This window comes from Malaya genurostris, chromosome 2, assembly GCF_030247185.1.
Source record: "Malaya genurostris strain Urasoe2022 chromosome 2, Malgen_1.1, whole genome shotgun sequence".
NCBI lineage: Eukaryota > Metazoa > Arthropoda > Insecta > Diptera > Culicidae > Malaya > Malaya genurostris.
The window spans coordinates 189,425,001-189,569,179 of NC_080571.1; the positions used below are offsets into that span (position 1 = coordinate 189,425,001).

Here is a 144,179-nt window from a genome sequence, read left to right on the forward strand (position 1 = left end):
ACTCTTGCATACCGAAGATCGTAGATACATTTCATACCAGGCCATTGCAATTGTCTCGTACTGAAATTTCGAGAAGAATCAGATATCTTCGAACTTCATAGATTCAATAAAAATAAACTACAAATTTGTCGTACCTAGCTTACTATATTAGCAAATTAAAAAGGAATTGTTTCAAGTTTGGAATATATAGTTGTAGAATAGTAGCTGTTTAATGTAACTAATCTGTACTTTAATGTAGGTGTATCGCTTCAAATTCTATTAATGAAAAAGAGGAAAGCTTGCACAATTCATACAACCAATCAACTAACTGATATTCGGAAAAGTGATGGGAGCGTGTCAGTTTTTTCGTATTCACGACATCCAGTTATGTCTCTGACATTACTCACCCGCCTTTTTTGTTGTTGGTAAGAGTAAAATGATTTCTTTCAAAATAATTTGGAGGGTTGTTTTTGATACATTTTTTGTCGATTTATTTTATTTTAGCAATTCTTATTACTTGCATTAATGAAATTACAATTATTTCCAAACCACAATAATGGAGCGATGCCCTTGCAGATCGATTAAGATAGAGATATCCTGTAACATTTTTTGTAAAGAAAACGTGATATGTAATATTATGAGGTTTCTAATATAACAGATTATCAATACTTACGCTTGGATTGTTGAAATGCTCCACGAAAGAGAAATGAGCAGATGAAATTTCACTTTTTGAAACACAAGCAAACTATTTTGTTTATTCACAGTTTCGCTGGTTTATAAGAAATATAACTGACACGATTCATTTCAACAATAAACTGTGTTGTATCATTATACAAATTAGATCATAGATGAAAGGAATCAAATGTTTTATTAACATAAAGATAAAGTTGAATTAAATCAACAAAGATTTTGCCAAAAAATACAACTTTTGTTAATAAGCAATTTCAACAATAAAATCAGCTGGAACAGCAAATTTTTTCGTTGGGTTAGACCAAAATGTTAATTCACATCAAACAGAGATTATTGTTGGTGTTGAAGAGGGAAATTGGATTGAAACAAACATATTCTAGTTGGAAATTAACAAAAATCAAATTTAAAAATCTAGTAATTGTTTTGTTCTTTCAAATAAGCTCCATTTTTCTGCGTGTAGCTGCTGAATTTGCTCTTAGGGCATATTAAGTAGTGTTCTACACGCTGCCAAAAAAAAGCCCAACGGTTGACTTAAATTCACCTAACATGAAGTAATCAAGCATGTTTTTAATTGTTGGGTGAAAAGTACTGTATCGGTTGAGTAGTTTTCACTGAACAGTGTAGTTTACTTCAATAAGTTGCTGTTGGGTGAAAAATTTTTGTGTGTTGCATTGCAGAAACTATTGGTCAGATTTGAAGTGAGTGAAATTATTTTGTAAAATTGTCGGTTTTGGGAGAATAATTCAATGATTGTCATCAATCGCAGTGTGAGTAGCTTTGTATAATTTCTTTTTAAAATAATAATTACACCGCAATATCATTTCAGGCGATGGAAGATATTGAGATGCGTTCGATCGCTCAACGGTGCAGTTCCAGCAGCTGAATAGAACAGCCTTGGTAGTTCAATGATATAGTTACATTGTTGAAATATGTAAAAAGATTAATATAAAATAAATAAAGTAATCATAGTTGACTTTACTGTTTGCGTTTTATTTTTCAAACCATCGAACGAAAACTGAAATCAAAATTGGCTTCCTGCACACAACCCCTCTATTGAGTGAAAAGTACTTAAAATTAGGTAAGTTTTTGGCAGCGTGTAGTTCTAGATGCACAGTTTATGTCAGTTTCAAAATTTAAATCTGAATTTGATAACAAGAAAAACTGGCAGCCCCAGCAATGTTTTACTCGTGTTTCAAATATAAAAAAATAGAACGGCTTCGTAGACCAGTTTCAAATTTGACAGAAGAACTGGTCGAATAAATAAAACTAGAACGGCTTGCTGGGGATACCTTTAACACAGACTAACAGACAGGACACTCAAATTAGATTCTTCAACCATATAAACGGTCATTTCGAATATTCCTTTATTTGGGACAGTACTCACATGTGTCATGATGGCGCCACGTCAGCCTATCAAAAACATCCTGTCTGTCATCTAGACTGTGTTTATTTTTTTCATTTACCAACCGAGTTGCCATTCATACAGAATTACCTGTAATGTATTGATTTGTATACCTCCATGCGAATTTCATGCAGGATACAGATTAATTACATATTGCCAAAACTATATACAGAATTGTGCCTACTTCTCATCCTACAACGCAATACAAAATCGAACCTGTTTTGTTACAATATTTACTTGCTTCTGGTCTGCCGTCACCTAATTTCGGGTGAAAATTACCAACACAAGCAAAAATAGTCTAGATGAACAACGTTGAGTAAAATAAATGTTTACCTTCCAACATCGCTAGAAAAGTTAAATATATTATCAACGTAATCCAAAAATTTATTGTGACGATTCATTTTCAAATATTTCGATGAAATCAGGCAACCCTGCAAGCAGCTGATCGGTGTTGACAAACGAGGGGAAACCAATTAGTAAAAAAACTTTTACGTAACACAAGGGGTGTACAGATAGTAAATAGTTCGCGCAGGACAATATAGGTGGAACTAGTGCATAACGAAAAATTATTTTTATAAGAATTTACTCATACTGTCATGTCTGTTAGTCTGTGCCTTTAATTCCAGTTTCTGCTCTATTATAGATCTTCCATATAGAACTTCTAGCTGCTGAATTTGCTCTTAGGGCATATTCAGTAGTGTTCTAGTTCTAGATGCATAAGTTATGTCAGTTACAAAATTTAAAGCTGGATTTTATAACAAGAAAAACTGACAGCCCCAGCAGTGTTTTACTCGTGTTTCAAATATACAAAAAATAGAACGGCATCGTAGATCAGTTTTAAATTTGACAGATGGCCAGTTTTTTATTTTGACAGACTCTAATGTATGAATAAATACAAGAGAACTCATGGCAACGAGTTTATTTTACTCAAATCCATTCTCAAATTTTTGACATATTGTTCCAGTTTATGAATTTGAGTAATCGCAGCTCAAACCATGCGCTATGTTCAAAGAGCGTGTAGGTTTTGAGTTTTTGACCCAAAATTAGTTAGCGGCTGGTAAGAGTGTATACATCCTACTCATTTTTTAAGGTTATGTTTTGTTCGTGCAAAACATAATTCATAACAACAGAAAGAGTGGAAGAGACATATATGTTTTAGTAATGCTTACCAAAGAGTATCGAATTTGCATGCCACTTACTGTGGAAGAGGTTGAGTTTAATGTATAACAACATTCAAGTATATAAAAATATTTGTTTTATAGTATAAAATTGGACAATTGTATATGATTGCCCGACACAGTCTTGAGCAGTCCAATGAAGGGAATGGCGTAGAAGTGATTGAAAATAATGAATGCATTGACCCTGTACATGGTAAAGGCCAATTCACAGAAAAGAGGATTCATCTCTCGAGGTAAGAAACGGTAATGAATGAATCTGAACCATATTCAGGCCTTTATAACACATCTTTATAACAATGGTATTTTGAAATACTGGAAACGTCTCTATTTTCGTATTTGGATGATTTACGCAAAAAGCCCCTTTTTCCGTTGTTCTACAAACGGTTTGGTTTGAGAGTCTTGAAAAGAGTTGGCGTGAAATATGCAATCTATCTCACGAATGGAAATTAAGCGTGATATATAGAAGGAATGGAAAAAAATAATCAACTTATTTGCAATTGAGGCTTTCGGTGGTACTAAGAGTGGCGAGAAGAGGAAACCAAATGAACGAACCTTTAAAGGTTGAACCAAACGAGCAAAGAAAATAATTTGTTGCTGAAAAATTCAAGAAGAGTATTGAATGTAACGTATTACAGAATAATAATACTATTCTGCGGAGAATTTTCTTCTACACTGAAAAATTTACGAGATCGATTCATATGTAAACAGCACTTCAATTTAATATGCTTTGCAAAGCGATTTGTTTTAATATTTCACGAGCAAATTTACTAAGAAGCAATATTAGATCATTTTTCATGTGTTTTTCCTTTGGATGTGATGTATTTTGCAATAGAATCGAACTATATGTGTTAAACATTTCATTTTCTAGTGGAAATGGGTACAGCACAAATGTATGTGCAAAACAATTGATTCGGTCAACCGTGTTTCAATTGAAATCTAGGTAGAAAACAATGTGACATTCATATGAAATTCATGTAGAATCTACAGGTAACGACAAAAAAAATGATTATGTCTTGGGTAACGATATATCTTATCGGTTTAATGTGCATTTCAAATAAATGTAGCATGATTTCCACTGAATATCAACAGTTTGTACACACTCAAAAAAAAATCCACCTTCGATTCACTTGAAAAATCACGTAAACTGGTTTCAAATGTCAAATTGAATGTTTTACGTGACGAAATTGAATGTTACACGAACATCCCCTAAAATGAATAGAGTCATCACATAAGATTTATGTGAATTTACCAAACTTCAAACAATCTAAGTGAATTTCCAGTGTGAAAAACTCGATTTTGAAAATGGCGAACAGTGGCCCTCAAAGTATAAGTAGTGTAAATATTTGCGAGAAATATTATTTAATTACAATTTTTAACTACATCGACCGGACCATTCCAGTATGAAAGTTTTCATGTGTTCAACTGGACCGAGTGCCTGCGTGAGTCCGAAAGTGTGCCCGCTCCTGTCGAATGAATCGGTATGAAGCTAGAGACACTGGACCCATGTAATGCAAACTCAACCTGCATCGGTAGTGTTATGGGAGTTCTCGGATCTCGACTTCAGCTTCGGTTGGATGGCAGTGACAACAAAACGATTTCTGGAGGCTTGTCGATTTGATATACCACGACGTTATTGGTTGCTTTTTAAGGCATTGGAATTATATGACAATTTTCTGAAATAAATGTTTTATATTTCATGGCATGTTTCATTTCATAGATTTATATCAAAATCTGGAATCTCCCTTTCGACTTCAACCAATATATAAAATTGTAATTTTCTGGTATCTAAATTTGATATGAACTGATAGATAAATGTGATATGAACAGTACATTACATTTTACCTATGAAACACGTAACTTTTACTGGATTATGCATTAAACAGCTTTTAAATGCCAGTCCATTAAAACCTACGTGAAAAGTAGGGTGGAAAATATTCACATAACTTTTCACGTAACTATAATATGATTATTATTTTGAGTGTATGTGTTTTACATTTGATTTTACAATATAAGTGGTTCAGCCTTTGGCTTTTCATCTTTGCTACGCCTAATTTAATGTTAATTATGTTCTGATGTGCATTTTTGATCTTTTTACATTATGAAGTTAGATATTCTATTTGTTTTAATGATTAAAATAAAAGAGCCTACCTACTTAACCTAACTTAACCTAATACATTCAAATTTTGAATAATTTCAATTTCTGAGGCTGAGCACCCCTCTCCAAATTTTGTGCAATATTGCTCGAATCTTTGTTCTAGGGTATCCAGGGAGGCTAGTTCATGCACCTCACTGGTTCTCGTCCAAGGGGGCAGATTAAGGATCATTTTTAGTATTTTGTTTTGAATTCGTTTGAGCCTCAGTTTGTGCGTTCGAGCACAACCCCGCCAAACGGGGACTGCGTATTCGATTGCGGGGTAGATGATTTGTTTGTAGACAGCCATCCGATTCTTCAGGCACAGTTTTGATGTTCTACATATCAACGGGTACAGAGACCTGATGAGTATGCTGCATTTGATGATGATTTTTTCAACATGTGACCTGAAGATCAGATGTCTGTCATACGTTAGTCCTAGATAGACCACTTCGTCTGACCACTGTACGACTGCGCCACCGAACCGAATTCTGCATTCGTCAGACGGAACAAGTCTAGTCGATCTCGAATGCGGAAACAGGATGACTTGAGTCTTCGCTGCATTGATTACAATTTTCCAGTTGGTGAAATATTCATTTAGAGCATCCAGACCCCTCTGCAATTTGTTCTTCAGAATACTGACGACTCGTCCATCATAAAGGATGGCCGTATCGTCAGCAAACTGTGACAAGACTCCACCCCCCGGAAGAGGTGGGATGTCTGATGTATAAATATTGTACAGTATGGGCCCCAGGATACTTCCTTGAGGCACACCTGCAGGGATGGGAAATTTGTCCGATTGGACATTTTGCAGAGAAACCTGGAAAGCTCTATTTGAAAGATAACTTTTGATGATCTTAATCAGATACATCGGAAATTTGTATCGATGAAGCTTGTACACCAGGCCATCATGCCATACATTGTCGAACGCTTTCTCGATATCCAAGATCGCCATTGCTGTCGATTTGGATACTGACTTGTTCCGTCGAATGATGTTGGTAACTCTTGTGAGTTGATGAATGGTAGATCTTCCTTTCCGGAACCCAAACTGTTCCTCCAGGAAGACACCATGTTGGTCTGCGAATGCAAGGATTCGGTTTTGGATCGATTTCTCAAACAGCTTAGACAGGGCAGAGAGTAAGCTGATGGGCCGATAGCTCTTAGAAAAAGAAGGGTCTTTTCCCGGTTTCAGTACTGGGATAACTTTAGCTAACTTCCACATTGAAGGGAAGTAGCCAAGCTCCCAGCACCGGTTAAATATTTTAGCTAGAAAAGCAAATGAGCGAGTGCTCAGATGCTTCAGCTCGATGTTAAAGGTGTTGTCAAAACCGGGGGCCTTCATATTTTTTTATTTCTTCACAGAAGATATCAGCTCATCGGCTGTGACTCTGCTTTCCTCTAACACTAAGCTGTTTGATCGATCCACCTCGGCCACACTATCGGCAACGGTCGCTTCATGTGGGCTAACTATGTTGAGCCCCAGATTGTGCGAACACACAAACTGCCGCCCCAGTTCATTAGCCTTCTCAGCAGGTGTTATTAGAATATGTTCACTATCTGCACCCTCAGGTGGAACCAGTGGAGGGATAGGTTTGGGTTTTTTCTTTAGAACCTTCGCCATTGACCAGAAGGGCTTGGAAAGTGGTGTTATTTGGCGAAGGGTATGTTGAAACTCTTTGTTTCTTAAATTTGTCATCCTCTCCTGGATAACCCTAGTTAGTTTGTTACAGGTGATCTTCTTATGACGATCACCTGTACGTTGAAATTGCCTCCGAAGGATATTTCGGAAACGGATGATGTATTTGGTGTAATTGTCGATTTGGAGAGAGGTACTCACCCTGCTTTCTAACGGGATCGTCCTAGCTCGAGCAGCAGCAATCGCTTGTTGGATGGTTGAGAGCGCCGAGTCAATTTCCGCCGAGGAACCCAGCGGTAGCTCGACATCGATGTGTTCATCTGTGATGCACTGGAACAGGTTCCAATCAACCCGATGATAGTTTAGCCTGGTGTGCTCAACTCGTTGGACTGAGGAGCAAACTTCAGCCACCACCGGATAGTGGTCCGAGCTGAGTTCCTGATGTACAATCGGTTGGGAGATGTTGCTCAGGTTCGTGGCATACAAGTCCAAAGTAGCGTGGTTACCGGAACGATTCGTTGGCGTCATTATTCCAGATTTCGCCATTTTTGTTGCAACGAAGATTTCCCCATGATGGATGTTTTGCGTTGAAATCGCCGGCGATGATGAACTGACCTCGTCGCCGAGTCAGCTTTCTGATGTCACGACGAAGAACAGTTGTTGTATCGTCCCGGGCTGAGGCTTGCTTTGGACAGTATGCCACGATGAAGGTGATGTTACCAGCAGATGTTGTTATCTCCACTCCAACAGCTTCGATGAACTTTAAACTGAAACTCGGCAGTAGACGGCAGTAGATATTTTTTCGGATCGCAATCGCCACACCTCCCCCTCTGGTGTTTGGTCGATCCAGTCTTACCAGGCGGAATCCCGGTATGCTGATGCTCACGTCTGGTTTGAGGTGAGTTTCGGTGAGAAATGCTATGTCAGTATTTTTCTTTTCAAGAAAGGCTCCCAGTTCGTAAATTTTGCTCTTGAGAGAGCAAGCGTTCCAATTAAGCAGGTTTAATTTAACAGCCATTTTCGATGACGAAAAGACCAAGGGTATAAATTTGTTCAAATTTTGACTTGCAATTGCGTAGGCTGGTCGCAAGTTGTTGAAATAATGCTGCGAGTTGCACAGGGGAGTACAGCGGGGAAGTGCTCTCAGAGGATAGAGGCGGATTATTCGGCAGTTGCTGAAATTGCTGGTTGAGATTCCCCCATCCAGGTGGAGGAAAATAGGGCAAACTTGGTAGTGGTTGACCATTGCCTTGTTGATTTCCGTTTGGATTTGGAAGAGGGGGGAAGTTCATCTCCTTTATGTTAATCGGTTTCGATTTCTTATTCGGCTGTTTCTTCTCCATTGCTGCTTTGCGTATTTTCAAGAACTCTGCTCTCTGCGGACACTCTTTACTAGTTGCGTGATGACTTCCTTCACAGTTTGCACATTTGATAGCTGTTTCCTCCATCGGTTCACATTCATCCGAACGGTGTTTGCCTGCGCAGTTCGAACAACGGCTTTGGATGTGGCAGTTCCGTGCGCCATGACCATATTTGAGGCAATTTGTGCACTGAGTTACCTCACGGTGGACATGTTTGTAGCGTTCCCATTCGACTATGATGTGGAAAAGAGCTTTGATGTTCTTTAACTCGTTTAGCGTTGTAGAACCTCGTTCTAGATGTACCAGGTAGAGCTGATCCCGGTATTTCACGTTTTGGTTATGCCGTTTGATCTTGAATACTGCCAATGGCTTCAGATTATTATCTGCCAGTTCCTTCTGGAGCTCTTCCAACAGCATATCCGGTAGGCCACGTAGAACTACCTTGAATGGTTTACTGGAAGCGATGTCGTGGGTGAAATACTCCAGCTTCATCATCTTCACGTAGTTCTCTACTGAGTTGTAATGCAGTCGAGATGGTACGATGATTTTGTATCCGTTTGCACACATACGGATTGTTGCTTGTAAACCGTGGCTGATCAAGCTGTTGAGGTCCGCACGAAGGGTAGCAGGAAATCCCTGTATGTAGAAAGGTGGTAGTTTCTCCTTCTTTTCAATTTCCTGAACTTCAAGTCCAACGAACTTGTTTTTGCCTAACAGGCGTTTGGTTGCAGCCGCCTCGTCTCCGCCGGCATCTGGATCATGCTGACGTTTGCCAGCACCTGAGCTGGATTGCCCTTTACTAGAGCCCGCTTTTCCCATTACTTGGGATACCGACGAACTAGCGAACAACGCGTGAAAACTTTCCAAATACTTAACACTTTCAAAAATGCGTCTTTACTCGGAGAGAGCTAAACACAGAATGACGACGACCATAAGAAACACTAATGATATTTCGCTACAAGTTTCGCATATGGAAATCATAAGTCTTATGATCTTCAGAAAATAAATTATCGACCTACTTATGAATTTCATAAATCATAACTATGAACCATAACTATCTTCATTTGGTCTGAATAGATAATTATTTCCTATTCTGTAGATAGCAAATGATGGACCAATAACTTCTACCATATTAACAACATACATTATATCAGTTTTTTCTGTTGCTTCATATGCTAAAAAATTGTCATATTCTTCTAATTTCCAATTTCTATGTATTGCACACACTGCGTAGATTTTTTAAAAAATTGTTCCTGTTTTCAAAGCATATATTTAAGTCATGTGAAAACGAGTCCGGATTAACAATAGCTTCCGATTTTTGGATGTTATTTTCCTCAACAAACGCAATATTTTCTATTTGCTATTTGCATAAACAAGGTGTTATTATAATGAAATAAAATAATGAATAAATTCTTACATTTCTTTCCTTTCAATCCGCAATCCAATTCCAAACAGTTTCTGAAAGAACAGAATATTTTGAAACCCACCAATTTATTTTTTCATCTCCACAGGCGATCAACCGAATCAATTTTAATTTTGAATTTTGAAAAAGTTACACACGCTTCAGATGGTGCGATTTCCATAGAGTTTTAAAGCAAAATGTGCTCATTAAAAATAACGGTGTCCGTTTTCCTTCTTCATGGTTTGACTATTTTTATAAGGAATAGTTATGACATTTTCACAAGGTAAAATGTTATAAAAATTATAAATTGTGATTTTATGAATGCATATGTCATTGATGTGAATGATGTGAGATCCTTTTGGCAGTTTTTGACAACTATTTCCAATGCTGCCGAGAACCGGAATAATCAAAGTTTGTTTGGTATGGTAAGCAATTATGATGCACGCTAGTTAGGGGCTGGGGTCCACTAGGAGATTGATAGTACCTATTAGCTCTCTCCGGACAATACCAGCCTAGATGCCGTGTGGGAAGTGCGATATCTTTCCACTTGTCTGTGTGCCTAAAATAGAGAAAAGATCCAAATTTAACTGAACATACTACACGATGTGACATTCCACTGTAGACACTGGAGAATAAAGGATGTACTTTTTGTTTGCGCTTTGTAAATCCCTTTCTTTAGTTCGTCGGTTATTATTCCGAAAGTCCCGCGTTAAATCCGTTCGATTCCTGGCTATGGCCATCTGAAGTCTTTCCGCTGCGCGATTCATCTGCTGTTAAGGCGATTTAACCATCAGGTTATGGGCCCAGAGCATTGTGTTTGACGGCGTGAAAGTAATTGCAATGCACGGTCTTTTGTGATTGCTGCTGGTGACCATTTTGTAAGTGCCTGGCTGTGTCGCACACGTCGAAGTGGCGTCAACAGTTCTTCTCTGAGTTGCCGAATAAAATTGTTATACCTCAGTGTGAGTAAAACTGTTCGGAGATTTGGTAAAAAATGGCCGAAAAATATTTGTTTGCCCGTCTAAACAACCAAAACTATTCGACCTGGAAAACTCGAATGAAGATGTTGTTGAAGAGAGAAGAATTATGGCACGTTATTGGTAATGAAAAGCCAGAACCGGTTCCCAATTCATGGAATAAAGCTGATCAAAAGTGTTATGCAACAGCGGTATTATACATCGAGGATAATCAACTCAATCTAGTCAAGGAAGCAAAAACGGCAAAAGAGTTGTGGATGTGTTTAAAAAACTACCACGAGAAAACAACCGTAACATCCCGTGTTTCTTTATTGAAAAAAGTTTGTAACTTGAATCTGGTAGAAGGCGCGGATGTTTAAAAGCACATATTTGATCTCGAAAAACTTTTTGATCGTTTAACGTGTGCAGGTCAGGCACTAGAAGATTCGCTGAAAGTTGCGATGGTGCTTCGGAGTTTACCGGAATCGTTTGATGGACTAGTGACGGTTAAACAGAAATTGTTGGACGAACATCAGCGGCGGGTGGAGTTTACGGATACTGTAGAAAAAGCTATGAAGATGCAGCCAAAGGAACAGAGGAAGAAAAAAGTGTGTTTTTATTGTCAGAAACCTGGTCATTTTCGAAGGAACTGCCGTTTACTTTTAAAAAAGAAGGGTGATGAAATGAAAACGAAACCAGAGGAAACTAAGCAAAAGAAAAGTGATGCGAAAGTGAAGCAGGTGGCAGTAAATGAAACGCCAATTTGTTTCTCAGTCGGAAACGGGCGTCGCAAGGAGTGTTGGTACATTGATAGTGGCTGCTCGAGCCACATGACAAGCAACCGGTCATTCTTCGTGAATTTGGATGAAAGCAAACGTGTTGAAGTTGTTCTGGCCGATGGATCTGTATCGCAATCGCAGGGAATAGGTGATGGAGGTGTTTAAATGAAGATGGAAATATTATTGATGTTAAATTTTGTGAAGTACTTTTCGTTCCGGCTATAGATAGTGGCTTGGTATCAGTTCGAAAGTTGACACAAAAGGGTTTTGTTGTGAATTTTTCTGGATCAACATGTTTGATCGTTAATGATACCGGTAAATCAGTAGAGTTGGGTGAGCTGAACGGAAATCTTTTTGCTTTAAAAACGGTCGAGTGTGCAAATATTAGTCAAGAAACTAAACATCTTTCGAATTGTCAGCATATCAGGCATCGACGATTTGGCCACCGAGATCCAGCGGTGTTGGGAAAGTTGAAGTCAGGAGATTTTAACTTTGGTTTCCAAATGAAGGATTGTGGTTTAAGACAGATTTGTGAGTATTGCCTTAAAGGTAAGCTTTCGCGTACGCCATTCCCTAAAACTTCAACGAATAGAGCTGGTAGAATTTTAGACTTGGTTCATACTGACGTATGCGGACCAATGGCGAATGTCACCCCAGGAGGTAATCGTTATTTAATGACAATTATAGATGACTTTAGTCGATATACAGTCGTGTCTCTTTTAAAACAAAAGTCCGATGTAATTAATGTCATCAAACGTTATGTTGCATACATGAAAACGAGATTCGGCAGAGTCCCGTGCGTCATCAGGTCGGATGACGGCGGAGAATACACTAGCAACGATTTAAAAGCGTTTTACCAACAGGAGGGAATTGAAGCTCAGTACACAGCTGCTTATTCTCCTCAGCAGAATGGCGTGGCTGAGCGAAAAAATCGCACATTGCAAGAAATGGCCACGTGTATGTTGCTAGATGCAAATCTTGACAAAAGGTTTTGGGGTGAAGCTGTAATGACGGCTGCATATATACAAAATCGTCTCCCTTCTCGAGTCATTGATAAGACTCCATACGAAAAATGGTTCGATAAATCACCTGTGTTGAGCCATTTCCGTGTTTTCGGATGTCCCGCATATGTTCATATACCGAAAGTAAAACGTGCGAAGTTGGACAGTAAGTCACAAAAACTTATATTCGTTGGATACTGCGAAGATCGTAAGGCTTTCCGGTTCTTGGATCCAAACACAAATCAAATAACAATTAGTCGTGATGCCGTATTTATGGAACAGCCTAATGGGTCATTGATGCCAGAATCGGAAACCAATGAAATCAAATTTGAAGACGATTTTGGTTGGAATGATTTAAATCAGTGCGGAGCTTCGAGTCAGGAGGAGCATGCTGTCGAACAGAGTCCTCCGGATTAACAAGTAGCCCAAGAAGATTCGGACGATGAGTTTTTTGGGTGGGAAGAAGAAGAGGTAGTTGAACCCACAGATGATTCACAAGACAGACGCTCGACTCGAGGAAATTTACCACGTCGACTTCAAGATTATGTCGTAGAAATAGCTATGGTTACTGAAGTGGACCCACTTAGTTATGATGAAGCAACTAGTGGTTCGGAAAAGGATTTGTGGTATGCAGCGATGAAGGAGGAGTACGACTCTCTCGTGCGAAATGAAACATGGACTCTGGTTGAATTACCTATCGATCGAAAATCAATAGGCAGTAAATGGATATACAAGAAAAAGGAAGACAGCATGGGTAACGTAACGAAGTATAAAGCTCGATTAGTCGCACAAGGTTTTTCGCAACAGTATGGCGTAGATTTTGATTCAATTTTTGCTCCTGTTGCTACTCATTCATCGTTGAGGATTTTATTTACCATTGCTGGTGAGAAACGTATGAAGGTTCGTCATTTGGACGTTGAAAGTGCATATTTACACGGCCAACTCAAGGAAGAGTTGTATATGAAACAACCCAAAGGTTTTGTGAAGTCCGGTCAGGAAAATTTAGTGTGTAAGCTTCAACGAAGCTTGTACGGTCTTAAGCAAGCAGCAAAAATTTGGAATGACACAATTTGCGCTGTGTTGGAGAAAATTGGTTTTCGGCAATCGAAAGCTGATCTGTGTTTGTTTACCAAACGATCTGCAAAAGGATGGATGTATCTTCTAAGTCAAGGTGACCAAAGACTCCGATGGTTTTTATCTATTAGCTCAAAGTAGTTACACAAAGAAAATAGCTCATCGATTCCAACTTGATCAAGCGAAAGGGTCTAGATTTCCTTTAGATACTGGTTACTATCGCAATCGAGAGGGAAGTAAGCCATTGCCGAACAACAAATTGTGTCAGGGTTTAGTTGGACCATTATTATACGTTGCTGTGAATACACGTCCAGACATCTTGGCTAGTGTATCAATTCTTGGAAGAACTGTAAGCCGTCCTACAGAAACGGATTGGGTGGAGTTGAAAAGGGTAGTGAGATATCTCTTAACTACCTGTGATTATAAATTGAAGCTAGCATGTACAAGAGGTGGTACACTCAAATTAATCGGTTACAGCGATGCCGACTGGAGTGGGGATACATCAGATCGTAAATCGACAACGGGTTTCCTATTCCTGTTAGGAAATTCAACGATTTCTTGGGTCAGTCGCAAACAGACAAACGTAGCAGTTTCCAGCATGGAAGCAGAATACATTGCATTGTCGGAAGCTTGTAAAGAAGTAGTTTGGCTACGTTGGCTTCTGGAAGATTTCGGTATTAAACAGGAGGAACCTACAGTCATTTTCGAGGACAATCTCAGCTGTATAGAGTTTGTATCGATCGATCGGATTTCAAGCCGTTCCAAACATATTGACACGCGTTTTTGTTTCGCTAAAGATTTGTCAAGTAAAGGTTGTGTATCTGTCCAATATTGTCCGTCAGAAGTTATGATAGCAGACATCTTAACCAAACCACTTGGGTATATAAAGCAGAAAAAGTTCTCGGAAATGATGAGGTTATCCAGTAGCAAATGAAGATATCGAGGAGGAGTGTGGGAAGTGCGATATCTTTCCACTTGTCTGTGTGCCAAAAATAGAGAAAGAGAGAAAAGATCCAAATTTAACTGAACATACTACACGATGTGACATTCCACTGTAGACACTGGAGAATAAAGGAAGTACTTTTTGTTTGCGCTTTGTAAATCCCTTTCTTTAGTCGTCGGTTATTATTCCGAAAGTCCCGCGTTAAATCCGTTCGATTCCTGGCTATGGCCATCTGAAGTCTTTCCGCTGCGCGATTCATCTGCTGTTAAGACGATTTAACCATCAATCCGGCTGAAAAAAATGAACCAAGAATAGATACACTGAGTTTCTGCTTCCATGTCGTAAAAGGCGACAATTGCATGAGTTTCTTTTTCCTTTCAGTAGTCAGATATTTTCAATATTTCACTTCTGATGACTCTATTTTACTAAATTATCTCTTCATTCAACCTATAAATTTTCGTCTAGCTACGGAGAAAAGTTTTATTTAGAATGTTTTCTTTTTCCAATATCAATAACATGATTGTCTTTCAGGATTATAAATTGAATGATAAAAATTAACCATTGCACAAATCCGTTCATATTACAAAGTTAATAACAGAGATAACATTTATCGGTATATTGAATACATAGTAAAAAACACTTGATATTAATATTTTAAACAATAAATTAATATTTTTCTCGGTAGCCGGCTGCCCAGATCAACCAATATAACCATTTAATAATTTTAATAAATAATTAAAACAATAAATCGGAAATAATACAAAATCAAGACCTTTATTTGGTGATTTAAAATGATTTTATAATAACTGTTTAGAATATGTCAATGCAATGAATCAACTATTTGGTCTAAATCCTATTCACTCGTTTATTTTGTATCACGTAATTTCATTTATAAAAAAATATGGAAGTTTTTATTCTATACGCGATAGTATTGCAAATTTTTCTTTAGTTTCCTCGAAAAAAAGCTGTGAATCAAGACTTCCCGGGACTTCAATATAGGATATTGTTGAAACGTTCGCTCGGGAAGTCAGTGAGTTTAGTGGTGCATCCGAGCATCTTGAAACCGGAGCATATCTAGTCGCGCGCGAAACCAATACTGAATTTTTTACTAACAAATATCCTTCTCCCGTGACACTTGTGGAGTGCGCAGTAGTATATACGGCCTCTAGTAACAACAAGTGTTGGACTAACATCCCTTCCCATTCCTTAGACGATCTACGTTCGGGCCTGGCCGGCGCCGGTACTGATCAATGAATTCTAGGATTATCAGAAGATGTACATTGAAGGATGATTTACCAGTCCCAGGTCGGATCATCTAGAAACTCCCTGTACAATTTCAGCTAATCCCGATCAGTAACGGAGTAGCAACCAGGGGTGGTCGCTCAAGCTCAAGCTCAAGTAAGCAATTATGATCTACACATTGGAATAGTTTTGAATGTAATTAAAAAGAATTTTTCCCACTATTAGACTTTCTACTTGAACCTAAGTTTGTGAAAATCATTTGGACGAATTTGGACATTATTTTCGGTGCCTCTGGAATCGGAAATCGGGAACCAGGGTAATCGGAATCCTATGTCATCTTTAATTCTAAAGTAGAGAAAATCGGTTTAGTCATTCGAGCAATTCTACTGAGTGATAAATTGAAGTCAAACCCTATTGATACGCGATTGAATGATCTCTGCAAACCCAAAATAGCATAGTTAGCACCGTAGTTAGTTCGTCGTAAAGGAATTCGAAGAAATGAACTGTTGCGAAGAGCACGGGGTAGGACGTTGATATTAATTTTGCAGAGCAAAGCAGGGCAGTCAATCTCATCATTCAAAACATCTGCTATTAATAATGCACGAGCAACATCTCCTCGAACCTGTAGTGTATCGAGACCGATTGGTAATCCGCGACTTTAGTAGCTTGGTAGTTGGTGAGGATTGTTCCACGGTAAGTGCCGAAGAGCAACAGTACTCCAAAGTAGAACGAACACGTTAGCAGTACAGAATTTTTAAGCAGTAAGTGTCTGTAAAATTTTTAGCCACCCTCCGCACCCTCCTCACAAATTCTAAGTTGTGAGAAGTGTTCGAAACAATACAGCTGATGTGTTGCTTGAATGTCCCCTGCCATGGTTGGTGGGCTTAACGGTATTGCAAACATCATCAGATACAATCAATTAGCGTTACAATCTTATAAAGATATGTGTAACAGCATTGAGCTTCATTATTGAATTTAGTGAATGAAATATAAAACGACTTGAATAAGATGTTGATTGCATTACGCTCCAACATCCCCTCCCATTGGTGGTGGGCTTGACGGTATTGCAAACATTATCACATACAATCAATTACCGTTACAATTTGATAAAGATATGCGTTACAGCGTTTAGCTTCATAATTGAATTAAATGAATAAGATATGGAACGACTTGAATAAGATGTTGATTGCATTACGCTCCAACATCCGGGGTTGGAGGGCCGGTAGTACTTAACTAAGCTCTTTTTTATGTTTTATTTTCATACTACCGGCCCTTATTACCAGTGTGAAGTGAAAATTAAGTGGAGTGAACGTATCCCAATTGGGTTTCACTACTTACCTTACCTAACAGCTATAGGCCTGGGGTGTCCTTTGCTGTATAAAGAATACGTCTCCACATAATTCGGTCCATGGATGCTCGTCGCCAGTCACTCAAGGCCAGGCTTCCCAAATGTACCGCCGCGCGACATTATTATTGAGGCTGTCATGCTACTCTTTCCATGACAGCCTTGTGATAGGTTTCATCACGACAGCCCTTAGACAAATAGTTCTGTACAGCCAACGTTGCCGTCATTCAATTCGTTCGACAGTTCATTCCATCTCAAGACATTTTGTCGACAGCCGAAGAAGTATGAAGTTCTCGCTATTGCGACAGTAAACTTCGGGTATCAGTCACTGCGTTGTTTCTGTCGAGAGCAAAATATTACTCTCCCTTGACCAGGTCTGCGACAGTAGCCGGTGCGGTCGAATATATTTCTCTAGGTTTGATATGACGATTCGAGGCAAGCATGTGGGTTTTTAGTTTTGCCTTTGGTGATTGCTTTGCGCCGCGGTTGATCATTGCGCATAGCAATCACCGTTGTTAGGGCATTGATAACAATATAATTGATAATTAATAATATACGAAACTACTAATACGAAACGGATTGAAGAACGTACTTTGGTTTTAATGAAAGTTAATTTTTATATTTTGGTCGATCTTCTATGAATCGATCGATCGATCAATGAAATTCCATAGAAAGAAAAGTTAATTTTCAAGAAATTATATTCATAATTAAAGAGCAATGTATTTCAACAGCTGAGACAGTTCGGCGTGCTCGTTTCAGGCAGTTTACGTTCGGTTTGTGGGCTGTAACATTCATAGTGTATGCGCGTACTGATGTGCGTGAAGCATTATTTTCATCCTCTTTATCTCTTCCTTCAGGATAGTAAAGGCGCGATCGTTCCTTATACAAGAGTGTATAAGCCAATTGAATCAGATTTTAGATTTATATGTAAACGGTAAATAAATGTTCGTAGCGAAAGATATATTCAAATCAAAGATTCCGTATTCGATACTCGTTAGCGTGATTCTGACTAGCCTTCGACTTTGCAGTCGATTTATAAGTCTACGGGACTATTGCATGGCCAGTGCTGTAATACTACGGATCCTTTCAAGTCAGGACTGAAAATTACGAAACCTGGCTCGTTAAGTTCGTTATATGTACATTGAACCACCAATCGAATAAAAACCTTGAGTTCAAAATTTGGAGTCGGAATTTGCAAGGCAAAAATCATTTAGAAACATCTTATTTTCAGGTACCGTACAACAAAACTTTGAATGCAAAAACTGAATGAAAAATTCCGCTTCTTCCAAAAAACATGTTTCCAAGCATGGAATGCAGCATGGTTGCCCGTAACAGATTCGAATGTTTATTTTGTTTTATTTAGAAAAAAAGTTTTAATTCCCCAAGTTATGTAATAATGTCTTTCTTGAGTAATATAACCTCGATGTGCTTTTACGCTCAATCCAATTTTGGAAATGTAGATGTTGCAATTACGAGCCGCACGCAGAAGAAGATGCGGTGCATTGAAATTTCAAACAACACATCCAGTTTATATGCGCTTGCTACAATTCTCGTACACATTTTTGGTTTTCTGTTAGAGTCGGCTCTCACGCCCTCACATTTTCGGAACTTCCAGGGCGAACATGGGATCGGAAAAGGAAAGTTTTTCGTGAATAGCAAAGCGAACTATTGAATTTAATTTGGATCCGACTTCCACAGTCACAATGTCTAATAATGTCGAAAAATTTCTAAAGTCTAATTGGCTTAGTAGCTTGTGTTTGCATTAAAAAAAATCAAACGTTTGGAACTATAAATATTGTAACTAAATAGTGAAACATTCTGAGAGCCGAGTTCATTGCACATATTTAACAGTTTTCTTTCTGAAAAGAAATTATGTTCTGAAAAATGTAGGTGTAAATCCCCGGTGAACGACCACAATTAAGTTTGAAACTCATTGTTTTAGTTATCCTAGGAGAAACAGAATTTAAGAGCAGTATATGACACGAATTTGCCTGTCTTTTATTTAAAATTCAAAAATTAAATTTTTAAATTCCCAGTTTTGGTACTGATCATCCCTTAATTTCGAAACAAGAAGTTAGATATGGATGAAACTAAAAGGAAGGCTATGGAACCACAAAACCCAGAGTTTGGGTAAGTCAGTCAATGTGCCCATGCACACACACACACACACACACACACATACAAGCATACTTCTACCAGGGCCGCTTTTACAAAGGGATAGTGGGGGCACGTGCCGCCGGGCCCACAGTCTTAGGAGGTCCTTGACGGAACCCACAGAGTAAAACAATAGTAATTAAGTTAGTAGTTAGTTGAGGCACACATATCAATCGTTCCCCCGGGCTCATTATTACGTTAAAAGTTCAATGAAGTGAGTCGAATGGTACATAACACATGTCTTTCGAGGCCATTAAAATTTCGGGTTTCAGAGTGAGTACATCAGTCTCATCTAAAATACCTCATAATTCAGAGATTTTAATTAAATGATTTGCGATTTGAAAATATCTTCTGAACTTTTCTTCTCGATCCATTCAAGACACAAAAATTCTTAATGTGCACCATCAGGAATAAACACATAAACAACCATCTGTTGAACTACTTTTTATCTGAGGGCTTCCCCAATCAACTTCATGGTTGCGGACCCTGTATTCGTGTAGATGGTACTAAAAGATCTACCACCTCAACGAAAAAGAGCTCAATTACAAGGTCCTGGGAGTACATAGAAACTTGCAATGATAGCAAAGAGAAAGTCAATTTAAGCCGCAATGAAGCTATATTAATAGGCACTGAATTCCATAAAAAAAACTTATAAACTTATTTTCATAGTTTTGTGATATTTATGAAAACAAAAGAGGTTTATTGAAGATCGGTTCTCAAAGGTAGTAACAAATTAAGAACTCAACGGGTACCAAAGTGTGCCGACAATTGGTGGAGTAACGTTAAATACACTAAATAATTAATTTTTTTTTTTTTTTAATTTTTTTTTTATTTTTTTTAAAATAATTTATTGGAATATGAGTTAAAATTAAATTATTAAGATTTAAATTGGGTGTTCAGCCACAAGTGGTGACTTTTCAGCCCTGTTATATATATTTGATTTGGTTATTACCATGAGACTAAATAATTAAATAGTTGTGAAAAGTAGCTACGCTTCGATCGAAAAATCAAAACGTCATTATTCAGAATAAGGGTGCATAAGACATTTTTGGAGTATTATTTATGAATGGAAGAGTATCTGTTTCTTTAGGAATAAGAAGGAAGCACTAAGGATCAATACTTTAGAAATTCAGATATATGAGTCGTTACACAAAACTCAGTGTTTATCTTTTAATATTCGTTAGTTATTAAAATTGATTGCATTCGCTGACAGTATATATAAATATAAAACAATTTCTATATTTCACAATGGTAATGTGTTGTAATGAAACCCTAATGTTTCCTGCAAAGGTAATCCCAACAACGCAATCGTATGTACTAGTACCGTTTCATTGAGGCAATCGAAATAGTGCGAGCGCACTATGAACCACAGCTCGTCTCCAGAAACAGCCGGTTTATTACTTCAAGAGACATTGATGAGACAGCCGGCTCGCGACAGCCCTTCGTAACAGTAATTCCCTAAAAATCAAAGGATGTCTTCGATTTTCAAAGGCTGTCGCCGTAACAGTTCATGCGAAAGAGCGAACATAAAGAAACAGGATACAAACAGCCCGTTCGGTTTGACTTCTCTCCGGATAGAATACTCTCATCAAACTGGTGAGTAGAAACTGTCTCAGTGACAGCATTCATTTAGGCATGCGAGCGCTGTTGCCATTACAGTTCGGCATATGCTTGCACACATATTGTAGACTGGGCTTTCGACTTTGCGCTCCGACAGTTCATGCTATCTCGTGGCAGCTGTTATTGAAAAGCAGTACTGCTGGGAAGCCTGCTCAAGGCACAGACGCTTCTGAGATCACCCTCCACTTGATCTATCAACCTTGCTCGCTGCGCTCCTCTTCTTCTTGTACCAGTCGGATTAGATACAAGTACCATTTTCACTGGGCTGTCGTCCGAAATCTTTATGACATGCCCAGCCCATCGTAGACGTCCGATTTTAGCTGTCCATTCGATGGGTGGTTCCCCTAGGTTTTCGTCATCTGTAGACGGGACATACCACTCCATCCATCCATTCCTGCGGTAGAATCTCCTCCTCCCAAATCTTAGAAATAATCCAGTGCAGTGCTCTAGCCAGTGCCTCTTGGTCTTCCTGGTGGTGCTTTTTGCACCGGAAAACCGTGTTCTGTCTGTTCCGTGCCTGTCTGTATCGTTCCTCGTTCGCTCTAGTGCGGTGTTGCAGCATCCTCGCCCTTGTTACATTCTTCTCTTCGACCAACTGCTGACAATCGCCGTCAAACCAGTCATTTCCTCGATTCGATAACCTCGCACCTAGTACGGTTGAAGCAGTGCTACTCTCGACGGACCTGCATTCCTGCAGCAGTCTTCAAGAGTCGCCGCGCTAAGCTGCTCTTCCGTTGGTAGCACTTGCTCCAGTTGTTGCGTGTATTCCTCTGCAGTACGAACGCTGCGTATCTGCTCGAGATTGAGTCCCGGCCTTCCTGTGCGACGAGTGTTGTGCACCGTCGATAGTTTTGAGCGCATACAAACCGCGACAAGGTAGTGGTCAGAATCAATGTCAAGTAGTGTCAGAATCAACTGCGGTAGGTGCGGACATTGATGCCGTCTGAGAAGAATCACCCGTCGATGAGAACGTGGTCGATTTGATTTTCCGTATGTTGATCAGGTGATCTCCAGGTGGCTTTGTGGATATCCTTGTGGGGAAAGAAGGTCCTTCGAACTACCATTCCTAGAGAGGCTGCAAAGCTCACGCATCGTTGGCCGTGGTCGTTTGTTACCGCGTGCAGGCTCTCCAGCCCGATCACCGGCCTACCTGAGCATTCATGTCGCCGATGACGTAAAACTCTCGCCGTGGACAGCTGCCGTAGGTTCGTTCCAGCTGCGCGTAAAATGCTTCCTTCTCGTAATCGGGTCGGGTGGGCAGTGCACATTGATGATGCTATAATTGAAGAAACGACTCTTGATCTTCAATACGCACATGGGCTGCCACACAATCACGCGCTGGCGCATCTTGCCCAACACTACAAATCCCGTTCCTAGAACGCTGGTTGTCCCACAGCTCTGGTAGAAGGTAGCCGCTCGATGCCCACTTTTCCACACCTTCTGTCCCGCCCATCAAAGTTCCTGCAGTGCTACGACATCGAAGCCGCCCATTTGAAGCTCATCATGCATCAAGCGATTTGCAGTTCCACGTGCCAAGCTTCCAATCGTAGTCCTTATTTCGTCGCGTAGGTCTTTGCCGATTGGGGCCTGAATTGCGCATTGTCCAGTCGTTTACCAACCAATTGGGTTTCACACGATGACAACAAATGAACGGTAAATCGAGTCCATATTTGACGTTTATTGGTGGTTTGGATACCATGGAATACTGTGGAATGAGATAGAATATTGTAGAGTAGAATAAAATAATAATGACTTAACCAATGAGCAAACCACTGATAGCTGTTAAACGATGTTCATCCAGTTTATATTGTGAGGATGTGTCGTTGCGGACCTAATGGGTGAGATGATGTGTGAGTGAAATGTAAGAGTACTTGCATGCAAGAACGGTAATAAAGGCCACCGTTTCAGCTCAGGACTAACGATCGAACAACAGAAGAGATAGAAATTGAGTAACGGTACCTCCATTCATCTCAAATCCATTAGTCATTTGATATACGAAAACCATTAGCTATAGTGAGATCTGTTATCTCTGTTTGATATACTAACTTCAAGAGTAACATGAAATTTTGAGCATTTTGCTTCGTTAAAACAGTAGTATTGAACCATCTCCGAACTACTTTTATGCGCTATTGCTTGTTAGAGACAAGGCAAAGATTTTGTATTCGATTTTATCACAATTCATTTATTGAAAGTCGAGTAATCGGTAAAATAACATGGTGCCTCTACTAATGAGATGACTATTGGCAAACAAGTTTTAGTTAGAAATCTATTAGAATAGAAATAGTAACTCAATGCTTGCTTGTGAAATACATGCATGTGTATTTGTGTGTGTGGCTGTGTGTATGTATGTATGTATGTATGTATGTATGTGGTTTTGTGTGTACAATATACATTATACCGTGCCCTTGGGTGCGTTGTATCAAATTGGTCGTGATACATTTCGATTGTGAGTCAGAGTACACCAGATGTTCAAAAGTGTCTAAGTGGATGGTAACACTGGGTCAACCGAAGATAACGAAATGTGAACATGCTGTAGTAATACTAATAAAACCCAAGTGTTAATTGTTACCTTTAGGGAAATCCAGCAAAGTGGAAGGCACAAAGTGAAAAGTACCAAGAGAACTAAAACTTAATAACTTACAATTGAGTAAAGGCACTGTGATAAAATAACAAGATTGAAAGTCAGTAACGAACTAACTCGATCTCCGATCGAGCAACTTTATTTTGAGTATTGTAATTCAACTATACAGTGTTGCCAGAACTTCTGTACAATTATTTTTTTTTTCGTTATGTTAAATAACAGTATATAACAGCTCTTCTACTTTTCAATAGAACTTATTAATAATTTTTTGTTTTGACTTTCTCATATAGAAAGGCTAGGCAACCACTGTGAAAATCTACTTTTTAACCGAGGCCCGGAGGGCCGAATGTTATATACCATTCGACTCAGCTCGACGAACTGAACAAACGTCTGTATGTTACAAAAATATGCACTCACTTTTCTCGGAGATGGTTGAACCGATTTTTACAAACTAAGATTCAAATGGAAGGTCTCATGGCCCCATAGCCTACTATTGAATTTCATCCCGATCCGACTTCCGGTTTCAAAGATATAGGATGATATGCACCAAATTAATGGAAAAAATATGTACTCACTTTTTTCAGAAATGGACGAACCGATTTTCACAAACTAAGATTCAAATAAAAAGTCTTAGGGCCCCATAGCCTGCTATTGAATATTATTTGGATCTGACTTCCGGCTCCGGAGTTACATGGTAATAAGTGAAAATTAGATGAAAAGTGTGCATTCAATTCTCTCTGAAACAGCTCAACCGATTTTCACTAACTAAGATTCAAATGAAAGGTTTTATAATTTCCTAAAAATTTCGAGAGCATTTTATCAAGATCTGACTTCCGGTTCCGGAGCTAAAGCGTGATAAGTAAAAAAATACGAATTTCATTAGTATTTATTTACAAACGATGGTCAAAAACAGGTACAAGTCCCATAAAACTGTCTGATAAATTTTTCTAGTTTGCAGAGCTTGTTAGTTTGTGGGCATTAAAGCTTAATTCGGCCCTACTTGTCCCTCTTTGCCTGGAAGCACCGAAAGTGGTGCAGAAAAACTTTGAAAATAGAACTTACTTCGATTTCTCTGCGATGCTTGAACCGATTTTCACATATCTTGATTTGAATTAAAGCTCATATTATATTTAAAGCTGCTGTGAAATTTCATCCGGATCCTACTTCCGGTTTCGCAGTTACAAGGCGATGAGTGTCAAAGTTTCCAAATCGCCTTATAGATTAACAATACAGGGTCCGCCATGTAACTTTTTTTTTAAAACATGCAATAAAACACAAACGGTTCATCCGATTTCAAAATTTATTTTTTCATATTGAGATACAATCCTTCCGGTTAATTGTGGAATATAATTTCATTCAAATGGCTACCTTGGCTGGCCTTGCAGTACGCCATACAGTCGGTCCAGTTTTTTAGTACATTTTCGATTGCATGCAGCTTTATTTTAGCTATGGTTGCACGAATGTTGTCCTTCAAGGCTTGAATTGTCTCTGATTCTGGCCAAAGATAATGGTCTAATGGCGTCAAATCACAGCTCCGAGGCGACTAAACGACACTTGAATTTCGACTGATAATTCGATCTTCGAATACTGTGCACAGAAGATCGATCGTAGCGTTGGCTGTGTAGCACGGAGCGCCGTCTTGTTGGAACCAAATGGTGTCCAAGTCTTCCTCTTCAAGTAACGGGAAAAACTAATCGCTAATTATGGCGCGGTAGCGCTCGCCATTTTCCGTGGCGGCGGCTCCTGTCTCATTTTCGAAGAAAAATGGCCCAATGATGCCGCCAGACTAGAATCCGCACCGAACCGTCACTCTCTGAGGATGCATCGGCTTCTCGATGATAACGTGCGGGTTTTCCGTCCCCCAGATGCGACAATTTTGCTTATTAACATACCCGCCGAGATGAAAATGTGCCTCATCTGAGAAGATGATTTTTTGGCACACATTCCGCAACATTACCATTTTTTTTCATGTTAAACTGCACTATTTTCACGCGTTCCTCAAGCGTATACACAACCATTTTCGTTTAGCGGAAGGATAAAACTAAGTTTCTGTCAAATCAGAAGTGACATTAAGGTTACCAATGTCGAAATAACCGCTAGTTAAAAAAAATGTTAGATGGCGGACCCTGGGGCTACCACGTTTGGCATAAAGTCGTTTGGCATAATACCGTTTGGCATAACGCCGTTTGGCATAATGGTCATTTGGCATAATGGTCATTTGGCATAACAGTCATTTGGCATAACAGATGAACATGCTGCTTAATAGGAATTGTTCTAATTTAGTGCAATTTTGAAAGGTCTAATGCGGCTACGCCGCATCGTTTTTAATGACCTGGTGTCCGACCTCGCTGCCGCTCGTTCGGACTTAACTGAGGGATAGCTCCTAGCTTTGGGTAATCCGGGCAAACGCCCGCAACTAGACAGAGGTGATTTCTGCGGGGGCGCTGCCCCCTCGCAGTGGCCGGCGCTTCCGACGGCGGGTCGCCGGCGCACTCGCGGCCTTCGGCCGTCTCGACCTAAATCATCTATGACGAACAGAATATTGGCTGGCACTAAGTGAGTTTCTTATATAAAAAGGTTTCACATATTTCGTTCGAGTTTTCCTTGCAGAACATCAATCGATCGAAACACATACGAAAATTTTCATTAGATTAAAATATTGCAAATCCAATTATTATTATGCCAAATGGCATTATGCCAAATGACCATTATGCCAAAAGACCATTATGCCAAACAGCGTTATGCCAAACGGTATTTTGCCAAATGACCTTATGTCAAACGGGCCGCCCCCGCGGACCCTGTATGTACCACACCGAAAGAAGAAGAAAATACAAAACAAACGATGCAGGCTTTGTTCTATTTCGTACACGCTATGAAGAAATCGAAACGGTTACGGATGTCTGCTACTAGTGTGTAATATTGGTAAAAGACGCTGCTGCGGTTGATAAAAAATTATAGCTATATTATGATCAGTACGACCGAAAGAATAAATGAAGGAGAGGAGAGTTGGCATCACTGGGAGTGCGATGCGGTGTCCTGGTGCTAATTAGTATAATTTCAATGAGTTGTTTGATATGTATTGTTGAAAATTTAGTTGAAATAGTTATTTTGAGTGAAAATGCAAGTATGGCAAGTGTGTGTTTAATAGTGAGAGTTATATTTATTGAATAATATTGATCCGCGAAACTAAAGATGCTCAAGCGGCGGAATCAAGGAGTATACCGCCCCAAAATTCAATGATGTTAACCTGTTAACCGATCGAAGCGCCGTCTGCATGTCTTTGTCGGTGTTGTCGGATTTCTATGGAATGTGTGAAAGTTTACAAGTCGATCGTGTCATTCAGACTGAAGGTCTAGGGTTGGTCTGCAGCGGACCCATTCGCGAGTGTTTTTATTTTATTCTTTCAGTGATCGTGTTTCATCTCGCGTTGCTGACAGCAGAGCGAGCGAGAGAAAAGCGATGCTGGTGAGATCGTTCCTTGGAGATATTTTCTATTTTTCCTACTTATTATATTTCTCCTGAGTATCGAAAATCAGGTTTTGTTGAGATCATTTTGTTAACCAAAACATATCTGGATCTCTTTCCCTCCCTACTAACAAATCTTCTATCCCATGATACTCGTGGAGATGCAGTGGTACCCGCCGTCTCTAGAAACAACGAGTATCAGACTAACATTCCTTCTCTTTCTCAATAACACTCAGTTTTCTGTAAAGTTTTGAATCAGTGGGTATGCACAGTGAGAAAGATTCGCCTTTCCCAAGCATCTTTTTGTTGGTTCAATGTGCATTTTCACTAATTCGGGCAATCACGAAGTACAACTACGGGCAGTTTACTTCAGCTCGACCGAAAGAATAAATGAATGTCAATGAATTCAAATTTATTTGAAAAAAAATGAAATTTTCACATCCGGTAGTGCAGTAATACCGTCCCGGTGGTGTAATGATGTCCATAATAATAATAAAAGTAATAATCCTACTACATGTTTTATGTTGCTGATTCATGCTGTTTAGCTTGATTTCGTTTGTTAGATTTCGTTTAATGGATTCTATCGAAATAGAGCTAGTAATTCTAGGTTTAACTAGGTTCAAAACTGTTCCAATTTTTATGTCATAGTTGTTACTGGCAAACAAATCAACTTCGACTATTCCGGTCATCTGAATCCGGTTTCGGAAGTATTGGAAATAGTGATCAAAAACTGGAAGGATTCTTAGTGTCAGTAGAATCCATAGTACTAGCCATGCAATGATTCTGTACGCTAAGAATCGGCTGCGAAGTCTGTTGAAACAGAAAGGCCAAATTCCACAAAAGGAATGTAATGCCAAGACTTTGCTTTGATCAAAAACTGTAAAAAGGACCTCACTCGCTTTTCATGGCCAAATCGATTTTCACGAACTTATAGGTTCAAAGGAAAAATCATACAGTTTCATACGGAATTCCTAAATTTATTGTGGATACTACTTCCGGTTCCGGAACTACAGAATAAAAAGGATTTGTAGAGTTTGTTAGATTAAGTTCGAACAAACTTTCCTATTTCTATTCAATGAACAGTTTTTGCGAGTTCCACAGTAATATTTTTGATGTTATGAGTAATATGAGAAAGGCATCATTACACCACTAGGTGGTTGAAAACAGGTTTTTTTCATTCAGTTTAGTTCAAAATTTAAACATATGTACTTTGTAATAAGTATTCGAATTCAATAGATTTGAAAATTTGAACAATTCAGAAAAATATATAATCACTTTCGGCCTTTGCCGTTTTCTTTGCCGCCTAGGAAAATCACACGTTTGACCCTCAGGTCTCTTCTAATTTTCGCTTTCTCGATGGTTTTCTAGACTGTGTTTCGCCGATTTCAGGAAATCCATAAATTTTGTCCATGTTTCTCGATTGCTTCTCAAAGGAGCCGTAACCCTCTGCCCTGACGCTTCCAATGGAAATCTGAAATATGTGTTTTGAAACTCGTTTTAAAAAGGTTGCCTTTAACCAACTTATTTTAATATTTGGGTTATGGTTTTTATACCATATTTCGTCTCCTTCATTCAGTTTTTTTCATGGATCATCCCGTTCCTTACGAAACGTAATCCTATCTTTTTCAATGTTTTTATCATTTTTTGTTTGCGGGAATAGCAAGTGTCTTTTATAACCCAATTTAGGGTTAACTAAATCTATTAGGGTTTTGGGTTATATGAGAATATTTTCTCTGATGGAAAATGTCCATCACTTGTAGTTTAATTATTTCGATAATTAAACAGAAACAAATTTATCTGATCCTCCAATATTAATTCGGACACTTCCGGTTCAAATAAAAAAAATTAATACTTCTCTAGTTTTTCTTACTAAACGCTCCACTTAACCGTTACTCGAAAGATTATAGGGCGGGCTTTTGAGGACTTTAATACCTTGCCTTTCCAAGAAAATAAAAAAGCATGAGAGTTAAATAGTTGACCGCCGTCGAACGAAATAGCTCACCAAACATTTTAAAACATTATTACAATCTGTCCCTGTCTTCATCCTCTAACCATTTTGAATAACTATCTACCAATAACAGAAAAGTGTGGTGTGAGAAATGGAAAAATTCAACGTGAGCACGACTAAAAGGTTTCGTCGTTGGAATCCATTTAGATTTTTTTTGTCGTGAATACGACTTACTTTACTATGGGGTGCCTTTTCAAAATTAGCCATATGGAAGAATGGGCAGAACTTATTCGTGAATATCTCGACTTGTATTAATGGCAGCAGCATAATTCTTTCACTATTTCATCAAAAATATGATCAGGAATTTAGGATAATATTTTGAACAGTGTGAGATAACCACAAACAACTCAAAAATTGAGTTTTCTCAAAAATTGAAAACAACGCTGAAAATCCTTTACTTTTGCTTGGGTTTTTCGCCCAAGGACGACGATTTTGAGGTAGTCAGGCACATATCTTCAACTGACTGCGTATAAAAGGGGAACCGTGTTCGAAAATCGATCAACTAGATGACATCGCTGTAAAATGTGTGAACTGTGATGGCGGCCATCCATCTACTAGCAAATCGTGTCCCAAACGTGCTGAGTTCACAAAAATTCGACAACAGGCGTCCCGTAAACAATCAACGCGCAAGAATGTTCCACAGAAGGATGAAATTAATTTCCCACGGCTCCCACCGAAGAGGGATATTCCGAATTTGCCGTTACTTCCTCGCAGCAATCCAAAAGATTCAGCCGCTGGACCACAAAAAGAATCTTCCTCAAAAATCCCTCCTGGATGGGGCAATAATCAACCACAAGCAAAGGATGACTCTGGTGATTTATTCTCTGCTGAACAACTGATCGTCATTTTTGAAACAATGACAACAAAACTTCGAAACTGCAGAACGCGATTAGATCAAATCAACGCCTTAGGCAAATTCATCATCCAGGGTGGCAAGTGACCGGGAAAATCGGGAAAACCGGGAAAAAGTCGGGAATTTAGTTTTACCGAAAAAAACCGGGAAAAAGTCGGGAATTTTAATTCAAATCCGGAAAAAAATTTACTAGTCCCAATCTTAGTAACGATTTTCAGCATCATGATTTTCCTGATACAACAAATGAAAAGATGAAGGCCATTTTGTGTTTGAACTAGGAGTTCAGAGCATGTTTAGAAACTTCTTATTGTCCCTCACAGGTTCAATGGTGTACAATCCATTGAAAATGGAGCCAACACCTCAGCAATTTTAAATCAACAAGAGCTTTCTCAGTTGCCATCAATAACAGCACAATGAATGCTCATAATGAAAAATAAGGATAATTTGGATGCTTCTGCTAGATTTGTATTAAATCTCGACAAACATTAGAAAAGATCCCAAGTGCAAATGACAGTTTCTCTTTGTTTATTTTCTCTTTCAATTATTACGGCGTATTCCTGTATTTTCCTACATTTATTTCAAAAGCAAATCGAATGTTGATAGTTTCAGTCGTTATTCTATGCAAAGTGTAAGATAGAAGGAGTGCCTATAGGACCGTAATAATCGAAAGAAAGAGTAAAGAAAGAGGAACTGTCATTTGCACTTAGGACCTTTTCTAGTGTTTGTCTTCAAATTTCAGAATAAGTATGCATAATGGTAAAAGTAACATCAGGTAACATGTTTAATATTTTTTTCAAGAATTCTTAGGAGCCGTGTTTTTAGTCGCCAGCTAATGATTTCACTAATTTCACCAAAATTTATCTCAGTAATGTGAAATTGTGACAATACTTGTTGTTCAATAGGATTCACAAAATCGACAAAGCTGTCCACTTTCATTTTATCCACCGTTTGCAAGGAGTATTTGATTTCCTTCTTTGACAGTTGAAACTGGTTTTTCAGAGTTCGGAAGAGCCTGTTTAGTGTCGATGATAAGAGAATCAAATTTAGATAATCTCAGTCACTAGAGGCATAGATTGTTGTTGTTTTTTTTTCCAAAGTGACAAGCGTACATTTTAAGAATTCTAGAAGGATTTTGTTCTCTTGCCAAAACCCAACTCTGAAGGGATATCGTATATGTTGTTAGCAATGGTCCTCATGTGCACCTCGTGCACTACACAACTGGTCAAACTGTCAGCTCTATGAGAACTTGTATGCACACATTCAGGACAGGCTTCAGTGGCTTATGCTTATGGCAGTTGAAAACAAATTGCTGGCTCAGTTGCAACGTCGAAACGGTTCTGATATCATACCATATAAGCAGTGCACAACCCGTAAATTTAGTCACGAGACGTCACTGGTTGTTAGAAGAAATCGGGAGGGAATAACCTTATACTGTACCAGGTTAAAATAGTATTGGAATACACTAGTACGCGACCGGTCCAAAAGAACTAGTTCTCCTCGAAGATTGAGTGAACTGGAGTTCATTATTGAAGAATGATAGCTCTTTATTCTTCTCAATATAATAGTCTTTCGAAACGTTTGCTGGTTTGAGGAATCTGGTAGAAGTTCGCGTACTTTGAAAATGTATACAAAAGTGAGTGATTATTGGTAGAACACATGCTAAAAGACTTCACTATTATTGAATCTGTTTACTACAAAATATAATTCATAGCTCTCATATTATTTTCGAAGAAACATACAAAGTTTCAGAAAAACGAAAGAACGGTTCAATTGAACTAATTTTTTCGGTACAACTATCAAATTTCCAACAGTTCTTTGAAATGAACGGCTTTGCCCATTTCTAGACTACACTCCTAACATGCATAAGTTTTAAGAAGGACTGATTTTCCAGATAGCCTTTAAAAGACTGATTCAGTGGTAGTCTTGAAAAAGATTGAATAGTTCGAAAAATAATTATTTTAATTATAATTGTAAGACTTTAAATTTCATTTTCATCATCAGGCTTTCAAATAACTGATGATATTTCTGGAAAACTACAAAACACCACCAATAATCGTTGAATATGATGTGAAAGCTGCGTTTAAGAGCATTCTTGGAAAAAGCAAGAAGTTTAAATAAATTGTGTTGATTTTTCAAAAAAAATGCAAGAATTTTGATGCTTCATTCCTTAATGAAATCACTTTCATCACCGTTGGAGAGATATGTTTCTTGTTTTAATCCTATTGCTACATCGAAATTACTGGCAAAGTAAAAGACAAAATAAAGATGGAATACATTGGACTGGACTTAGTTCAGAAGATGAACGTTCGGACAAACTGTGGATGAGAGTTTTAATCGTAGTTCCAAGGAGATACCCTAAAAATAGTTGTTTCTCAACTCTCGATGTTTTTTGGACATGTTAAAAAACCGGGAATTTTTAGTCTCGCGCACCGGGAAAATCGGGAAAAAACCGGGAAATTGAAATCGCTAATTCACTTGCCACCCTGTGAATGTTTATGAACAGCACAAACACCATCAAACTAAACGGCCCTTTCCAGGGCCACCAAAATTCTCAAAGAGTTGTTTTTGGAAAATTCTTTATTAAGATATATGTGTAATTTCTTAGTTCTCCAATATGGCTAGTCCAACACGAAAACGTTCCTTCTCGACTAAGTCCAATAAAGATAATGATGATGATTTCAAACGTCGCAAACGTTTGCTGTGATGGAGATGCACTGGTAGCTTATGGTCACGGAATGAGGCGAAACGTAGTAACTAAGTAATGGTCAAGAACTACACATCCTCCCCCATCTCCAAATAAAGTAGATGCTCAGGATATTTTTTTATTAATAAAGTTGGTTTGATTTTATTATCTCGATTTGTGATGTGATGTGATGTGAAATGAAGCCAGTTCAAGGACTTGCCAGTGGATGCGGGTAGACTTACAGTAGCTCCGATATGACTCATCCATTCACCTTCTTACTATAACTGTTACCGAAAAGCGAACAAAAAGGGTTGGGCGGATATGTAAGTAGAGTCACTTACTCGTATTCCGCGGGAAAGATGCTCTTCCAACCATAATATCCAGTGCATGGATGAAGCATATCGCTATATATGCTTGAACTCGCCTGATGGTTTGTTTGAGAAGGGCGCCTCAGACTCATTTCAAACATTCAGAAGGAAACAAGTCTCCTTCAAGTGACTTGGGCTGGCAATCCACAATCCCTCATCCAGTCATCAATTCGTCCGATGCCCTGATGCTCCCTCCCTTTACGTCCCCGTTATAAATGTTTTATATTGATAAATACAATGAAACATAGTGTAATAAAATTAATATAACATAAAATGATATAATAGATTACAAAATAATATAATATAACATAATATAATATGATTTAATTTAATATAACAAATACAATGTCATACAATATAATATAATATATTATAAAACAATATATAAAATAACAGTTAATGTAGAGTGTCAGTTATGCTCTTCTATCTTCGCAATACTGCAGGAAGTAGAATATTTTTCTTCTAATAACAATAATAATATCCACATCTATAAAAATAATATATGTTATTATTATTGATGACAAATTAATAATAATAACAATAAATATAATAATGAAAATAATAATAAAAAACATTATAATATAGTACAATGAAATATATAATAAATAATAGAATGAATAAAATGATATGTTGCGATTTGCTAGATATTATATTACTTTATTTTATATGTCATTTCTCATCCTCTCATTCTGCCATCAACGCATTCCATCGACCAATTGTCACCACAGAAACACGTGTAGGCATGAAACAGGAACCAGTGAAGACCAAGCTCACCTTGTGACGACCTTGATATTTAGTTAAAAGATTACTTTAAAAATGATAACTTATAAGGAAAACAAATTTATATTTTGCGCAGAGGTACGTAGTACTACTCATAATAAACCCTATAATATAATATAATATAATATAATATAATATAATATAATATAATATAATACAACATAATGCAATACAATATAACATAATATAATAGAATAGAATACAACATAATATAATATAATATAATATAATAAATATAATATAATATAGTACAATATCATATAATACAATATAATATGATATAATAACATAATATCATAAAATAATGGAAGACGATAATATATGAAATAATATGCTATGATAATAATAAAAATACTAATAATAATACATGATGTAATAAACAACAGAATTATATGTTGTAATATACTATGATAAACATTGCACTTTAGGATGGGCTTTAACTTATGAGTCAATTCGCACCATCTCATTCTGCTACTAACGCAGAAGGCGATAGCACCCAGTCGACGCCGTTCTATTGATCAAATGTCATCATAGACACACGGGGAAGCATGAAATAGGAACTTGTGAGGACTTAGTTATATCACCATTTGACGACCGGTTTGATTTTATTATCTCTATTTAGGAACAAACATATAGTAACCACTTATTTAACGGACGTCTCCACCAGCACTGAAATTCCTCACGACCGTCCCGGTCTAATGTCAAACGTCGCAAACGTTAACTGTGATGAAGATGCACTGTTAGCTTATGGTCAAGAACCATACAATATATATATATATATATATATATATATATATATATATATATATATATATATATATATATATATATATATATATATATATATATATATATATATATATATATATATATATATATATATATAGTTCGAACAACCCCATAGGGCTGTCCCTTGCAGTTTCTTGTTTTAATTCTGAGCGGTTATTACTCTGTGATTTGTTTATATTGATATGATCTAATCACCAATCCACAGTGGTCCGGATCCACAATTTAGGGGGACAAAACCTTTGTGGCTTAGCCTTATACTTTAGAGCAGGGGTTCCCAAAGTGGTCGATATAGACCCCTTGGGGTCGATATCCTTTTTGCGGGGGTCGACGTAAACGAAAACTGGCTATGGGGGTCGACGAGGTCTAGAAATCGACCCTCTATTGTTTGATAGAAGTGCAAAAGAGTCGAAATAAATCAATTCGCAAGTATAGGCAGTTCCATCCGCAGAACTTCAATCGTTTAGTGAATCTAGAGGATGTATTCAAACGATTTCTTTTAACGTCTGATCCTGTAATAGCATTATCGAATAGAGTAACAACCAACGTGAGTGTACACCATCTTCCCGATTATGCAGCTGAATTAACATTTTTAATTTTAACACGCTAGAAGACAGCAATACCTTATTTTAATATGTATAGCTAATAAATGTCTTACATGAAAGGGCATTTTTCAACGAAAAAACCCAATGTTTGAACACAATTTAAAAAAATTAAAAAAATATCTCCTCCGCCATTTTTTCTATAAACATGCTCGAAAGTATTTTCTAGCAAATGAAACAAACCGATTTTTTTTCGTTTGCTCCAATGTTAGATATAACAGTTTAAAAATGATCTGTTTTTGAACTAGTTTTGTTCATAACTTCGGTTCAGAAAACGCTACCTGAATGCGATAGTCATGAAAAAATTGGTTTCAACAAACTCTAAAAGATATTCAAAGACACCAAAATCGAGAAGTGAATATTAAGAAAGCTAGAGCAAAAAATCTGATTTTTTTTAGGAACACCCTAAGTTGATCTATTAAAATAGCTGTAACACTAAAACCGTTAGAGATACTACAATAGTGTTTTCGGCAAAGTTGGTTGATATAAGTTTTCCTACAATTTTGCCGAAGGATGCAGTCCTCTATCTCAACACATACGGAAAATAATTTTTGGATCACCCTAATAATTAGAACCACCCTAATACCATATGCTTCAAAATATGGCTTATCTTTCACTGATCATTTGTTCCGAAGACATCATAGCTCTAAAGTATAAGGCTAAGCCACAAATGTTTTTGTCCCCCTAAATTGTGGATCCGGACCACTGTGCAATCGGTTCAGAAATAATTATCTTAAACACGTATTGCAACGTCTTTCTAGTATTTCAATAGTACACTATTGAAAATCGGTTTGAATTGACCTATATTTTCACGAGCCAATCACAACATGCCACAATGATGTTATATTCATGATTCCTCTAACACGGTCGAAGATTTTAACCTTTGCTTCACATTTCGCATTTCACCCAGTAACATTTCTGCTTCGGTCAGTGTAAGGATGCATGATAAAAATGCGACATACATGATAAAAATACCGCACCGTATAAACTTGCGCACATAACGGAATCTATACCTATATGCTCTGCATATTTTCTATCTGAGTCGGTGTTTTTTACGAACAAAACTGGTGACTTATTTAGCCAAAATCGAGTTCTAGAATTATTTTTAAGAATACCACATTATTATGTATGAAAATATGAGTGATATGTGGTAGGCATCATTACGTTATTAGGAATAAAACAGGTTTCTCTTGTTTTAGTCGTTTACCATACTGGATCCAAACCTTCTGTCCAAAAATATTCTATGTTACTGAAAGAGGATGGAACTACTATCCATTTACTATTACTGGTAAGAATCATTACATTACTCCGTTCAATTTTTTTTCAATAACTCTTCTTTTTCCATGAAAATCTGTTCCTTAGAGTATACGGTAAGCATCCTGCGAATTAGATATTAAACTTTACTTTTTATTTACTGGTATCATAATTTATACTATTTTTTCAGTGTTCGTTCATACCAAAGCTTAATATTAAAATACACACTAAATTCGAAAACGATCCCGGTACGTCTGAAAATGTGAGTATACTACTAAATAATTTTTCAGTGCGTGAAATGTTAATTATTCTCTTTTAGTGTCTAAACATACCTCATGAGAAACTAGAAGAACGATTAGTTGATTTTGTGGACATAGCTTTCGACGAGCTGAATGGCAAACATTACAAGGAAGACGAAGATCCGAAATTTTTCAAATCAGCTCTCACTGGCCGTGGTCCTTTGTTAGAAGGATGGAAACAAACCGATGAGCCTATTATGTGCTCCTACAAATTAGTACAGGTGTCATTTGAGGTCTGGGGTCTACAGACAAAAGTGGAAGATTTTATACACAATGTAAGATTCTTCAATATGATAAGATACTTGTTCAATATCTAGATATGCAACTAATTGTATAGGGACCGTGCACGAAGGCGTGGTTTAGTGACCCAACGACGACAACGCACGAGGCGGCGAATAGAAAAAAAAAAATCCTACCATAAAAAACTTGTGATCTGAGTTTGACAGTACGTTTAAGCGTGTTTCCTGTGCATATTTTTGTGATATTCTAAAGTTATTATTATTATATTTCGTTTATTTCGCCCCGACTGTATTCTGAACTTTTATTAACAATCGAGAAAGATTGACATGATAGTATTGAAAAATACTAAATACCTCGGAGAATAATTTTGTGGAAAGGCGGGTGGGTAATATCAGAGACATAACTAGATGTCGGGAATACAAATAAAATTGACATGCTGTTTCTACACATTAGGATATCGATAACCGCATGTACTAGTTGATTGACTGTGTGAATTTTGCAAACTTCCAATGCATCACTCTTTTTTCATTTTCATTCATAAATTGAGAAATTTATAACAAATTGTTTTTTGCCATATAGAATTTCTAAATTTAAGTTGAGAATGATATTCATTTAAAACTTATGTGTCAAACCCGTCTCAAAAATACAAATTGTATTTTGTCGGATTTTTCGAATTACTCTAAGGTCGCTTACACGTTTTTTCGCACATTTCGTATAAAATACACGGCTTTTTTCACGGATTCCGGAATTAAAACGGTTTTTATTTACGCGGTTTTCGCAATTAACACAGTTTCTTATGAGAGTTTAGAAGTCATTTTTTTGAGAAAATTCAAAGGAATGAACAGGTTGTCTGTAAGAAAACGATTATGAGAGCTAATTTAAAACTTGCATGAGAGTCTGCCTAGATTGATTTTTATTAGGAATTAGGCGCATTTCGATTAAAACGCTTGAATTAAATTCGCGCGAAATGAAATATTAATTGAGGAGTCGTGTGGTGCGAACGACTGTTCAATATGAACTGACTATTAAATTTTGGGCCGAATTATTCGTGAATACGGCCACTCCATTTTTTGTTAGTCTCTAAATTTACTCAATATTATGGAATTGTACTGTACTGCACTGTACAATTTTGAAACATGTAAAACTTTATTGCACAAATTCTACGGCAAATAGCCGATCTGTTTTGCAAAAAAAAAAATCTATAAGCCTTTCTTACATGACCCAAATAACTTTTCATCCGTCAAACTTTGAAATCGGCCGCAGCTTTAGTAAAATTCCTGCCTGTTAAACTTTAACTAAAGTTAAAATAATTTAAGAGATGGTCAACGGCCTTAGAGTAGAGTAAAGATATAAATTGCAATCGTAAAGTGAAATCTTCAGTTCAGCAACGCCATCGCACGGCATCACATTCAACATATCATGTCACTTGTATGGGTGCGCTGAGCTGCTACTTCGGTGCGAACGAATTTGGCATTTCTCTCCACTACTTCTATATACGAGATAGGATGCGGAGTCGCCTGAGGGCGCCATGCTCGCAAAAAAGGATGTTGCCAATGATTTGTTCGGGAAATGTGAGAGCTGGATATCTTGTTAATATGATATATTTGGCGTAAACAAATGGTAACAGTGCAAAACTATGGTAGGATTATGTCGCCTATTCGCCACTAATAGCGCTACTTGTTGTCATGCACGGTCCCTATACGTGGCCGGGTGTCAATTAAAAATTAGAAAACTAACCGCATAACTAGGGAGCAGTACGGTAAAACTTCATTTCAACCGAATATTTTTGATGAAAATGGATCTTATGGCCGTTGACTGTCAGCATATCCCTTCTCATTCATTTTACTTTTGTTGTCGAAGTTCCCAGAATTTATCGTCAATTGAATAACCGTACCTAGTCACTTGAAGTTTTGCTTGCTCAGTTTGTAGTCCCAAGTAGTCTACCAGTTTCATTACCTTCCTTGCTTTCGATGTGAATAGTGAGCAAGTGCGAATGAATAGGCATAAACATCAACTCGATAACACAAAACTCTCTCCGACCATGATGATAAATAGAGGCTGGCGGTTCTCATTTGAGTTTTCAATTATCATCAGCAAGTTAAATCCACTAATTTAGAGGGTCTGAGTGTTTAGTAGAATATTTATGATAGAATAAATTTTTTTACACCACTGAATTCTACTATAGGTATAACACGTCACTATACACATTCAGTGTGTATCTCACGACACCTATAAAACATTAATAATGGACGTCACATCACAGATACGTATTTCGAATACACATATATACTAAAATGAATCTCACTCACTTTTCTCAGCGATGGTTTGACAGATTTCCACAAACTAAAATTCAAATGAAAGGTCTCACGGTATCATTCAGAATTCCTGAATTTCATCCGGATCCGACTTCTGGTTCCGGAGTAGGGTAGAGTGTGGTCAATATTGTACACCGTCACTTAAACCGGCGAAACAAAACACGCAAAAAAATTTCTAAACTGGTCTCAAAACTACACAAATCGATAGTCATTATCAGTAGGCAACAAAACAAACCGATTTCGGCTATCCTGGTTTCCGGTATCCGGTCCCGGAAGCACCGGAAATAGTGGTCATATATACCAAAATGGATCTCACTTACTTTTCTCAGCGATGATTTGACCGATTTCCACAAAGTTATGTTCAAATGAAAGGTCCCACGGTCCCATACGGAATTCCTGAATTTCATTCGGATCCGACTTCCGATTCCGGAGTCATATGGAAAAATGTGTTCAATATTGTACACCGTCACTTAAACCGGATAAACAAAAAAATGTAAAAAAAAATCTTAACTGGTCTCAAAACTACACAAATCGATAGTCATTATCAGTAGGAAACAAACCGATTTCGGCTATACTGGTTTCCGGTATCCGGTTCCGGAAGCACCGGAAATAGTGGCCATATAAATAAAAATGGAGATCTATGGTCCTACCAAAAATTACTGTATATTTTCGGATACAACAAAATTTAAATCGTCGTTTAGAGTACGATGGCAAAGTTGAATGAAAACTAGTAGAGTTTCTACGTCATGTTAATTGGTGGCCGTATGAACCGACTTCGGTTCTCGGGTTCCGGTGCCGGAAGTGCATATAATAGTGAACTCACTTCGTTTTCTTAAGGATGACTCTACGCGAGCAAAGTTCTGTTTCATTTTGTATGTTATACTAGTTAATGCACAAGCAATCCCTTGGTTTCTTTAAAAAATCGAAGAGAAGATTTTTAGGTTGAATACCACAATATTATACATGAGAAAGGCATATTACAATATGATTGTTTTTATCACATTTTATTAATTTAACACATTTTTAAAGTAGGCATTAAGGAGAGGGAGCATCGGGGCGTCAGATCAATTGATGACTAGATGAGGGAATGTTGGTAGCCTACCTCAAAACAAACCTTTATCCATTATGCTCATTATGGTAAAAAGAGCATTTTTACACGGATGAAAATCCATTGCCGGTACCATGAATAAGAAATTATGAAAATCATGAAACGTGTCTTCTCATGAGATCATACCTATTTTAAATGATATTAAGAGCAAAATGATTTAAATCATGAAAATTTGTTAGTTATTTGCTCACAAAATCATCAGTAATAGGCATGGTCTCATGAGAAGTTATGTTTCATGATTTTCATGATTTCTTGATCATAGTACCGGCAATGGATTTGTATCCGTGTAGTGAATCTGTTAACTTATCCGTCATACTCTTTTTGTTCGCTTTTTAGTAACAGCTATAGTAAGAATGTAAATAAATTAATTATATCGGGGCTCTTCTAAGTCTACCTGTATCCAGGACCGTAGCTATCATATGGTAGGTGAATCGCTGCTCCGGGGGACCTCACTTTCTCGTCAACCACTTTGTTGGCCCTGAAAGAGCCTTACCTCGGCAAATATTTGGGGGCCCACGAAAAAACCTCAAATTCAATAATTTTCTCGCATAGTAAAACAATTCAAAATTTTAAAATTTACTATGGGGTGCCTTTTCAAAATTAGCCATATGGAAGAATGGGCAGAACTTAATCGTGAATATCTCGACTTGTATTAATGGCAGCAACATAATTCTTTCACTATTTCATCAAAAATATGATCAGGAATTTAAGATAATATTTTGAAAAGTGTGAGATAACAAAACTCAAACTCAAAACTTAAGTTTTCTGAAAATTTTAAAACAACGCGGAAAACTCTTAACTTTTGCTTGGGTTTTTCGCGCAAGGACGACGATATTGTGGTAGTCAGGCACATATCTTCTACTGAACGTTATAAAAGGGGAAGCGTGGTTGAAAATTGATCAATTCGTCATCTAACACTCGATGTGGATAGACGAATAACCTACTACGACTAATTTCGATTTTGTTTTATTTTTTATTCGCAGTTGTCTACCTACCCAAGCTATGGGTAAAAACCGCCATAGATCCGAGAAGGATCCAAAGGATGCTAAGCGTCTGAAGCCAAGTGATGTACAGGTAAACGACCGTTTGCTGAGTAAAAACCAATATGCTGATCTGCCAGTAGATGTCGAAGAGGAACTGCAGAAGAAGGAAAAAATGCCGCCTTTCTACATGAAGGGCTTCCCACCATCTCTACGCTCGGATTTCAACACACTGATCAGCAAAGGACTACAGGCAACAATCCGTTTATGTACTGAAGGCTACAAAATAACTGTTCCGGCTTTGAACCACTACAAAGGAGTGGAATGCTATCTGAAGTAGACAAAAGCGGAATACTTCACACACGATATTGCCGCCAACAAACCTATGAAGGTTGTACTTCGAGGACTACCCGACATGATGGAAGCCGAACTAAAGCAGGCACTGTCGGAGGCTGGACTAAAGCCTTTGATAGTATTTAAAAAGAAGCGACATAATACGGACAAAAAGTTTAGAGATCAACTGTACCTGGAGAAGGGCTCCATCACCATGAGTCAACTGAAAACGATTAAATCGTTATTTCACATAATCATCGAATGGCAAAAGTATAAACCGGTACATCGGGATGTCACACAGTGCACGAACTGTTTGAACTACGGCCATGGAGCGAGGAATTGCCACATGAAAAGTCGGTGCGGGAAATGTGCCGAACCACACAATACCAACGATTGCCTACTAGATGACATCGCTGTAAAATGTGTGAACTGTGATGGCGACCATCCATCTACTAGCAAATCGTGTCCCAAACGTGCTGAGTTCACAAGAATTCGACAACAGGCGTCCCGTAAACAATCAACGCGCAAGAATGTTCCACAGAAGGATGAAGTTAATTTCCCACGGCTCCCACCGAAGAGGGGTATTCCGAATTTGCCGCCACTTCCTCGCAGCAATCCAAAGACTTCAGCCGCTGGATCTCAAAAAGAATCTTCCTCAAGAATCCCTCCTGGATGGGGCAATAATCAACCACAAGCAAAGGATGACTCTTATGATTTATTCTCTGCTGAACAACTGATCGTCATTTTTGAAACAATGACAACAAAACTACGAAACTGCAGAACGCGGTTAGATCAAATCAACGCCTTAGGCAAATTCATCATCGAATATGCAATATAATGAGTTGGTTATAGTAAATTGGAATGCTTGCTCACTCAGGAGCAAAACTGCTGAATTGTCCGACTTTCTTCAAGAGAAGAATGCCGATATTGCTATTTTAACTGAAACTCATCTTAAACCTGAAATTTCTATTTTTATTTCCAATTACAGGATTCACAGGCTCGACAGGACAACTACCAGAGGAGGGGGAGTTGCCATTGCCGTTAAACGATCCATTCAGCACAGGCTTCTGTCAGCCTTTAAATTGCAACTCATAGAAGCCATCGGAATTGAGATTACAACGACGATGGGACCCATCATCATCATTGCAGCGTACTGCCCCAAACAAACAAATCTTCGAGATGGTACGTGTGCATCATTGAAGCGAGATCTGGCTATGCTCACTCGACGACAGAACAAATTCATCATTGCTGGGGACCTGAACGCACGGCATGAGCTGTGGGGAAACAGAAGACAGAATCGAAACGGATTCGTACTTGCCGAAGACTACGAAGCTGGACAATACAACATCTTCGCTCCGGATCAACCAACGCGACTTTCCAGATCGGGAGTTCATTCCATTTTGGATATATTCATCAGCAACATCGCCATAGACAGCTCTCCGGTTGTCTTCTACGAGCTCTCTTCTGACCACTTTCCAGTAATATTGACGTTGGGATCTTCACCAGAAACAGTGCCTATTCAACCTCGGAGGAACTATTATCGCACCGATTGGGTCCAATTTCAACATATCGCCGACCAACTTATTAATATCGATTTGCCACTTGATTCCCCGATGGAAATCGATGCAGCCCTATCTTCCTTCAAGTATTCAATCACAGTCGCTCGTGATAGAACGGTTCCAGTACAACATATGCCGAGTTCCTCTCTTCAAATCGACAGTGTCACCAAGAAACTCATCCGACTTCGGAATATCTACCGGAGGCAGTATCAACGAACTGGCATTCTAGATAGGAAGACTACTTATAACAACTTAACTAGGATAATCCAGGAAAGGATATCTGAGCTTCGCAACAGGAACTTCCAGCAAAAGCTTCGAGAAATTCTCCCACATTCAAAGCCCTTCTGGTCCTTAACAAAGGTGCTTAAGAAAAAACCGAAGCCTATTCCTCCTCTGATGTCACCCCAGGACGCAGCTGAAGGAATACCTTTAATCACACCAGTAGAGAAGGCAAATGCGCTAGGTCAGCAGTTTGTGTGTTCTCACGATTTAGGACTCAACATTGTTAGTCCATATGAAAGAGCCGTTGCTGATAGCGTAGCTGAGGTTGACCAATCAGACAGCTTGGTTTCTGAGGAAAGTAGAGTCACTGCGAATGAGCTGATGGCTTTTGTGAAAAAATCCAAAAATATGAAGGCCCCCGGTTTCGACAACACATTCAACATTGAGCTGAAACATTTGAGTATTCGCTCATTTGTCTTCTTAGCTAAACTTTTTAACATGTGCTGGGAGCTTGGTTACTTCCCTTCAATGTGGAAGTTAGCTAAAGTTATCCCAGTTTTGAAACCGGGGAAAGATCCTTCCTTTCCCAAGAGCTATCGGCCCATCAGCTTACTCTCTGCCCTATTCAAGCTGTTTGAAAAGTCAATACAAAGGCGAATCCTTGCTTTCGCAGATGAACAGGATATATTTCTGGAAGAACAGTTTGGGTTCCGGAAAGGAAGATCCACCATCCACCAACTCACAAGGGTTAACGTCATCCAGCAAAACAAATCAGTGTCCAAAACGACTGCCATGGCAATATTGGATATTGAAAAGGCTTTCGATAATGTGTGGCACGATGGACTGGTGTTCAAACTGCATCGGTATAATTTTCCCATGTATCTTATTAAAATTATCAAAAATTATCTTGCAGATAGAGCATTCCAGGTTTCTCTGAATAATGCACTTTCAGAAAGATTTACTATTCCTGCTGGTGTACCCCAGGGAAGTATCCTAGGTCCCATTCTATACAACATTTTCACATCAGACATCCCACCTCTTCCAGGTGGTGGTGTTCTGTCACAATTTGCTGATGATACTGCCATTCTTTACAAAGGTCGTGTCATTAATGCTCTGAAAAATAAACTACAGACAGGTCTGGACGCTTTAACGGAATATTTTACAAGCTGGACAATACGATTCGGTGATGAGGTCATTCAGAATACGATTCGGTGATGAGGTCATTCAATGGTCCGATGAAGTTATCTATCTAGGACTCACCTTTGACAGACATCTGATATTCAGATCACATGTTGACAAAATCGTTCAAAAATGCAGCATACTGTATCCGCTGATTTGTAGAACATCTAAACTATGCCTGAAGAATCAGATGGCTGTCTATAAACAAATCATCTACCCCGCAATTGAATACGCAGTCCCTGTTTGGCGGGGTTGTGCACGAACACACAAACTTGGGCTTCAACGCATTCAAAGTAAGATATTAAAGATGATTCTAAATCTACCCCCTTGGACAAGGACTAGTGAAGTACATGAGATTGCCTCACTGGATATACTAGAACAAAAATTCGAACAATACTGCACGAAATTTGAAGAGAGGTGCTCAATCTCTGAAATACTAATAATTCAAAATTTGTACGTATTAGGTTAGGGATAGTTATAAGTAGGTAGACATTTTATAAATAATTAAAATAAATATTATGATTAAACATTAATATGTAAAACAAGAGTAACTAAAACACCTAATATTAATAACGAATCGTATGAACAACAAAGATGAAAGGCCAAAGGGTCAAAACACTTGTACTGTAAAATGTTGATGTAATACACATAAATAAGATTAATAAACAGATATTTATGATTATGCAAAAAGTGAATCAGTTTGGATTCTATCGCCACTGCGAGCAGATGTGTTTTGTGTCGTCTGCACAGCTAGTTTCGCTTTCGACAAGAGCGATTACGTCACAGCTGCCAGTCATTAGCATTGGGAAAAAAACAACGGTGGAGATCATTGCACAATATCAGCCGTTCTAATGGCTCTAAAAGTTTTCTAAAGAACTATTAGGATTTGTTGTTTGCAAATCGTAGGGAAATATCCTCAGTTTACTGCAAATCAAGAACAGTTTGCTTAGATTTGTGCACTTTTCGCTGTGTGAAATTCACAGTAATCGAGATCAAGTGAAGCTTTCTTTGTTTTTGCGAAAAATGTGAAAAAGGGGAATGCGTGCATAATTCATACAATTGATATTCGGAAGTGTTAAGGAACATGTCAGTTGTTTTCGTATTCACGACATCCAGTTATGTCTCTGACATTACCCACCCGCCTTTTTATACCATCTAACATAATATCGATTGCACATATGTCGCCGAAATTGTCAGCCAACATCAAATTTTCATCATATTGCTCACTAATTTGTTCGAGTTTATAAACAGTAGCAATCAAAGACGCAGTGTCCTTTAGGTAAATTGCAACACCACCAGCTCTACAATTAGAACGTTTATATTCGGTGATGCAATTATAGCCTGTTATACTCACTGCAGAACAATTGTCCAACCAAGTTTCACTAAATGCTAAAATATCAACTTTGGTTAGTATATTGTCAGTGAAAATATATGAAGCATGAGCATTTAAGCTTTGAACATTGAAACTGATTAACCTTAAACCTTGATTTGTCATAGCGATAAAATCCAACAGTGCGTCACTGATAGTGGATAGTTTATGACTGGATAGTCGGTTTAACTCTGTTCGCAGTTCCGTCATTCTGGGCGAATCACTACCCTTTGAGTGCCAAAATTTGAAGATGTTCTTTTTTTTCGCCATGAACGATTTTTCGCCATGAATAAAAAATGGGTTGTATAGAGGTACAGTATAGTAAATTCCGCATAATTCTTTAGGAGTATCATTATGGTTTTAAAAAGAACCGAATAGAAGTCTGAAATAGAAAACTGGACCCTGAGTTCAAGACCTAAATTTAGATCCAATAACAGACTCAGAATCCAGTTTCAATTCTAGAACTGCAATTTCGAAACTCAAATCAGTTCCAGAATCCAGTACCAGCACGCATTGAGATGCGACCTGAGCGCTTGAGGTTTTAACCACGCAGAAGGTGCATTCTCCGTCGCTGCTAGTTGATAATTCCACTCCCACGACGTCTGCTTCCACCGAACGCACGAAAAGAAATGATCGATTTTCTTCTAAAATATTTCAATTATTAATAAAATATCTACCTACGTAAAACTATCCCTAACCTAATACGTACAAATTTTGAATTATTTGTATTTCAGAGATTGAGCACCTCTCTTCAAATTTCGTGCAGTATTGTTCGAATTTTTGTTCTAGTATATCCAGGGAGGCCATCTCATGTACTTCACTAAACCTTGTCCAAGGGGGTAGATTTAGAATCATCTTTAAGATCTTATTTTGAATGCACTGAAGCCTGAGTTTGTGTGTTCGTGCACAGTCCCGCCAAACAGGGACTGCGTATTCAATTGCGGGGTAGATGATTTGTTTATAGACAGCCATCTGATTCTTCAGGCACAGTTTAGATGTTCTACAAATCAGCGGATACAGAGACCTAATGAGTATGCTGCATTTTTGAACGATTTTGTCAACATGTGACCTGAATATCAGATGTCTGTCAAACGTGCGTCCTAGATAGATAACTTCATGACCTCATCACCGAATCGTATTCTGCATTCGTCTGATGGAACAAGTTTTGGAGATCTTGAATGTGGAAACAAGATGACCTGAGTTTTTGCTGCATTGATCACAATTTTCCAGCTTGTAAAATATTCAGTTAAAGCGTCCAGACCTGTCTGTAGTTTATTCTTCAGAGCATTAATGACACGACCTTTGTAAAGAATGGCAGTATCATCAGCAAATTGTGACAGAACACCACCACCTGGAAGAGGTGGGATGTCTGATGTAAAAATGTTGTATAGAATGGGACCTAGGATACTTCCCTGGGGTACACCAGCAGGAATAGTAAATCTTTCTGAAAGTGCATTATTCAGAGAAACCTGGAATGCTCTATCTGCAAGATAATTTTTGATAATTTTAATAAGATACATAGGAAAATTACACCGATGCAGTTTGAACACCAGTCCATCGTGCCACACATTATCGAATGCCTTTTCAATATCCAAGTCAACATCGCAGTGACTCTACTTTCCTCAGGAACCAAGCTGTCTGATTGGTCTACCTCAGCTACGCTATCAGCAACGGCTCTTTCATGTGGACTAACAATGTTAAGTCCTAAATTGTGAGAACACACAAACTGCTGGCCTAGTGCATTTGCCTTCTCTACTGGTGTGATTAAAGGTATTCCTTCAGCTGCGTCCTGGGGTGACATCAGAGGAGGAATAGGCTTCGATTTTTTCTTAAGCACCTTCGTTAAGGACCAGAAGGGCTTTGAATGTGGGAGAATTTCTCGAAGCTTTTGCTGGAAGTTCCTGTTGCGAAGCTCAGATATCCTTTCCTGGATTATCCTAGTTAAGTTGTTATAAGAAGTCTTCCTATCTAGGATACCAGTTCGTTGATACTGCCTCCGGTAGATATTTCGAAGTCGGATGAGTTTCTTGGTGACACTGTCAATTTGAAGAGAGGAACTCGGCATATGTTGTACTGGAACCGTCCTATTACGAGCGACTGTGATTGAATGCTGGAAGGAAGATAGGGCTGCATCGATTTCCATCGGGGAATCAAGTGGCAAATCGATATTAATAAGTTGGTCGGCGATTTGTTGAAATTGGACCCAATCGGTGCGATAATAGTTCCTCCGAGGTTGAATAGGCACTGTTTCTGGTGAAGATCCCAACGTCAATATTACTGGAAAGTGGTCGGAAGAGAGCTTGTTGAAGACAACCGGAGAGCTGTCTATGGCGAAGTTGCTGATGAATATATCCAAAATGGAATGAACTCCCGATCTGGAAAGTCGCGTTGGTTGATCCGGAGCGAGGATGTTGTATTGTCCAGCTTCGTAATCTTCGGCAAGTACGAATCCGTTTCGATTCTGTCTTCTGTTTCCCCACAGCTCATGCCGTGCGTTCAGGTCCCCAGCAATGATGAATTTGTTCCGTCGTCGAGTGAGCATAGCCAGATCTCGCTTCAATGATGCACTCGTACCATCTCGAAGATTGGTTTGTTTGGGGCAGTACGCTGCAATGATGATGATGGGTCCCATCGTCGTTGTAATCTCAATTCCGATGGCTTCTATTAGTTGCAATTTAAAGGCTGACATAAGCCTATGCTGAATGGATCGTTTAATGGCAATGGCAACTCCCCCTCCTCTGGTAGTTGTCCTGTCGAGCCTGTGAATCCTATAATTGGAAATAAAAATAGAAATTTCAGGTTTAAGATGAGTTTCAGTTAAAATAGCAATATCGGCATTCTTCTCTTGAAGAAAGTCGGACAATTCAGCAGTTTTGCTCCTGAGTGAGCAAGCATTCCAATTTACTATAACCAACTCATTAGATTGCATATTCGATGATGAATTTGCCTAAGGCGTTGATTTGATCTAACCGCGTTCTGTAGTTTCGTAGTTTTGTTGTTATTGTTTCAAAAATGACGATCAGTTGTTCAGCAGAGAATAAATCACCAGAGTCATCCTTTGCTTGTGGTTGATTATTGCCCCATCCAGGAGAGATTCTTGATGAAGATTCTTTTTGAGATTCAGCGGCTGAAGTCTTTGGATTGCTGCGAGGAAGTGGCGGCAAATTCGGAATATCCCTCTTCGGTTGGAGCCGTGGGAAATTAATTTCATCCTTCTGTGGAACATTCTTGCGCGTTGATTGTTTACGGGACGCCTGTTGTCGAATTTTTGTGAACTCAGCACGTTTGGGACACGATTTGCTAGTAGATGGATGGTCGCCATCACAGTTCACACATTTTACAGCGATGTCATTTAGTAGGCAATCGTTGGTATTGTGTGGTTCGGCACATTTCCCGCACCGACTTTTCATGTGGCAATTCCTCGCTCCATGGCCGTAGTTCAAACAGTTCGTGCACTGTGTGACATCCCGATGTACCGGTTTATACTTTTGCCATTCGATGATTATGTGAAATAACGATTTAATCCTTTTCAGTTGACTCATGGTGATAGAGCCCTTCTCCAGATGAATCAGGTACAGTTGATCTCTAAACTTTTTGTCCGTATTATGTCGTTTCATTTTGAACACCATCATAGGCTTTAGTCCAGCCTCCGACAGTGCCTGCTTTAGTTCGGCTTCCATCATATCGGGTAGTCCTCGAAGTACAACCTTCATAGGTTTGTTGGCGGCAATATCGTGTGTGAAGTATTCCGCTTTTGTCTGCTTCAGATAACATTCCACTCCTTTGTAGTGGTTCAAAGCCGGAACAGTTATTTTGTAGCCTTCAGTACATAAACGGATTGTTGCCTGTAGTCCTTTGCTGATCAGTGTGTTGAAATCCGAGCGTAGAGTTGGTGGGAAGCCCTTCAGGTAGAAAAGCGGCATTTTTTCCTTCTTCTGCAGTTCCTCTTCGACATCAACTGGCAGATCAGCATATTGGTTTTGTCGTGAATACGACTTACTTTACTATGGGGCGCCTTTTCAAAATTAGCCATATGGAAGAATGGGCAGAACTTAATCGTGAATATCTCGACTTGTATTAATGGTAGCAACATAATTCTTTCACCATTTCATCAAAAATATGATCAGGAATTCAGGATAATATTTTGAACAGTGTGCGATAACCACAAACAACTCAAAAATTAAGTTTTCTTAAAATTTGAAAACAACGCGGAAAATTCTTTACTTTCGCTTGGGTTTTTCGCGCACCTGCACCTTCTGCGTGGTTACAACCTCAAACGCTCAGGTCGCATCTCTCATTCACTTGCTGGCCATCAAGGCGAGAACCAGCAGCGACTGAAACTGGATTCTGAGTCTGTTATTGGATCTAAATTTAGGTCTTGAACTCAGGGTCCAGTTCTCTATTCCAGACTTCTATTCGGTTCTTCTTAAAACCATAATAATACTCCTAAAGAATTATGCGGAATTTACTTTACTGTACCTCTATACAACCCATTTTTGTCGTGAATACGACTTACTTTACTATGGGGTGCCTTTTCAAAATTTACCCTCTGAGAGAGTGATAAGTTTTTGATCGTGAATATCTATTGTTGTGTCTAATGAATCAACATAATTCTTGCGACATGCCGACATGGAAATATGATCACAATTTTATGATAAAATTTTCATGTTTGTGACATAGTCTCAAATAATTCAAAATTAAAGATTTCTGAAATGTTTGGTATAAACGAGTATCAAAGAGGATAATTCATAAGGCGCGTTTGCCTTTCTCGTATTTTTAAAGCTCATAGCTCAGTGATCTGTGAAAGGATTTATATAATCTAACTACCAATAGAATCGAAATTTTTCAATTTAAACGTGTATAGCAAAAGCATTGAAGTATTTCAATAGTACACTATTGAAAAACCTGTCTCATTTGCTCCATGTCAACACCAGCCAATCAGAACGCGTTCTAAGGAAGAGAACAAAATATCTGCTGCTGTACAACAAATCGTCCGGGAAAAATGTTCCGAAAAGTGGTGAATATCGCAGTGAGTTCCTCAATTTGGTCCTTGTGAATGCTAGAAACGAGTCCCTTCAGCATATTGATAGTTTCTTTCAATAAAATATGCAAATCCGAAATGAAATAATCGACATTAAAATTCTGTATGCGGCTATTTTTATAGCCGTTAGGACCGCCCATTAGTGAAAAAGCTACAAACGAAATCAGGTAGAAACAAGCCCCTCAACAAAACTTGAATCAGTTTGGTAGAGATGGGAAATATCGAATAAAATCAGTTATCGATAATATCGATATTTCACTGCTCAATATCGATATTATCGATAAATATCGATATTTTTGCCACCGAAATAAAAGTTTATTGAAACAAGAAAGTACATTTGATTGCAAAAATAATTTAGGTTCACAGCCGAACAAATTAGATTTTCAAAAATTGGAAATTCCCTGGACTCAAACAAGCCGTGTTTCCCGCTGTTGAATTGACTCTGTTAAAGTTATCAAATGACGCTGTGCAATAAATTTCAGTTCTTTGCATGCTGTGTAATAAGAGTATAAGAGTATAAGAGTAAAGAGTATAAGAGAGAATAAGAGTAAATATAAGAGTAAATATCTGATTTCTCTGGAGCTTGCTCAACAAACGCTGCCAACAAAATACTTTACCTTAAGTCATGTTCGTCCTATAGAAGGGTTGCGTGCAGGAAGTCAATTTTAGCAGAACCTGTCAGCTTGGAGCGAAATTAATCTTCAGTCCAACAACGCCATCGCATGGCATCACATTCAACATACCGTCAATTTTATGGGCGCGCAGTGCTGCTATTTTGGCGCGCACAAATTTGACATTTCTATCTCCTAAATAGGATTTGAAACCAAAGTCGAAACATTCATCGCTGAAAAACAGCTGATTGGATTTCCCTTTTTTTAAACATAGCTCAAATATCAAATATTAGATAAAAACTACACGAGCAAAGTAAAAATATGAAATTATAATTTTACTGAACTGGTTGCAATATCGAATATCGATAATTTTTGTCAATGCTATGAATTATCGATATCGTCGATATCGTGGTAATATCGATATTATCGATAAATATCGATAAGTTTCTCATCTCTATTTGGATTGTATCGCCACTGCGAGCAGATGTGTTTTGTGTCGTCTGCACGCTTTCGACAAGAGCGATTACGTCACAGCTGCCAGTCATTAGCATTGGGAAAAAAAACAACGATGGAGAGCATTGCACAATATCAGCCGTTCTAATGGCTCTAAAAGTTTTCTAAAGAACTATTAGGATTTGTTGTTCGCAAATCGTAGGGAAATATCCTCAGTTTACTGCAAATCAAGAATAGTTTGCTTAGATTTGTGCACTTTTCGCTGTGTGAAATTCACAGTAATCGAGATCAAGTGAAGCCTTCTTTGTTTTTGCGAAAAATGTTCCAGAGTTTAATGTCTTAGAGAATAACACAATTTGACCTTTCTGAATGCTAGAAACGAGTCCCTTCAGCATATTGATAGTTTCTTTCAATAAAATATGCAAATCCGAAATGAAATAATCGACATTAAAATTGTGTATGCGGCTATTTTTATAGCCGTTAGGACCGCCCATTAGTGAAAAAGCTACAAACGAAATCAGGTAGAAACAAGCCTCTCAACAAAACTTGAATCAGTTTGGATTGTATCGCCACTGCGAGCAGATGTGTTTTGTATCGTCTGCACGCTTTCGACAAGAGCGATTACGTCACAGCTGCCAGTCATTAGCATTGGGAAAAAACAACGGTGGAGAGCATTGCACAAGATCAGCCGTTCTAATGGCTCTAAAAGTTTTCTAAAGAACTATTACGATTTGTTGTTCGCAAAGCGTAGGGAAATATCCTCAGTTTACTACAAATCAAGAACAGTTTGCTTAGATTTGTGCACTTTTCGCTGTGTGAAATTCACAGTAATCGAGATCAAGTGAAGCTTTCTTTGTTTTTGCGAAAAATGTGAAAAAGGGGAATGCGTGCATAATTCATACAATTGATATTCGGAAGTGTTAAGGAACATGTCAGTTGTTTTCGTATTCACGACATCCAGTTATGTCTCTGACAGTACCCACCCGCCTTTTTTACTCAGCAAACGGTCGTTTACCTGTACATCACTTGGCTTCAGACGCTTAGCATCCTTTGGATCCTTCTCGGATCTATGGCGCGTTTTACCCATAGCTTGGGTAGGTAGAAACTGCGAATAAAAAATAAAACAAAATCGAAATTAGTCGTAGTAGGTTATTCGTCTATCCACATCGAGTGTTAGATGACGAATTGATCGATTTTCGACCACGGTCCCTCTTTTATACGCATTCATTTGAAGATATGTGCCTGACTACCACAAAATCGTCGTCCTTGCGCGAAAAACCCAAGCGAAAGTAAAGTTTTCCGCGTTGTTTTCAAATTTTAAGAAAACATTATTTTTGAGTTGTTTGTGGTTATCGCACACTGTTCAAAATATTATCCTAAATTCCTGATCATATTTTGAATGAAATGGTGAAAGAATTATGTTGCTACCATTAATACAAGTCGAGATATTCACGATTAAGTTCTGCCCATTCTTCCATATGGCTAATTTTGAAAAGGCACCCAATAGTAAAGTAAGTCGTATTCACGACAAAAAGTGCCGCCGATACCAAAAAATGGCTTGATGAGTGTTATCCAGACTCTGCACCGGGCGAAGCAACAATTCGTAAGTGGTTTGCAAAATTTCGTACTGGTCATATGAGCACCGAAGACGATGAATGCAGTGGACGTCCAAAAGAGGCTGTTACCGATGAAAACGTGAAAAAAATCCACAAAATGATTTTCAATGACCGTAAAGTGAAGTTGATCGAGATAACTGACACCCTAAAGATATCAAAGGAACGTGTTGGACATATTATTCACGAATATTTGGATATGAGAAAGCTTTGTTCAAAATGGTTGCCGCGTGAGGTCACAATCGATCAAAAACAACAACGAATTGATGATTCTGAGCAGTGTTTGGAGCTGTTATATAAAAAAACGCTTTTTTTCGTCGATATATAACAATGGACGAAACATGGCTCCATCACTTCACTCCGGAGTCCAATCGACAGTCAGCTTAGTGGACTGCACGCGATGAACCGAACCCAAAGCGTGGAAAGACTCAACAATCGGCCGGTAAGGTTATGGCGTCTGCATTTTGGGATTCGCATGGTATAATTTTCATCGACTACCTTGAAAAGGGAAAAACCATCAACAGTGACTATTATATAGCGTTATTAAACCGTTTGAAGGACGAAATTTAAAAAAACAACAGCCTCATTTAAAGAAGAAAAACGTTTTGTTTCATCAAGACAATGCACCGTGTCACAAGTCGATGAATACCATGCTGAAATTGAACGAATTGGGCTTCGAATTGCTCCCTCATTCACCGTATTTTCCAGATTTGGCCCCCAGTGACTTTTTCCTGTTCTCAGACCTCAAAAGAATGCTCGCTGGTAAAAAATTTAGAAGCAATGAAGAGGTAATCGCTGAAACTGAGGCCTATTTTGAGGCAAATGACAAATCGTACTACAAAAATGGTATCGAAAAGTTGGAAGATCGCTATAATCGCTGTATCGCCTCTGATGGCAATTATGTTGAATTATAAAAACGAATTTTGGCAAAAAAATGTGTGTTTCTATTAAACGATACGAACTTTTCAGCCGAACTGTTATGATGTCAATTTTCCGTTTCTTTATCTCTATGTTGTCCATTCTTTGTCAGTCGGTGAGTAAAACAACACAATTATAAAATGAATATGCCTCAGGATCAAATAATCATTTTCAGTAGTTCTTGCTTTTCAATGTCTGCATTTTGCCTAACCATTAATCTATTAAGCAATACATTACACCGAATCGGCTGTTATACTCTATGCAGTGAATTGTTGTCATTTAACGTAGCAATGTAAATGATCTCAGAATATATGGCATTATCACAAATCTTGTGGATTGTTGTGCTATATAAATATTTCGAAGGTCTTAGACATGTTTTACAGAAATAACATGGCAGTAAACGACATGTAATTCTTCCAATTACTTAAATCTATGCAATCAACTCAAAATAGCCATTAACACAGCACACGAAGAATACAACCGCAAAATTGAAAACGAAATAAAGACTTGCCCTAAGAACTTTTTTAACTACACAAAAACTAAACTAAAAAGCAACAATTTTCCATCTCAAATGCACCTCGACGAACATGTAGGGAAAAATAGTACAGAAATCTGTAATCACTTTGCAATTTTTTTTCAAGAAGTATATACATCTTATTCAGAAACTGACCGTGACCGTGAATACTTCTCTTTCATACCTGCATTTTCCAACTCCATCTCTGTAAACTATCTATCAGAACATGACATTTCGACAGCACTGAAAAACTTAGACGCCTCAAAAGGGCCTGGACCTGACAGTATACCACCAAAACTTTTCCTAAAGCATGGAAATCTTCCTTTCTTGTACCAATATTTAAATCTGGTGCAAAATATAACATTCGGAACTACCGTGGAATAGCCATTATCTCATGCATTCCAAAATTATTTGAAAAAATTATAAATGAAAAACTTTTTCATCAACTTAAAAATGTAATAACAAACAAACAACATGGCTTTTTTAAAGGCCGCTCAACAACAACAAATCTCTTAGAATTTATGACATTCACTCTGAATGCAATGGACGCCGGAAACTACGTAGAAACTCTTTACACTGACTTTAGTAAAGCCTTCGACTGTATTGACATACCATTACTTCTACACAATCTACAAAAATATGGCATAGAACATAGCCTTCTGGAATGGCTCAAATCATACTTAACGAATCGTGTACAGGCAGTCCGCTTCCAAAACATTCTGTCTGAACCAATTAATGTAACTTCTGGCGTACCTCAGGGTTCTCACTTAGGGCCTCTCCTTTTCATTTTACATATAAACGACATTTCCTTCATACTCAAAAATCTGAAAGTGCTTATATATGCGGACGACATGAAACTCTTCATGGAAATTAAAAATATCAACGACGCTTTAATATTCCAGAACGAAATCAATCTATTCCACATTTGGTGCTGCAAAAGTCTACTCCAACTCAATGTAAAAAAATGTAACTCAATAACTTTCAGTAGGAAAAATGAAACTATATCTATAAACATACATCTAGGAAATCAACTTGTAGAAAAATGTAAAATTGTAAGAGATTTAGGCGTAATCTCAGACTCCAAGCTCACTTTTGTGAAACACTACAATACCATAATCAATAAAGCTAATAGCATGCTGGGCTTTATTAAACGCTTCAGTCATAACTTTCAGGACCCATACACAATTAAATTATTATACACTACATATGTCAGACCTATTTTGGAATATTGCAGCCTAGTATGGAATCCATACAATATTATTCACGAAGAACGCATCGAATCTATTCAAAAACAATTTCTTTTATATGCACTTCGTAAATTAAACTGGACAGCATTTCTTCTACCATCATATGAAGCAAGCTGCATGCTCATCAATATACAAACACTTAAAGAACGCCGTGACTTTGCAATCCTTTATTTTATCAGCGACATTATTTCTCAACGCATTCAATCAGCTCCATTATTATCGCAATTAAATTTTTATATACCTAGCCGTCAATTACGTTCCCGGAAATTATGTTTAGAAAAACAAGCTAGAACAAATTATGCAAAATACAGTCCAGTCAATCGAATAATGCGCAATTACAATCAATACTGCGAACATCTTGACCTTACTATGTCAAAAAATCAAATCAAATCTCAGCTTTGTCGTAGAAATAATGCGTAGTATGTAAGTGAACATTGTAAACAATTTATATGTAGTCTACATTTGCTTGAAATAAATAAATAAATATAATCAGTTGTATGAGACCATGACAACGCACAGGAGACAGAGATAGATGGTAAAACCTACAATATTCCCATCACGATGGAAGACGGAGCAGTGGAGATAAAACTCTTCGATCTCTCCGAAGATGTGTCGAGTGTGCGAGTCGCAAAGATGTTGGTGAAAGAAAATATCCCTTCATATGTCACTATAGATGGAGAGATTACAGCTGTGACGTATTATGGTCAACAGCAAACATGTCGTCACTGCAATGAGTCCGTCCATCAGGAATCAGGAATCAGAACAGATTGGCTCGAATGGCACGTTCCCCTTGTTGTATGGAGATTTGTGCCTTGCCGCAAGATCTGTATTATCATCATTTTCCTGAAGGGAGAGGAAAGACTGAAAGGAAGGAGCAGGGTAGTTTAGGAGCTGGGTAATTTAGGAGAAAAATGACGACACAATACATGTAAACAGAAGTTAATTCAGCACCCCTAGGGGTGCTGAACATTCTGTTGGACTGCACAAAGAAAAACATATAACCAGAAGTAAATTCTGCACCCATAGGATGCTGAACAATCTGTTTTAACCTTTACAGGTGTAGACTCAATGGTCTTGATTATTCCTGCCGAATAGTTCGAACAGAAATTTTCTGAAAACCGTAGTTCAGTTTTAATTTCTGTTTGTTAAGAAGATTTAGAGAGCCATCGTCAATACTGCAGAAAAACAGTCGTTTTCCTGCAACTGCCGGAGCCGCTCTCAAAATCTTCCATCTCACCGTCTGAACTACTGGGTTTTGCAGATATATCCGCTTCAGAACATCATTCTCCGTCAATTTTTCCTCGGGATCCCATGGAATAACGAATGAAATCCTGTTCTGATGCAGACAGTAAGGTTCTATCACGAACCTATTTTCGCCCGCCTGTTCGTTTATCATTTCGAGCCTCTGCCTGAGCCAGGTCGAGCTGTCCTCGTTGTCCGGATGAAACCAGACAACCCCGAACCTGAGTCCGCACCCATTGAAGCTCGGAATGAAAGACGTAGGAGGCGTAGTAAAGAGGAAATTATTTAAAATCCTCATCAGATTGTCCTTCAGATCCGTTGTAAACAATCCATTTAACATACGAACCTGAAAACGCTCTGTTGAACTGGGTTTATTTTCCTCGGAATGAGGTTTTGTACGCCCAGATGGTTTCTTACGGAGTCTTTTGTTTTGATTCCGTTCGAAACTTTTGCCTTTTGTCTTCTTCGCATTAGGATTTCCATCCGGAATGGCTGGAGACTTAGGCATACGTTTTCCTGAAGGATTTCCAGAACTAGCATCGCCAGGTGCCGTGATCCGATCACTCCGAGAGTCAGACTCGCAGTTTTCGGGTTTTCGACTTGTAGGCGATGTAGCGCCGGAATTTCCAAAGGCCAGGACTGATTTCGTTTCCATCTTGAATTAAAAAGAAATCTTCAGATGGTACGGAATGGTAATTTTTAGAAAAAATAGCTTGGATTACCAACTACTCGCTATGGCGGTTCAAAGTAAAAGAGAGATATACAGCGATTTGGGATAAGTCGCTGATATAATCTTTAATAGTATTAAATTTCACTACTATTGTTCTTTACGGTTGTAGTGAAAAACTACCCTAATGTAGAATCAGTGTATTGGTACACTATGTAACAGACGAATCCATTTGGAAGCAACTAGTTTTGCTAGTAAAATCGTGTAATGAGAGAAATGGGAAGATTTCTCATCAATAGGCTAAGGCTTTATTCCAAACCTGTATGCTAGCAGTTAACGCTAGATGATACTAGTATTGATAGTATTGTGTGAGGAAGAATGGTACTACAGAAGAACAACCAGCAGACAAATGGTACCGAACTTGCGCACATATGTCCCAAAACTTTTGCTCTGTGATGTACCATCAACGCAGAAGATATAATTGTATATAAAAAACAGCAAATCCTGGTGACGAGATAAGCCACACAGATGCTGTATGCATATCAACTGATATTGTAATCACACCACAATAGTCGAACGGACTTATCCAGTGTGTAATGAAGGAAATAAGAAAAACAAAAAAAATTGCCATGTGTTCACATGCAATACACGGATAAGGTCACTTACCATCGTGTTGGAGATTTATATCAAACCTGTATACTGGCAGTGTGCGATTTGTGCTGCCGGTGAGTGACCGATAACACATTACGCGCACAGACACCAGCTGGTAGTGCAAAGTGCACTTGTAGTGAATATTTTTAATCACACTATCAACTAAAACATAGAGACGGCGGCCATTAGATGGCCGGTTTTCAGTATTCTTATCACCAAAAATACTGCTAATAGAAGTCACTTTGATGAAAGAATTACACTAATATAGGGCAAAAACCACCCTTGAACACAGGAAGAACATTGCTATGATATAACAACGCACTGTTTTCACCTGATAAACCGAGTTTTCGGAGGGTGTTAGCGGTTTCGCGTCCACTACCCAAACACAAACACTAACACTATGTCACTATAGATGGAGAGATTACAGCTGTGACGTATTATGGTCAACAGCAAACATGTCGTCACTGCAATGAGTCCGTCCATAATGGCATTTCATGTATCCAAAACAAAAAGTTGCTGGTCCAAAAATTTAATGCGGACCAAACAGACAGATCTTACGCAAAGGTCGTTAAACAAACACCACGCCCCAAGGCCAACAGCAAAGCCATCTGCTAGAGAGAACATAATGCCTCATCAGCTAAACAGTGCGAATTCCCTGCCTCAGTCCTCGAGCTCAAACTATCCACAACCTTCTCGCTCTACCGTTGAGCCAGTATTCAATCAACCGACATTGTCTCTCGAGAGTTATTTCAAAATCCCCAACAACCAACCAATCAGTAAGACTGACGTAATAAGCAGATATTCGGGCTCCGATCGTAAAAACGATGGTGACGAATCCGATCGTTCTTCAGCCTCAACTAATAGCCGAAGATCACAAAGTAAACCACCTGGTAAAAACCTATTTTAATCCACCTAGTGGTGAAATGATGCCTTTCTCATATTACTTATTACATCATAAATATAACCGACAAATTCGCAAAAACAACTGTTTATTGAATAGAAATAGGATAATTTGTTCGGACCTAATCTCACAAACTCTATAAATCCTGTTTAACCTGTAGTTCGGGAACCGAAAGTTGTATCCACAACAAATTAAGGAATTCCGTATGAAACTGTAAGACTTTTTTTTCAACCTATCAGTTTGTGAAAATTGATTTGGCCATCTCCAAGAAAAGTGAGAGAGACCTTTTTGCAGTTTTTGATTACTATTTTTAACTCTTTCGAAACCGGATTCAGATAAACGGAATAGCCGAAGTTGGTTCGTTTACTACCAACAAATATGACCTACAAATTGGAACAGTTTTGAACGTAGTTAAACCTATATTTACTATCTCAAGCTCTATTTCGATTAAACCAATTAAACGAAATCTAACAAACGAAACGAACCTGCGTTTCTGTTACTTCTGCATATGTAAGTCAAGATAAACAGCATAAATCAGCAGCATAAAACATGTAGTAGGATTATTATTATTATTATTCCTATTATTATTATTATTATTATTATTATTATTATTATTATTATAATTATTATTATTTTATTATTGTTATTATTATTATTATTATTATTATTATTATTATTATTATTATTATTATTATTGACATCACTACACAACGAGTACGGAATAGAACAAAGCACGCCTTGTTCGTTTTGTGTTTTCTTCTTCTTTCGGTGTTGTACATATTGTCACTCTATATGGCGATTTGAAAACGTTGACACTCATCGCCCGGTAACTGCAGAACCGGAAGTCGGATCCGGATGAAATTTCACAGTAGTTTTAAAGACAGTATGAACTTTAATTCAAATCAAGATTTGTGAAAATCGGTTCAAGCATCGCAGAGAAATCGAAGTGAATTTAGTTTTAGGAGTTTTTCTTCTCCACTTTCGGTGCTTTCGGACCAGGAAAAGAGGGGACCAGTAGTGCTGAATTAAGTTTTCATGCCCACAAACTAACAAGCTCTGCAAACAAGAAGAATTTATCAGACAGTTTTATGTTTTTAACCATCGTTCGTGGAAAAATACTTATAAAATTGGTAATTTTCCACTTATCACGCTTAAGTTCCGGAACCGGAAGTCGGATCCAGATAAAATGTTCCACAAATTTTTAGGATATTATAAGACCTTTCATTTCTTTGTTTGCGAAAATCGGTTGAGTTGTTCCAGAGATAATTGAGTTTCAACTTTTTCACAAACTTTCACATATTACCATATAACTCCGGAACCGGAAGTCACATTAAAATGAAATTCAATAGCAAGCTATGGGACCATAATACCTTTTATTTGAATCTTAGTTTGTGAAAATCGGTTCAGTCATCTCTGAAAAAAGTGAGTGCATCTTTTTTTTTAATTTTTTTGGTACATATCATCCTATATCTCCGGAACCGGAAGTCGGATCGGAATGAAATTCAATAGCAGGCTATGGGACCATGTGACCTATCATTTGAATCTTTGAAATGAAAATCGGTTCAGCCATCTCTGAGAAAAGTGAGTGCATATTTTTGTTACATACACACACATACACACACACACACAGACATTTGCTCAGTTCGTCGAGCTGAGTCGAATGGTATATGACATTCGGCTCTCCGGGCCTCGGATAAAAAGTCGATTTTCACAGTGATTGCATAACCTTTCTATATGAGAAAGGCAAAAACCACGACAGGATAATGACGATGAGCCGCTAAACGATTCCAACGCATTATAATAGAGTTCTGCAGTTACAATATTGCCACCATCAACATCAACACTATCACGAATCCAACGAAGCTAAACGCCCTTCACTCGTTCGTCCGCACATTGTTTTCATGCAGGAGGTCGAAAACGAACATTTGTGCCTACCCGGCTATAACATAATAACCAACGTCGATCATGCCAGAAGAGGAACGGCGATCGCGCTGAAAGAACACATTCGTTTCTCTCACGTCGAGAAAAGCCTAGACGGACGTCTAACAGCTGTTCGAATTCAAAATACAACATTATGCAATGTATACGCGCCTTCGGGATCAGCAGCCAGAACAGAACGAGAGAGATTCTTCAGAACCACTCTCTCGTATTATCTTCGACACAGAACCGAGCATGTTATATTAGCAGGGGACTTTAACTGCGTGTTAAGGCAGTGTGACAGTACTGGAAATAATGGAAGCCATGCGCTGCAAGCGACCATCAGTCAAATGCAATTTCACGACGCCTGGGTGAAATTATATCCCCGTACCGCAGGGCACATATATTTAACTCACAACTCTATGTCAAGGCTTGACCGCGTATATGTGTCCTCTGGACTTGTTAGTCAACTCAGAACAGCAGAAACTCACGTGTGTTCATTCACGAACCACAAAGCGGTCACGATTCGAATTTGCCTGTCAAACCTCGGCCGTGCATCTGGACATGGTTTCTGGTCTCTCCGCACTCATCTTCTAACAGCTGAAAATATTGAAGAGTTTCGATTCAAATGGCAGTATTGGACCCGTCAACGCCGCAACTTTCGTTCGTGGATGGACTGGTGGTTATATTTTGCCAAAAATAAAATAAAAAGTTACCAACGAGTACCAACGATTATACACCCAACTTCGCGTAGCATATGACAACTACTACCAAGATCCCTCTATGCTGACGACTATCAACCGCCTCAAAGCTGAAATGTTAAAACTACAGCGAGAAACCACGCAAATGTTCGGAACGAGAGAAACGAATTGTTTGAACGCTCCGAATATATAGAACAGTGCATGCTGCAGTACTACCGTAAACTGTACACAGATGATGAACCAGAAAGAGAAAGAGATATCAACTTCGTATGCGACCGAGTGATCCCAGAAAATGATGAGCCAAACGTGTGCTGTATGACTGAGATAACCACTGCCGAAATTCTTGTAGCAATAAAAACGAGCGCACCAATAAAATCTCCGGGACCCGATGGCAACTCTATTTACGAACGTTCGACATCATACATCGAGAACTGAACGAAGCGCTGGCATCGAACTTCCCTCCCGAAGAAGAACACTGGTGACACCGCTCACTCGTACAGACCTATTTCGCTGATCAACTATGATTAAAAACTGTTGTCTCGCATACTCAAAATCAGGCTGGAGAGAGTAGTAGGCGCCCACAGAATTCTAGGAGATACCCAGAAATGCTCTAATCCCGATCGCAACATTTTCCAAGTCATACTCTCGCTCAAAGACAAAGTCGCACAGCTGATCCAACGAAAACAATAAGCGAAACTCATATCGTTCGACTTGGACCACGCTTTCGATCGGGTCAATCGTAAATTCATGTTCGGCATCATGTGCTCGCTCGGCATAAACACCAGGTTAGTAGAACTGCTCTCCAGACTAGCCGAACGATCGTCGTCAATATTTTGACTACATGACTCAGAATATAAATCCATCTTTTTTTGTTCCCAACCGTGTTCATTTTGTGGATACTTCTAATTCTACTGTGTTTTTCGACACATCCATGAAAGAAGAAATTCGTGGAATCCCGGATCCTGAGGGCGTAGAGATCCCAAAAAATTTAAATAATAAATTTAAAGAAGTTGACTGTAATAAAATGTTTTACACTGACGGGTTCTCTGGCTTCGATATATTCAATGTAAATTTTACCGCTTTCTATAAACTCAGTGATCCGGCTTCAGTTTACGTCACAGAGCTAGCTGCAATTCAGTATACCCTTGAGATCATTGACACTCTGCTCGCTGAGAGTAGTGTCTGCGTTCGCGGTGAGGGTTATCATGACATTTAGCATGTTGTTTGGATATATGTCATAGGTTCCCTTCGGGGCCGAGGTATACCACCCTTCGTACCAGTCCGCGACGTCTTGGCAACTCGAAATCTTTCTTATATGACTCTCATCTATAACTTCTTGAAAACAATCAATGTCCAAATTTATTGCTCTCCCTATCGCTCTCTCGTCTACAGCTCTATCGCACTTTTCTTCAAGCTGCTGGAAGTATGACCTGTATAAACGATTCTTCGGAGCGTGCACCGGTTTTGAACTGACTGAGTTGCTGAAAACTACCCAAAAACGTCACATCAACGTCAGAGCACACCAACAAAGCATCCCAGCCAAGGATAATCTCTCTCGTTACAATCTGAAGAACGCGAAGATTTAGGTCTTCATCCGATGTGCCATCGTTGCGTTTTAGATCGATGCGGTTGATGAAAATGTCAGAGACATAACTGGATGTCGTGAATACGAATATGACACGCTTTATTTATACTTCCGAATTCGAATTGGTAGTTGATCGATTGTTTGAATTGTGCAACTTTCCCCTCTTTCATTACCAGAATTTTAAATGATGCGTCTAGCCTAATTACAGATTAGTTACATTAAACATTCTGAAACGCAATTAAATATTATGATATATAGTATAGTTCTTTATAATAAAATAATGGTGGCTCTGAAAAGAACTTTTTATGAAAGCGTTCGTGATGGAGAGTTGAATTAGTTTCAGCACGCAGACTCTGAATTCTAAACCCATATTCCGGAACTAAGCTCTGAAACTTGAAGACGATTTTTCGCCATTCCGCATAATTCTTTAGGAGTATTATTATGGTTCCGTCTGGAATAAATAACTGGACTCTGAGTTCAAGAACTAAATTTAGAACCAATAACAGACTCAGAATCCAGTTTCAATTCTAGAACTGCAATTTCAAAACTCAAATCAGTTCCAGAATACAGTTTCAGAATCCAGTTTCAGATCGCAGGCTCTGAATTCTAAACCTATATTGCGGAACTAAAATCTGAAACTTGAACTACTCGTTACGACTACCGAAAAGAAAATGAGAGTTGCGACCTGAGCGTTTGAGGTCTTAACCACTCAGAAGGTGCACTCTCCGTCGCTGCTGGTTCATGGTTTAACTCTCATGACGTCTGCTTCCATCGAACGCACGAAAAGAAATGATCGATTTTCACCACGGTTCCCCTTTTATACGCATTCAGTTGAAGATATGTGCCTGACTACCTCAAAATCGTCGTCCTTGCGCGAAAACCCCAAGCGAAAGTAAAGAGTTTTCCGCATTGTTTTCCAATTTTGAGAAAACTTAATTTTTGAGTTGTTTGTGGTTATCGCACACTGTTCGAAATATTATCCTAAATTCCTGATCATATTTTTGATGAAATGGTGAAAGAATTATGTTGCTACCATTAACACAAGTCGAGATATTCACGATTAAGTTCTGCCCATTCTTCCATATGGCTAATTTTGAAAAGGCACCCCATAGTAAAGTAAGTCGTATTCACGACAATAAAATTATTCATGAACTCATGACGCGTGTTGGTCTTTCTCGAACGTATAATCTAACTACCAATAGATTCTAAATTTTCCAAATTGAACGTGTATTGACACAACATTGAAGTGTTTCAATAGTACACTATTGCAAAATCCGTCTAATTTGATCCATGTCAGCACCAGCCAATAAGAATGCGTTCTGAGTACGAGAACAAAATATGTGCTGCATCGATATACAAGTCGAATATATCACCTTTTTCATTATTATTTCGGCGTCTAACACTCGATGTGGATAGACTAATGGCCTGCCAAGACTAATTTCGATTTTGTTTTATCATTTAATTGGCAGCTGCCTACCTACCCACGCTATGGGTAAAACGCACCATAGATCCGAGAAGGATGCAAAATAAGCCAAGTGATGTACAAGTAAACGACCGCTTGCTGAGTAACAACCGACACGCTGATCTGCCAGTTGTTGTCGAAGAGGAACTGCAGAAGGGAAAAATGCCGCCTTTCTACCTGAAAGGCTTCCCACTGATTCTACGCTCGGAATTCAACACGCTGATTAACGAAATACTACAGGCAACAACACGTTTATGTACTGATGGGTACAAAATAACTGTTCCGGCTTTGAACAACTACAAAGGAGTGGAATTGTACCTGAAGCAGACAAAAGCGGAATACTTCACACACGATATTGCCGCCAACAAACCTATGAAGGTTGTACTTCGAGGACTACCCGACATGATGGAAGCCGAACTGTAGCAGGCACTATCGGAGGCTGGACACAGAACACAGAAAATCGGAAGTATCAAGGTAAACTGTACTTGATTCATTTGGAGAAGGGCTCTATCACCATGGGTCACCTGAAAATGATCAAATCGCTGTTTCATATAATCATCGAATGGCAAAAGTACAATCCGGTCATCATCGCTAGGTATTATTTCGGGGTGGAAGGCTATTGGTGCACACAGCATCCTCCCAGATTTATGCAGAATTATACTTATAATTAGGATCAGCACCCTGCTCTCGAGGGATCGACCAGTTGGATGACGAGGTCGGTCCAGTGATGCCGGTTGGAGGGTAACTTCCGGATCACTGGCGCCTCGACGACCCAAAACTGATGCTACGTCGCGGAACTACTCGACTAGTCTCCGCCAAAAGATCTAGTCGACACCGACGGAGAGTTCCCCGACGAGGGAAGTCCTCCCGAACCGACGCTTACGGTACGCGTCTACGACCCGACCGAAAGGATGCCTAAGTCGATCCAATGATTCCGGTTGGAGCGTGACTTCCGTCCCCGACAAAGGATCTAGACTACTCCGACGGAGAGTTCTCCGGCGAAGGAGAATCTCCCGACACCGAATCTCTTACACCACACGGGACACCCGATGGAGGGCCGAGGTCGGTCCCGCGATTCCGGTTGGAGCATGGTTTCCGGTTCGCTGGCGCCTCGACGACTCGAATCGGTGTTGTGGTGGCTACTCGACTAGCCCCCGCCGAAGGATGTAGCCTACACCGACGGAGAGTTCCCCGACGAAGGAGGCCCTCCCGAAACCGACGCTTTCGATTCCCGTCAACGCCCGACCGAGAGGATGCCTGGGTCGGTCCAGTGATTCCGGTTGGAGGATAGCTTCCGGTTCACTGGCGCCCTGACGATCCTAGCGGTATTACGCCACGATTTACTCGTCTAGACTACTCCGACGAAGAGCTTCCCGGCGAAGAAGGTTTTCCCGGACCGACGTTTATTCGCTGATTCTTCTTGAGCCCACTATGGTTGCACGCGGCTGCCTGTTGTTGATCCGCACTCAATTTCCGCTGCAATATGCCGCGGTCGACACTGCGTTCCAGTTCTCTACGCAGTGGCACATTCTCTGGATCAGGTTTTCCGGTGTGGTGTCTATGCCGCATGCCTCCAGTAGCTCACTCCTTTGAGCCACGAAACGGGAACATGCGAACAAGACGTGTACAGCCGTCTCGATCTTGTCTGGGCAGCCAGGACATACAGGGGATGTCGCGTGGCCGTACCTGTGGAGGTACCATCTGAAGCACCCGTGGCCTGTGAGGAATTGCTTCAGGCCGAAGTTCACTTCTCCGTTAGGTCTATCTAACCAACTCGAGACCCTAGGTATGAGCCGATGTGTCCACCTGCCCTTGGTTGAGCTGGTTCACTGGCGCTCAGACGATCCTAGCGGTACCACGCGACGATCTACTCATCTAGTCCCCGACAAAGGATCTAGACTACTCCGACGGAGAGTTCCCCGGCGAAGGAGAATCTCCCGACACCGAGTCTCTTACACCACACGGGGCACCCGGTTGAATGCCGAGGTCGGTCCTGCGATTCCGGTTGGAGCATGGCATCCGGTTCGCTGGCGCCTCGACGACTCGAATCGGTGTTGTGGCGGTTACTCGAGTGGCCCCCGCCGAAGTATCTAGCCTACACCGACGGAGAGTTCCCCGACGAAGGAGGCCCTCCCGAAACCGACGCTTTCGATTCCCGTCAATGCCCGACCGTGAGGATGCCTGAGTCGGTCCAGTGATTCCGGTTGGAGGATAGATTCCGGTTCACTGGCGCCCTGACGATCCTAGCGGTATTACGCCACGATTTACTCGTTTAGTCCCCGACGAAGGATCAAGACTACTCCGACGGAGAGTTCCCCGGCGAAGGAGAGTCTCCCGACACCGAGTCTCTTACACCACACGGGACACCCGATGGAGTGCCGAGGTCGGTTCCGCGATTGCGGTTGGAGCATGGCTTCCGGTTCGCTGGCGCCTCGACGACTCGGATCGGTGTTGTGGCGGCTACTCGACTAGCCCCCGCCGAAGGATCTAGCCTACACCGACGGAGAGTTCCCCGACGAAGGAGGCCCTCCCGAAACCGACGCTTTCGATCCCCGTCAACGCCCGACCGAGAGGATGCCTGGGTCGGTCCAGTGATTCCGGTTGGAGGATAGCTTCCGGTTCACTGGCGCCCCGACGATCCTAGCAGTTTTACGTACTGCTCGTCTAGTCCCCGACGATGGATCTAGACTACTCCGACGAAGAGCTTCCCGGCGAAGAAGGTTCTCCCGAACCGACATTTATTCGCTGATCCCTCTTGAGCCTACTATGGTTGCACGCTGCTAGCAGTCGCGGCTGCCTGTTGTTGATCCGCTCTCCATTTCCGCTGCAATATTCCCGCAATTTGGGATGCCGCTGTCGACACTGCGTTCCAGTTCTCTACAGATTGAGTGTGATGCACTCAGTTCGACCTCTTCGATGGATTCGCCGTAGACTGTCAGCGTGACGTCGTCCGCGAACCCGACTATCTTGACACCCGGAGGGAGCCTCAACCTCAGTTCTCCATCGTACATTGTATTTCACAGGATCGAGCCCAAGATAGATCCCTGTGGTACTCCAGCCGTGATTGGAGTGCTACGCGTGCCTTCGTCGGTCTCGTAGAGCAATACTCGATTCTGGAAGTAGCTTTCCAGAATCTTGTACAGCCCTTCCGATACTCCTAGTCGAAGTAGGGAATCAGCATTGTCTGTCCAGCAAGCACTATTGAACGCGTTCTTAACGTCTAGCGTTACTACCGCACAGTAGCGGATTCCTCGTCGTTTGCGCTGTATAGCTACCTCCGCCGTGGTTATCACCGATGTTATGGCGTCCGCCGTCGACCTGCCTCTGCGAAACCCGTACTGTTGGCTGGACAGTCCTCCTGCCTCCTCTATGAAGGGGGCTAGCCTGTTGAGGATGATTTTCTCAAGGAGCTTACCCACAGTGTCGATCAGACAGATTGGTCTATACGCCGATGGATCCCCTGGGGGTTTCCCAGGTTTCGATAATAGTACCAAATAGTGTCTGGGAACATACGCTCGTCCAGACATCTCTGTATGACCTCCATGAACATGTCCGGTTTTGTCATTATAGCCGCCTTTAGAGCTACGTTCGGGATACCGTCTGGCCCCGGGGCTTTCTTTGTATCGAGCGATCTCGCCGCAGTGAGCAACTCCTCGTTCATCACCTTTTCGACTTCATTCGCTGGTAGCGGAGCTGGTTGCCAGGGGGACGTGTCGTGGTGGGGAAAGAGATCCGTTATGATTTCCTTCAACCTCGCCGGGCTACGTTCAGGGGGTGCTAGCGCTCTCGTGCTCTCGTTTTTGCCATTACCATCCTGTAGGCATCGCCCCATGGATTGGAGTTGGCTCCCTCGCATAGCTGGTCGAAACAGGCTCTTTTGCTTGCGCTGATGGCCTTGTTTGGTGCTAACTTCGCCGTTTTGAACGCCGTGTTTCTCTCCATCCTCATCTCCGCTGATCGAGCTCTTTGCATCCTTCTAGTCCTGAGGCAGGATGCGCGAAGGCGTGCAATTTGCTCGTTCCACCAGTAAACCGGTGGTCTGTTGGTCCTCGGTTGAGCCATGGCATGGCATGGTCGCGTCACACGCCCGTGACAAGATCCAACTCGTCCCCTCTCAGGTTCGCGTTGTGCTCCTCCAATGCAAGGGCAGCGCAAAACGTTTCGCGGTCGAAGTTAGCCACCTTCCACGCTAGAGTTTTGGGAGTATTACTCCTCCTTGTGCTTCTCGCCAATTGGCCGATCGTGTAGCGAATGGCTAGATGGTCGCTATGGGTGTAGCCACCATCAACTCTCCAATTAAGATCTCCAGCTAAGCCAGGACTACAGAAAGGCAGGTCGATAAACGACTCGACTGCGTTCCGCTGGAAGGTACTTGTCAGTCCATCATTCGCTAACACTACGTCCAACTTGGCGAGGGCCTCCAGTAACGTCTATCCTCTCCTATTGGTGAAGCGGCTGCCCCAAGCCGTTGCCCGGGCGTTGAAGTCTCCGGCTATCACCACCGGCTTCCGACCCACCAGGTCTGCGGTCAACATGTCGACCATCCGAGTGAACTGGTCTATTGACCATCTCGGTGGAGCGTAGCAGCTACAATAGTAAACTCCGTTTACCTTAGCTATAGTTACTCCCTCCGCTTGTGTTTTCACCACCTCTTGCACTGGGTATCGACCAGTCGTCAAGATCTCCACCGTCTTGGATTCGTCAGACACCCAGTTCCCGTTATTTACCGGTGTGTGATAGGGATGCGAGAGAATCGCAACATCAATGTCCCATTCCGTCACTGACTGGTGCAGCAATTACTGGCCAGCTGCACAGTGATTTAGGTTCAGTTGTACTACTTGTTTGTTGTTTTACTCCCTCCACTTGTTGAGCAAGTAGGCCCGCCCATGACGTGGTTTGTAGCCTTCTTCTTGCTCGCGCATAGCATGCAACGTGGCGTTCTTTCGCATGTATACGCCTTGTGCCCCTCGCCGCCGCAACGTTTGCAGAGGTTGCTCCGGTCTGGGCCTTTGCAGTTCCACGACTTGTGGCCAGGTTCGAAACACCTGAAGCACATGTCAACCGCTGGCGGTTGGTAAGCGGTCACTGGGCATACCGACCATCCGACCTTTAGCCTGCCCACTTTGAGGACCTTATTAGCATCCGTGGCCGATAGCTTAAATGTAGCTGTCTGGGTGCCCTGTGGTCCTTTCCTCATGCGGATGGATTCCCGTGAGACATCCACAACTCCTTGCTCCTTGATGGTCATGGCAAGTTCTTCTGCGGTGGCGATTTCATCCAACCGTTTGCACTGGTGTGCAACCTCGTTACGCAGGGCTCTAACTTCGGCCGTATCGCCCAAGACTTGTTGGGCAAGCGCAACAAGCTCCGTTCCGCCCACCTGAGCTCCTTTTTTAAGCTCGAGCAGCATCTCTCCCGTCTTCGTAAGACGGATGCTGCGAACCTCTTTGCTAGCTTTGCCTCGCTCCGCATGGCCTTGAGCACATCGGCGTACTCTTCTTTGTCGGCCTTAACCAACAAAGCTTCTCCTTTGTCCCTAGCCCTCGCGGGAATGGGCCCAGCATCTTTTTGGACACTTTTCTTCTTGGCGACCTTCACCCATGGATTCTAGCCGGGTTCGCTTACATGGCTCGGATCCGGGGGTCGAGTGCCGAGGTTTGGGTTGAGCCCCTCGCCACGTTCCTTCGCCCCATCATTTCCGCCATGATCTTTACTCCTTTTGGCCTTGGGAGTCAGGCGTTTACTTCCCGTGGCGCGTTTCCGGCGCTGTTTATTCCGCTCAATCGTGAGCCGGAGCGCATAGTCGACCGCCTCCTGTTTTTTGTCGGTATCACAGGTGAAGGGCTCTGTCTGAGAACACTTCTCCGACTTCTCGTCACCCTCTAGCCGCACTAACAACGCCGCTTGGTCCCTTTTAGCTACGTCCACGGCCTCACGTAGCTTCAGCAAGTTCACCTTCAGCTCCTTGCTAATGTTGGATTTCTCCTGCGTGAATTCAATAATCGCGTCGAGTTGATCTATGACCGCTGTCATACTCGGCTTGACTACTTCCTTCACTTGCTCCCGGGACTCAGGCTCTTCCACTGGTTTGCCATGGGCATTGGAGTCGCTCGTCCCCTCAGCTACCGCCTCGCTCTCCTCTCTCGCACCCGTTCTGGATGGAGACCTCCTCAAACTGGCTCTTGCGAAAGGGTTTATCTCCTTGCTCGTCAACATCGGCGATGGTGTGAAACTCATTTTATATGGGTTCCCGTCAAACCCAGCCGAAAGTAGTCGCTATCATGGTCCCATGGTTACCTATGCGGTGCAGTGAGGCCATGCGAGGGTTGGCTTTACGCTCAGAGCCGGATCAGCGCAAATCAGGAAAAGGGCATCTGAACCTACTTCCACTCAGTCATCCCAACCAGATGGCTGAAAGTGAGACGGCGTGCCATAAGGCCTGCCACGGTTTTATGGGACGGAAGGCAGCTGCGGCATCAGCCTACTCGCCATTTCAAGCCGGTTCCACCCTGCTTTACTGAAGGAGTAGAATACCGCAGCTGTCAGCCCTAGTTTCTCTATATATTCCGATCTACCGTATAGTATCCATGGATGGTATGGTAGCCAGTATGCCATAGTTAGGACCTCACTGGCGTTAGTCCTAACGTGCCGAGTCGGCACTCCCGCTGGGCTTGTGCACTTTGAGCGGCACACAATCGCATTAGTAGGACTTGCTTGCGGATACATGCAGCTTTTTGTAGAGGATTAGCAGAGCCCACTGCTAAACCCCACCACATCCTAGGCAAGCCCTACAACTCGCAGTTACCGGGGGAGGGGTCGTCAGGCCCTTAGATCATTAGGTTTCTGTATCCGCTGATTTGTAGAAGGTCTAAATTGTGCCTGAAGAATCAGATGGCTGTCTATAAACAAATCATCTACCCCGCAAATGAATACGCAGTTCTTGTTTGGCGGGGCTGTGCACGAACACACAAACTTAGGTTTCAGCGCATTCAAAGTAAGATCTTAAAGATGATTCTAAATCTACCCCCATAGACAAGAACTAGTGAAGTACATGTGATGGCCTCCCTGGATATACTAGAACAAAAATTCGAACAACACTGTACGAAATTTGAAGAGAGGTACTCAATCTCTGTAATACAAATAATTCAAAATTTGTACGTATTAGGTTAGGGATAGTTATAAGTAGGTAGATATTTTATTAATAATTGAAATAAACATTATGATTAAACATTAGTATGTAAAACAAGAGTAACTAAAACACCTATTATTAATAACGAATCGTATGAACAACAAAGATGAAAGGCCAAAGGGTCAAAACACTTGTTGATGTAATACACAAAAATAAGATTAATAAATAGATATTTATGCAAAAAAATCGTTCGCTGTGCGAAAATCGTTCGAGAAAAATGTTCCGAACTGTGCTTAGTAACGTGGAGAATTCCACAATTTGGTGCTTCTAAAAGGCAGAAATGAATTCTGCACAGCATCTTGATAGTTCAATGAAATATGCAAATCCGAAATGAGATAATCGACGTCAAAAATCGTTTAAAATTCTAGTAGTGAAAAGGAGAAAAGTTTCACAATTCACACAATCGATCAACTATCAATTCGAATTCGAAAGTATAAAAAAAATCGTGTCAGTTTTATTCGTATTCACAACATCCAGTTATGTCTCTGACATTACACACCAGTACTTTTTCCGGTAGGAGACTTTGACACTGATATGCTTCGTCCTAGTACAAAGCGTGCTCTCAACTTGATCTGTTGATAACAAGTAACAGCTAGATGGTTTTAAAATTTGGCCAGGTAAGTTTCCCGGCATTATCACAGCACGATCTCATCTTTGCCTCAATTGACTGAGATTTCTCGACCTCTACAATATAATCCTTGCTTTCGGAAAGTGCACGTCAAGCTTCACTCGAACGAGACATGGCTTACAGGGATTGGTTACAGGCTCCAAGAAATTTGAAAGACGAAAAACAACAGCGTTACAAGGTGATGAGAAATCGCGCCAACACAAGCATAAGTCATGCCAAATAGCAATATTTTAACCGGCTTTTGGACAGTAGAACTCCGTCAAAAACCCTCTGGAAACGGATAAAAAATCTTGGTGTTGGTGAAGTAAAAACAACGTGTGCGCACGATTCAGACGAAGTAAATCGTGCATTTTTGGTTAGCTTTCCTCGAAGTGAAAGTTATATCAGCACAATCATCGCCACAGAATTTCTCATTCCAACAGGTGGAATATTGGGATGTTATCAAAGCTCTCTTGGATACAAAGTGGAATGCACTCGGACTGGATGGTTTGCCGGTTTATTAAGATTATCTGTCTGTTAATCGTTCAACACATAACACACATATTTAATCTGCTCATTCGACCAAGTACATTCCCCGATTGTTGGAAATACGCTAAAGTTTTGCCACTGAAGAAAAAAGCACATCTGAACATCACCAATCTTCGTCCAATCAGCATACTACCGTCATTGTCGAAGGTGTTTGAAAAGCTTCTCAAGCAACAATTGACCACATACGAGTTCTGTTCAAAAAGTTCCCGGAATTTTTTAATTGCGCGCGTCTGGAGAGTCCGGTGGTCAAAATATTTTTTTATTGTGTTGGTACATATGTCCCTAATGAATGGTGAAATTTTCAGCTGTATTCATTGTTTACATTCTGTCTTGTAGCGGCTAGTGTAGACGTGTTTTTTTGAGCTCCAATTCTTCTTTTGGATTTTTCCAAGGCTTTTGACACAATTCCACACAACTTACTGCTGGAAAAACTGGACAACCGTTCAATTTCTCATCGGCTGCTGTAAACATGATTGAATCGTACCTCTGTCGTAGAAAGCAAACCGTTTTTTGTGGTAATCGTTACTCAAACAGTGCTGATGTTCTGTCTGGTGTTCCTGATAACCATGATAATTAGTGATCTTGAGCGAGTCGAAAACTTACAGGGTCCGGCACTCGAAGTGTAACCAATTAAAAAGGCCATAAATTCAGTTTGGAAAATTACTTTTACTTAATTCAAAGTACAAAATGTGTAAAAATAATACAAAATTCAGAATCAATTCACTTTTGCTCGATATGACCACCTTTTGCCTTGACTTGATGACTTGAGAGAGCGAAGGAGTTGCTTCGTTCGGCCGAAAGCGGTCAATTTCCGAACATTGTATTTTCTGACGAGAAAATTTTTCCAATTGAGCAATTCGTAAACTCTCAAAACGATAGGGTTTACTTGACCGACCGTTTATACGAGAATTTGAGTCATCGATTGGCCACCAGGAGGCAGCACCCGCAACAGATAATGGTTTGGGCCGCTGTAACCGCAGATGGGCGCTCTCCAATCGTTTTCATCTAGCCTGGCGTCAAGGTAAATGCGACATATTATCGGGAAAGTATTCTGGAGGTTGCTTTGAAGCCGTGGGCAGACAAAAATTTCGGTGGCAGATCATGGACGTTTCAGCAGAACTCGGCACCGTCTCACAAAGCTCGAGTGAACCAAGAATGGCTGAAAAACAACGTTCCGAACTTCATCACGTCCACACAATGGTTCTCGAATTCACCAGATGCGAATCCAATGGATTATTCTCTTTGGGCCATTTTGGAGAGCTAAGTCCGAACTAAAAGATACACCAGTCTCGAGGCGCTGAAAAAAGTTATTGTCCGCGAGTGGGCCAAAATACCTGCAAGTCACATTCGGCCAAACAAAGCAACTCCTTCGCTCTCTCAAGTCATCAAGTCAAGGCAAAAGGTGGTCATATCGAGCAAAAGTGAATTGATTCTGAATTTTGTATTATTTTTACACATTTTGTACTTTGAATTAAGTAAAAGTAATTTTCCAAACTGAATTTATGGCCTTTTTAATTGGTTACACTTCGAGTGCCGGACCCTGTATACGTGAATCCAAATAAACGCAAAGCGTTGCTTATAACAAACCAGTGACGTAGGACCAACGGATTTACTCTACAAGTATCCGAGATTGTCTTGAACGGGCAACGAATCGATTGGTCCGAAAACGCAAATAACCTTGGGTTCATTTTTCAAAATGACTTACAGTGGGATAGACTGATGAAGCAACAATGCGGAAAAATTTATGCCAGCTTGCAAACGTTGTACAGCTGTGTTCCTACCGCCCCGTCATCATCAAAACTGAAACTGTTCAAATCATTGATCTTGTCACATTCCTTGTTCGGAGATGTACTTCATGTCTCCCCTAGTGCCAACTCATTTAATCACCTACGCGTAGCAATGAACTGCTGTGTGCGATACGTATATGGATGAAATCGCTACGACCACGTTAGTCATCTGCAACAGAACCTCATTGTATGTACTCTAAATGGATTTTATGCATATCGTTCCTGTGTTTTGCTTAGAGGTCTTCAGAAAACTCAGTTCCCCGTTGTACTCTATGGAAAACTTATTCAGTCTCGAGGCGTCGTTTGGAAAACTTAGTGATTCCTGTTCATAATACGGTGTGTTACGCTAGTTCACTGTACGTTCGAAGTGTGATAAATTGGAACTTGTTGCCACCTGTAGTAAGACGCTCTTCCTCGGAAACAATTTTTAAAGTTGGCTGCATCGATTTTTTCAATCGTAACTAGTACCTAGTAGTAATTGTTAAAATAAGAAATTATAATTAGATATAAGAATGAATATGCGAACGGTGAAATCGGAGGTAGTAATAATCAAAAGATGTCTTATCTTACACTACTGGACAATAAACAAACAAACAAACATTCAAAGCCCTTCTGGTCCTTAACGAAGGTGCTTGAGAAAAAGAAACGAAGGCTATTCCTCCTCTGATGTCACCCCAGAACGCAGCTGAAGGAATACCTTTAATCACACCAGTAGAGAAGGCAAATGCGCTAGGCCAGCAGTTTGTGTGTTCTCACAATTTAGGGCTCAACATTGTTAGTCCACATGAAAGAGCCGTTGATCATAGCGTAGCTGAGGTAGACCAATCAGACAGCTTGGTTTCTGAGGAAAGTAGAGTCACTGCGAATGAGCTGATGTCTATCCAAAAATATGAAGGCCCCGGTTTCGACAACACATTCAACATTGAGCTGAAATATTTGAATATTCGCTCATTTGTTTTCTTAGCTAAAATTTTTAGCAGGTGCTAGGTGCTTGGCTACTTCCCTTCAATGTGGAAGTTAGCTAAAGTTATCCCAGATTTGAAACCAGGGAAAGATCCTTCCTTTTCCAAGAGCTATCGGCCCATCAGCTTACTCTCTGCCCTTTTCAAGCTGTTTGAAAAGTCAATACAAAGGGAATTCTTGCTTTCGCAGATGAACATGATACATTACTGGAAGAACAGTTTGGGTTCCGGAAAAGAAGGTCCGCCATCCACCAACTCACAAGGGTTAATAACGTCATCCAGCGAAATAAATCAGTGTCCAAAACGACTGCCATGGCAATATTGGATATTGAAAAGGCATTCGACAATGTGTGGCACGATGGCCTGGTGTTTAAACTGCATCGGTATAATTTTCCTATGTATCTTATTAAAATGATCAAAAATTATCTTGCAGATAGAGCATTCCAGGTTCTTCTGAATAATGCACTTTCAGAAAGATTGTATGGTGTACCCCAAGGAAGTATCCTAGGTCCGATATTACACAACATTTTTTACGTCAGATATCGCACCTCTTCCGGGTGGTGGTGTTCTGTCACAATTTGCTGATGATACTGCCGTTCTTTACAAAGGTCGTGTCATTAATGCTCTGAAGAATAAACTACAGACAGGTCTGGACGCTCTAACTGAATATTTTACAAGCTGGAAAATTGTGATCAATGCAGCAAAATCTCAGGGCATCTTGTTTCCACATTCAAGATCTCCAAAACTTGTTCCATCAGACGAATGCCGAATACGATTCGGTGATGAGGTCATCCAATGGTCCGACTTATCTATCTAGGCCTCACCTTTGACAGACATCTGATATTCAGGTCACATGTTGAAAAAATCGTTCAAAAATGCAGCATACTCATTAGGTCTCTGTATCCGCTCATTTGTAGAACATCTAAACTGTGCCTGAAGAACCAGATGGCTGTCTATAAACAAATCATCTACCCCGCAATTGAATACGCAGTACCTGTTTGGCGGGGCTGTGCACGAACACATTCAAAGTAAGATCTCAAAGATGACTCTAAATCTACCCCTGTAGACAAGGACTACTGGAGTACATGAGATGGCCTCCCTGGATATACTAGAACAAAAATTCGAACAATACAGCACGAAGTTTGAAGAGAGGTGCTCAATCTCTGTAATACAAATAATTCAAAATTTGCACGTATTAGGTTAGGGATAGTTATAAGTAGGTAGATATTTGATTATTAATTAAAATAAATATTATGATTAAACATTTGTATGTAAAATAAGAGCTACTCTTATCATTTAAATCTTATTTAATCATAATATTCCCAAGAGAGTGTTGAATATAAATGTATGCCTAGATTCTTAAAATCGTTGGCTTTTTCGATCACTGTCGAGCCCACTGGATTTGCATGCTTTTGTAGTTTTTTTTTTCGTGGGGAATGAGACACCATGTATTTTGTTTTTGATAGATTCAAAGAAAGTAAATTCGCATTGAAGTAATTCGATAAGATTTGAAGGTCGTATTGAATGAACGAGATAACTGTATGTACGTCATTACACGGATAAAAAAGCGTAGTATCGTAAGCAAAAAGCCTTGGTATACCTTTCAATTTCAAATTTTCAATATCGTTGATAAAAAGTAAAAATAGTAAGGGTCCAATGTTACTGCCCCCACATTGATTGGACGGTAGGAGCTACGAGCGTTGCCGAGAGATACAAACTGTTTCCTGTTCGACAGATAACTTTTAACAATGTCGTTAGCAACCCCCCTGATCCCATATTGATCTAGCATCTGTTACATAATCTTATGGTCCAGTGTATCAAACGCTTTTCTACGATCTAAGAACAACGCACCAACAACTTTCTTCGAGTCAATCTCATCAACAAGACGATTCACCAATTCAATAATAGCTGTGGTGGTGCTACATCCCGATCTAAACCCGTACTGGAATCTATACAGGACGTTGTTAGAGTTGAAAAAGTTAAGCATTCTGTTCACCAACAGCTTTTCCGGGACCTCATTGAATACTGACAAGGTGGAAATCGGACGGTAATTGCACGGATCATAAATATATCCGGACTTGAAAACAGGCACAACACGAAAATCTTTTAAACAGTCGGGATAAATACAAATGCTCAGAATTTTGTTGAAAAAATTGTGCCAAAATCCGTGCAAAAGACCATGGATTTCAAGAGTTTAACGGGAATATTATCATACCCATTACTTCTGCTAGCATCTAGTTCATGTATTATGGCAATAACTTCATTTGTGGAGGCCGGACGAATGAAAATTGAGTTTGTTACACATGTTACATTGTAGATCGGATTGATATTATTTGTGCTCGAAATTGCGTCTGCCAATGTTGTACCAATACTTGAAAAATATGCGTTCGCATACTTCTAAATCACTGGTTGTCTTTGTTCCATCAATAACGAGCTTAATTTGATCCTTAGGTTTAGTACGACCCATAATTGCATTAATATTGTTCCAAACCCTCGAATGACAAGTAGTGTTGAGTAGAATTTCGTAGAATAACTTTTTACTTTTTCTTTTTGCAATGTCTACTTTTTTACTAATGTGCTTCAGTAACCCTTGAAGGTTTAGATCGTCTGGGTTTTTCGAACCTTTTTGAGATAATTAGATTTCAATTGCAACAACTTCCAAAGGTTATATGACATCGAAGGACAATAATCTTTTTTGGTATTTATTTCTTTAGCATATCTCTTGGTACATTGAAACATCATTAAGTTATATGTTGGCATTACATTTGAAATAAATGTGTCAACATAATCAATAAGCGTTAAACTGTCGATAAATTGATTGAATAAACGATTCAGTTTATTATGATTGACTATTTTTTTGATAAGTACTTGCTTTTGTTTATTACCGTTCAGATTTATTGTAGATATAATCTGAAGATGATCGCTTAAGTTTGTGAAAATGGGGTCATTTCGCAAACGCATAACGTCATCAACCTTACAAATAAAATGATCAAGGATGTTCCCACTGGCTGGTCGAGTCGGGATAGTATTTGTACACAAAAAGCCAAAAGATTCTAGTAAACTGCTGTAACGTGAGACAAGGTTGTTGTTTGGCAAGTTCATAGGTATATTAGTATCTCCCATAATGTAACATGCTTTGTTATTTTTTGCATTTGAAAGCCATGTTTCCAACAGCTCAAGAAATCGACTCGAATCGAAAGCGGGAGGCCTATAAATGTTAATGATATTTGAGCTGTATCCGTTTTTGTTGATTTAACATGAATTGTATGTAGGCCATCGACAACCTCATTTTTCAGTAAATTTTGTTCTATTTTTTCACTGACGAACATTGTCAATCCTCCGTGTGAACTAGCCCTGCATGAAAAAATGGCAGAATAACCAGGAATCTTGGGAATTAAAGTATTGCCGTCTTTGAGCCAAGTTTCGCCAATGACGATTATATCAATAGTTGAACCTATTATTAATAACGAGTCGTATGAACATCAAAGGTTTAAAACACTTGTACTGTAAAACGTTGATGTAATACACAAAAATAAGATTAATAAATAGATATTCATGCAACAAAATGAAATCGTTCGTTTCACACGGAACTGGATGTCGAGATAAGGTTCTCCAACCAACATTAGTAAGAACAAACCAAGTATAAAACGTGAAACGCTCAGGTCGTGCTCTCATTTGGACTTCGGTCGTCAAGAGGAGCAGTCGGCAGTGAAAGCAGACCTTTGGCGTTGTACAAAACCTCAAACATTATGCAAAATCAGTCCGTATAATGACTTTGAATGTTATCTGAAGAATTACAAAGATTGCTACGGTAATTATAATCATCAGTATAGTGCAAATCTAGGATTATTTGATTTGTGCAATTTTTTCAGTGCAAAATTCGCAACAATGATTAATATTGTTTATATTTAAACAAAATACAAAACTTGCTACCGCGGAAGAAGCAGGAGACTCCAAAGGAACACACATCAGTGTCGTCGCCCCCACGGACGACAAGGTCAGCCTGGAAATAGATGACGGAAGTCAGTGGTATCTATCGGAATTCGAACTCAACTCGCCACTCTCCATTATTTTATCATAAAGAACTGTACTGGTTATTTCGCAATATTTAATTGTTTGTCAGAACATCAATGTAATGCAACTAATCTATACTTTAGTTTAGGCGTAATGTTTCAAATTCTAGTAGTGAAAAATGGGAAAGCTTGCACAATTCACGCAATCGATCAACTAATTGATAGGATAGAGTATCAGTTTTATTTGTATTCATGACATCCAGTTTTGTCTGGCATTACAGACCCGTGCCTTTTTCACTTCTCGGAAATAGCGTGACCGATTTTGATAAATTGAGGTTCAAATGAATGGTCTGCCCTTTCCAAATCTTATACGGATCCGACTTTCGGAATTACGGGATAGAGTGTTGAACATACAGCAGTTATACAGAGCAGTGGTATAAAACACGGAAAAATATTTCAAAATTGGGCTCATTCAGCTTCAATCAATAGGCCTTGTCAGTTGACGGCCAAACGTATCCATTTCGACAAAACCAGTCCCGGCCTTGGGCTACAGAAATAGTGGTACCAAAACATGTTTTATGCAGCAGGTTAAGAAATAATACCCTGTTTAGTTTGAATTTCATATGCAAAAGTAACAGAAGTGCAGAATTTCCAATTAAAAGTATGAGAAATGTATTATTATACCATAAGGTGCAAAAAACAAGTTTTTATTGTATCAATACACAACAACCTATACGTTTTATTGTTAAATGGAGTTTCTCATTTTATTTACGATTAACCACACCTAATTCACCACTGTACATTGGAAAATATTCATGATGTTATATATACAATTTCAATTACACTTTACAAAATTAATTGTTCTTGTATAATATTTATTATTCAGGATTATCAATAACGTTATTTTGAAAAACGATGGTTTATGAACTGTGGTCAAGTCAAAACATGTGAAAATCTGTATGATGGTTGTAACGAGTGGAAGATGAGTTTATAAAAGTATTGACGGCTTTCTCAGTTCCAAATCACTAGGGAAACGATTTAATTCTTAAATCACCCGACGTTTCGGCCGTTTTTGATGGACTTTTTCAAGGGAAACTGTGAAGTTGTGTTTTTTTATTGTTGTCAAAAAGAAGGTACAAAAAGTTACATAAATACAAATAGCTACAAACATATTTTAAACTCACTTTAGTCAATTCGTTTTTGTCGAATACGTTGATTGCCAACGGTAAGAAGTTCAACAATTTTAAACGGATTTAATTGCTTCGCGGATATTTGCATTTGGTAGTCGATAACAGTCACAGACTCTCTGGGTGTACACTTGCTTCACAACGGTCAGTAGAAATTTGGTGAACAAACTGGTGTTGCTTGTGTGCTTAGTGAGACACGTGATCCACAATCATTTTGCTCTCTGTTGTGACTCTTTTTCGGCGACTAGTGGTAGCTTTAATTGTGTGTAAAATGCCTGCGTAGATAGTGTTGAGTCTGTCTACATCGGTACGATGATTGATGGTATTAGCTGTGTTTGTAATATGGCACATCTCTAGTATGGGTAAAGATGACGATCGGTAGCTTCTGTCGATGATTTTGTCTTGTGCTGTATTAAACGTGTGATTGTATTGAATCATATGTTGGATCAGGGCAGTTTTTTCCAAGACTGTTCATCTGTTCATCGTTTCTGTTTCTACCAGCGTCTCTCAGTTTGTAGTACTGATTTATGTTGCTGTTGTTTTCAGTTTTTTTTATTCAATAATATATATTAAGGCACACTGCGTTAAGCTATAAGATGCCGAGGGCATTAATTTTTTACTTAAAATTAGGGTAATTTCTTCTATTTTGTGATGTGTTTTCGAGGAGATCAGATTTGAAGGATGTAGTCTCCAACTAGTCATCGGCAGCGTCTGGTCGGTTGGAAATTGTACGCTGAATTATCCTGGTGACGTTGGTACGCATCGATGGTTTTCGTATTCTTTCGTGTGGGTCCGCGGGAAACACCCCCGGGCAGCGAGATCCCGGCGGGTGGCCCGCGCGTTGATCATCAACTGAAAGGAGTGAAACAGAGAGAAATAAATGTTGTTGGAAAAAGGGGTAAGAAAGTGAAATTACTTAGCTCAGCGAAAAGATCTAATTAGTTCACGTCGAGATAGTGAAGAGACGAAAGAAGGGGGAGCAAAACAAAATTAGTGTCAGCACAAAGATCCTGTTAGTTCCGAAGAAGATGGTGAACAGATGTTGGATGAGGAGTTGCGAGCGGATGTTAAGATCGAGGTTGAACTGAAATATCATCGGGGGATAAGAGAAGACTTTTTAAGGAATACTAGTTCTTTTTGCAAAAAAGCAAGGACTCGTTTTGCTTTTATTTCATTGGCTTAAACATCCACGTGGAATGGGAAAAGGTTTCTGAGAGAACACAGATCAGACTTGTACGATGATGATTTTTATGAACTGGTATAAGAGTGACATATAGGGAAGGTCTCGATGAGCCAACACGTCTCGTACTGGAACCCCGGGTGATATACCTCGGACCCGAAGGGAGTCCATTAGCTGCGATCTGGCGCCACAATACTCGGTACATGCCCAGACAATATGTTCGATGTCGTGATAACCCTTACCGCAAGTGCAGAGACCGCTCTCCACGAGGCCGATACGCCGGAGGTGTGCATTCAAGATGTGATGATTAGACATGAGCAGGGACATCACACGAATGAAATCACAATCCACATTCATCCCTCTGAACCAAGGTTTCGTCGATACCTTCGGGATAATGGAGTGTAACCATCGTCCCAGTTCCCCATTACTCCATGAAGTTTGCCAACTTTCGAGAGTCCTTCGACGAGATATACTGAAAAATTCGTTGAAGCAAATTGGTCTTTCGTAAATTTCACAATTTAATGCGCCCGCCTTGGCCAATGAATCTGCCTTATCGTTGCCCGGAATAGAACAATACGAAGGGACCCAGATTAAGGAAATTTTATAAGACCGTCGAGATAAAGCTCTCAAGTGTTCCCGTATTTTCCCCAGGAAATATGGGGGATGCTTTTCTGGCTTCATTGACCGGAGAGCCTCTATTGAACTTAGACTATCCGTAACAATGAAGTAATGGTCTTCAGGCGAGGTTTCAATGATCCCAAGGGTATACTGAATAGCAGCTAATTCTGCGACGTAAACTGAAGCCGGATCACTGAGTTTGTATGAAGCGGTGATGTTCTGATTGAAGATACCGAAGCCATGTTGAAGAGCCCATGTTGACAAGTTGTCGAGGGTATCTTGCAATGGTCCTTGGAGATCGGCAGCTTTGGGTCCTATAATAGTCACAACGCTGTCGTCGGCAAGTTGTCTTAGCGTGCAAGATGTGTTGATACATTCATCGATATCATTTACGTATAAATTTTATAAAAGGGGGCTTAAGCATGAGCCCTGAGGAAGACCCATGTAACTGAATCGTACTGTCGACAAATCACCATGCGCGAAATACATGTGTTTCTCAGCCAATAGATTATACAAAAAGTTATTCAGAATTGGTGAAAGACCATGCTGATGCAGCTTCTTATATAAGATATTTATAGAAACCGAGTCAAAAGCCCCTTTGATGTCTATGAAAACTGATGCCATTTGTTCTTTACGAGCAAATGCCATTTGAATTTCTGTTGTGAGCAACGCATGACAATCGTTCGTTCCATTGCCTTTGCGGAAACCAAATTGTGTATCTGAAAGCAAGCCATTAGTCTCGACCCAATTGTCTAAACGAAAGAGAATCAGTTGTTCAAACAACTTCCGGATGCAGGAGAGTATAGAAATTGGCCGATACGAATTGTGATCGGAGGCTGGTTTCCCAGGTTTTTGAATGGCGATAACTCTCACTTGTCTCCAATCATGTGGTACAATATTACCCTCGAGGAACATGTTGAATATATTCAACAAGCGCCTTTTGGCAGAGTCAGGCAGATTTTTCAACAAGTTGAATTTAATTCTGTCTAGCCCCGGGGCTTTATTGTTACATGACAGAAGCGCAAGTGAGAGCTCTACCATCAAAAACGGTGTTTCGTTTGTATTCGATATCGCGACGCGGGAGATCTTCTGCTCCGGAACAGAATCGGGGCATACTTTTTTAGCGAATTCGAATATCCAGCTGTTAGAATATTCCTCGCTTTCGTTCGTCGTGTTTTGGTTACGCATTCGTCGAGCAGTGTTCCAAAGAGTGTTCATCTATGTTTACTTTGTTAATCCGTCAACAAACCGTCGCCGGTAACTTAGTTTCTTTGCTTTAACTAAGTTCTTCATTCGCTTGTCTAGCGCCGTGTAATTCCGATAATTATCAGATGTTCCGTTTTTTCTGAACTTTTTGAATGCTAGAGATCTTTCCGCGTTCAGAGATGAGCACTCTTTGTCCTACCACGGGTTGGGAGGACGGATGTTAGTTTTCGCGCCGGGTACACGTTTCGTCTGAGCTTGAATCGCGGAATCGAGAATCAAGCCAGCCAAAAACGTGTACTCTTCCTCCGGAGGAAGTTCTTGTGTTATTTCTAGTTTCTCAGATATCAAGATAGCGTAGCGTTTCCAATCAATATTTCGTGTGAGGTCATACGAAACATTGATTGTCTCCGATGGTCTTAATCCGCTGGCGATTAATATTACGATAGGCAGATGATCGCTACCGTGGGGATCAGGGATTGCCTCCCACTTGCAATCTAGTCGTAACGATAGCGATAAATCCAGCGCACTTGGTCTTGCTGGTGGTGGGGGAACCCGTGTCATTTCTCCCGAGTTCAGAATAGTCATATTGAAGCTATCGCAAATATCATAGATCGCGGTTGATCTGTTGTCATCATGAAGACAACCCCATCCCGTACCGTGAGAGTTGAAGTCTCCTAAAACTAACGTCGGCGCAGGAAGAAGTTGCATGATATCGCTGAGCCATTGGAACCCAACCGAGACTCTTGGGGGAATGTAAATGCAAAGGTCCTTGCCTTTGATTGTGATATGACATGCGACCACTTCAATACCTGGTATCGAGGGGAGGTTAATTCGATAGAAAGAATAGCACTTTTTAATCCCCAAAAGTACTCCTCCGTAGGGGTTATCTCGATCCAAGCGAATAATGTTAAAATCGTGGAAGTTGAGGGAAATATTTGAAGTCAACCAGGTTTCACAAAATGCAAACGCGTCTCATTTCACACTATTTATTAAAATTTTGAAGGAGTCAATTTTCGGGATAATACTTCTGCAATTCCACTGTAAGACAGTTATTGAATCCTCAACCCCGTTCGATGAGTTAGCCATCGAAGGATACAATCACTGAAAGAAGGGGCCATGTAGCAGTCAACTGCTTCAAAAATGTTCTAACTGTTGGCATAAATGTCATCATCATACTTTTAAGAGGATCAGTGATATTGAAGGTTCTGAAAATCCAGTCCACAATATCAGAGAATTTCAGTAGTCCAGCACTTGATTGATTCTCTAGTTGAATTTTGGGGGTACTGGGGGTTTTTGTTGTACCAGGAAGTGATGGAAATTCTTGGTCAGATCTTTAGTTTGCCAGACCAGGAGCCTTTCGCTTCAGTTTCTGTGAAGCACTTCCCCGTGTTGTAACTTTGTTGATCCCCGCAGAGGACACCCTTGGGCCTTTACAAGGCAGTTTAGGAGATGAGGTTGGTTTTCTTTTCCTAGAACCGCTAGGCATAGCAAAGGATGTTCCCTCTTGCGGGTCATCGGAGTCAATCTCGTCAGAAGGCAAACAATCATAAAGGTTTACCGATTCGACAGGTGGCATGGCATTTCTGCGAAAGTGCGCTTGGAACGTTCCTTAAGAGATCGCTTCAATTTTTCCCCGCGCAGTTTGTACGTGGGACATGAACTCAATTCATGTGGATTTTCCCCACAGTAAAGACACTTTTCAGCTTTTTCACCGCAGGAATTATCCACATGGTCCCCCCACATTTAATGCATCTCTGTTTATTGCCGCAATAGGTGGCTGTATGGCCTAACTGCTTGCAGTTAGTGCAATTCATCACCCGCAGCACAAAAAGTCGAACCGGTAAGCGAACTCTGTCCAGAAGGATGAAATTAGGAAGAACAGATCCAGCAAAAGTCACCCGAAACGAGCCTGATGGAGAATATGTTTTTGTATTATCCTCTGCAATTTTGATTGAACTCAATTGCTTGCAGTCCAATATTTTTACCTTCTGAAGTGTAGGGTCCCTGAAACAACCAACCCCATGCTTCAGAAGGTCTTCGCAATTCAGGCTCGCTTCCGTGACCACGCCATCAATTTCTACTTCTCGCGCTGGTATGTAGACTCGATAGCTCCGTGTCGTACTTAGAGAAGGAATATGTGGTAGTGATCTATAGGTAAAATCTAGGTTGTTGTTTATGCTGGAGCTGTTGCTTGATGGAGTGTCAGTTGCGAGTCATAAGCCTGTTTATTAGTGATGTTGGATAGTTGTTGGTGCGAAGATGATTGAAGATTACATTGCGCTGGAAATTATGGTCTTGATTCGTGGAAAGACTGGTCACTCTTTTTATAAAGTTTACAGCGACGTTTATTTTCATTGATAGCGGATGAAACGAGAGAAAATTAAGAAGTCGGTTCGATGAGATGGGTTTGGCACATTGTTTGATCTGATTGTCGCGTTACTATCGTGTCTAAAAATGGTAGTTTGTTGTTTGATTCTTCCTCCTTGGTGAATTGTAAATGTGGATTGTATGACTTGAACATATCGAGTATATATTGTACTTGGTCCTTGGGAATAGCCATGAACAAATCGTCGACGTATTTACGTATCACGGGAATGTCAAACGAAAGTTGTCTGGTTGCTGTTTTCAGAAGGTTTTCCATGACGATATCGGCTAATATGGGTGATAGGGGGCTGCCCATTGCAGTACCAAAAACTTGAACATAGTGTTTTCTTGAAAGCGAAAATAGCTGCTTTTTACACAAAATTCGACCAGTTCGAGAAAAAAGGTCTAAGTTTATGTTGGTGTGGTTTTTAATATCATTCCAATTCATTATGATATCATGTGTGATTTGTTCTATCGGTATATTTGTGAACAATAAGACTACATCGAAGGAGACCAGAATATAGTTTGGCGGTAAGGTAATTTGATTAATGTAGTTTACGAATTGGAAGCTGTCAGAGATATTGTACTCACTCTTCACTGATTTCTGTAGAATGTTGGCTAGGTATGTTGATAGTTGGTAGGTCGGCTCCGTGATGTTTGGAACGACCGGTCTGAGTGGCAGATTAGGTTTTTATTCTTTCTACTACTTTCTAAATTTTTTCACTTCTGCTTTTTCTATTACCTTCGAAAGTGTGGGAGATTCCACTGCTCCCACACACAAAATATGACTACTAATGGCGATGGAGATGGTCCAGAGGAGGATTCCTCGTATGTGGGTGAAGAAGTAGAGCATTTAGACTCTGAATACGAGATGTCACCACTGGATGATTCCGTTCCCTCCTCTGAGAAACCAACTCCTCGTCGTAAAGTTTATCAGGACGATGGCTCGGGGGGTCCGTGGGTGGTATACTTCCGGCCCATATTAAAATCTCTTCGAGTTATGAATATTGCTGACAAAGCAATACTCGGCAATAAAATCTATGGACAAAGTGTCGCCAAACAAGTTGCGCGTCGTCGTGTCCGACCTGAAGCAAGCAAATCAGATTGCTGCTAGTGAGCTTTTCACGAGGGAGTACCGCGTGTACATCCCGTCTCGTGTTGTGGAGATCGACGGTGTGGTCCGTGATGAGAGCCTGATAATCGAAGATCTGATGAAGGACGGAGTAGGTCGTTTCAAAAACCCCGACCTGCAGTCAGTGAAAATACTGGAATGCAAACAATTGCACTCCAAATCGATAGACGGTGAATTCTACCCATCAGACTCATTTCGCGTGACCTTCGCCAGATCTGCGCTCCCAAATAATTTGGTAGTGGGAGGGGTTCGTCTACCTGTACGCATGTATGTACCACGGGCGATGCACTGTTCCAATTCCAAACAGTTTGGACATACGGCCACCTTCTGTTAGGCTGTATTGCTGACAAAGCAATACTCGGCAATAAAATCTATGGACAAAGTGTCGCCAAACAAGTTGCGCGTCGTCGTGTCCGACCTGAAGCAAGCAAATCAGATTGCTGCTAGTGAGCTTTTCACGAGGGAGTACCGCGTGTACATCCCGTCTCGTGTTGTGGAGATCGACGGTGTGGTCCGTGATGAGAGCCTGATAATCGAAGATCTGATGAAGGACGGAGTAGGTCGTTTCAAAAACCCCGACCTGCAGTCAGTGAAAATACTGGAATGCAAACAATTGCACTCCAAATCGATAGACGGTGAATTCTACCCATCAGACTCATTTCGCGTGACCTTCGCCAGATCTGCGCTCCCAAATAATTTGGTAGTGGGAGGGGTTCGTCTACCTGTACGCATGTATGTACCACGGGCGATGCACTGTTCCAATTCCAAACAGTTGGACGATTCTTGCAGGACGATTCTTGCAGGAAGATTGATGAAAAACTGTGGCGGAAGTCTTCATGATCTCTCGGTGTGCCTAACGTACATACAGTGGGAAGAAAAACTAAAGGTCTCCATGAAGCAGCGTTCGAAGCTGTCTTACGCGGAAATATTAAAAAGAACGGCTTCATCGCACCCTGAGAACCCGTTTTTTCTCTTGCCAGTTGATGAAGGTAGCTCTGACGACCCCGGTGAAGGAACATCTTACCCATTGCCTGGAGGAAGCAGGAAAAGACCAAACTCGGTCTGACCCAAGCTTCCTCGTAAAGGCGTTAGACTGTCTTCGTCGCAGAATAATCAAAAAGAAACGAAAGTGCTGACTCTGAACTGAAGCAAATTCCACCAGGTTTGGTAAACTATAATAAGGAGTATCCAGCACTTCCAGGGACATCAAAACACCCTAATAACCCCAAATCACAGCAAGAAAATCAGACAAAATCTGGATTGCAGAGATTCTCTGATATCGTGTACTGGATACTAACAGCCTTCAATATTACGGATCCAGTGGTCCATCGGAGACAATAAATGTTTCGTATGATCTCACGCGCGAAAACTAACATTCGTTCTCCCAACCCGTGGTGGAACAAAGATTGCTCAGAGCTGAGAGAGAAAAAAGCATCAACTTTCATCGCGTTTAGAACCAACGGAACACCTGAAATTACCAGAAATACGCGGCGTTAGAACTCAAAATGAAAAGTTTGATTAAAACTAAGAAACTCGGTTATTTGCGACGGTTTGTTGACGGATTAACGAGAGAAACAGCAATGAGCACTCTTTGGAATACGGCACGACGCATGCGCAATCGTAATCACGCGAACGAAAGTGAGGAATATTCAAATCTCTGGATATACGAATTCGCCAAGAAGGTATGCCCTGATTCCGTCCCACAACAGAAGGTATACCAAGTCCCAACATCGAGCTCGAACGAAACACCGTTTTCAATGATGGAGTTTTCACTTGCACTTTTATCATGTCATAATAAAGCCCCAGGGTTAGACATTGATTGCTTTCAGATACACGATTTGGTTTTCGCATGGGCAAAGGAACGAACGATTGTCTAGCGTTGCTCTCAACAGAAATTGAAATGGCATTTGCTCGTAAAGAACAAATGACATCAGTTTTCCTCGACGTCAAGGGGGCATTTGATTCAGTTTCCATTGATATTCTATCTAAGAAGTTGCATCAGCATGGTCTATCACCTGTTTTAAACAACTTTTTATCTAATCTATTGTCTGAGAAACACATGCATTTCGAGCATGGTGATTTAACAACATTAAGATTTAGTTACATGGGTCTTCCTCAGGGCTCATGTTTAAGCCCCCACCTATAAAATTTTTACGTAAACAACATCGATGAATGTATCAACACATCTTGCACGCTAAGACAACTTACCGACGACAGCGTTGTGTCCATTATAGGACCCAAAGCGGGCGATCTGCAAGGGCCGTTACAAGATACTCTTGCCAACTTATCAACATGGGCTCTTTAACTGGGTATCGAATTCTCTACGGAGAAAACTGAGCTAGTTTTCGATGAAGCGAGAACCAGCCCAATTACAGCTTCAACTAAGAGGTGAAACCATAGCTCATGTCTTCACATTCAAATATCTCGGGGTCTGGTTCGACTCCAAAGGCCCATGGGGATGTCACATTAGGTTTTTTAAAACAAAAATGCCAGCAGAGACTTAACTTCCTTCGTACAATAACCGGATCATGGTGGGGTGCCCTTCCAGGAGACCTGATCAGGTTGTACCAAACAACGATATTGTCCGTTATGGAATATGGATGCTTCTGTCTCCGATCTGCCGCGAACACCCATTTCATTAAGCTGGAAAGAATTCAGTATCGTTGTTTGTGCATTGCTTTGGGGTGCATGCAATCGACTCATACAATGAGTCTTGAAGTGCTGGCGGGCCTCTTACCGTTGAAAAACTGGTTCTGGGATCTCTCATATCGTCTGCTCATCCGATGCGACATCTTGAATCCAATGGTGATTGAAAAATTCGAAAGGCTTGTCGAGCTTAATTCTCAAACCCGTTTTATGTCCTTGTATTTTGATTACATGGCTCAGAATATAAATCCTTCTTCGTTTGTTTCTAACCGTGTTCAACTCTACTTCTAATCCTGCTGTATTTTTCGATACTTCCATGAAAGAAGAGATTCGTGGAAATCCGGATCCCATACACCCTCAAGTGATCCCAAAATTGTTTCACAATAAATTTAGATCAGTCAACTGTGAGAAGATGGTCTACACTGACGGATCAAAACTCGATGGGTCCACTGGCTTCGGTATATTCAATGAAAACTTCACCGCTTTCTTTAAACTCAATGATCCGGCTTCAGTTTACGTCGCAGAGCTAGCTGCAATTCAGTATACCCTTGAGATCATTGACACTCTACCCACAGATCACTACTTCATTGTAACGGATAGTCTCAGCTCGATTGAGGCTCTCCGTTCAGTGAACCCTGGAAAGCACTCACCGTATTTCCTGGGGAAAATACGGGAAGAATTGAGTGCTCTATCTGAAAAATCATACCAGATTACCCCTTCACATTGTTCCATACGGGGCAATGAGAGTGCGGACTCGTTAGCCAAGGTGGGCGCACTAGAAGGTGACATTTATGAAATACTAATTTGCTTCAATGAATTTTTCAGTTGTTGTCAGAAAACTTTAGTCAGCTGCCAATATACTTGGAATAGTGGAACTCTGGGACGATGGTTACATTCAAAAATTCCACAGGTATCAACGAAAGCTTGGTTCCGGGGGTTAGACGTGAGCCGAGACTTTATTCGTGTAATATCAAGGCTTATGTCTAATCATTATATGTTCAGCGCGCATCTTTGTCGTGTGGGGCTCGCCGAGAGTGGTGTCTGCGTTTGCGGTGAGGGTTATCATGACATCGAGCATGTTGTTTGGATGTGTGTCGAGTATTGTGATGCCAGGTCCCAACTCATAGGTTCTCTTCGGGCCCGAGGTATACCACCCTTCATACCAGTCCGCGACATCTTGGCAACGCGGAATCTTCCTTATATGACTCTCATCTACAACTTCTTGAAAACTATTAGGTGTACAACTTAGCTTACTTACAGATGTATTATTAAAAGTATTTTCCGTCGTTAGCGACAACTTTCACCCATCTTTCCGGAAATTTTCGAATCCCGGCTCGAAAAAAGGAGTCCTTTTTTGACGCTATCCATGAAGCAATTCATTTTTCCAACTTTTCGAAAGATTGAAAATATTGATCTGCCAGGCCGTGTGCCATCGAACGGAATAGCTGAAAGTCAGAAGGGGCGACATCTGGGGAATACGGCGGGTGGGGCATGACATCCCATTTCAGCGTTTCCAGGTACTTTTTGACCACTTATGCGACGTGAGGCCGAGCATTGTCGTGTTGGAGGATGACTTTGTCATGTCGCTCTTGATACTGTGGCCGCTTTCTTTTAGCGCGCGACTAAGGTGCATCAGTTGCGTTCGGTAGCGATCTCCTGTGATGGTTTCATCCGGTTTTAAGAGCTCGTAGTAAATTGTTATTCATATTTGAAGGTTTTTTCTCTTCCACCATCATGTTTTTCTTCGACATCGAAATCACAATTTTTAAAACTTTTAAACCACTCCCGACACGTTCTTTTACTCAGAGCAGCATCACCGTAAGTTTCTGAAAGCATTCGATGCGCTTCAGTTGCATTTTTTTTTCGAACTGTAAAAAGTAAAACTTCCCGCAAATGGCGAGAATTGCGCACATAAACAGACATTTTCGAGCGTGAATAATACGAAAACAAGAAAAAAAGGCATTATCTTCTATGTATTTTAACCAGCCTCAGCCGGTACAGCCATCTATCGGAAAACGGCGGAAGCAAAGTTGTACACATGATACCAATGCTCAAATTTAGTGCTCTCCCTATTTCTATCGCGTCTACAGCTCTATCGCACTCTTCTTTACGCTGCTGAAAGTATGGCCTGTATAAACGATGATTCGGAGCATGCACCTGCCTTGAACTGACTGAGTTGCTTGAAGCTACCCAAAATCGTCACACCAACAAAGCATCCCAATCCAGAATAATCTCTTCATTGCTACAAGCTGGAGAACATGAAGATTCATCGAACGCAAAGTGTGTCTAAAAGATGTATGCCACAAACAAATGATGTATTAAATTTCAATTCAATACTGTGTAGGTCTCACCCTCCCTAAGTCCCCTTACTATTTCTAGGGGAGTATGCCGCCCCGTAATACGGCATCCCTTTCTCTCTCCCTAACAACCAGACAATCGGCCACGTTAAGCTAAAGCAAATGAGCCCAATAAAAGCCCAATAAAATATTTGAAAAAAAATAGATTTTACCTACAGATCACTACCACATATTTCTTCTCTAAGTACGATAATAGCCAGCATTCTCAAAGCAGATTATCCTCAAGTCAAAATAACGCAAAAACCGATCAAAACCATGGCCCGCATTTGTCCTAGCACCAAATATCCAATAGACCCCATGCTTCAATCAAACGTTATTTACAGTATATCACGTGAAGACTGTAATATGTGCTATTACGGTATGACAAGAAATCAACTAAAAACAAGGCTCTATGGGCATAACAGCAACATAAATCAGTACCACAAACTGAGAGACGCTGGTAGAAACAGCAACGATGAACAGTCTTGGGCAAAAAAACTGCCCTGATCCTACATAAGATTTAACACAATCACACTGTTCAGCTCGGACCTAAATTCTCTCTACCAGTTACAAATATCACCGAAGTTTCATTATACCATATGCTAGCTGATATCGAATCCAAACTACGGCTTTCTCCAGATAGTACACTCCAGGATCGTAACAGATGTCAAATTGAAACACAAATTCAGAACTATATTTCTGAATCAAAATACAACCACCATCAAACCCCGCTTTATAATTTTTGTCAACACGCATCCACCACCACTACCAAGTTCTTAACTGAGAACCAAAACATCTTAATCCTCCAAGCTGATACAGGTAACCGTACCGTAATAATGTACAAAGACGAATACGACCCGAAGATAACGACATTGCTGGTGGACCCAACATACAAATTCGTATCAAAAGACCCCACACCATCGATTCAGAGACAGAATAATATGCTGATCACCAGATTACATAACTTAAAATTAATAGACTAAAAATCAACAATATCGATATGCCCCCGTATATATGGACAGCCCAAAGCTCATAAACCTAATCTGCCACTCAGACCGGTAGTTCCAAACATCACGGCGCCAACCTACCAACTATCGAAATACCTAGCCAACATTCTACAGAAATCAGTGAGTACAATATCTCTGACAGCTTCCAATTCTTAAACTACATTAATCAAATTACCTTACCGCTAAACTATATTCTGGTCTCCTTCGATGTGTTCACAAATATACCGATAGAACAAATCACACATGATATCATAATGAACTGGAATGATATTAAAAACCACACCAACATAAACTTAGACCTTTTTCTCGAACTGGTCGAATTTTGTGTAAAAAGCAGCTATTTTCGCTTTCAAGAAAACACTATGTTCAAGTTTTTGGTACTGCAATGGGCAGCCCCCTATCACCCATATTAGCCGATATCGTCATGGAAAACCTTCTGAAAACAGCAACCAGACAACTTCCGTTTGACATTCCCGTGATACGTAAATACGTCGACGATTTGTTCATGGCTATTCCCAAGGATCAAGTACAATATAAACTCGATATGTTCAATTCATACAATCCACATTTACAATTCACCAAGGAGGAAGAATCAAACAACAAACTACCATTTTTAGACACGATAGTAACGCGACAATCAGATCAAACAATGTGCCAAACCCATCTCATCGAACCGACTTCTTAATTTTCTCTCGTTTCATCCGCTATCAATGAAAATAAACGTCGCTGTAAACTTTATAAAAAGAGTGACCAGTCTTTCCACGAATCAAGACCATAATTTCCAGCGCAATGTAATCTTCAATCATCTTCGCACCAACAACTATCCAACATCACTAATAAACAGGCTTATGACTCGCAACTGACACTCCATCAAGCAACAGCTCCAGCATAAACAACAACCTAGATTTTACCTATAGATCACTACCACATATTCCTTCTCTAAGTACGACAATAGCCAGTATTCTCAAAGCAGATTATCCTCAAGTCAAAATAACGCAAAAACCGATCAAAACCATTCTTCCTAGCACCAAATATCCAATAGACCCCATGCTTCAATCAAACGTTATTTACAGTATATCATATGAAGACTGTAATATGTGCTATATCAATATGACAAGAAATCAACTAAAAGCAAGGCTCTTTGGGCATAACAGCAACATAAATCAGTACCACAAACTGAGAGATGCTGGTAGAAACAGCAACGATGAACAGATGAACAGTCTTTGGGAAAAAAATTCAGCACAATCACAGGTTTAATACAGCACAAGCCAAAATCATCGACAGAAGCTACCGATCGTCATCTTTACCCATACTAGAGATGTGCCATATTACAAACACAGCTAATACCATCAATCATCGTACCGATGTAGATGGATTCAACACTACCTACGCAGGCATTTTACATACAATCAAAGCTACCACTAGTCGCCGAAAAAGAGTCACAACAGAGAGCAAAATGATTGTGGATCACGTGTCTCACTAAGCACACGAGCAACACCAGTTTGTTCATCTACTGACCGTTGTGAAGCAAGTGTACACCCAGAGTGTCTGTGACTGTTAGCGACTACCAAATGCAAATATCCGCGAAGCAATTAAAGCCGTTTAAAATTGTTGAACTTCTTACCGTTGGCAATCAACGTACTCGACAAAAACGAATTGACTAAAGTGAGTTTAAAATATGTTTGTAGTCAATTGTATTTATGTAACTTTTTTGTATCTTCCAGTGCTGTAAAACTTCATTCAATTCAATTGGAACTGAATGTGGAACACATTGACGATCTCTCTAATGCAGTAAACTTCACTCTCTGACACACACAATGTTTGCTGACGGCCCGAACGGGCAGCATTCAATTCATCACTCGTTTCTCTTCAATCGAGGCTCAGTTTAACCACCACTTGAAATGACAAAATATCTCTTTCAATAGTGTGAGAGCGGCCTTCAAATGAGGTTCATGTAAACATTCGAATTGGTTCAAGATAATAGATGAAAGACAAATCAGATAGCTGAAATATCAATCACAGAATACACATAAATTAATTGTTTCCTCCTTTAGTTTTCATTTTTAATACTTTACTCCATTTATAATTCTATTCGTTCGAATTTGCTTACTAACAAGAGCGAAGGCATTGAAGCAGGTAGACTACTTGGCACTCGAAACTGAGCAAGCAAAACTTCAAATGACTAGGTACAATTAATCAACTGACGATGAATTCCGGGAGCTTCACTTGAAAATGGCAGCAAAAGTCAAATGAATTAGTAGGGATATGCTGACTGTCAGCGGTCATAAATTTCATTTTCATCTTATATTATTCGATTGAAAATGAAATTTTACCGCACTGGTATCTTCTTTTTGACAACAATAAAAACACAACTTTACAGTTTCCATTGAAAAAGTCCATCAAAAACGGCCGAAACGTCGGGTAATTTAAGAATTAAATCGTTTGCCTAGTGATTTGGGACTGAGAAAGCCGTCAATACTTATAAAAACATGTAAAAATCTGTAGTAAAATTTTGATATTTGATTTTTATTTATTCCAGTGCATCAGAGATATACTATTGCTAGGACACCGACAAGCGTTTGTATGGATTGATGAATGGCATTGGATGTCAATCGATGATGTCCGGAAATATGAGAGTGAAAAACAAAAAGAAGCGAATCGAAAAGTGCTACAATTCAATGAATTGACCTCCAATATGGATGATATTGACTGAACCTAATTTCTATTTTGTGCACACAAATTTTTACAGTAGGAAGCAACAATCAAATTGTAACATAATATGAGAACAATTATCAACAAAAAAGTATATTTAAGTAGAGCAACAACAGCTGTCTATTTGCAAGAAATATATTCAGTCAGTGATAATTCGTTTCCGTAATTAAATCCTATAAGATAAGACAACTCGTGCTACGATTATTAATTGGTCTCGGTTTGCATTTGGATATTATTATTTTATCTAGAGCAGTGATTCCCAAACTGATCCCTACAGCCCACTAGTGGGCATTAGCTCGATTTCAGTGGGTAGAAATTGTTAATAAGTGGGCAATGAGTCGATACTAATAAAATATTTCTGAGAAAGGTCCTGAGAAAAATGTATTCATGACAAGTTTATATAGATATGTGGGTAAAATATCATTGCAAAAAACAATTCCATTCCAATCTATCAGTTGGAAAAATTGATGTAATTATTAAATTCTCGTGAGATTTGTGAGAAAGAAACCGAAAGTAAGAAGATCAAAATTTACTTGTTGCTACCAGTGCGGTAAAATTTCATTTTCAATCGAATAATATAAGATGAAAATGAAATTTATGGCCGCTGACCGTCAGAATATCCCTACTAATTCATTTGACTTTTGCTGCCATTTTCAAGTAAAGCTCCCGGAATTCATCGTCAGTTGATTAATCGTACCTAGTCATTTGAAGTTTTGTTTGCTCAGTTTCAAGTGCCAAGTAGTCTACCTGCTTCAACGCTTTCGCTCTTGGTAGTAAGCAAATTTGAACGATTAGAATTATAAATGGAGTAAAGTATTAAAAATGAAAACTAAAGGAGGAAACAATTAATTTATGTGTATTCTGTGATTGATATTTCAGCTATCTGGTTTGTCTTTCATCTATTATCTTGAACCAATTCGAATGTTTACATGAACCTCATTTGAAGGCCGCTCTCACACTATTGAAAGAGATATTTTGACATTTCAAGAGATCAACTGACGGTGGTTAAACTGAGCCTTGATTGAAGAGAAACGAGTGATGAATTGAATGCTGCCCGTTCGGGCCGTCAGCAAACATTGTGTGTGTCCGAGAGTGAAGTTTACTGCATTAGAGAGATCGTCAATGTGTTCCACATTCAGTTTCAATTGAATTGAATGAATTTTTACAGCACTGGCTGCTACGACCAAGAATTGGTCAAATAAGAATGAGGGTAAATAGTTTCAACGTTTCATTAAACATTTATACCATGTCTATATTCCAAATTCAATTCATACAAAATACAGAAAAAAATCTGGTCCAGGTTCAGAATCCAGATGGTCAGAATGATTTTCAGAATTCGAGTCCAAAATCTTGTTCAAAATCCTGAGATCAGATATAAAATTTATATTCATGTTCGGAATTCAGGTCCAGAATCCTACTCCCCGGTTCAACATTTAGGTTCAGATCCAAAATTTCTGTCAGGAAGTCAGACCCAGAATCTAGGCCTGGGATCAGAACTCATGTCCAAAACACGCGCAAATCTATGTATTCCTGTCAGGAGTTCAGGTCTATAATCCATGTCCAAAATGGCGGCCTAGAATTCGGATCTCGATTTTCGCTCAAGAATCCAGTTCCATGTTCTGAAACTAGGTCCAGAATTCAAGTGAAGAGTCAAGCGGTTCAGGATCTAGTTACAGGTTCAAAAACTCTATCAGGAGCTGATCCAGGGTCAGAATTCTGGCTCAGAACCAAAGCCCAAGCCCAGGGCTGACATTGTACATCTCGAATCGAGTTTCTCGAAATGATTATTTCTGAAGTCGATTCGACTGATTTGTGGCATTACGTATCGCGTTTAACTTCTTGATCGAGATCTTAACAATGTGGTACTAGATTTCGACTGGCGCGGTTCGAATTGTCAAATAAAAATAAACAAACTGTAAGTAGCAGAAACTTTACGTCTGCTTAGCGGTTCAAATTGAACTGCCGAGTTTAGCACTAGGCAGTTCAATTTGAACTGCTCTGCACTGATGAGTCAAAGACGAAAGGTAAAAATAATATGAATTATTGTTTGGATATTTTCGATTACATTAATGCGGTTCGTGGACTGAAAAGTGAATGTTTGTAATACGAAATTTTGTTTGGAATAATATGACTAAATTTCTGCATGTTTTTTCAATTGAGATGCCGATACGTTTTCAATCCATTTGAAAAAATAAAGAATTTTTTAAGTGCGAGCTTGTATACAATCTGTAGATAAACTTTTGAAATTGAAATAAAATATACTCTGTGTTTTTTATGTATTGTTGCAAGTTTAATACATTTACGTCGTCCATATGTGTAGTTCTAATCAAAGGCTTTTAGGTTCTGCAGCATTCATTGTAGTGTTTATAATTTATCTAGGTACTAATGGAGAGTTAAATTAGAGTGTTTATCGCGAGACAGCGAGATAGTGATGCTTTTGGCATATTCCATATGAAGGTGTTAGGGAAAAATCAATTTACCTGGTGTTTAAACGATTACCGACTATAGGACATTATAAATATGAAAAAAAAACCTTACTCACGTATTGTCATCAAGCGTTTAATTAAAAACTGTCCAGTGTATTTGAAAATCTCGGATAAAATTTTATATTATTTGTGCACATACAAATTTTATTTAGATGTTAGGACTCGTGCAAGCTGACAAATATGTTCAATTTCGATCAAAATTTATCAAATAATAATTAAATCCAACCATAAAAACCAAGAATTTTCCAGATGTGTAAATAACACTCAATCTCAATCATAGTCGATAGCAATAAAACTTTCGATCATTTCTTATCGTGTTTAGTCGTTTACGAGCTCGATTTCACATGGCGTCATGACCGGTGCTAAAAGAAGAAATAACCATATATTTAATTTCCGCGACATTTAGTTTCAGTTTCTTAAATTTTAACCATCGAACCGGCGAACTTAGATCCTCGTTTAAATGTTTAACAGCTTCATTGAAATCTTTAGCCGTAATGAACAGAACAGGATTATCAGCAAACAAATTTATATCAGAGAAACGTAAGACTCGCTTCATATCAATAATATACATAATAAATAGAATAGAACCCCTGAGGCACACCAAGTGAATTACCGAGGAAACTGGACACAACATCGTTAAAAACAGTCTTTTGAGATCTACCACATAAATAGTTTTCAAACCATTCATATACCATTCCCCCGACGTAATGGCTGCAACAATAAAGGTCTAGAAATTGTTTCAAAGGCTCTCTTCAGATCCAAGAACACAGCAAAAATACTCTCTTTGGCTTTGATTTTCTCCTTCATTTTGCCAATACTAGTTACAAACGGTTTCACAAGAGTGACCCTTACGATATCCCGATTGTTCCGGTATTAGCAAACTGTTAGAGTTCAAATAGTTTTTTTTGTGTTTCAATTATAGAGGCTTTAACATCTTAGGTCATTCGCCTCTTCGGACCAGAAAAACTTTCTGACCCTATGTGCGGGGTTGGGAATCGAATCCAGGCGGGCTGCGTGAAAGGTATCGACTATCCCATCACGCTATACCCGTCCCCTTCAAATAGTTAATCAGCTGATCTTTAACAACAAGTTCCAGATTTTTTTTCCAGCGTATGCAAATGTTAATGGGACGGTACTCCTCGGCTTTATTCGTTCCAGTAACTTCGGGGATAGGAACCACCAAAGATTCTTTCGACGCTTTTGGCACGTGCCCCGTGTACAACGATTCGTTTACCAAATCCAGTAGATCGTGTTCGATAACATGAAAGCAATCCTGTATCACTTTTGAGTGGTATTGACAATGTACCAGTCGATTTTCCGAAATTAAAACAAATATTTTCCAATTATTAAAAGTGATTGGATGAAATTCATCAAGTCTGCAATAGTTATTCATCAGCTGTGCTATTTCAACAGGTTCACCTATCAATTCAATACTTTTATTGATCTGTTGAACACTATTTATGAAATAACTGTTGAACTTTTCTGATATGATTTGTTCTGTATGTTCTTCTGTACCGTCAAAGATTTTTTTTGTTTTTTTAAATAACTATTTATTGGAATATGAGTTTAAATTAAATTATTAAGATTTATATTGGGTGTTCAGCCACAAGTGCTGACTTTTCAGATTTGGTTATTACCATGAGGACATCATTTGCTTCCGCAATTCTGAGATTTTTGTGTAGGAAAAATTTGTAGACTAACTTACTAACTAATACAGAGAACAAATCGATTCAATTGAAGATTTTATCGATTTTTGTCGAAATTTGCTTATAATATTATGTGACATTACATCGAATGGTTCTATATTTGTGAGTCTGTGTAACTCATTTGTACTAAACCAGGGAGGACGCTTCAAAATCATTTTCAGAATTTTATTCTGAATCCTTTGAAGCGTTTTCTTCCTGGTGGGACAACAACTTGACCAAATTGGTACTGCATAAAGCATGACTGGTCTGAAAATTTGTTTATAAATTAACAATTTGTTTTGTCGTGAATACGACTTACTTTACGATGGGGTGCTCTTTCAAAATTAGCCATATGGAAGAATGGGCAGAACTTAATCGTGAATATCTCGACTTGTATTAATGGTAGCAACATAATTCTTTCACCATTTCATCAAAAATATGATCAGAAATTTAGGATAATATTTTGAACAGTGTGAGATAACCACAAACAACTCAAAAATTAGGTTTTCTCAAAATTTCAAAACAATGCGGAAAACTCTTTACTTTCGCTTGGGTTTTTCGCGCAAGGACGACGATTTTGAGGTAGTCAGGCACTTATCTTCAACTGAATGCGTATAAAAGGGGAACCGTGGTGAAAATCGATCATTTCTTTTCGTGCGTTCGATAGAAGCAGACGTCGTGGGAGTTAAACCTTCAACCAGCAGCGACGGAAAGTGCACCTTCTGCGTGGTTAAAACCTCAAACGCTCAGGTCGCAACTCTCATTCGCTTGCTGGCCATCAAGGCGAGCAGACTGCCATCGCGAGAGTTAAACCATCAACCAGCAGCGACGGAGAGAGCGCCTTCTGCGTGGTTAAAACCTCAAACGCTCAGGTAGCAACTTTCATTCGCTTGCTGACCTTCAAGGCGAGAAGACTGCCATTGCGAGAGTTAAACCATCAACCAGCAGCGACGCAGAGAGCGCCTTCTGCGTGGTTAAAACCTCAAAACTCAGGTAGCAACTTTCATTCGCTTGTTAGCCTTCAAGGCGAGCAGACTGCCATCGCGAGAGTTAAACCATCAACCAGCAGCGACGGAGAGAGCGCCTTCTGCGTGGTTAAAACCTCAAACGCTCAGGTAGAAACTTTCATTCGCTTGCTGGCCTTCAAGGCGAGAAGACTGCCATCGCGAGAGTTAAACCATCAACCAGCAGCGACGGAGAGAGCGCCTTCTGCGTGGTTAAAACCTCAAACGCTCAGGTCGCAACTCTCATTCGCTTGCTGGCCATCAAGGCGAGAAGACTGCCATCGCAGGAGTTAAACCAGCAGCGACGGAGAGAGCACCTTCTGCGTGGTTAAAACCTCAAACGCTCAGGTCGCAACTCTCATTCGCTTGCTGGCCATCAAGGCGAGAAGACTGCCATCGCGGGAGTTAAACCAGCAGCGACGGAGAGAGCACCTGCCATCATTTGGTTTTCGGTAGTCGTAACGAGAAGTTCAATTTTCAGATTTTAGTTCCGCAATATAGGTTTAGAATTCAGAGCCTGCGTGCTGAAACTGGATTCTGGAACTGTATTCCGGAACTAATTTGAGTTTCGAAATTGCAATTCTAGAATTGCAACTGGATTCTGAGTCTGTTATTGGTTCTAAATTTAAATCTCGACTTGTATTAATGGTAGCAACATAATTCTTTCACCATTTCATCAAAAATATGATCAGGAATTTAGCATAATATTTTGAACAGTGTGAGATAACCACAAACAACTCAAAAATTAGGTTTTCTCAAAATTTCAAAACAATGCGGAAAACTCTTTACTTTTGCTTGGGTTTTTCGCGCAAGGACGACGATTTTGAGGTAGTCAGGCACATATCTTCAACTGAATGCGTATAAAAGGGGAACCGTGGTGAAAATCGATCATTTCTTTTCGTGCGTTCGATGGAAGCAGACGTCGTGGGAGTTAAACCTTCAACCAGCAGCGACGGAAAGTGCACCTTCTGCGTGGTTAAAACCTCAAACGCTCATGTAGCAACTTTCATTCGCTTGCTGGCCATCAAGGCGAGAAGACTGCCATCGCGGGAGTTAAACCAGCAGCGACGGAGAGGGCACCTTCTGCGTGGTTAAAACCTCAAACGCTCAGGTCGCTACTCTCATTCGCTTGCTGGCCATCAAGGCGAGCAGACTGCCATCGCGAGAGTTTAACCATCAACCAGCAGCGACGGAGAGAGCGCCTTCTGTGTGGTTAAAACCTCATACGCTCAGGTAGCAACTTTCATTCGCTTGCTGACCTTCAAGGCGAGAAGACTGCCATTGTGAGAGTTAAACCATCAACCAGCAGCGACGCAGAGAGCGCCTTCTGCGTGGTTGAAACCTCAAAACTCAGGTAGCAACTTTCATTCGCTTGTTAGCCTTCAAGGCGAGCAGACTGCCATCGCGAGAGTTAAACCATCAACCAGCAGCGACGGAGAGAGCGCCTTCTGCGTGGTTAAAATCTCAAACGCTCAGGTAGCAACTCTCATTCGCTTGCTGACCTTCAAGGCGAGAAGACTGCCATCGCGAGAGTTAAACCATCAACCAGCAGCGACGAAGAGAGCACCTTCTGCGTGGTTAAAACCTCAAACGCTCAGGTAGAAACTTTCATTCGCTTTCTGGCCTTCAAGGCGAGAAGACTGCCATCGCGAGAGTTAAACCATCAACCAGCAGCGACGGAGAGAGCGCCTTCTGCGTGGTTAAAACCTCAAACGCTCAGGTCGCAACACTCATTCGCTTGCTGGCCATCAAGGCGAGAAGACTGCCATCGCAGGAGTTCAACCAGCAGCGACGGAGAGAGCACCTTCTGCGTGGTTAAAACCTCAAACGCTCAGGTCGCAACTCTCATTCGCTTGCTGGCCATCAAGGCGAGAAGACTGCCATCGCGGGAGTTAAACCAGCAGCGACGGAGAGAGCACCTGCCATCATTTGGTTTTCGGTAGTCGTAACGAGAAGTTCAATTTTCAGATTTTAGTTCCGCAATATAGGTTTAGAATTCAGAGCCTGCGTGCTGAAACTGGATTCTCGAACTGTATTCCGGAACTAATTTGAGTTTCGAAATTGCAATTCTAGAATTGCAACTGAATTCTGAGTCTGTTATTGGTTCTAAATTTAAATCTTGAACTCAGGATCCAGTTCTTTACAACTCCAGTGGATAACCCAGAAGATTTATTTGCTTTTATCATGTTCGTTACTCTTACAAGTTGATGAGTAGTTGAATGTTCATGACGAAATCCAAACTGCTCTGGTAATTCTCATTTATATGAGACATCATTCTCAACAAGATATTTTACTGATAGAAGAAAGTAAGCTAATTGGTCTATAACTTGATGTTTCTGCTGGATTTTTATCAGGTTTGAGGATAGGAATTACTTTAGCGTTTTTCCATCTTTTTGGGAAGTAAGCTAATGAAAAACACTTGTGAAAATATTAACCAAGAGTCTCAAGGCAACATCGGGAAGATTTTTAATAAGAATATTAAAGATTCCATCATTACCAGGAGCCTTCATGATTTTAGGTTTCCTAATAATTGACTAATTTCATCAAAATTCGTCTCAATAATGTCATCTTGTAATAACACTTCAGTTGAAATATGATCATATTTCAGTGAGACTTCATTTTCAATAGGACTCACAATGTTCACATTAAAATTGTGGACACTCTCGAGCTGCTGAGCAAGTTTTTGAGCTTTTTCGCCACTTGTTAGAAGTATTTGATTTCCTTCCTTGAGAGCAGGAATTGGTTTCTGAGGTTTCTTAAGAACCTTAGAAAGTTTCCAGAAAGGTTTAGAATATGGTTTAATTTGTTTAACTTCTTTAGCGAAATTTTTGTCGTGAATACGACTTACTTTACTATGGGGCGCCTTTTCAAAATTAGCCATATGGAAGAATGGGCAGAACTTAATCGTGAATATCTCGACTTGTATTAATGGTAGCAACATAATTATTTCACCATTTCATCAAAAATATGATCAGGAATTCAGGATAATATTTTGAACAGTGTGCGATAACCACAAACAACTCAAAAATTGAGTTTTCTTAAAATTTGAAAACAACGCGGAAAACACCTTACTTTCGCTTGGGTTTTTTGCGCAAGGACGACGATTTTGAGGTAGTCAGGCACATATCTTCAACTGAATGCGTATAAAAGGGGAACCCTGGTCGAAAATCGATCATTTCTTTTCGTGCGTTCGATGGAAGCAGACTTCGTGGGAGTGGAATCATCAACCAGCAGCGACGGAGAATGCACCTTCTGCGTGGTTAAAACCTCAAACGCTCAGGTCGCATCTCTCATTCGCTTGTTGACCATCGAGGCGAGAGGACCATAACCAGCAGCAGCAGCGGGAGTTAACCAGCAGCGACGGAGAGCACCTTCTGCGTGGTTAAAACCTCAAACGCTCAGGTCGCATCTCTCATTCGCTTGCTGGCCATCGAGGCGAGCGGACCTTAACAAGCAGCAGCAGCGGGAGTTAACCAGCAGCGACAGAGAATGCACCTTCTGCGTGGTTAAAACCTCAAACGCTCATGTCGCATCTCTCATTCGCTTGGTGGCCATCGAGGCGAGAACCAGCAGTGACTGAAACTGGATTCTGAGGCTGTTATTGGATCTAAATTTAGGTCTTGAACTCAGGGTCCAGTTCTCTATTCCAGACCTCTATTCGGTTCTTCTTAAAACCATAATAATACTCCTAAAGAGTTATGCGGAATTTACTTCTCTGTACCTCTATACAACCCATTTTTGTCGTGAATACGACTTACTTTACTATGGGGTGCCTTTTCAAAATTTACCCTCTGAGAGAGTGATAAGTTTTTGATCGTGAATATCTATTGTTGTATCTAATGAATCAACATAATTCTTGCGACATGCCATCGGAAATATGATCACAATTTTATGATAAAATTTTCAGTTTTGTGACAGTCTCAAATAATTCAAAATTAAACTTTTCTGAAATGTTTGGTATAAACGAGTATCAAAGAGGATAATAAGGCGCGTTTGCCTTTCTCGTATTTTTAAAGCTCATAGCTCAGTGATCTGTGAAAGGATTTATATAATCTAACTACCAATAGAATCGATTTTTTTCAATTTAAACGTGTATAGCAAAAGCATTGAAGTATTTCAATAGTACACTATTGAAAAACCTGTCTCATTTGCTCCATGTCAACACCAGCCAATCAGAACGCGTTCTAAGGAAGAGAACAAAATATCTGCTGCTGTACAACAAATCGTACGGAAAAAATGTTCCGAAAAGTGGTGAATATCGCAGTGAGTTCCTCAATTTGGTCCTTGTGAATGCTAGAAACGAATCCCTACAGCATATTGATAGTTTCTTTCAATAAATTATGCAAATCCGAAATGAAATAATCGACAATAAAATTCTGTATGCGGCTATTTTTATAGCCGTGTTTTGTGTCGTCTGCACGCTTTCGACAAGAGCGATTACGTCACAGCTGCCAGTCATTAGCATTGGGAAAAAAACAACGGTGGAGAGCATTGCACAATATCAGCCGTTCTAATGGCTCTGAAAGTTTTCTAAAGAACTATTAGGATTTGTTGTTCGCAAATCGTAGGGAAATATCCTCAGTTTACTGCAAATCAAGAATAGTTTGCTTAGATTTGTGCACTTTTCGCTGTGTGAAATTCACAGTAATCGAGATCAAGTTAAGGCTTTTTTTGCAAAAAATGTTTTAGAGTTTAATGTCGTAGAGAATTACGCAATTTGACTCTTCTGAATGCTGGAAACGAATCCCTACAGCATATTGATAGTTTCTTTCAATAAATTATGCAAATCCGAAGTGAAATAATCGACAATGAAATTCTGTATGCGGCTATTTTTAAGGCCGTTAGGACCGCCCATTAGTGAAAAAGCTACAAACGAAATCAGGTAGAAACAAGCCTCTCAACAAAACTTGAATCAGTTTGGATTGTATCGCCACTGCGAGCAGATGTGTTTTGTGTCGTCTGCACGCTTTCGACAAGAGCGATTACGTCACAGCTGCCAGTCATTAGCATTGGGAAAAAAACAACGGTGGAGAGCATTGCACAAGATCAGCCGTTCTAATGGCTCTAAAAGTTTTCTAAAGAACTATTATTAAGTATCCTCAGTTTAGTGCAAATCTAGAACAATTTGGTTAGATTTGTGCACTTTTCGCTGTGTGAAATTTACAGTAATCGACATCAAGTGAAGCCTTCTTTGTTTTTGCGAAAAATGTTCCAGAGTTCAATGTCATAGAGAATTACGTAATTTGACCCTTCTGAATGCTAGAAACGAATCCCTACAGCATATTGATATTTTCTCTCACCAAATTATACAAATCCGAAATGAAATAATCAACATTAAAATTCTGAATGCGGCTATTTTTATAGCCGTTAGGACCGCCCATTAGTGAAAAAGCTACAAACGAAATCGCATAAAAGGCAGTATCTTACCAAAAATTGAATCAGTAGTCATTCGTCATCTTACACTCGATGTGGATAGACGAATAACCTACTACGACTAATTTCGATTTTGTTTTATTTTTTATTCGCAGTTGTCTACCTACCCAAGCTATGGGTAAAAACCGCCATAGATCCGAGAAGGATCCAAAGGATGCTAAGCGTCTGAAGCCAAGTGATGTACAGGTAAACGACCGTTTGCTGAGTAAAAACCAATATGCTGATCTGCCAGTTGATGTCGAAGAGGAACCGCAGAAGAAGGAAAAAATGCCGCCTTTCTACCTGAAGGGCTTCCCACCAACTCTACGCTCGGATTTCAACACACTGATCAGCAAAGGACTACAGGTAACAATCCGTTTATGTACTAAAGGCTACAAAATAACTGTTCCGGCTTTGAACCACTACAAAGGAGTGGAATGTTATCTGAAGCAGACAAAAGCGGAATACTTCACACACGATATTGCCGCCAACAAACCTATGAAGGTTGTACTTCGAGGGCTACCCGACATGATGGAAGCCGAACTAAAGCAGGCACTGTCGGAGGCTGGACTAAAGCCTATGATGGTGTTTAAAATGAAACGACATAATACGGACAAAAAGTTTAGAGATCAACTGTACCTGATTCATCTGGAGAAGGGCTCCATCACCATGAGTCAACTGAAAACGATTGAATCGTTATTTCACATAATCATCGAATGGCAAAAGTATAAACCGGTACATCGAGATGTCACACAGTGCACGAACTGTTTGAACTACGGCCATGGAGCGAGGAATTGCCACATGAAAAGTCGGTGCGGGAAATGTGCCGAACCACACAATACCAACGATTGCCTTCTAGATGACATCGCTGTAAAATGTGTGAACTGTGATGGCGACCATCCATCTACTAGCAAATCGTGTCCCAAACGTGCTGAGTTCACAAAAATTCGATAATAGGCGTCCCGTAAACAATCAACGCGCAAGAATGTTCCACAGAAGGATGAAATTAATTTCCCACGGCTTCCACCGAAGAGCGATATTCCGAATTTGCCGCCACTTCCTCGCAGCAATCCAAAAGATTCAGCCGCTGGATCACAAAAAGAATCTTCCTCGAAAATCCCTCCTGGATGGGGCAATAATCAACCACAAGCAAAGGATGACTCTGGTGATTTATTCTCTGCTGAACAACTGATCGTCATTTTTGAAACAATGACAACAAAACTACGAAACTGCAGATCGCGGTTAGATCAAATCAACGCCTTAGGCAAATTCATCATCGAATATGCAATATAATGAGTTGGTTATAGTAAATTGGAATGCTTGCTCACTCAGGAGCAAAACTGCTGAATTGTCCGACTTTTTTCAAGAGAAGAATGCCGATATTGCTATTTTAACTGAAACTCATCTTAAACCTGAAATTTCTATTTTTACTTCCAATTACAGGATTCACAGGCTCGACAGGACAACTACCAGAGGAGGGGGAGTTGCCGTTGCCATTAAACGATCCATTCAGCACAGGCTTCTGTCCGCCTTTAAATTGCAACTCATAGAAGCCATCGGAATTGAGATTACAACGACGATGGGACCCATCATCATCATTGCAGCGTACTGCCCCAAACAAACCAATCTTCGAGATGGTACGTGTGCATCATTGAAGCGAGATCTAGCTCAGCTCACTCGACGACAGAACAAATTCATCATTGCTGGGGACCTGAACGCACGGCATGAGCTGTGGGGAAACAAAAGACAGAATCGAAACGGATACGTACTTGCCGAAGATTACGAAGCTGGACAGTACAACATCCTCGCTCCGGATCAACCAACGCGACTTTCCAGATCGAGAGTTCATTCCATTTTGGATATATTCATCAGCAACATCGCCATAGACAGCTCTCCGGTTGTCTTCAACGAGCTCTCTTCCGACCACTTTCCAGTAATATTGACGTTGGGATCTACACCCGAAACAGTGCCTATTCAACCTCGGAGGAACTATTATCGCACCGATTGGGTCCAATTTCAACAAATCGCCGACCAACTTATTAATATCGATCTGCCACTTGATTCCCCGATGGAAATCGATTTTGCCCTATCTTCCTTCCAGCATTCAATCACAGTCGCTCGTGATAGGACGGTTCCAGTACAACATATGCCGAGTTCCTCTCTTCAAATCGACAGTGTCACCAAGAAACTCATCCGACTTCGAAATATTTACCGGAGGCAGTATCAACGAACTGGCATCCTAGATAGGAAGACTTCTTATAACAACTTAACTAGGATAATCCAGGAAAGGATATCTGAGCTTCGCAACAGGAACTTCCAGGAAAAGCTTCGAGAAATTCTTCCACATTCAAAGCCCTTCTGGTCCTTAACGAAGGTGCTTTAGAAAAAATCGAAGCCTATTCCTCCTCTGCTGCCACCCCAGGACGCAGCTGAAGGAATACCTTTAATCACAACAGTAGAGAAGGCAAATGCGCTAGGCCAGCAGTTTGTGTGTTCTCACAATTTAGGACTCAACATTGTTAGTCCACATGAAAGAGCCGTTGCTGATAGCGTAGTTGAGGTTGACCAATCAGACAGCTTGGTTCCTGAGGAAAGTAGAGTCATTGCGAATGAGCTGATGGCTATTGTGAAAAAATCCAAAAATATTAAGGCCCCCGGTTTCGACAACACATTCAACATTGAGCTGAAACATTTGAGTATTCGCTCATTTGTCTTCTTAGCTAAAATTTTTAACAGGTGCTGGGAGCTTGGTTACTTCCCTTCAAAGTGGAAGTTAGCTAAAGTTATCCCAGTTTTGAAACCGGGGAAAGATCCTTTCCTTTCCAAGAGCTATCGGCCCATCAGCTTACTCTCTGCCCTGTCCAAGCTGTTTGAAAAGTCAATACAAAGGCGAATTCTTGCTTTCGCAGATGAACAGGATATATTTCTGGAAGAACAGTTTGGGTTCCGGAAAGGAAGATCCACCATCCACCAACTCACAAGGGTTAACAACGTCATCCAGCAAAACAAATCAGTGTCCAAAACGACTGCCATGGCAATATTGGATATTGAAAAGGCATTCGATAATGTGTGGCACGATGGCCTAGTATTTAAACTGCATCGGTATAATTTTCCCATGTATCTTATTAAAATTATCAAAAATTATCTTGCAGATAGAGCATTCCAGGTTTCTTTGAATAATGCACTTTCAGAAAGATTTACTATTCCTGCTGGTGTACCCCAGGGAAGTATCCTAGGTCCCATTCTATACAACATTTTTACATCAGACATCCCACCTCTTCCGGGTGGTGGTGTTCTGTCACAATTTGCTGATGATACTGCCATTCTTTACAAAGGTCGTGTCATTAATGCTCTGAAGAATAAACTACAGACAGGTCTGGACGCTTTAACTGAATATTTTACAAGCTGGAAAATTGTGATCAATGCAGCAAAAACTCAGGTCATCTTGTTTCCACATTCAAGATCTCCAAAACTTGTTCCATCAGACGAATGCCGAATACGATTCGGTGATGAGGTCATCCAATGGTCCGACGAAGTTATCGACATCTGATATTCAGGTCACATGTTGACAAAATCGTTCAAAAATGCAGCATACTCATTAGGTCTCTGTATCCGCTGATTTGTAGAACATCTAAACTGTGCCTGAAGAATCAGATGGCTGTCTATAAACAAATCATCTACCCCGCAATTGAATACGCAGTCCCTGTTTGGCAGGGCTGTGCACGAACACACAAACTTAGGCTTCAGCGCATTCAAAGTAAGATCTTAAAGATGATTCTAAATCTACCCCCTTGGACAAGGACTAGTGAAGTACATGAGATGGCCTCCCTGGATATACTGGAACAAAAATTCGAACAATACTGCACGAAATTTGAAGAGAGGTGCTCCATCTCTGAAATACAAATAATTCAAAATTTGTACGTATTAGGTTAGGGATAGTTATAAGTAGGTAGATATTTTATTAATAATTAAAACAAATATTATGATTAAACATTAGTATGTAAAACAAGAGTAACTAAAACACCTATTATTAATAACGAATCGTATGAACAACAAAGATGAAAGGCCAAAGGGTCAAAACACTTGTACTGTAAAATGTTGATGTAATACACAAAAATAAGATTAATAAACAGATATTTATGCAAAAAAAAAAAATTATGCAAAAATTGAATCAGTTTGGATTCTGTCGCCCCTGCGAGCAGATGTGTTTTGTGTCGTCAGCACAGCTAGTTTCGCTTTCGACAAGAGCGATTACGTCACAGCTGCCAGTCATTAGCACTGGGAAAAAAACAACGGTGGAGAGCATTGCACAGTATCAGCCGTTCTAATGGCTCTAGAAGTTTTCTAAAGAACTATTAGGATTTGTTGTTTGCAAATCGTAGGGAAATATCCTCAGTTTACTGCAAATCAAGAACGGTTTGCTTAGATTTGTGCACTTTTCGCTGTGTGAAATTCACAGTAATCGAGATCAAGTGAAGCTTTCTTTGTTTTTGCGAAAAAGTACGGGTGTGTAATGTCAGAGACATAACTGGATGTCGTGAATACGAATATGACACGCTTTATTTATACTTCCGAATTCGAATTGGTAGTTGATCGATTGTTTGAATTGTGCAACGTCCCCCTCTTTCATTACTAGAATTTTAAACGATGCGCCTAGACTAGATTACAGATTAGTTACATTAATCATTCTGAAACGCAATTAAATATTATGAAATAAGCAGTATAGTTCTTTATAATAAAATAATGGCGGCTCTGAAAAGAACCTTTTATGAAAGCGTTCGTGATGGAGAGTGACGGAGTTGAGTTCGAATTCCGATGGATACCGTTGACTTTCGATGGATACCGCTGACTTCCTTCATCTGTTTCCAGGCTGACCAGGTTGTTGTCCGTGGGTGCGATACTGATATGGTTTGTGTAGGTATAGCGTTCACAATCGATTACAATCTTCCAGTAAAGAAAACTTCATGTTGCTGGATTGATCAATGATACAATAGGCCTGTGATATGAAAAGTATGAAATATATCTACGGCTTTCTACATTGATGTTCCTGGCAAAAACAAGATCGATACATGTGCCTCCAAGCGTAGTAGCTTGTGAAGGATCAGATTCCATATCCAGCTTCATATACTTGCTCATGAAATCAATGAATTTAATATTATCTTGTTTTGAGGCATCTTTATTGAAATCCCCCACAACGATCATCGGTGTAATTTTACGGGAATATAAAAATAAATTACGCGTGATGAAAAATTGCTTCTCTTTGTAAGTTGTATCTGGCGAAATATATAGAACAACTAACAGTGTTTTTATACTATTTAACATAATATCGATTGCACATATGTCGCCGAAATTGTCAGCCAACAACAAATTTTCATCATATTGCTCACTAAGTTGTTCGAGTTTATGAACAGTAGCAATCAAAGACGCAGTGTCCTTTAGGTAAATTGCAACACCACCAGCTCTACAATTAGAACGTTTATATTCGGCGATGCAATTATAGCCTGTTATACTCACTGCAGAACAATTGTCCAACCAAGTTTCACTAAATGCTAAAATATCAACTTTGGTTAGTATATTGTCAGTGAAAATATCTGAAGCATGAGCATTTAAGCTTTGAACATTGAAACTGATTAAGCTTAAACCTTGATTTGTCATAGCGATAAAATCCAACAGTGCGTCACTGATTGTGGATAGTTTATGACTGGATAGTCGGTTTAACTCTGTTCTCAGTTTCGTCATTCTGGGCGAATCACTACCCTTTGAGTGCCAAAATTTGAAGATGTTCTTTTGGTTAGTTAAGTAAAGCCCATCCATTGTTGTCACCCGTGACAATCCAACATATACTAGTTTTTGTTCCAAAGATTTATCGTAGTCAAGTACAATTTCAGAAAATGTACCTCCCTGCGATTTATGGACCGTGAGTGCACATGCACTAACTATCGGAAATTGAATTCTTTTACAGTTGATGCTACCAAGCTTAATATTGGCTGATCGTTTTAATATAGGTACCCAATCAAATTGCAGTTGACCTGGGTTAGAATACACTAAAGGTCTAGATTTGACCTTTAAGCTGGCACCGATAATATTACTCTCAAATTTTAGCCATAATCGAATAATGCGCTCTTCGGGATTATCATCATCATGTTCGATAAATTTAAGCTCTCCTATGGCCCCGTTAACTAGCCCATCTTCGACATCAATGTTAGTTGAGATCATATAGGGCATTCCAAGCGTCAACCGTAATAGATAAGGTAGACCGCCTTTTTCCACTACGCTCATCTTATGCATCTTTAATCTAGCACTAGCTAGTTGTTCCGCATTTCGATAGCATGTGAAAACATCGTTGACAATAAAATCATAGCCCTCTCGTTCAAGCAATGCTTCCGTATTATATCTTTCAACATCCATATTGCGATGGAAGAGACGTATAGCATTCGGAACATTTTGTTTACACCACTCAGCTGTTCGAAAGCGGCTTTCAATACGCTCATTTTCAGAATCAGTAAGTGGCATACCATTACCTATTTTAGTAAGTATGGAAGAAAATTCAATGTCAGCTTGTCGCATAACTTGAACTAATGGGAAGAAATTAAGTGATTGCCAGAGTACAGGTCCAAGAGTTTTTACATGGCTTGAAAACTGGCCGTGCGTTCACAGGTGGCAGTTGGCGAAGATCACCACAGAATATTATATGAATTCCGCCAAAAGAATCATCATCGTTCCCAGTGATGTCTTGCAACCGAGTGTGAATAATATTAAGCATATCTGCGCCAATCATGCTTACTTCGTCGATAATAATCGCTTTAACGCCTGCAAAAGCATTGCGATACAGTTGAAGTGCTTCGAACCCAAGTTTTGAACTACTTCTACGTGCCATTGAAATTCGAAAAGCAGAACGAACTGTAGTTCCTCCAATAGCTACCGCTGCTTTCCCTGTTGATGCACAGGCAACATATGCGTTTTTAAGCAAATTGTGTGCTTGACTAAAACGATTATAAGTCTCCATCAATATTTTCAGAGTAAACGTTTTACCACATCCTGCGGGGCCAGTGAAGAATATCTGTAAAGGCGTGTTCATACCGTCGAACGCATGCAAAATATCAATCAAATGTAAAATCAATTTTCTTTGATCTACATTTGTGGCCCTGACCATAGCACAATAATCCTGTTTGCTCATGACATTGGTACGTTTTTTGATGACAGCTGACAGAGCACCAGTAGGCAACTGTTCTATATCATCATCATTGGGCTCCATAGTTATGGCCCGTACGTACTCATTGTGTTTATCGTTGGATTTTTGTTGATCATCACTTTCATTTTCTTCTGCAACACGAAGATATTCTTCGACGATCTGTTCCAACTTAATATCACAATAATATTCCTTTAACTTGTCGAATATGATAGTTTTATTTTGATCATACAAATCAATGAACTTGTTACGATCAAGAATATCACAAGCTTCATTTCGAAATGGTAGAAACAGAAGAACCATTTCACGCTTGTAATCGTTTAATTCAGACATTTTATATTTCAACCATCGCACTATGCGAGGTGCATTTCGCTTCTTATACGAATTCGTCTTACTGTTATCCTTCGTGTAACACGCTACGAAGTCAGCTAAACAAATGTCATCGAGATCTGCACGCTTTTCATATTTTTGTACTATGTTCAGCGTCCAAACATCGGTAGAATCATCATCAATTCCTTCCTCGTCCATTTGTTTAGTATGTTTTCTAGACTTTATACGTTCATGTGGCCACATGGTGGGTATAAATTGTACTTTCCGGCTGGCTTCTGACATTGGTTGACGTAGTAAGTACCAAGCAGCTTCTTGGACACTAAATCTTGACGAAGATAATATGTTGAGCAAGGTATCCACGAGTTTATTGAAATAAATAAAGTGACTGGATCCTCACTAACGAGTGTAGCTCGCTGCAAAGCAGTCAGTTGATCTACTGGGTTTGCTAAATTAGCGATATGTTCATCAGAAAGTCTATATAAAATTTATAACAATTCGGGCCATCGAGTTTCATTGGCACTCAAAGTCATTAATATTGTTGGTCTTCCAAGTTGTCTAATCATAGCGAAAACATCATGCATACGTTGTTGCCAATATTGAACTGAATTTGGGATAGATTTGAGAAACGATAAATTACGCTCAATGCAAGTCTCCAAGAACTCTCGGTTCTTTAACATTTCGCGAGTTATATTCGCAGTTCCCATACACTTAAAAGTGCTGTGCAAACCTTCTGAAACACGAAGTCGCATTATTTTTGCTGCCATATACAACATGTGTTTCGGTTTGGCACCTCGCCTATCCTGGCGCCTGAGCTCACTTGTAGCCATCATAAATGGTGTAACATGAACATCAGTTCTATAAGTGTGTGGATGCCCGAAATAAATATCTGGAAATGAGAGTTCTTCCGCAAATTCGTCATATATTATTGACAGAGGAATTCTATTCTGAGCGGGCGCAATTTCCAAACACTGGTCTTCATTCCAAAGGAGCGTTTGTTGTTGTCCAATTAAAAGCTCAAAATCACTTTCAGAATCAATACATTCCAGCTCGTTGTCAGGATCAAGTAATGTTGACGATGAGTGGTCAAACTGGTTTAGTTGATCTTGATTGATGACTATATTATAACGACGGTATAATGGAGTATCAACAAGGTACATAAGCCACTTTCTCACAGTAGCTTTTTTAACGAATCCATTCAAATAGGATGATTTGTGAATCGAATGCTTCTTAATGCTAACATTGAATGAATAATCATCATCAATGTTTCTAGGAAGCACGCGAACCATCTCAGAAACATCTACTGGTACATTAATAATTTGTCCCATAATTGAATGACTACCTGCAGCATGACGCAAACGGCGAATCTGCATAAAAGGTATTCTTGGTGAGATGAGTCTCTCACTTATGGGATCAAGTGGAGGTAGACCTAGCGGACGATTGGGATATACAAAACCATTCGTTTTTGCTAGCTTAGGTACAACCCCACGTCTCAAACTGCTTCGGCATGTTTGACATGCTCTAAAGTTATCTGTGGATTCAAAAGAAGCTAATGTAATAAGCAAATTTTCCTCTTCTCTGTTAATCGTTTTCAAATCATTTTGAAACCATAATCGATCGCAAACGCTACACACTACACCAAACTCATTATCAGTAAACCGCTTTTTGAACTCGCGATCAGCCCTTTCATAAACACACATCATATCTATAAAGAAATAAAAAAACATTCATACATTTCATTCTCGGCAGATAGTAATGGAATGCAAAACTATATATTCTAAGCGTAAAACAATTCATTTTTAATATACTAATATAGGCTGGGTGCAACAAATTTGTGAAGTAATTTCATTGAAAACTTTCAAGTACGAAGATTTCATTAAGAGACAATTGCAATGGTCCGTTTTGAAATGTGTACTTCTGTTATGCAATTATAATTTTGATAATCATGGTAATAAAATAATAATAATAACAATAATAATAATAATAAATAATAAAATAATAATAATAATAAATAATAAAATAATAATAATAATAATAATAAATAAAATAATAATAATAATAATAATAAATAAAATAATAATAATAATAATTATAATAATAAAATCATACTATCATTGAAAATATCAAGAACCGTTATTCTGCTATCCGTAATATTATCACTAGAACTTCGAACGAATTTTATTGATATTTCTAATAACGCTGTCGAAATCCAGGGTAGCTTGGATCTGATCGGAAAATCAATACGTCACTATTCAGAATAAGTGATAATAACATACCTGATCGGATTCCATTCGAGTGCTCATCTTGTACTCCACTCGGTTCATGGGAAATTCCAGAGCGTGGTTAGAAGTACCATTCGCTCTTTTTTTCATGAGTATTACTTGGGAAGGGGAAAAACCAAGCAATTCTTTTAGTTCATTTTTAATTTCTTCAGTACTTTGATCATTCGATACACGTGCAAAATTCCGTTTCAAGAAATGAGCAAAAGGAGTCATGATTTGGGGAAAATAGTATATTTTCATGTTATGATAATACACCATGAATAAAAGTTCTCGGATCATGATCCATTTGGACTGATTTCGTTGAAATTTAGCGTAACGCATTTGACGTTGTTGGGTATAACTTCAGGCGTGTTTCTGCTACGATGGTAATCTTTGCAACATAAATTCAGGCGTTATGTTTTAAAATATGAAGATTTTAAGTATGAATTAAATGGAATGGTGTGAAAGTGTGTGGCGTATTGTTTATACGATTTCAACTAATGTCTCAAATAATGTACATTTGAAAAGCAAAGCAGAGAAAAGTACAACGAATTTCTTTTAATCTGAAGCATAAACAATTCAAATATGTTTTTGAACAACCACGACACCTAAAATAACATGTATACTTGCGTTCATTGCTCCGTGTGAATCATACCTCTTAAAAAGATACTCTATGTTGAATTCTTGCAAATACTGCGGATCGATTTTTCCTATTTTTCTTTTCAAAACATCGAAATTATTTTTCGGTTTACGTTATCTTTCGGAATATTATTTTAACAACAACAGTCACATCGAATATGTAAGAATACATTCAGATATATTCATACAAAATGTAAAACTCAAGTAACGCATTTTCGGACCATGAATCATTTTCATGGGAGAAGACTTTTTGCTCATGGTTTCATGAGAAGTTAAAATGATTGGTTTCATGATTTTCTAATCATGACAGCAGTAACAGATTTCTTTCGTGTAAGCCTTTCAATACAGCTTTGAAGAGTTTGTCTGATTTTATATCATATGAATAAAATTTATGATCAACCAAGACTCGACATTCTCCTCTTCGTCCGAATTGAAATGAGACTTTTACTTCCGGGAGAAAAGTAGAAAGCTCAGTACGGAATAATTTGAAGTCGGAAATCATCACCTGGAGGCATAGATTGTTGTTTCTTCCCAGAACGACAAGCGTCCATTTTGGGAATTTTAGAAGAATTTTCTTCTATGCCGCTACAATCGGATTCAGGAAGAATCTTGTAAATATTGTTAGAAGGCATAGGATCAACGGAAGGGAAATCCGTCCGTTGTCTTTTATTTTTACATTCAGATTCTATAAGATCGTGAATGTTATTAGAAAAATGTTGAATAACGGATTGTGATTTATTCCGTATTGAATTTTTTTTTTAATGTGGAACACATTTTTGTTTTCTATATACGGGTGCAAACTAGAAACTCAAGAAAAATACACGTAGAAATGTGGTCAGGTTTTGAAAAATTACAGCTCAGTCAATTTTGTATCAATTATTAATATTATGTCACCATTTGATTGGAAATATTTCTACGTATTGATTTGAATGTACATAGCCATGTATTTTTAATTGTATATCATTGAAATGTTGATGAATAGCTAGCAGTGTCCTATTTTCTCAGCAAATAATCGCCGGCATACCGGATTTCCCTGCCATAGTCGACGGTTTTGAAGGAGTAAGCGATATATATCAAAGGGAAAGCATCGCTCTGATTGGTCAATCGAATAAAAAGCGAAGCTGTTGGAAGCACGCGAATCTATAAATAGAAGCAAAATTATAGCTAACGTTTCAGTCCTCTGCGTAGTATGCTAGAGGTAGGTTGTCGCTAGACAGAAAGACAAAAAGTGCCATAAATCGATTTGAAGTTTTAACTGGTATGCTCTGATCTTGTGTCATGCAAGATCGGATGAAATTCCATGTTATGTCGTTTCGCCTGAGAAAATGACAACTATCCCAGGGTAAATTTTGAGTGCATAAGATTAATTTCTAATTTTTATAAGATGAACTCAACTGATGATGAGATAAAGTTTATCGCTTCAACCAAAATCGCAGAAGCATAGTTAATGGTAGAGAAACGCTATAAAAATAACTGCTTGCGTACAAAACTTGAACACAAGCTTGGCGAAGAGAAGCTTAAATATCGATATCCGTATCGCATGTACAAACATATAATTGCATACATTTGGGCTATTGATGTAATTTCGTCGGCTACAAAACAAATACAAATCACGACTATTAGGTTGTTCGCAACGCTTTTTTTTTCATATGGACTGATCTACTTTAGATCTACAACTGAAGCATGTCAATCACGACGCTGAGATTTAGTTCTATTTTTCGAGTACAAATTTAAAACAGATTTAAAACTGCTCGACGGAATTGTTACATTGTTAATTTACAGAAATATATAGAACAGATTTTAAATCTTTCCGTTGAGATCGTCAAGCTCGAGTTTTATTTTTGACAGTTTTAAATTATACAACAGTATGTCATTTTAGAACAGATATCCATCACCGCGTTGCGAATAGCCTTAGAGTCTATATTCTGGATTCGCGTGTTCGGTGTTGGTTCCTAATAAAGATCAATCTAAACCGAATCTAAACAGACTCTCGTGCATTTGAGGATTCAAAAATGTGACGATTAATTGAAAATATCGATCATTAGAAATTTTGGTTGCCTTGTTCCACATCAATGGCTCGAGCAACCCCAGGGGCTGATCCTTGTAGTTTTTTTTTTGTTTCGATTATAGAGGTTTTAACCTTAAGGTCATTCGCCTCTTCGGGCCAGAAAAATTTTCTGACCTTATGGGCGGGCTTGGGAATCGAACCCAGGTGGGCTGCGTGAAAGGGCATCGACTTACCCATCACGCTATACCCGTCCCCACTAGTATTGAATTATTTTAGCCTTAGGCTTGTTGCCTTTCCAGTTTTACGCAGGCATTTTTTAAATGAATGAAATTAAATTAACTTTACTTCTGCTTAGCGGTTCAAATTGAAATGCCGAGTTTCGCATAAAGCAGTTCAATTTGAACTGCTATGCACTGATGAGTCAAAGACGAAACGTAAAAATAATAATAACGGTTATGTGCCCTAGCACAAAATTTGGCTAACCCCTATATAACGAAGGATGCCTATCCTCCATAAGATGACGTATTGCGACATAATTAGAAGACAAACCGACTATGTTCAGATACAAAATTTCTGAGCGCCTCTCATCCATTAGTTGTTATTCCATTGACATAATGTTGTTCTTTTTTGTTTCAAGCAATCTCAGATATACATGACACTGCTTTCTAAATGCTGGATGGTTGGTGTCTAAATACATTTTACGTTCCGTGTTCATTTTTAAACAATTAAAGCATTTAAAATCAGTTGAAGTACATTCAGATGTTCTATGAGCTGCATTGCATTTGGAACAATTTTCATTGTTGGAACAATCGGTGCTCTTGTGACCAAACTCACCACACTTGAAACAGCGCAATACGTTGAACGACTCGAAAACCGAACACCTATCTCAGCCGACGCATACCTTGCCGACTGCCATCAAGCCGGAATAAGTATTCCTATCAACCTCAATTATAACACTATGTTGTTATCGAAATTTCCTGATTCTGACTTTTCAATAGGTCAATGAATACATCAGAGGAATATCAATCACTCAACCCCACTATTTTCAGTTTTGGTTTCCCGGGCTTGGGTATAACAACATTGTATTCAGTACCTAAATTGCTTTCAATGTTCTCTTTCACTAATTCAATATCCTCTCCTGCTGCACACTCAACAAGAATCGAGCCATCTTTACCATTTTTGAAATTACTTTTTTTATGTGTTCTTGGATCCAACCTACCCTTCAAAAACTGTCTAGTCTCATCACTTATTTGCGAAGACTCAACAAGTTTAATCATAATTACCGAGTGAGTCTTACGTTTTTTGTTACTTTTCGTTCTATTTCTAGATAATTTACCAGAAAGAACATCCGCGTATGACTTTATTATTTTTATCAAAAACTTCGTCATTATTTTCGTTATCAACATCTTTATCAGCATCAGTAGTAGACATAATTTTTCTTTTGCGCCTGGGATTTCCATCTGACTCCGAATTAATCTTTCTTTCTGCAACAATTTTCATTCTTTTCATTACGACTAATTCATTATTATTGCGCTGATTATTCACAATCACGAAAATTTTCAAATCTTCCAACTTTTTGGCCACACTGTTTTCTAAACAGGCCATTTTACTCTCCAGAGCATCATTGGACGATCTGATCAGTTTCTCGATTCCACTTTATACCTCGAGGTTAATATTTGCCTCGATGCTCTCCCGCACAGCAGCAAATGAATCAGTGATGGATTTGAATTTCTCCATCTCTTTTGTCATATTACTAATGAGTGAAAGAACATCATTCTTCGACGTCATATTAGACATCGCGACACCTTCCAAGCCATAGAAGTATTTACAAAACACTTTCTACTTATCTGTTTAAAGCACAATTAGTCACTTGCTTAGTTAAAAAAAATTTCACAATATTTCCACACGTATTTCACACAAAATTTATCACAATTTGACTCAGCACTAAAGACGCACAAGTTACCATGTTCGCCATTCAATACAAAAAATGTACAGAATCCAGATTCAGATTCAGAATCCAAATAAAGATTTCTGTATCAGTTCCACAATACAGAATCACGATCCAAGGTCAGAATGCAGGTCCAGAACTCAGATTCAGAAACCAGGTCCATAGTCATGCTTCAAAATTTTGGCCGAGAATCCAAGTACAGAGTTATGTTCAGCTTCAGGTTCAGAATCCAAAATCAGGATTAAGTTCCAGGTTCACGATTCTGGTGCAGTGCAGTTGTTTTGAGTAAAAATCTTGTTTATAATCCTGAATCCTGCTCCAGATTTAGACCCCAAACCTTCATCGAGAGCTCAAGCCAATCATCAGGTTTAGGTCTAGAATCCAAATCCGTGCTCAGTATCTAAGTGTAGATTTCTGCCTCAGATTCAGAATGTCTGTCAGAATTCTGGTTCGAAAACCATGTCCAGATTCAATATTCAAATCCAGAAACCTTGTCGGAAATCCAAATCCAGTGTCCTGATTCAGAATCCTGGTCTAGGTTTAAGATTTCTGTCAATAATGTAGGTTTATGTTTAAAATTGAGAAATTCTAGAGAATTAGGTCCAGAAATCAATCCAGGCTCAAAATCCATGTGTAAAATAGGTTTAGTTTCGGAAACTGTCACAGGTTCAGAAAACAGAATTCTGGCGCAGAATCCAGTTCTAGAATGTAGGTCAAGATCTTTGTCAGGAGTTCAGATTCACAATCTCACTCCAGGTCTAGAATCCAGATCCATGTTCCGAATATAAGTACTGAGTTCTGCTTCAAGTTCAGAATCCATATTCGGATAAAGAATCTCTTTCAAGAATCCTGATTCAGTATTCTGATCCAGAAACCTTGGTGGATAGTTCAGTATTCTAATTTAGTGTTTAGGACCAGAATACCAGATGTAAATATTGCTTAATTATTACAGGGTGAGAGAACTTGCGACTTTTTCTAACAATCATAGAACCAAATACTAACAAATCGATCTGCACAGTATGAAAGTGTGCTGGATCCAGAGATGCCAGGTAAAAATTACAAATATCTGCAGACAGGGTTTCAAATATCTGTTAATGTGAAAAAAATCTGCAGTCAGCAAGCATGCCTTGCTGACAGCAATTTCTCTATTGAAGAATCCAACCAACTCTTTTGCGATCGCTGCACTGCCCGAGTGGCGAGCTTTGAACTAAGCAATGGTGATAATTTTCAAATTTTGCTTGAAGATTCGAACAAAATGCAGGGTTTTTATTTTTTTTCTTATGAATCGAATACTAACATACAAAAATGTGTGAAAATTTGGTAAAAAAATCCATCATTAATGATTCAGTAACTTTCCGTGGTATGTTTGATTGATATTTATGGAGAAATCGTAACATGAAATACCAAATTCGATGATTCAGTAACTTTGCGTGGTATGTTTGATTGATATTCAGTAACTTTCCGTGGTATGTTTGATTGATATTTATGGAGAAATCGTAACATGAAATACCAAATTCGAAGAAGTGAGGTTGGGTACTGTTTTCATATCTGGGATATTCTTTGTTTTTTGGGTTGGATTTTGAGATTAATTGATAAATTATGATCAAAAGTTGTTTTATTCGTCTATTTTCTCATGTTTTATCATCTAAATCAAGTCTGTATGTGAAATGAAAATTTCCAATTTCATCCAAGATTTTCAAGTGTATAGGAAAATTTTAAATCATGTATTTATCTGTATTCACTAATAAAAACAAAGAATTTCCCAGATATGAAAACAGTTCCCAACCTCACTTCTTCGAATTTGATATTTCATCTTACGATTTCTTTTTAAATATAAATCAGACATTCCACGGAAAGTTACTGAAAAATTAATGATCGATTGTTTTAAACAAATTTTCACACCTTTTTGTATGTTAGTACACTAAGGTCTCTTTTTACACGGGGGTTACGTACCGTGTTAAAAAAATCCGTGTAAAAGAAAACCGTGTTAATTGCGGAAACCGTGCAAAAAAAACCTTGGAAAATTTGACGTAATAATTCCAAAAACCGTAGATTTGATTTTTTGTTTGTTTTATTTTGGATAAAATGTAACTTTTGATAATTTGAGGGGGAAAAAAAGTTTATTTGTACTCGCCAATTTATACAAGGTGCACATAACTGTGAAAATGTAACTGTTGATTCACAATATAAACGGAAATCTAAAAAACAGCCAGAGGTTACGAGAAGGGTCCAGTCATACTTAATAAAACACATTGGATGATAAATTAAAATTAGAATACTTAGAAAACGCGTTGTACGACAAGCAAAATAATCTAAATGGCTCATGTCTACTGTATAATGCATTCAGTTTTAAAAAAAAAAACGATAATACTTTCACATTAGATCGTTCGACTAAATTGCTAGTAACACCACCAATAAACACTTTCACTACAAATCAAGCTTGAGAATCAGTTCTTTTCAATTCCGAAGGTGCGATGTGTAGTAAACACTAACGATCTTAACAGTCATTTTCAACTAAACTGAGGAAAAGACATGGGTATTGGATGAAGATCTATGCACGCAGAGACAGAATTAAAGGGGAAGAATTCATAGAGATGAACATAAATCAAATTATAAAAGGTATTACTATGTGTAACGCTCGTATATTATTTAAAGGAAAAACAGTACATTTGGCGTAAAAATCAAGGAAATACAGTACATCGACTTTGAAAATACAGTACATTTTACAGTACGCATTTTTCTAAAAATAGTGAATAAAAAACAAAAGCAAATAAATTTGATCAGCATCTTACGAGGAAAACAGATTAAAAAACGAATACAACTATGTAATGAAAACCGCGAAAAAGCCACCGCAGAAATGGGACTCGAACCCGTAGCAAGCCAAATACGGGTAAATCGTTTTGCATATTAAATTATCCTGCATGTGAGACACACATACAAACAGCCTAACTGAACATAAGAACCGAGCATGTTCAGCTGTGCTCGGGCCCTATGGCGTTCATTTGTAGTCATTTCTCAATAATAATCCCTCCGCAAGGTGTTTCAGCCCTCAATTAGTCCGTTTTTTTTGTATGTTTCACATGCAGGATAGCTTAATTGGAAAAACGATTTAGGAGGATAGGAACGTTTTCGGGTTCGAGTACAGTCTATGCGGTAGCTTTTTCGCGGTTTTTATCACACAGTTGTATTCGCATATCATGTAAAACTTACTCAATACGGCTCTACGTCTTAAGAAGACTAAACAAATCGTTCAAAGCAAATTCATAAACTCAATTAAAAATTTTAAAATTCGCCAAAAACTGAAAAATGTGCGAAAGTAATAACATTTTTTGAGAAGCGGATGCTTTCGATAATGATTTTGATTTAGACCATATTTTCTTTTTGGTTGAGACATTTTTCTTTTTTTTAATCATCAAAGTTTCGCTTGATTGTTGTGACGCGCTCTGAACAAGAATTATTAATGAAAAAATTTGTGTGTGTGGTTGCTGTGTTCTCATTAACATTCGCTACGTGTTGTTACTGCTCTTGTACTGCCATTCTGTATTAAATTTGTGTGTGAAAAATACAGTGTAAAAATACAGTACGAATTAAAATACAGTAGATTTGAGGGTAAAAAACAGTACACAGTATTTGAGTCGAAAATACAGTACATTACTGTAAAATACAGTACGGATACGAGCGTTAACTATGTGTCATGCTGAAGCAACTCATTTCATCGGCGTAAATCATAATACTACTAGAGCTATATCATTCAAATGGGTATGAAATACTGTATTGCTCGATATGATGAAGAGTTGAAGTAAAGTTCTTCAACGCTCCGAAATTCTCGATGATATCAATGACGATGCTGACATCATACACCACAACTGAGCGGAAGAGACGTTGTCGTGTAATTTACGACAGGGGTTCAAGATCTGAAAACTGATTATTCATTTTATGGAACGACAGTCAATACTCCCGTGAATGGTTGAATGAATAATTTTAGTTAACTTTCAAACTTAAAATTAACTCTCATAATCGTTTTCTTACAGACAACCTGTTCCCTATTTAAAATTTTTCTCAAAAAAACAAATGACAGTTCTTTTTAAACTCTCATCAGAAACCGTGTTAATTGCGAAAACCGTGTAAATAAAAACCGTGTTAATTCCGGAATCCGTGTAAAAAAAGCCGTGTTTAAAAAAACCGTGCGAAAAAAAAAACGTGTAAAAAGAGACCTTAGTGTATTCTATTCAAAAGAAAAAAAAATTAAAAACCCGTCATTTTTTTCGAATCTTCAAGCAAAATCTGAAATTTATCACCATTGCTTAGTTCAAAGCTCGCCGCTTGAGCAGCGCCGCGATCGCAGAAGAGTTGACTGGATTCTTCAATTGAAGAGTCCAACCAACTTTTTTGCGATCGCTGCGCTGCTCGAGTGGCGAGCTTTGAACTAAGCGATGGTGATAATTTTCAGATAATTGATTACTAACATACGAAAACGTGTGAAAATTTGGTAAAAAAATCGATCATCAATTATTCAGTAACTTTCAATGGTATGTTTGATTTGTATTTATGAAGAAATCGTAGAATGAAATATCAAATTCGAATATCTGGGATATTTTTTCTATTTATGGATGGATTTTGAGATTAATTGATAATTAATAATTAAATGTTGTATTACTAGTCTATTTACTGATGTTTTATCATCTAAATCAAATCTGTATGTGAACTGAAAATATCATATTTCATCCGAGATTTTCAAGTGTATAGGACAAATATAAATCGTATGTTTGATGACAACACGTGAATAATCATTTTTTTAGCCATATTTGTAAGGTTTTGCCATCTGCATTCGTTCAAACCGAAGTAATTTGAAAAATTCGTACCTTTTTTTTTTTTAAAAAACATGGGATATGTCAAAACAATCACCGTAACGCTATTTCGTGGTGATCAGAGTGATTGAATTCTTCAATAAAGTATGATACTCTAAACTGACTTGGCGAGCAAATAAAAAAGGTCGCGACAATTTGTTGAAAAGTCTGTAAATTTTGACGAAAGTCTGCGTAAATCTCGATTTTCAACAGTCTGCAAAAGTCTACACAACAAAAAATGTCTGCAGCACTATGTCCGAAATCTGCAGATTTACAGACAAATCTGCAGATCGGGCATCTCTGGACAACACAATCATACACCCTCATTGAACATAACTCAAAATTGAGTGACACATCACTCAAATTAATGAAAAGTGCACGTACTCTAAACTTGAGTTACCACCTATCTACTCATTTTTGAGTTAAGGGTCGAAATTGTCAAAACATGAGTAATTTTTACTCAAAATAAGAAAACAATATTTTGTTCAAAATTTGAATAAGTTCAACTCAAAATTTGTGTTCCTTGCTCTCAAAATGAAGAAACTTTTCATCGTTACTTTCATATACAAAGTTATTCTTCTTTCTTTTGAATGCGCAAAATAGTGATTCAAAACCGTTTCCTTTTGAACGGTTTGAAGTCAAAATTAAATTATTTTGATATCCTTACCATTAGAAAAACTAACATTTTTCAAAAATTCGAAAAAAATACCCTTCCCAAATTTTCACATAGCCTTGTGAAAAGTTGGGGGAAGAAATCTGCGTACCCAAAATTTTCGGCTAGACCTGCACGATGGCGCAATATAAAAATTATCATTTTTCAAAAAAATACGAAAAAATACCATTCTCAAATTTTCACATAACCTTGTTAAAAGTTGGGGGAAGGAATCTGCGTACTCAGAATTTTCGACTAGACCTGCACGATGGCGCAATATTAAAATTAACATTTTTCAAAAATACGAAAAAATACACTTGAGTTAAATGCGCTAGCAAATACAAGAAAAATAACTTGCATGCAAGTTGCTCGCGCAAGGAAACCACCAAGTAAAAGCGACAGAAATAAGATTGCTAATGCTTTTCAACAGAACAAAGTAATAAAATAAAATGAAATAATTATTTCTCTAAGGTTGGGGGAAGAAATCTGCGTACTTAGAATATTCGGCTAGACCTGCACAATGGCGCATTAGTAAAACTAACATTGTTCAAAAATACGAAAAATTACCATTCTCAAATTTTCACACTGCCTTCTCAAAGGTTTGAAGAAGAACTTTGCGTACTCAGAATATTAGACTAGACCTGTACGATGGCGCATTAGTAAAACTAACATTTTTCAACAATTCGAAAAAATACCATTCTCAACTCCGGAATTTTCAGGGCCAGCATAGTTCGAAACTTTTTAATAGTTTTAAACAAATGCATAATTATTATGCAAAAAATGGTGTTGAACATGCTGCGCATCATAATTCAGGAAAATTGACATTAAGCAATTTTGTTAGTGATAAATAACAAGATAGGTATAATTGTGACATTTATGTTATACACAATGCAGAAATGTATTTATAAACATTAGGTCAAGATAAAACAATTACCACGCTTGATCCTTAAAAAAGCGTGTTAGTATTCAAAATTTGATAATAAAAAACTTATTCATAAATTTTAAGAAATGTCCTGTTTGTAATCATGAAGATGGCACTATAATGCATTACTGCGAATTATGCTGTCGCTGGTTACATTACACTTGTGATGACAGGGAAGATATTGGCCCAGAGTTATCACACAGTGTAGATTATATTTACAGTACTTGCACTAGAAATTAATTACTGTTGAAAGTAATTCACAGGTCTAATTTTTAACTTGAATTTTTCGTTTCATGTAAAAAGTTAATCTTATTCCGGAAGATTTACTCAGCATTTCAAAAGCAACATTGAATGATATAACTTTTAGGCTAAAATCGTTACCAAACAATCAGTTAATTTTAAATAGTAATGCAAGATTAGTTGAAGTCCTTTTTGAAAAATAATATTATTTCATATAAATCTCCCAAAGAAAATGAACATAATATAAAACATGTAAGCAATATCTACTCTAAAATTTCAAATTAATTTATTGTCTAAATAGCACTCATGAAATTAAAAATATGTTGAAAAAGTAATACTTTATTAACCAAGATAAACAACAGAAAAAATTCATATTTTGTCATAAAACACGTCCTGTGTAGAAAATCTAATATGCAAAACCTAAAATTTTAAAAATATCTGCGTTAATACATTTCTGTAACACATGGATCAATAAGTCCCGAGACTAAAGCAGAGATGGCGCTCGTAGTAAACGTCTGTCTAGAGTACTAACCTTTGCTTGAAACGGGTCAAAATTTCAAGTCGATCCGACCAGAAACAGCTGAGTTATCGAGGTTGGAGTAAAGTCGTCTCTACTGTAAGGAGGGACCACATGACCTCTCGGCATGCCCCGCGTACAAACTGAGCAAAGACAAGATGATGTGTTCACTTAAGCAACATTCGAAGCATTCCTTTGCTGAAATGTTGAAGAGTGCTACGCCTCCAGTGAATGTTTTCGCTTGCTTGTCAGCTGACGAGAGCGATGCTGATGATCCCCTTGAAGGTACTTCTTCGGCGGTCCCTCATTGCTTCAAAAAGAGAAGAAATAAATCCTCTAGTAAGCTCCCTAGTAGGGGTTCGAAAGTATCTTCTGGTGGGTCTCAAAAAATTGAAACAACTGGAAGTATTGGCAAAAAACCGGAGAAAAAAGCTCCAGGCCTTGGAAAATTAAATTCCGAGCAAGAATTTCCATCACTTCCTGGGACTTCAAAACCCCCGAAAGTCCCTAAAGATCAGTCAGAGAATTTACCAGATACTGAGTTTGTTAAATTCTCTGATATTGTCGACTGGATCATGACTACTTTCAATATTTATGAACCTCTTAAAAGCCTGATAATGGCTTTTATTCCTACATTTAAAACATTCTTGAAGCAGTTGACTGCAAAATGGCCCCTTCTTTCAGTGATCGTATCCTTCGATGGCTAAGTCACCCACCGAGGTCACGGATACAATCACTGTTATACAGTGGAATTGTAGAAGTATCATCCCAAAAAAAAGATCCTTTCAAATTTTTACTAAATAATCTGAAATGTGACGCATTTGCATTGTGCGAAACTTGGCTAACTTCTGAAATACCCTTATACTTCCACGATTTTAACATTATTCGTCTGGATCGAGATGATCCCTATGGAGGAGTACTTTTGGGGATCAAAAAGTGCTATTCTTTCTATCGCATTAACCTCCCCTCGATACCAGGTATTGAAGTTGTCGCATGTCATGTTACAATCAAAGGCAAGGACCTTTGCATTGCTTCCATCTACATTCCCCCAAGAGCCTCGGTTGGACATCGGCGGCTCAGTGATATCATGGAGCTCCTTCCCGCACCGATGTTGGTTTTAGGAGACTTTAACTCTCACAGTACGGGATGGGGTTGTCTTCACGACGATAACAGATCAGCTATGATCCATGATATCTGCGACAACTTCAATATGACAATCTTGAATACGGGAGAAATGACACAAATTCCTGCACCAAGACCAAGTGCGCTGGACTTATCCCTTTGCTCGACATCGCTACGGTTGGACTTCACGTGGAAGGTGATCCCTGATCCCCACGGTAGCGATCATCTACCTATCGTGATTTCAATCGCCTACGGATTAAGACCATCGGAGACAATCAATGTTTCGTATGACCTCACACGAAATATTGATTAGAAATGCTACGCAAATTCGATATCTGAGAAACTAGAAACAACACAAGAACTTCCTCCGGAGGAAGAGTCCATGTTTTTGGCTGGCTTGATTCTCGACACCGCGACTCAAGCTCAGACGAAACGTGTACCCGGTGCGAAAACTAACATCCGGCCCGCCAACCCGTGGTGGAACCCGGAACACCTGATAATTTTGGAAACTACGCGGCATTAGACGCTAAAATTAAAAGCTTGATTAAAGCGAAGAAAAGCGGTTATTGGCGTCGATTCGTAGACGGATTATCGAGAGAAACATCAATGAGCACTCTTTGGAACACAGCCCGACGAATGTGCAACAAAAACACCACGAACGAAAGCGAGGAATATTCTAACCGCTGGATATTCGATATCGCTAAAAAAGTACATCCTGCTCTGTTCCGGAACAGACGATTATACGCGTCGCCTCATCAAACAGTAACGAAACACCTTTTTCAATGGTAGAGTTCTCACTTGCGCTTTTGTCGTGTAGCAGTAAAGCTCCGAGGTTAAACAAAATTAAATTCAATTTGTTGAAAAATTTGCCTGACTATGCCAAAAGACGCTTATTGAATTTATTCAATAGGCTCCTTGAGGATAATATTGTCCCACATGACTGGAGACAAGTAAGAGTTATTGCCATTCAAAAACCAGGGAAACCAGCCTCCGATCACAATTCGCATCGGCCGATTGCTATGCTTTCCTGTATCCGGAAATAGTTCGAAAAAATGATTCTGTTTCGTCTGGACAATTGAGTCGAGAATAATGGCTTACTTTCGGATACACAATTTGGTTTCCGCAGGGGCAAAGGAACAAACGATTGTCTTGCGTTGCTCTCAACCGAAATTCAAATGGCATTTGCTCAGAAAAAACAAATGGCATCAGTATTCTTAGATATCAAGGGGGCGTTTGACTCAGTTTCCATAAACATCCTATCTGAGAAGTTGCACCAGCATGGTTTTCACCAATTCTGAATAACTTTTTATATAATCTATTGTCCAAGAAATACATGTATTTCGGGCACGGTGATTTGTCGACAATACGATTTAGTTACATGGGTCTTCCTCAGGGCTCATGCTTAAGCCCCCTTTTATACAATTTTTACGTAAACAACATTGATGAATGTGTCAACACATCTTGCACGCTAAGACAACTTACCGACGACAGCGTTGTGTCTATTAAAGGACCCAAAGCTGTCGATCTCCAAGAACCATTGCAAGATACCCTCGACAACTTGTCGACATGTGCTCTTCAAATGGGTATCGAGTTCTCTACGTAGAAAACTGAGCTGGTTGTATTTTCAAGGAAGCGAGAACCACCACAATTACAGCTTCAACTAAGGGGTGAAACCATAGCTCAGGTCTTCACATTTAAATATCTCGAGGTCTGGTTCGACTCTAAAGGCACCTAAGGATGTCACATTAGGTATCTGAAACAAAAATGCCAGCAGAGAATCAATTTTCTTCGCACAATAACCGGAACTTGGTGGGGTTATTAACGACCCAGGAGACCTGATCAGACTGTACCAAACAACGATATTGTCCGTAATGGTATATGGATGCTTCTGCTTCCGATTCGCAGCGAACACCCATTTCATTAGGCTGGAAAGAATTCAGTATCGTTGTTTGCGTATTTCCCTAGGTTGCATGCAATCGACTCATACGATGAGTCTCGAAGTGCTCGCTGGCGTCTTACCGCTGAAAACCCGATTCTGGGACCCTCTCATATCGATTGCTAATCCGATGCGATATCTTGAATCCGATGGTGATTGAAAACTTCGAAAGGCTTGTCGAGCTCAATTCTCAGAATCGTTTTATGTCCTTGTATTTTGATTACATGGCTCAGAATATTAATCCTTCTTCGTTTGTTTCCAACCGTGTTTATTTCTTGGATACTTCTGATTCTACTGTGATTTTCGACATATCCATGAGAGAAGAGATTCGTGGAATTCCGGAACACATACGCCCTCGAGTGGCCCCTAATATATTTTATAATAAATTTAGAACAGTTAACTGTGAAAAAGTGTTTTACACTGATGGATCAAACATCGACAGGTCCACAGGCTTCGGCGTCTTCAATCAGAACATCACCTATTCGTACTCAGTGATCCGGCTTAAATTTACGTCGCAGAATTAGTTGCTATTCAGTACACCCTCGAGATCATTGAAACGTTTCCCAAAGACCATTACTTCATTGTCACGGACAGTCTAAGTTCAATAGAAGCTCTCCGGGCAATGAAGCCAGGAAAGTATCCCCTATATTTTCTGGGTAAAATACGGGAACACTTGCGAACTTTATCTGAATGGTCTTATTCAATATCGTTAGTCTGGGTCCCTTCGCATTGTTCCATTCCGGGCAATGAAAAGGCAGACTCATTGGCTGAAGTGGGCGCATTAGAAGGTGATATTTATGAAAGACCAATCTGCTTCAATGAATTTTTCACTATCTCTCGTCAGAAAACTCTCGAAAGTTTATCGAACTGGGACGATGGCTACATTCCATTATCCCTAGGGTATCGACGAAATCTTGGTTCAGGGGGATGAACGTGAGTCGCGATATCATTCGTGTTATGTCGCGGCTCATGTCAAATCACTACACTTTCAACGCACATCTCCGGCGTGTTGGGCTCACGGAGAGCGGTCTCTGCACCTGTGGCGACGGTTATCAGGACATCGAGCATGTCGTGTGGTCGTGCGTAGAGTATCGTGACGCCAGGTCGAAGCTAATGGAATCCCTTAGGGCCCGAGGTAGACCGCCTGAGGTTCCGGTTCGGGATGTGTTATAAATAAATAAATAAATACAAGTGTAATGTGTTATTCTTCGCTCAGAAAGTATAAACTCCACCTACAGGTTCGATACTAACTTCCGCCCGATTCTCTCGATCCCCGTCCCTGTCCACCATCTTCATTTGAACTAACAAGATTTTTTTTGTCACTAACTTTTCCGTTCCCCCTTCCCTGTCTCTTCTCCATCTCGATGGCAACTAATTAAATCTCTATCGTTTTCAAACATTTTGTTCCCCCATCCCCTTTTTACACCATTTCCACAATATTTACTTTTTTCATTCTCTTCCGTAACATCACTATCATCGCCCATGGAAGACCGCTCCAGTCGAAAACCAGCATGCGAGCCACCCGCCGGGCCTTCGTAGCTTGGGGGTGTTTTCCGCGGACCCACACGGACCGGAGGATGCGGCCAGCATAGATATTTACCAACGCCATCTGGAAGACTCGTGCAATACACAATTTATCGACCACTGCCGATCGCCAGCTGAAAGCTGGATTTACGAGAACCCGAGATGACATTGTCTAATAATACTATTCTAGTTTTAAGTTAGTCGTTAATTAAGATTAGAAAATACCCTTGGCATCTTAGAGCTTAAGCAGCGTGCCGAAAATTATATTACATTATTGAATAAAAAAGAAGGTGAGTAAAAGTGATATCTATTGATGCGAAATGAAACGTTAGAAACGCACTGCAATGAAATTTTTTTTGAGTATTTGTAGAGTTTGAAAGTAAAAACAAATATTTTGTTTGATAAAAACATTTTCAAGTGCGTAAACCTCAAAATCTAATAACTAGCCGCACTTTCTAAGATGATTAAAAAATGTAGATGAACATTTTCTAATAAAACCAGGTGTTATTACAATGAAAGATTTTTTATCAGAATTCGTAAAACCACAAAAAAATAATATATTTATTTTTCGTTCAGGTGTTGGTAATTTGGTTCTGTTTGATAATTTAATTGACTTTCTGAAGAAAAACGTTGAAAACAATTTTTTTTCTGAAAGTTATTGTAAATTGATTTTATTTTCAAATTTTAAATAAAGCCAGGGCATCCTTTAACAAACAAACATAGTTGAATGAAACTTTCACAAATCGTAGATTATCGATAGAATGGTATACTGAAAGATATTGTATAAAAATCACAAACAATTTTTTAAATTTTTTTCTATACAAGTTTTGAAACCAATTGATTTTTTCGATATTCTGGACTTTCAAATAATATATCCTAATACAAAAAAAACATCGTAAAATCTAAATCCGTTGGAAAATTTGTGGGCAAGCAATTAATTCAAAACCTATAATAAAAAGTATGACTATCGAGATGATGTTTTCATATGCGTCGGGTGTTGCAAAGCGCGCATTTGTCAACGATCATGAACTTTTCCAATGCTAATTTCGCAATTCTAATATATTTTCAACTCACTACTGGTTTTGCAAGGCACACGTACTTGACAAAATCCCCAGATTTCCGTACTCAATTGGGTAGAACTGAAAAATAAAGCAAATCGAACTAAACTTTAGACCGGTAGTGTAACAATGAAAAAATATTAGAAAATTGATATGGATGCTCTACTATCCGCACATCATAAAAAATTTTCTCCGTTCTTTTATCCTCGCCTACCTATTCGATAGTCCCACGATGAAAAGGTCTAACTGTAAAAAAGGATGGCTTTTATCGTATCAAAGAACGCTCACTGGCAACTCTTCACACAATTGAATCAGTGCCATCAAAGAGAGACGGATATCATCGTAACAACAAAAACCCGGCATGGCTCATTTAACATAGAATCGACACCAGTGCGAGAGCGAATTTCTCTCGATGACATTTCTGAGAATCAAAGGTTAGCACGCTCCTCTCTGAAGCAACAAACGGTCGCTTACTCTCGTTTCGCGATCCGATTCTATACAGGTAGTTGATAATTGCGATAGAATCATTTTACTATTGCCACTTATTCTAACTGTGTGTATATAACCTTTGTATAAGTTGTGTCTATGAAAATGTCTGTGAATGCTCCACACAAGGGTTTTGAAATATTGCAACCTAGTATGAGATTCATCAAGTTTAATTATTGATTCGATTTTCTGCGATAATTGTCAACTTGCGGTTCTCTCTTGGGAAATTTCATACAGCAACGATCATTATCAGACTGTAATTTTTTTTAAGGGCGTGAAATACTCAGAGTATGAAATGGAGCGAAGAAATGTAGCAAAATTTGCTCACGGTTCATGCATTGAGAGACTCGAGTTCTTGTAGCATCTTCTACCGGATTGAAAATGTTGTATACAGTATAGATAGCAATATAGCAGCTTCTGTCAAATTTTCGGCAATCGCCAACACTGCCTGAAAATGACAGTTTCTCTTTGTTTACTTTTTCTTTAGCGATTTACCGGATTGATTTTATAATTGACGCCTTACTCTTCGCATACGTAGGCTGCTACTTATATTTCAGGAACTGGCCACACTAATGTCAACAGTTAAAATCTGGCAAAATCAAAATAAAGATTGACATTTTTTAACATAAACGTACTTAGAACGTTTTAATGTACAAGCGTTAATTGTGTTGTTTGCAGTGAGTTCAAAAAATCAATTTGGCTAAAAATCGGAAATTTCGAGAGGATTTCGTTGGATTATTTTTCACAACTTTCGACGTGAATTATCTCAACAAGAGTGTGTCGATGAACATAGTTCTTTGTATGGCGATGAACCACCATCGAAAACCACTGTATATCACTGGTATAGTGTAGAGATGGGTAATTCGTTCGCGAACGGTTCAAAAGAACTAGTTCTTTTTAAAGAATGAATGAGCAATAGTTCTTTTTTCGAGAATGGTAGTTCTTCAGTTTTAAGTTGTAGGACCTTTTTTTGCTCGCTCAACCTTTTTAGAGAACGGTAGTTCTCTAATAAGGAAGCTTCATCACGAAACCTCAGTTCTAATTTGAGGGACCTTTTTCTGCTCAAGAAACAATCCAGCTATGAAAAGAATGAACGAACGGCTCTGGAGAACTAGTTCTTTTAATAGAACTCTGCATGACTGAACGGTTCTTTGAAAAGAACTGTTTTGCCCATCTCTAGTATAGTGAATTCAATTGTGTTCGTAGTTCGGTCGCCGACGAATTTCGTGAAGTTCGTCCAAAATCAATTATTTTGCCAGAAACCTTCGATGCTGTGCATGAACTGATAATGCAAGATCGTCATGTGACATACCGTGACATAGAGGCGTCCTTGGGCATTAGTTCCACATGCGTGCATTTAATATTGCACACCTGGCTGTAAAATGGGTTTGTTCTCGTTGGATCCGGCAGAATTTACCAATCGCTAAAAAAGTGGCTCGTGTCGATTGGTGCAAGGAAATGTTTAAAAAATATGATCGCGGTGCATCACCCGACGTATATAAGATCGTAACAGGTGACGAATCATGGAAATGTACGTATAAACGTAAATTATATGATTTCAATTTCGCTCAACCCATTACAAAGTCCTCGTGCAGCCAGTACGCAGATTTCTTCCCCCAACTTTTCACAAGGCTATGTAAAAATTTGATAATGGTATTTTATCGTATTTTTGAAAAATGTTAATTTTAATATTGCACCATCGTGCAGGTCTAGCCGAAAATTCTGAGTACGCAGATTACTTCCTCCAACCTTTGAGAAGGCAGTGTGAGAATTTGAGAATGGTATTTTTTCATATTTTTGAAAAATGATATTCTAATATTGCGCCATCGTGCAGGTCTAGCCGAAAATTCTGAGTACGCAGATTTCTTCCCCCAATTTTTCACAAGGCTATGTGAAAATTTGAGAATTGAATTTTTTAGAATTTTAGAAAAATGTTAGTTTTTCTAACGCGTCATCGTGCAGGTCTACCCGAATATTCTGAGTACGCAGATTTCTTCCCCCAACCTTTGAGAAGACAGTGTGGAAATTTGAGAATGGTATTTTTTCGAATTTTTGAAAAATGATATTTTTAATATTGCGCCATCGTGCAGGTCTAACCGAAAATTCTGTGTACGCAGATTTCTTCCTCCAACTTTTAACAAGGCTATGTGAAAATTTGCGAATGGCATTTTTTCGTATTATTGAAAAATGATATTTTTAATATTGCGCCATCGTGCAGGTCTAACCGAAAATTCTGTGTACGCAGATTTCTTCCTCCAACTTTTGAGAAGGCAGTATGAAAAATTGAGAATAGTATTTTTTCGAATTTTTGAAAAATGATATTTTTAATATTGCGCCATCGTGCAGTTCTAGCCGAAAATTCTGAGTACGCAGATTCCTTCCCCAAACTTTTAACAAGGCTATGTGAAAATTTGAGAATGGTATTTTTCGTATTTTTGAAAAATGTTAGTTTTAATATTGTGCCATCGTGCAGGTCTAGTCGAAAATTTTGAGTACGCAGATTTCTTCCCCCAACTTTTAACAAGGCTATGTGAAAATTTGAGAATGGTATTTTTTCGCATTTTTTGAAAAATGTTAATTTTAATATTGCGCCATCGTGCAAGTCTAGCCGAAAATTCTGAGTACGCAGATTTCTTCCTCCAACTTTTGAGAAGGCAGTGTGAAAATTTGAGAATGGTATTTTTTCGTAATTTTGAAAAATGATATTTTTAATATTGCGCCATCGTGCAGGTCTAGCCGAAAATTCTGAGTACGCAAATTTCTTCCCCCAACTTTTCACAAGGCTATGTGAAAATTTGAGAATGGAATTTTTTCGAATTTAAGAAAAATGTTAGTTTTTCTAACGCGTCATCGTGCAGGTCTACCCGAATATTCTGAGTACGCAGATTTCTTCCCCCAACCTTTGAGAAGGCAGTATGAAAATTTGAGAATGGTATTTTTTCGAATTATTGAAAAATGATATTTTTAATATTGCGCCATCGTGCAGGTCCAGCCGAAAATTCTGAGTACGCAGATTACTTCCTCCAACCTTTGAGAAGGCAGTGTGAAAATTTGTGAATGGTATTTTTTCATATTTTTTAAAAATGATATTTTTAATATTGCGCCATCGTGCAGGTCTAGCCGAAAATTCTGAGTACGCAGATTTCTTCCCCCAATTTTTCACAAGGCTATGTGAAAATTTGAGAATGGAATTTTTTCGAATTTTAGAAAAATGTTAGTTTTTCTAACGCGTCATCGTGCAGGTCTACCCGAATATTCTGAGTACGCAGATTTCTTCCCCCAACCTTTGAGAAGGCAGTATGAAAATTTGAGAATGGTATTTTTTCGAATGATTGAAAAATGATATTTTTAATATTGCGCCATCGTGCAGGTCTCGCCGAAAATTCTGAGTACGCAGATTACTTCCTCCAACCTTTGAGAAGGCCGTCTGAAAATTTGAGAATGGTATTTTTTCATATTTTTGAAAAATGATATTTTTAATATTGCGCCATCGTGCAGGTCTAGCCGAAAATTCTGAGTACGCAGATTTCTTCCCCCAATTTTTCACAAGGCTATGTGAAAATTTCAGAATGGATTTTTTTCGAATTTTAGAAAAATGTTAGTTTTTCTAACGCGTCATCGTGCCGGTCTACCCGAATATTCTGAGTACGCAGATTTCTTCCCCCAACCTTTGAGAAGACAGTGTGAAAATTTGAGAATGGTATTTTTTCGAATTTTTGAAAAATGATATTTTTAATATTGCGCCATCGTGCAAGTCTAGCCGAAAATTCTGAGTACGCAGATTCCTTCCCCCAACTTTTAACAAGGCTATGTGAAAATTTGAGAATACTATTTTGTCGCATTTTTTGAAAAATGTTAATTTTAATATTGCGCCGTCGTGCAAGTCTAGCCGAAAATTCTGAGTACGCAGATTTCTTTCTCCAACTTTTGAGAAGGCAGTGTGAAAATTTGAGAATGGTATTTTTTCGAATTTTTGAAAAATGATATTTTTAATATTGCGGCATCGTGCAGGTCTAGCCGAAAATTCTGAGTACGCAGATTCCTTCCCCCAACTTTTAACAAGGCTATGTGAAAATTTGCGAATGGCATTTTTTCGTATTATTTAAAAATGATATTTTTAATATTGCGCCATCGTGCAGGTCTAACCGAAAATTCTGAGTACGCAGATTTTTTCTTCCAACTTTTGAGAAGGCAGTTTGAAAAATTGAGAATAGTGTTTTTTCGAATTTTTGAAAAATGATATTTTTAATATTGCGCCATCGTGCAGTTCTAGCCGAAAATTCTGAGTACGCAGATTTCTTCCTCCAACTTTAAACAAGGCTATGTGAAAATTTGAGAATGGTATTTTTTCGCATTTTTTTAAAAATGTTAATTTTAATATTGCGCCATCGTGCAAGTCTAGCCGAAAATTCTGAGTACGCAGATTTTTTCTTCCAACTTTTGAGAAGGCAGTATGAAAATTTGAGAATGGTATTTTTTCGTATTTTTGAAAAATGTTAATTTTAATATTGCGCCATCGTGCAGGTCTGGCCGAAAATTCTGTGTACGCAGATTTCTTCCTCCAACTTCTGAGATGGCAGTATGAAAATTTGAGAATGGTATTTTTTCGTATTTTTGAAAAATGTTAATTTTAATATTGCGCCATTGTGTAGGTCTGGCCGAAAATTCTGAGTAGGCAGATTCCTTCCCCCAACTTTTAACAAGGCTATGTGAAAATTTGAGTATGGTATTTTTTCGCATTTTTTGAAAAATGTTAATTTTAATATTGCGCCATCGTGCAAGTCTAGCCGAAAATTCTGAGTACGCAGATTTCTTCCTCCAACTTTTGAGAAGGCAGTGTGAAAATTTGAAAATGGTATTTTTTCGAATTTTTGAAAAATGTTAGTTTTTCTAACGCGTCATCGTGCAGGTCTACCCGAATATTCTGAGTACGCAGATTTCTTCCCCCAACCTTTGAGAAGGCAGTATGAAAATTCGAGAATGGTATTTTTTCGAATTATTGAAAAATGATATTTTTAATATTGCGCCATCGTGCAGGTCTAGCCGAAAATTCTGAGTACGCAGATTTCTTCCTCCAACTTTTGAGAGGGCAGTATGAAAATTTGAGAATGGTTTTTTTTCGTATTTTTGAAAAATGTTAATTTTAATATTGCGCCATCGTGCAGGTCTAGCCGAAAATTCTGAGTACGCAGATTTCTTCCTCCAACTTTTGAGAAGGCAGTGTGAAAATTTGAAAATGGTATTTTTTCGAATTTTTGAAAAATGTTAGTTTTTCTAACGCGTCATCGTGCAGGTCTACCCGAATATTCTGAGTACGCAGATTTCTTCCCCAAACCTTTGAGAAGGCAGTATGAAAATTCGAGAATGGTATTTTTTCGAATTATTGAAAAATGATATTTTTAATATTGCGCCATCGTGCAGGTCTAGTCGAAAATTCTGAGTACGCAGATTTCTTCCTCCAACTTTTGAGAAGGCAGTGTGAAAATTTGAGAATGGTATTTTTTCATATTTTTGAAAAATGATATTCTAATATTGCGCCATCGTGCAGGTCTAGCCGAAAATTCTGAGTACGCAGATTTCTTCCCCCAATTTTTCACAAGGCTATGTGAAAATTTGAGAATTGAATTTTTTCGAATTTTAGAAAAATGTTAGTTTTTCTAACGCGTCATCGTGCAGGTCTACCCGAATATTCTGAGTACGCAGATTTCTTCCTCCAACTTTTGAGAAGGCAGTATGAAAAATTGAGAATAGTATTTTTTCGAATTTTTGAAAAATGATATTTTTAATATTGCGCCATCGTGCAGTTCTAGCCGAAAATTCTGAGTACGCAGATTCCTTCCCCAAACTTTTAACCAGGCTATGCGAAAATTTGAGAATGGTATTTTTCGTATTTTTGAAAAATGTTAGTTTTAATATTGTGCCATCGTGCAGGTCTAGTTGAAAATTCTGAGTACGCAGATTTCTTCCCCCAACTTTTAACAAGGCTATGTGAAAATTTGAGAATGGTATTTTTTTTGCATTTTTTGAAAAATGTTAATTTTAATATTGCGCCATCGTGCAAGTCTAGCCGAAAATTCTGAGTACGCAGATTTCTTCCTCCAACTTTTGAGAAGGCAGTGTGAAAATTTGAGAATGGTATTTTTTCGTAATTTTGAAAAATGATATTTTTAATATTGCGCAATCGTGCAGGTCTAGCCGAAAATTCTGAGTACGCAAATTTCTTCCCCCAACTTTTCACAAGGCTATGTGAAAATTTGAGAATGGATTTTTTTCGAATTTTTGAAAAATGTTAGTTTTTCTAACGCGTCATCGTGCAGGTCTACCCGAATATTCTGAGTACGCAGATTTCTTCCCCCAACCTTTGAGAAGGCAGTATAAAAATTTGAGAATGGTATTTTTTCGAATTATTGAAAAATGATATTTTTAATATTGCGCCATCGTGCAGGTCTAGCCGAAAATTCTGAGTACGCAGATTACTTCCTCCAACCTTCGAGAAGGCAGTGTGAAAATTTGAGAATGGTATTTTTTCATATTTTTTAAAAATGATATTTTTAATATTGCGCCATCGTGCAGGTCTAGCCGAAAATTCTGAGTACGCAAATTTCTTCCCCCAACTTTTCACAAGGCTATTTGAAAATTTGAGAATGGAATTTTTTCGAATTTTAGAAAAATGTTAGTTTTTCTAACGCGTCATCGTGCAGGTCTACCCGAATATTCTGAGTACGCAGATTTCTTCCCCCAACCTTTGAGAAGACAGTGTGAAAATTTGAGAATGGTATTTTTTCAAATTTTTGAAAAATGATATTTTTAATATTGCGCCATCGTGCAAGTCTAGCCGATAATTCTGAGTACGCAGATTCCTTCCCCCAACTTTTAACAAGGCTATGTGAAAATTTGAGAATACTATTTTTTCGCATTTTTTGAAAAATGTTAATTTTAATATTGCGCCGTCGTGCAAGTCTAGCCGAAAATTCTGAGTACGTAGATTTCTTTCTCCAACTTTTGAGAAGGCAGTGTGAAAATTTGAGAATGGTATTTTTTCGAATTTTTGAAAAAGGATATTTTTAATATTGCGCCATCGTGCAAGTCTAGCCGAAAATTCTGAGTACGCAGATTCCTTCCCCCAACTTTTAATAAGGCTATGTGAAAATTTGCGAATGGCATTTTTTCGTATTATTTAAAAATGATATTTTTAATATTGCGCCATCGTGCAGGTCTAACCGAAAATTCTGTGTACGCAGATTTCTTCCTCCAACTTTTAAGAAGGCAGTTTGAAAAATTGAGAATAGTATTTTTTCGAATTTTTGAAAAATGATATTTTTAATATTGCGCCATCGTGCAGTTCTAGCCGAAAATTCTGAGTACGCAGATTCCTTCCCCTAACTTTTAACAAGGCTATGTGAAAATTTGAGAATGGTATTTTTCGTATTTTTGAAAAATGTTGGTTTTTATATTGTGCCATCGTGCAGGTCTAGTCGAAAATTCTGAGTACGCAGATTTCTTCCCCCAACTTTGAACAAGGCTATGTGAAAATTTGAGAATGGTATTTTTTCGCATTTTTTTAAAAATGTTAATTTTAATATTGCGCCATCGTGCAAGTCTAGCCGAAAATTCTGAGTACGCAGATTTTTTCTCCAACTTTTGAAAAGGCAGTATGAAAATTTGAGAATGGTATTTTTTCGTATTTTTGAAAAATGTTAATTTTAATATTGCACCATCGTGCAGGTCTGGCCGAAAATTCTGAGTACGCAGATTTCTTCCTCCAACTTTTAACAAGGCTATGTTAAAATTTGAGAATGGTATTTTTTCGCATTTTTTGAAAAATGTTAATTTTAATATTGCGCCATCGTGCAAGTCTAGCCGAAAATTCTGAGTACGCAGATTTCTTCCTCCAACTTTTGAGAAGGCAGTGTGAAAATTTGAAAATGGTATTTTTTCGAATTTTTGAAAAATGATATTTTTAATATTGCGCCATCGTGTAAGTCTAGCCGAAAATTCTGAGTACGCAGATTTCTTCCCCCAACTTTTAACAAGGCTATGTAAAAATTTGAGAATGGTATTTTTTCGCATATTTTTAAAAATGTTAATTTTAATATTGCGCCATCGTGCAAGTCTAGCCGAAAATTCTGAGTACGCAGATTTCTTCCCCCAACTTTTGAGAAGGCAGTATGAAAATTTGAGAATGGTATTTTTTCGAATTTTAGAAAAATGTTAGTTTTTCTAACGCGTCATCGTGCAGGTCTACCCGAATATTCTGAGTACGCAGATTTCTTCCCCCAACCTTTGAGAAGGCAGTATGAAAATTTGAGAATGGTATTTTTTCGAATTATTGAAAAATGATATTTTTAATATTGCGCCATCGTGCAGGTCTAGCCGAAAATTCTGAGTACGCAGATTTCTTCCTCCAACTTTTGAGAAGGCAGTATGAAAATTTGAGAATGGTATTTTTTCGTATTTTTGAAAAATGTTAATTTTAATATTGCGCCATCGTGTAAGTCTAGTCGAAAATTCTGAGTACGCAGATTTCTTCCTCCAACTTTTGAGAAGGCAGTGTGAAAATTTGAGAATGGTATTTTTTCGAATTTTTGAAAAAAGATATTTTTAATATTGCGCCATCGTGCAAGTCTAGCCGAAAATTCTGAGTACGCAGATTCCTTCCCCCAACTTTTAACAAGGCTATGAAAAATTTGAGAATGGTATTTTTTCGCATTTTTTGAAAAATGTTAATTTTAATATTGCGCCATCGTGCAAGTCTAGCCGAAAATTCTGAGTACGCAGATTTCTTCCTCCAACTTTTGAGAAGGCAGTATGAAAATTTGAGAATGGTATTTTTTCGCATTTTTTTAAAAATGTTAATTTTAATATTGCGCCATCGTGCAAGTCTAGCCGAAAATTCTGAGTACGCAGATTTCTTCCCCCAACTTTTCACAAGGCTATGTGAAAATATGAGAATGGAATTTTTTCGAATTTAAGAAAAATGTTAATTTTTCTAACGCGTCATCGTGCAGGTCTACCCGAATA

At 39.1% G+C, this 144,179-nt stretch overlaps 1 protein-coding gene across 2 annotated transcripts; it reads left to right on the top strand.

The window, feature by feature from the left end:
* The first annotated feature begins 3,132 nt into the window (after positions 1-3,132).
* LOC131432811 (cytoplasmic phosphatidylinositol transfer protein 1) lies at positions 3,133-97,298 on the top strand. Of its 2 annotated transcripts, XM_058599338.1 has the most exons (7): positions 3,154-3,280; positions 3,334-3,482; positions 36,219-36,307; positions 36,382-36,389; positions 36,464-36,535; positions 36,593-36,847; positions 96,723-97,298. In XM_058599338.1, the coding sequence occupies exons 1-7, from the start codon at positions 3,233-3,235 to the stop codon at positions 96,894-96,896; spliced, it is 795 nt and encodes a 264-aa protein (XP_058455321.1). In that variant the 5' UTR covers positions 3,154-3,232; the 3' UTR covers positions 96,897-97,298. The 2 variants fall into 2 exon arrangements, with proteins under 2 accessions (XP_058455320.1, XP_058455321.1); XM_058599337.1 differs by lacking the exon at positions 36,382-36,389 and having other exon boundaries at positions 3,133-3,280.
* Positions 97,299-144,179: the final 46,881 nt, after the last annotated feature.

Coding starts and splice junctions, on each gene's coding strand:
- LOC131432811 (XM_058599338.1), top strand. CDS start 3,233: ATGCTTACCAAAGAGTATCGAATTTGCATGCCACTTACTGTGGAAGAG. Junction 3,281..3,333: donor TGCCACTTACTGTGGAAGAG/GTTGAGTTTAAT, acceptor TTTGTTTTATAG/TATAAAATTGGACAATTGTA. Junction 36,848..96,722: donor TGGAAGATTTTATACACAAT/GTAAGATTCTTC, acceptor TATTTATTCCAG/TGCATCAGAGATATACTATT.